General features: G+C 37.5%; 1 non-coding gene across 1 annotated transcript; it reads right to left on the reverse strand.

Annotated features, from left to right (window-relative positions):
- Positions 1-51005: 51005 nt before the first annotated feature.
- TRNAA-AGC (transfer RNA alanine (anticodon AGC)) lies at positions 51006-51081 on the reverse strand. Its single transcript has one exon. It is a non-coding gene; the product is annotated as a tRNA-Ala (tRNA).
- Positions 51082-144179: the final 93098 nt, after the last annotated feature.

The following is a 144179-nucleotide window of genomic DNA, read 5'->3' on the forward strand; positions in this document are numbered from 1 at the left end:
CTATTACAATATTTTGACTATGCTATATGCTGCACTTTCCATTCTTGTGCTTCTTTTTATAACTAGCTATCTGTACCTCTTAATCTGTTCGCCTTTTTTGCCCATCCTCGCAACCCCTTCCCATCTGAGAACCAGCGATTAGTTCTCTGTATGTTTGAGTTTCTTTCTGTTTGTTTCTTTAGTTTGCTTTTTAGATTCTACATCTAAGTGAACTCATGTGGCATTTATCTTTCTCTGTCTGACTTATTATACTTAGCCTAATACCCTCTAGGTCCAACCATATTGTCACAAATGGCAAGATTTCTTTCTTTTTATGGCTATATAATAGTCCATTGTATATATATACCACTTCTTTATCTGTTTGTCTATCATTAGAAACTAAGTTGCTTCCACATCTTGAAGATTGTAAATAAGGTTGCAATGAACTAGGGATGCATATAATCTAATTAGTGTCTTGGATGTCTTTGGTCAAATAGCCAGAAGGAGAATCACTGGGTCATAAGCTAGTTCTATTATTTATTTTTGTGGAATACTGTTTTCCAGAGTAGCTGCAGCAATTTACAATCCCATCAATATAGTGCATGAGGGTTCCCTTTTCTCCGCATCCTCCCCAACACTTGTTGTTTGTTAATTTATTGATAATACCCATTCTGATAGGTGTAATGTGATATCTCATTGTGTTTTTAATTTGAATTTCCCTGATGATTAGTGATGTTAAGCATCTTTCCAAATGCATGTCCTCTTTGGAGAAATATCTATTCAGGCCTTCTGCCCATTTTTAAATCAGATTGTCTGTTTTCTTGGTGTTAAGTTGTATGAATTCCTTTTATATTTTTAATATTAACCATTAATCGAATGCATAAGTAGCAACTATCTTTCTCCCATTAGAAAATTGTCTTTTTGTTTTGTTGATAGTTTTCTTCCCTGTGCAAAACCTTTTTAGTTTGATGTAGTCACACTTGGTTATATATATTTTTTTGTTTCCCTTGCCCAAGGAGACATATTCAAAAATCAAATAATACTAAGAGTGATGTCAGAGTTTACTGCCTATCTTCTTCAAGGACTTTTATGGTTTCAGGTCTTCCATTTAACTCTAATTCATTTTGAGTTTATTTTTGTATATGGTGTAAGAGTTATCCAGTTTCATTCTTCTATACATACTTGTCCAGTTTTCCCAACAGCCTTGAATGAAGAGACTGACTTTATGCCATTGTATATTCTTGCATGCTTTGTCATAGATTAATGAACCACATAGGTGTGGGTTTATTTCTGGGCCCTGTGTTTTGTTGTATTGATCTAGATGTCTGTTTTTATTAAAGTATCATGCTGTTTTGATACTATTTCCTTGTAGTATAGTTGGAATCAGGTGCATAATGCCTCCAACTTTATTCTTTCATATAATTGCTTTGGCTATTCAGGGTCTTTTGTGGCTCCATAAAAATTTTTGGATGATTTGTTCCAGTTTTGTTAAAATTGCCATTAATAATTTGATAGGGATTGCATTGAATCTGTAAATTTGCTTTGGGTGGTATGGACATTTTAATAATGCTAATTTTCCCTATCTGTGAGCACAGAATAGCCTTCCATTTGTTTGTATCTTCCTTAGTTTCTTTCTTCAATGTCTTATAGTTTTTGAGTAAAGGTCTTTTACATCCTTGGTTAAATTTATTCCTAGGTATTTTATTCTATTTGATGCAGTTGTAAATGGGATTGTTTACTTAATATTTGTGATAGTTCATTATAGTTGTATAAAAATGCAACAGATTTCTAAATACAAATTTTGTATCCTGCTACTTTACTGAATTCATGTATCAGTGTTATAGTTTTTGGTGGAATTATCTGAATTCTCTGTATATAGTATGTTATCTGCAAATAATGACTGTTTTACTTCTTTCATTCAACGTGTATACATTTTATTTCTTTTTCTTGTCTGATTGGAAAATACTATGTTGAGTAAAAGTGGTGAAAGTGGTCATGATTGTCTTGTTCCTGACCTTAAAGAAAAAACTTTTAACTTTTCCCCATTGAGTATATTAGCTGTGGATTTAATAGATATAGTCTTTATTATGCTAAGGCATGTTCTCTCTCTCCTCATATTGCTGAGTTTTTATCATAAATGGATGTTGGATTTTTATCAAATGTTTTTTTCTGCATCTATTGATATAATCATATGATTTTCATCATTTGTTTTCTTTATGTGCTGTATCACATTAATTGATTGGAGAATATTGAACCAGACTTGTATCCTGGGAATAAATACCACTTGATCCTGGTGTATGGTCTTTTTAATGTGTTACTGATTTCAATTTGCTAATATTTTTTTCAGGGTTTTTGCATCTGTGTTCATTAGGGATATATATTTTTTTAACTGCCTTTCTCTGCTTTTGGTGCTAGGGTAAAGATGACCTCATAAAATAAATTTGAGAGCCTTCCTTCCTTTTCAATAGTTTGAAACGGTTTGAGAAGGCTAGCTGTTAATTCTTCTTTGAATGTTTGGTAAAAGTCACCTTTAAGGCCATCTGGTCCGGTATATTTGTTTGGATGTTTTTGATGACTGATTTAAATTTGTTAGCAGTTATTGGTCTGTTCAGATTTTTCATTTATTTTAACTCAGCCATGGAAGGGTCTATATTTCCAGGAATTTATCCATTTCTTCCAGGTTGTCCAATGTGTTGACATATAATTGTTCACAATATTTTCTTGTAATCCTTTCCATCTCTGTTGTCTTGTCTGTTACTTCTTCATTTCTGATTTTATTTTGCCCTCTCTATTTTTTTCCTGATGAGTCTGGATGAAGCTTTATCAACTTTATCTTTTCAAAGACCCTGTTCTTGATTTTGTTGATTTTTTCTATATTTATTTAGACTCTATTTTATTTCCAATTTGATCCTTATTATTTCCTTCCTTCTACTCACTTTGGTCTGTGTTGTTTTTTTCTGGTTTCTTCAGGTGTAAGTTTAGATTATTTTATATTTTTCTTGTTTCTTGAGGTGAGCCTGCATTGCTACTAATTTATGTATTTTTTAATATATGTCTTAGAACTGCTTTCACTGTATCCCGTAGATTTTGGGTTGTTGTTTTCGTTTTCATTTGTCTAAAGTACCTTTGGATTTCTTTCTTCATGTGTTAACTCATTCACTGTTTAATATCATGTGATTTAGCCTCCATATGTTGTATATTTTTCTGTTTTCTTGTAATTGATTCTTAGTATAATTCTATTCTGATCTAAGGAGATGACTGATATGATTTCATCATTCTTAAATTTATTGAGACTTGTTTTGTGGTCTATCTTAGAAATTTTTTCATACGCACTTGAAAATAATATATAGTCTTCTGCTTTTTGTGTGAAATGTCCTAAATATATCAATTACATCCACACAATCTTACATGGCATTAAAGGCCACTGTTTTCCTTGTTGATCTTCTGTCTGGATGATCTATCCATTGATGGCAATGGGGTGTTAAAATTCCCTAGGATGACTGTATTTTTGTCGGTCTCTCCCTTTATGTCCATCAATATTTGCTTTATATATTTAGATGATTCTGCATTGCAATAGCCACTGGTTTTCACAGCCACATGTTATGGGGACTCCTATTAACCTTTTAATCAGTGGCAAACTGGAATTGGTGGATAAAGACTTTTTTCTGCCTCTCATATAAGACAATGCTGAGGCATGTTCTACACTGTCTCCCAGAGATTCTCAGTAAAATTGAGCTCTCAGTTGTCCATGGTGTTGACCACTCATTAACATATTCTGTATTGGATACTTTTCTTTCTCACTTCTTCACTCTCTGCTGGTATTCACCTCTTAACTATGCGCTCAAACCTAGTCTGAGGGTCTTAGTTCTGGGGAACAAGCAGATACACTTTGTAAATGAGGAAGCTTACTATAGGTAAATTTACCTAGAGGTAAACCACCGCCCTTGGAGACAACATTGTCTCAGTTTTTCTTGCTGGCACTTGGCAACTATATTGGTGATTAAGTATATTAACTTTATAAATGTGTCCTCTGTCTTGTCATCATCTGTCATTAGCACCAAAATTCTTTTTTTTTTTTACACTTCTAGTTTATTTCTTCTCTTCTCTCATTGTCTGACTCAAATCATAGGAACACTCTGTTTGGTAGACCTAGATTCTGGGCATGTGGTAGTAAGAGAGGCAGTAATCCTATTCTCCTTAATTTTCCTATTATCAACTTAGCCCCTGAATTGGCCCTCCCTTTATACTGTCTTCATTAAAATTAAGTCCTATCAGCTAGGCACACAAATACCTTTTAAAAAATTCAGTTCCCTACTCTCACAGATGCACTCCTCGTGTTAGACTTCACACTTCTTTGCCCGCCTCAATTTCTACACCAGCATTCAGATCTCTACCTACGCTCAGTCCTTCTGCATTTCAGTCCATCATCTCCCTGACTGCCACATTATTTGTCAACATTGTACATTTGACTGTATTGTGTTCATGTCTTGAGCAAGGACTCACTTCCTCTGCTGTAGTCCCCCCCCAGGCAAGGCACATATGAAAAAGCAATCAGTGAACAACTAAAGAGCCCCAACTATGAATGAACACTTCTCATCTCTCTCCCTTCCTGTTTGTTCCTGTCTATCTCTCTCTTGAAAAAGTTTGTTTTTATAATAGCTGATGTAGAACAATATGTGCTAACATATGATCATAAAGTAACTTCCACTTAATCTGAATCCATATCCCAAGATTCAGAATTTCCTCATGTAACTTAAGAAAAAAACCTGCCAGTTTTTTCCATACTAAAAGCAAAGAAAAATAAACTCTAGTAATTTAAATTATTTTTAAGCTTAAACACATTTGAATTTTGATTGGTGTTAGTAAATTCATTATGAATTATTATAGGCACCAATCACATTATCACAAACATTTCTAGATGTTCCACCCCAAGAAGTTCTCCCTCTCAATCTCTTGATTGCTTGTTGACGATAACTCTCCTAAATATAATTACCCCTCTGAGTTGCTCTGTGTAATTTTGTCAAATTCTCTCACCATCCCCTCTCTCTATGTCCTATTCCCTTAAGTACCAAAAAATATTTTTGCTTTCTGAAATAACAAACAGCTCCTGAGGTATCAAATGTCTGGAAAGAAACAGAGGACAGTTCACTTAATGTTCATGTTCTTTAGTCATTTTTCAAGGACTCTATATTTAATTAATTATCTAGGCCTGAAGATGAAAAACTTTCTGTAAAAAAAAAAAAGGTAGTAAATATTTTAGGATTTGTAAGCCGTACAAGCCTCTATTATAACTACCCAACTCCGCCCTTGTAGTACAAAGCAGACATAGACAATACATAGATGACTGAGTCTCTGTTCCAATAAAACTTTATTTTCAAAAACAGGCAGAACAAATATATTTACTTAGGAGTTATAGCTTTCTGATCTCTAGTCAGCCTCTTGAATCCTCTCTGACATCTTAAGCATCAATAAAAGGATTATTTGATTTGTTTTTATATAGTTTTGTTGAACAAAGCACCCAAAAATTGTCTTTCTCAGAGGACTCCCAACCTCAAAATCAAATAAGGTAAATATGTGAATACTAGATATGTCTACAAAATTTGCAATGTTTAGAAACAAGACAGTAAGGATCTTGAAGTGTAGACCATCACTTGCAGGTCAAAGGGAAAGTATGTTTAGAGACGGGGCAGAAATTGGGAAAAATAATGTCAAGATTGAATGGGTGTGCGTTTGTTCAGTCAATTTGAACAGTAGAACAAGTATGTGATTAGATTCTAAGGCTGGGTTTTTCCAGTTATCAATGGTTAGCAGAATTTGAACAAGTCATACTATCTCTCAGACCTCCATTTTTTCATCGTAAAATGCAGATAACACCTGTTGTGATGCCTTTCTCAAGGTTGCAGATTAGAAAAGTGAAAATCTTCTTTAGGAAGAAATTTTCATCTATACATACTCACTATTAAACTCACTTAAGTGTAGAGGAATCTATAGATAGGACTCTTTGGAAGACTTTGACTGGAATTCAGTATGCCCCTTGATCACATCAGTTACCACTTTCTTGAACTTTTCTTTTTTTACATCTTTCTCCAGGAACAATGACCAGGTCTAAAACACATAATGCAAATGAAAACTCTCCAATCAAAATAAGGTCTTTTAGGGATCACATGTTTTTAAAGGTGGTTCCTAAAGTCAGTTTATATTCATTCTTGTGAAATAAGAAGAGAGGCATGAAGCCACCTTAAAGTTGCTACCCAGACAGCTGTTTCTGCATGAAGGAGATCCAGAATGAGGCAGCACCATGAAATGAAGCATCCTTTCTCTCTTCCTCAACTCTCATTTTAAACCTTATTAGCCAAAACTAATTTGTTTAGCTGTAGAAAGGTCAGTTCCTGAAAGATGCATGAAGGTTTGGAGGTATGAAGGATACTTCATCGTTTAATGCCTATGCTAGGATTAGTTGTCTAAGAACAGGGATGGGGTATAAGCTTATAACTTGGAGTACTGAGAAGAAGAGGGTAAACTAGACAGTAGTGATGCCCAAGTGTTTCTGTTGGTCAACTTACTGGTACAAAGATTTGGCCACACAATACTGCACCAATTTGGGGGTAAAGCTTTTCATCTGACAAAAAGATGCGAAGCCACTTGAACCAAGCTAGGTTGATTGAAATCTGATTAACTCAACCATTAATTCATACCTCACATCTACCTTGGTAAAGCCTGAAGCAAATACATCAACAAATTTATCTGCTATTTCTGTTTTAATCCTGAGTGACTCTTGTTCATTACACGATCTCAGTGATTATCTCAGCATATCATTAAAGACATTACATTTAAGGGGCTCTTAAAATTATTCTTTTTTTTTTGGTTCACCTAATTTCTGGTTCATTCACACCTGCAACCAATTCTGAGTTTCCATGTTCCTTGCTGTCTTTTAAAAAGAAAAAAAAAAATGAACATTTCTTGGTTGCATTTTTCTCTCATCAGTGATCTGTGTGAGTGGATAAATTTTATTATTAATTTCTCAGCTTAAAAACAAGGCTATGGTGTTATGGCCTTACATCTATATGTAGACAATCTCTTTAGTACAAGATGCTAAACTAAAACATCCAAAGAGAGAAGGTCTTATAGAAAATTTCAGTAGGGCCTTAGGATCAACTGTATGTAGAAAAGACAAGTTTTGTAAAGAGTAATATACTACCAAGATATCTTTAACAAAAGACTGTTGATTTTAGGGCTACAGGAATTATATTTCCCTCTTGTTTAACCATACACACAAACAGTGTGAGAAAATTGTAAGCAGTCTTTATTTGGAAATATAACTAAATCTGAAATAGAAATATTTTATGTATGCCAGTCCTCATACCTTACATTAAAAGGCAAATCCATCTTACATTTTATTCAGTGGATAAAATAACTGAAGTACAAAATGGCATGTCTAGAAAACAATACCATATCTAAAATCAGTTTGAGATTAGAGGAAAAAGACACTGAATTCCAATAGCTCCTGGTATGTTTGCCTTTCCTCTATTTGACATTTCACTGTATAGCCACTGTTTTGTCTTACTAATCTGAGGAGTCTTCTTACTGGTTCTACTCAAAAATTTGTCCCAACCTATTTTTCTTCTTTTGGGAGTTCAAAGCCAACACTGCAAAAGGGGTACTTTCTTCCCATCTACTCGTTATACTCACCCCTGCAGCATAACCTGGGTGGCATGGACTCATATACATCATCTCCAGCTTGACTGCAATGTGTTTCAGCCACTTGAAAGCATGTTAAAATTATACTGATCTTTGTTAACCCCCAGAAATTCTGCTGCTTACCAAAGAATACATTACCAGGGATGAAAGACTCTTATTTTGCTCTTCCCTGCATGATACACTGGGGAGATTTTCTTGTAAACCGAATGAAAGAGCTGCCAGTCCCCATCTCCTGGACATGCCTGGAAGAGAGATGAGCTATGAGGAAAACAGCAAACCTTAAAGGAGAGACCTGCCAGCCTCCATCAAATCAACCACTCATGGCCCAGGCTTCTCAGACGACTCAGTAACTTCAGTCTACTGGCAAATCATACACCATAATTAACTGTCCTTAATTCAGATGAACATTTTATGAGCCCACTGGGTCTGGAAAGAAAATCGTTAGCTTCACTGACTAATTTTCAGTTAATCAGTAACAGTTCATTCAACAGAGCACTAATAGGGCAGCCTTGATTAGAAGTATAGGGATATGATATTAATTGGCTTCTTCTAACAGGGATGATGATGCTAAATGGCAAAGACCATCTGTAGCTTTGGAAAGGAAATACTTGAAAAAAAGACTTTCTGCAGGTCAATGCGAAAATAAGACTACTTTTTAATTGTCAACTCAGAATAGAAATACTTGGTTCTTTTGTCATTATTTTTTTACTCTTCCCTTCAGAGGCAATATTTTGAAAATTACTGCTTTAAGTGACATATGCAAATACTGAAGCTAGATACTAATCAACTAAATCTTTTAGATTTTGACTTGGGGCATGGTTTAGACTACTAAATATATATAGAAATAAAGATATATATGGATATGCATGCACAAGTGTATATATTAATATTCTAGCAGAACACATGGAATTTCTTAGGCAAAATCACCTGATAAAAAGATGAAGCAAAGACAGTTTTTTCATGGCTGTTATTTATTAGGTATGTCTGGAAAAAAAGATTAAAAGCATAAACTAAATAACATTTATTCAATTAAAGTATAGGAGAAATTTCCTACTCAGTAGAAATGCAGTATTTACTGCAGTAAAATCTCCATTAACCAAAGTACCCCAAGAATGGAGGATTTAGTTTATTTAATTTTCCTGCTAATTAAAATTTAAATCTAATCCCTCTTTACTTGAATACTTATGTTGAAATGTCTTAAGGAATGGAATGAAATATATTTTATTTTCTTACCTTGGTAAGTTGAGTATAGTAAAAATAATTGAATCATAAATCTTTAGGAGTTTCTCCTAGGGTCATTCAGAAGATCAATTATCATGCTGCAATACAATAGAGACAGGTATGCAAGGCTAGTGTAAATGAATAAAAGTGTTCCTTTTACCCTGAGACCATTAGGCATTCTCACACACACCTGTGTTCTCTCCCTCTTCCTTCTCCCCTCCCTCCCTCCTTCCTATCCTCCTCCCTCCTTCCCCCTATACCTCCCTCTCTCTTTACCTCCCTTTCCCCTCCTTCTTCCATCCCTCCCCCTCCCTCCCTCTTCTCCCATCCCCCTTTCCCTCCTCTCTCCCCCTCCTACCCCACCTACCTTCCTCTCCTTCCTTCCTTCCCTCCTTCCTTCTCCTATCTGAAGCAAGCTTTTTTTTTACTCTCCTTCCCCATCTGGTTTTCATTAATGGATTCTAAAATGTATTCTTTTCTTAAAAGTTTCTTTAAGGTTCTTTTAATTAGTACAATGGTAATTTTATACTTCTTAAATGTGGACAAGTCCTGCTGGGGGTGAGGACGACGGAGATGCAAAGACCTGACTCCGGGGACCAGGTTCAGTGATGCAGATCCAATTTATTCAGGAAGTAAGCTAGCTTATATACATGGGTTCAGCCTATAGGGTGTTATAGTGTGTTCCTCAAAGCCAATGGCTGAAAAGATCAGGGAGCTGCATGGTTGGCGCTAAGTCACTTCCTTATAGCGGGCAAGCTTCCTTCCTGGGTGTACCCAGGAGGGTTCTGGAAACTGGAGTATTCTCACAGCATTGCATCAGCCGCAGCTGCTAGGAATATGCTCTGCGCTCCACCCACACTTAAGGAAAATATTTTCTTTGTCTCAGTATCTGCATAAAGTCAAACAGCCAAAATTTCAATCTGTTGTTCCTTTGAGGGAGCAATGATTCAACCCAGAACAATTAGCATGTAACTGGAAATCTGGTCAACTGTAAGATCCTTTGCAACTGTACCAATTGAGATCCAGGATCACAATTGGGATCCAAGATCAAATGCCTTCCCTTATGGCTGCTGGTATAGTGGGTGTCCATAGAAACATATCTATTGCTGCTACCAAGCTCCACAACAGTCAGGGAATGGAGCTGGATTCTCAGGTACTGATGCCACTACTACCCCTTTACCCTCTGCAAGCTATGGTGCAGAGGCTGCAACCCAACTCCTCTATTACTAGGGCATTTAATGGGTCTCCAGTCACAGTCTTGGAGGCAGAGGAACTCCATCTGGGGAAGCCATCCTTCCCCCCATCCTATGTCCCGTACATGTAATATGCCCACCTTTAAATGTGCCAATGTGTGGATTTCTCAGGCATCCTAGCATGTGGAGCACAGGAACCTTTGTTGGGTTATAGATATCTGAACAGTTGTAGATTTATGAGGATATAAAAAGGTGTCATCTTACTCCACCATGATGTTGACATCACTGATTTGCATATGTTAAATTATACTTGTATCCTAGGGATAGATCCCACTTGGTCATGATGAATACTCCTTTTAACATATTCCTGAATTCAGTTTGCTAAAATTCTGTTGAGAATCTTTGCATCCATATTCATCAGGGATATTGGGCTATAGTTTTATCATGGCATTCTTATCTGGCTTTGGTATCGAGGTAATGCTGGCCTCATATATTGAGTTTGGAAGTGTTCCCTGCTCCTCAATATTTTGGAAGAGTTTGAGAAGAATTGGTGTTGATTCTTCTTTAAATGTTTGGTAGTATTCACCAGTGAAACAATAAATAATTTAAAATTGTGTTCCCCAGCTGTGATGTCCATACAATGCTGCACGTTTGAAGATAAGTTGGGTAACACGGGTTCTAATTGTAAAACAAATGCATCTGCAGATATGAAATCATGGGTACCTTATGCACTCTTTGAAATGTGTGCATACTTTTTATTCCATTAAAGCACCTTTTATTTTAGAGCCCTGATTATTAAGGGCACATACCTGGTATTTAGAGTCATTTGGATAATGAATACTAAGTAGAAAAAGGTATATCATCATTATAAAGTTAATCTCTCTTTGACATTGACCTATAACCTGAAATGGCAAAATCATTTTACCTTAGAATTAAAGATAATAATTATATTTACAAATCCAGGAATACAACATAGTAAGTTGTAACCATTTGAGTGATTTCTTTTTTTAGGTTTACTTTATCGGTTTTTTCATCTCTGTCTCTCAATTAAAGATACTTAACTTATTAGCCTGTGATTTAAAACTGCAACCCTTGATTAGGTTTTGAGGTGGTGCAGGTCAAATCTCATTTGTGCTGCCAACGCTTTCTAGCCAAAGACCATCAGGAGTATACCTATAGTTGAACAAATTTGGGCTTACTGACTCATTGCAATGAGGAAGACAGTACATCATGATAATGCACTGACAGGATAGAGAACCCATGAGGCATCTCAGTTAGAGGGTGTCAGAAGGGACTTGCTATAAAATATGGGCTTCTTTTTAGTGATTTGGAGGGTGAGTTCAAGGAAGTATGGTTTTTCTGTAGATTGGTTGCTCTGAGGAGGCAAGGAAATTTTTATGTTTGTGATCTTTATAATTTTTATCTATAAGATGGGTTTTCTAAAGAATAAATTTGGTGCTAGTATAAAATGGTAAGAAAAAATACATATTTTTATGGCTGGAATGTGATGCATGAAACTAAGAAAAAGGAGCTTGTAGAGAGTGTGGCAGGCATCTCACAGGGGACATGAATGAATATTTATGACTAGAGAGTATAAAACTTGGTTATTGAGTGAGTGGTTGGGAGAACTTGGTAAGGCCCTATTCAGTGCAACTAAACTGATGTCTTTTCTGCTGAATTTTGCGTATTTGGTCTCCAGGCTGTAGCCCAATAGCATCTATTCTTGCAGACATGAATCAAATGCCTTATTGCAAGCCATTTTAATATTTGTGCTAGTGCACAAGCTATCATCTAACGTATGACTATTTTCCAAGTAGATGGTCATTTCAATGCAGCAGAAAATTTTATGATCATACTTATGAATATTAATTTCTATGTTGATTATAGATCTCATACACAGAAGCACTACAGACTGTAATTATTTTCTTTTCAAGAACCAATGTCACAGTTTGGCCACTGGGATCCCCTGCAGGTGGCTTCCTAAAATACTAACCCAGAACTTTTAAAAGCGTCCTTGTTTTCTTACAACAAAACAACCCACACCCAACTCTATTCATTCTAGCATATTATTAGAGTTTATTAAAGATTTTCACTCATACTCTACTAATAAATCTACTACTAACGATGATGCTAAGTGTATATGCAGTTGGAATGCCACCAAATTCTAGAAAGGGCAATTTGTAATCAGTGAGTTTATCATCAGTGTTGTCTTCATTTGATTGTGGTTTACAATTACTCTACTCCTTGCATTTTAATTATACATACTGTCAATTTAGCTTCATCATTATTAATTTAGCTTGGGAATTGTTGTTTGTTCACCTTACAGTGAGGAAGGATACATATTTGCATCAACAATATTTTCGATGTATAATTTTCCAATAAGTGGATGTTAAGAAGTGTATACATTGACATTCAAATAAGAATTAATCATGCCTTCATTTTTTGAACAGCTGCATTCCTACTAAACTTCAAAATGTACAGGGGCTCTAAAAATCATGTTTAAAAACTATTTTTTTCTGGAAAGTTAATAAGTGATTAATATGTTGCTAACAACAATTTTACTCCAAATCATTTATTTTGTTTTCCTATAATTGTTGATTATCATGGAGTTCCTTTTCCTTTGGAAAGTGGGAACAAGTATTGAAGAAGGGCCTTAAACAAGTTTAAAACTGCCCTTAGCAAAATCTTTCTCAACTAAAAACTCACATTAGAAAAACCAGAGTATATGGAATTTCATTTTACAAAATATTCACATCACCATGATAGGGTAAATGTGTGTATTATAAAAAAAAAAAACAACTATCTCTTTATTGCTCTTTCCCATGTCACCTTTTTTTCTACCTATCCAACATTGACAAACATCACTGTTTTAGATCTCTAGTCCCTGAAGGTTATGAATGACTTTATGGAATGGTGCTCAGTGGAAGCCAAGACTCAGCAATATGTGACAGCTTTACAAAGAAGAGAAAGCCCATTGGTCATTTCTATACCTCCAAGTCATAGGATGTTTCAGAATCCCATTCCTGGAGCCTCAGATCAACATTATGACTGTAAAGTTCTCTGACTTCTCTTTCTGACTTAACGTTCTTTCTAATAGATACTCTATATTGGACCTGTCACCATGAAGGAAAGAAATATCCCTGTGGCTGAATGCTACTAGGAATTATGTGACTGGGACAAATAAGTAACAGGGTGTTTATCCCCTCTCACCAGTCATGTAGTAGAGGTATTGGTCTTCAGCAAATGTAGAGTTCCGCTTATAGACTTTTATGTGTCCATATATTCAAGAGTAAAATGGTATTGGCTTCGTTTTATCTTATAATGTGAGCTATTGGGCATACAAAATAATTACAAAATCTCAGTGATATAAAAACAATTAGTACTTGAATAACTTTTGATCTGAAGCCCTACTTTCTCTAGCTGGGCTCATTCATAAATTATACAACTACAGTTGGGCTGAGTAGCTTGCTGAACTCAACTGGGTGATGTCCTGTGTCTATTTATTTTGTTGCTTGCACTTTAGGTGTTATATCCAAAATATCAGTGCCAAGACTCGTGTCAAGGAGCATATTTGCTATATTTTCTTCATAGAGTGTTATAGTTTGAAGTCTTACATTTAAGTTTCATTCCATTTTGAGTTAATTTTTGAGTGATGTGAGATAGGGGTCTAGTTTCATTCTTTCACATGTGGATATCCTATTTTCCCAATACCATTTTTTAAAGAGACTATTTTTCCATTTAATATTCTTGGCTCCCTTGTTGAATATTGGTTGACCATATATGTTAGGATTTATTTTTAGGCTCTCCATTCTGTTCCATTGATTTCTTTATACACTTTTAGGCCAATACCATAATGTTCTGATTACTATGGCTTTATGCTATAGCTTGAAATCAGGAAATGTGACACTTCCCACTTTGTTCTTCTATCTCAAGATTGCTTTGACTATTCAGGGTCTTTTTTGACTCCATGTAAATTTTAGGATTATTTATTCCACATCTGTAAAAACTACCATTGTAATCTTGATAGGAGTTGCACTGAATCTGTATGTGGGTTTTGGTAGTATGGACATCTTACCAATATCCTTCCAATACATTAACAGAGAATACCTTTCCATTTATCTGTGTCTTCTTTTATTTCTTTTATTAATATCTTACAATTTTCAAAGTAGTGATTCTTCACCTCCTCAGCTAACTTTACTCCTAAGTATTTTTTTTTTGATGCTATTGTAAATGGGATCATTTTCTTTTTCTTTTTCATATAATTTGTTATTAGTGTATAGAAATGCTGCTAATTTTTGCATTTTCATTTTGTATCCTACATCTTTACTGAATTCATTGATTAAACCTAACAGTTTTTTGGTGGAGTACTTAAGACTTCCTATATATAAAATCATGTCATCTACATATAGACTGTTTACTTCTTTCTTTCCAATTCTGATGTCTTTTATTTTTTTTCTTGCATGATTGCTCGAGGAAGGACATCTAGTACTATGTTGAACAGCAGTGGTGAGAGGTGGCATCTTGTCTTTTTATTGATCTTAGAGGAAAAGCTTCAAAGTTTCACCATTGAGTATATTAGTTGTGGGTTTGTCATATATGACTTTTACTATGTAGACATATATTCCTTCTATACCTATTTTGTTAAAAATGGTTATGAAGGAAGGCTAAATTTTTTCAAATGCTCTTTTTCTGCATCTATTGATATGAGCATATGCATTTTCTTTCATTTTATTAGTGTGATATTCCACATTTAGGCATGTTAAACATCCTTTCATCCCAGGGATATATCCCACTTGATCATCGTGAATGCTCATTTTAATGAGCTGCTGAATTTGGTTTGCCAGTATTTTACTGAGAATCTTTGCATCCATTTTCATTAGGCATATTGGTCTGTAGTTATCTTTTTTGGTGGTATCCTTTTCTGGCTTTGACATCAGGATGATGAATTTGGGATTGTTTTCCCCTCTTTGATTTTTTTTTTTTTTGGAAGAGTTTGAGAAAGATTGGCCTTAATTCTCCTTTACATTGTTTGGTTGAAATTCACCAGTGAAGCCCTATGGTCCTAGATTTTTATTTATTGGGAAATATTTGATTACTGATTTAATCCTCTTATTAGTAATTGGTCTATTCAGGCTTTCTGTTTCTTCCTGATTCAGTATTTCAGTTTGTTTGTTTCTAAAGAATTTTTTTCATTTTTCTAGATTGTTTAGTTATATAGTTGTTTGGAGTAGCCTCTTATGAGCCTTTATATTTCTGTGGAATCATTTGTAATGTCACCTTCAGTTTTAATTTTGTTTGGGGTTCTCTATATTTCTTGGTTAGCCTAGAAAAAAAGTTTGTCAATTTTGTTTATCTTTTCAAAAACCAACTGTTAGTTTGGTTAATATTTTACCAAATATTGATCAATGTCACCCTGCTAAATGTAATTTTCTAAATATAATTTTAAAAAAAGAAGAAAAATAACTCCCAGGGAATTCTAATATTCAGCCAGGGTTGCTAACAGTTGGGCTAGAAGAAACTACTATATAGTGTGACTTTATGTGGAATGGAAAAGGAGAGAATCAAGACTAAAATTTTCAAGAAAAAAATGTGATAAAAATTCAGTAACATTTGTATAGGTTAAAAACGCACACTACCTATTTCCATCTCTCTTTTATTTTTATTTTTCATTTTTATGATATCCTTAGATCCTGGTTCAGCATCCGTTTTCCCTCTTCTCTCTTAAAACTGCCTTACTAAGACATTTTCTACCAATGAATATCTCATTCAAAAAATTAGTGATCAAAAGCAATCTTACTTGGGAAATGGAACTTCCAAGATCTACTGCTCAAAGATATGTCACCACATCTGTAATGAAATGTATTTTAATTTCACACCTGTGAGGATGTCTGCTTTCAGTGATTGTATATTAAAGGTAATCTGCAAAAATGTCAACATCTGGAAGAAAAAAAGAGAACACATGAAAACAGACAAAGTTTAGTCAGAGAGAAGCTATAGGCATCTGTTGCATTACATAAGGTGGTTGAGAATGCACAGTAGCTTAGCCCAACTGATGACCGTTGTCTGGTGGGCAAAAAAGGAAACTTTTCCCGATGTACTACATTCACCTCTAAGTATCTTCCTAAGATCTTTACCATTTTTTCTATTGTCTCAGAAAAAGTTCCAAGAGTTGACTTTCAGAACCTGCACCTCCCAGGAATCCTGTCTAGAGCTGTGATGCCCCAAAAGTAGCCACTAGCTACATGTGCCTCTATAAATTTAAATTAACAAAAATGAGAAATTTTGTTCTATTACTGCTGCCACATTTCACATGTTTGATAACTACACGTGGCTATTGGCTGCCATATTGGATAGCTAAGACTATTTCCATTGTCACAGAAAATTCTATCAGATAGAGCTATACTAGAGTCTTAGCAGTACACACGCCAAGTTTACTTGTTAACCAGAGGTAAATCTGTTTTCCTTTCGGATCCTATGGAACATAGAGATTAATTCTCTGTGTCTCAGTTTTCTCCTCTAAAAAGTGGATATAAAAATAATACAAGCAGTCCCCAGGTTACAAATGAGATAGGTTCTGTAGGTTTGGAAATGTTTAAGTATTTATATGTACAAAAAGGTATACATAAATACTATGTTAAGACAATCATCTAAGTTGCATTTAGTAGGTAAATGTACCTGTTCCAACTGACATACAGATTCAACTAAAGAACAAACCTACAGAACCTATCTCGTTCATAACCCAGGACTGTCTATAATCGACTCCAAAGGAAGGGTTTAGATTTATGTTTAAATGTCCTAAGGAGCATAATTCTAAATAAAAACACCCACCCATGGTAAACATGTATGTTATAACTCATAATCTGGGGGAAACTAAAGTGTAAGATGCAAGTTATCAGTGTTTCCCAAGATATGTGTTATTTGCTTTGGATTCCCTCCACATTGTTGGTTGAAAATAAAGATTTTTGTGCTTTATCCCAGAGTTACTGAATCAGAATATTTGGAATGAAACCCATGACAGGGCATTTTAACAAATATGCATGCTATTTGAAAAATTGCCCTTTTGGAAAAAAACAAAAACAAAAAAACAAACAAAAAAACAAACCTCCCCTAGCATCTCTCACGTTTTAGTTTTAATTTGGCTGATTGAATTTGTCCCTCCTTTGGTCATTCAGTGATGTGCAAACCTTTTTGGAAAATCATCAGTCTCTCCAAGAGTGAGATTACACCCGTGATCCTGCAGAGAGAGTTAAATCACAGTGTATTCCACACTCACTTTCCCTGTGACTGGGCAGTGCCATTGAGTTATAGCAATGTTATTTAGCATATTTTGCATAAATGGTTCATTTGGGGCTAGCCAAATGAGTACCTAGGAAATATTTCACACAGTTTCTGAAAGAAGCTGTTTCAATTGCAAACAGCAGGAGAACACAGTCATTGAAAGAGAAAGAATGCCTCCGTTTTTACAACAAAATAATTAGATGCCATTACTGGTGCTGTTTAAATTTCAGTACCCCACCTATCTTACTCTCAATTAGAAAGACTGTGCCCAAATAGCAAAATTCTGGCTAAACATGAGTGCATCTTAACTGCATTGTTTTGATAAAGTATAACCTCATTGATAACAGTCTATGCAATTTCAACTTTTGTTGGCTGAACTAGGTTTTGAGGTCAAGAGCTGGGTAGCAATTTTAAGAATTTATATCCATTTTTCCATCAGGATAATAGAATCTCAGAGATGGAATTTTTTAGTTTAAGCCCTATTTCTAGTCAATGTCTGGATCTTCGCACAGCTTTCCCAGTGAATGAGTGTCCATCTTCCATTTGAACACTGCAAAAATGAAATGATGGTCTCTTTTTAAGGAAGCCATTCCCACATTGGGACACAGCCTTCACTCATACAAACTTCCTGTAGGTTTTAGCATTTGGCTCTACTTCTGCCCTTGTAGACTACATTGAGTAAACCTAATAATGCCTCTTTACAAGACAATTTTCCCAAAAGTGCAAAATTACTAGGGCGTTCCTCCTCATTTCCATTGTGTATTCAGAAATATTTTCATCAACTAACATATTCTGGCTTTCAGCATATAGTGATAAAAATAGAACAAATTATTATAAATTTTTTCTACTTCAAAGCACTCTTTTGTATTATAACTCTTAATTTAGATAATTAAGGGTTGACAATTCATAGTTGCTAATTCAGAAACATAACCTGCAACAGAGATTGTCTTGACTAATAAAGATTCTTAAGAAAATATATCAATTTCATCTAAAATTAATGGGGTATCTATTGAATCTCTTTAGTAAAAGCTCAAACTTTATTCATTAATTCAGCATATTCATTAAGTGCCCAACTGATACATGTAGGGACAACCGTGAACTAGGATCCCAAGATCTATAGAAACAAACATTTAGATGCCTATATAATCCAAACATTAAGCATTGCTCTTTCATAAGTACTCATTTGAAAGTGTGTGTATGGGCAGGGGTGTCAAAGCAATAGAGAGGGCACTAATCCAGTTGTCAGAGAGGCAAAATCTAATTTTGTGTCAATCCAGCTCTTGTAAACATGTCAAGTGACCCTTCGGCAAGTCACTTATCTTGACTCAGCTACATTTTCTATATTCTGCCTTCCTTGTGATTTCGTGTACATTTTGTTTTGTTTTAATCAGTTGAGATGATGCTTGGCAAATGACTTTCTTACTGAAGAGAATACAGCAGAGTTTACTGAATACAGACATAATAATCTGTATGCACTGTATTACTTGACAGTTTACCAACTGCTTTTTACACATATGCTTCAATATTTTCAAAGATTTGTAAACTCTTACTCTGTTTCCGAGGTTAAAAAATTAACAACTCTGCAACTAGGATGGGATAGGCATTCGATTTAAAAATGATTACAATGAATTTTATCATTATATTCTAGGTAACCATTTCCATTTTGTTTTATTAATGTCTGAAGAATTTTTTCTCTGGAAGTCAAATCTGCTGTCTACTTCAGTGGTCCCCAACCTTTTTTAGGCCACGGACTGGTTTAATGTCAGAAAATATTTTCACGGACTGGCCTTTAGGGTGGGACAGATAAATGTATCACGTGACTGAGACAAGCGTCAAGAGTGAGTCTAAGATGGATATAACAGAGGGAATCTGGTCATTTTTTAAAAAATAAAACATTGTTCAGACTTAAATATAAATAAAACAGAAATATTATAAGTTATTTATTCTTTTTCTGCAGACTGGTACTGGTCCGCAGCCCAGGGGTTGGGGACCACTGTCTACTTGGTAGATGTTCAAGCTAATTTGATAGATTGTGATATTTCTTCCTCTCTAACACCTTATTTTTTTAATAGATAAACTTTTGTCAATGTCCATGATCTTTGCCAAACCAATCAAGTAACTGATATGGTTTGAGCCCGTGAAGCTTGTCTTTAATTTGACATTTTGCCTCCTACCATTTTGAAAGTAACTGCTGAAACACTAATAATCAGAAGGAAAAAAGAAAGACCTCTTGAATTAGTAGCTTGATCCTCTCCTGTGTTAGTTCCTTTTTCCCAGAAATATACTTTGTAATGTTTTGTTAGCTGAGTTTTAAGTGTCTCAGAGGTTGTGGATCTGGTACTTCCTCAGTAGCATATTTCACAGTCTGATAATCTTAATAGCTTTAATACCCTGGAATGAGTTTAAGCCAGTCTTATTTGTTTGTATAGGTTAAAATTTTCCAAGGGCTTCTCATCAACCTAGCAATAGAAAAATTTTAATGGTATCATCACTTTTTAATTGCATAAACTTTTACCTTTTATTTTTAGTGCTTAAAATAAAAAAGTTTAGAATGAGCATTTTAGTTTGTCCCACAAAGGCCTCCAATGGTTATACCCAGGATCACTTTCAGCATGTTTCTCAATCCTGCAATTTTCTTCCTTTGTTTCTTCCCATAAAATTTAGTTCTCTATATCAGGTTTATTACTGGAACAAGCTGGGTTTCCAGTTGCCCATCAATGCCCAGCCAATCAATCACTGATATGAGATCTGAGTGGTATAAGAGTGTCTTTTAATCAAATTGCCAGCAACCTGAGCAGGCAGGGAGCCTACAGTGCATCCAAATACTGCTTTAATGTCTTGGCTGACTGGCCAGGTTATATACTTCTGGGGAAGGTTAATTATTTATTAAGAAGCGTATAGTTAGTCACATAGCTGCACACAGGAGGTGGGAATCTGGTTTGCAGGAATGTCTCCAGAGCAAACTCTTTTGATGCTGGTACAAGTCCATCACTGATACTCCTGGCATCCTTGGTGTTATCTCTGAGACGGTTGGGGCAGGTGCATCTGGGAGCCATCTGCAAGAGAGACTCTGTGCTCTCCTTGGGGGACAAACTAAAGATTTAAGATTTGTGAACTAAGTTCCTAGTTATCTATACAGCCCTAACTCTTTACAGGAAATTCTGTGACTAAGCCCTTACAAGAATCTATTGTGATTTCACTCCTTTCAAGACTGGCTGTCTTCTTTTCTAATCTATAGGCTTCTCCTAGATCCCTGATCGGCAAACTGTGGCTCACGAGCCACATGTAGCTCTTTGGCCCCTTGAGTGTGGCTCTTCCACAAAATACCACATGCGGGTGCTACCTCGATAAGGAATGTACTGACCTATATAGTTTAAGTTTAAACAATTTGGCTCTCAAAAGAAATTTCAATCGTTGTACTGTTGGTATTTGGCTCTATTGACTAGTGAGGTTGCTGACCACTGTCCTAGATTCTTGCTTCTAAGAAGGCTTCCCAGGCCCTCCTGCAAAGATAAACTTCTCACCAAATTTCAAAGGGGAATTCCAAGAAGCCATTGAGAGAATAGCAAACAAATTCTATTTCCTAATGCCTACTGATTACAATTGAAAGCTACTATTACTGAAGCCAAATTTCTAACTTTGGGTTCCCTATCAGGTGGTAGACTATGGACTATGTATACTTTACCAGGGCTTCTTAACATCGACACTCTTGACATTATGGGTCCAGAAATTTTTTTGTTATGGGGTCTGTCCTATGTATTGTAGGATGTTGGCCTCTATCCACTATATGCTAATAGCACTCCCAAGTTGTAACAACCAAAATGTCTCCAAATGTTGCCAAATTTCCCTAGAGGAGCAAAATTACCCTCATCTGAGAGCTATTAGTTTACATAATCTTGTTTAACCTGTACAAAATCCTTGTAAAAAAAGATGGCATTATTCCAGTTTTATAGCTAAAGAAAATATGGCTAAAGAAGGATAGTAATTTTTCTAGAGTCACACAACTAGCAAATGGAGAAGCCAAGATTTGAACCCCTATTCTGAGTTCAAAGCTAATGATTTCCCTACTATCAATACAAACTTATTTTGATAATAGTAGGTCCACAATGTTAATTGCACTTTAATATATTTTATCACCTTTGGGTTGAGTGGCATTTGTAGAATCTATTCTTCACATTTTTTATTTTACTCGAATTTATAGATCTTCCTTAGAGGAATACTCCCTCAACTTCTGTGTGAAGATTGTTTTTTTGTATTATCATTGTTACTTTGTACTTTATCGTTGCATCTTTTGGAGTCAGGATGACTTATCTATGAAGTTCTTATTTTGTCTTAATACTGACTTCTAAAAAATTTGGGATATCTGTTTTGCCTAATCCACAAATTTTATTCGTTTTTTTCTCTATTACATCAATAAACTATATCTATTTGGAATTTTCCAAGTTTTTCATGCATTGATTCTACCTAATTCATAGCATCCTGCTTTTCCATAAAGACAGGAGTAGGTGCTGAGGGGACGCAGAGGAATAATGAGCAGGTGATCAGTGAGACAGTAGCAGAGGCAGACACAGAAAGATCCTGTATTCCTTCATCTCCTAGAGGCATATGCCTTAGGAGAAACCTCAAAACATCACAAAATGCAAATTTTTAATTTAGAAATGAAATTTTATGGGGTGACATTGGTCCATAGGAACACAGAGGTTTCAAGTATATATCTCCATACCATGTGAACTATTCATTGCATTGTGTACCTATCACCCAAAGTCAAATCAGTTTCCATCACCATATTATTTGGCCCCTTTCACTCCACTTCCCCCAAGCCCCCGCCCAACAAAATGCAATTTGAACTCAGTCTTAGTCAACAAAATTAAGAATATGAAATAGATGATGAAATAGATCATTTATAACTAGGCTTGAGATCCTTGCTTATATAGGCAGTCCCCAGGTTATGAACAAGATAGATTCTATAGGTTGTTAAGTTGAATTTGTGTGTAAACTAGAACAGGTACATTTACCTAGTAAATGCAACTTAGATATTTATCCTAACATAGTATTTATTTTTACCTTCCTGTGCATATAACTACTTATATATTTTCAAATACAACCTTAAACAATCTTGGATGATGCAGATAATGGACTTGTTGGAGAGGATGGGACTGGTGTTAGAGTCAGTGTCTTGAAGGAGGCATCCAGGGAGGTTTGTACAGAGCTTTTCTTTTTCTCAGCATAAATGGCCCTGTAGCATCTCAGGGCTTTGGTAAGTGCACAGTAAACTTTGGTGAACCTCTCTATATCAGGATCTTGCTCCTATAACTTTGCCATTCCTACTTCAGTAAGATTATAAGCATCAGCTCCTTCATAGAAAACTTTTTGGTTCGGGATTTTCTAGGCCCTGTTTTCTTCCCTAAATGCTGTCATCTGCTGCTCTAGTTCCACAGGTCTTCATTGGTTAGTTCTTTGCCATGGGAGTGGAGTAGCTCTATATCATTTTCACTCATGTCCCACTGCAGTTGATGACAATAGTCCTTGTGATGTTCCTTTCTTAAATATGAGTTGTACGTAAGTTGGATGTTTATAACTTGAGGACTTACTTTACTTCTTAGCTGCAGTGAAAACCTGATTTAGAGTCCAGGAATTGAGCAATGGTGAAATGCTTTCAAAGAAGAAGGAAGAAGGATAGCCTGGCCAGGTGGTGGCACAGTGGAAGGAGCGTTGGACTGGGACACAGAGGACCAAAGTTCGAAACCGTGAGGTTGTCAGCTTGAGTGCAGGCTCACCAGCTTGAGCACAGGGTTGCTAGCTTGAGTGTGGAATCATAGATATGACCCCATGGTCACTGGCTTGAAGCCCAAGGTCACTGGCTTGAGCAAAGTGTCACTCACCCTGCTGTAGCTCCTGGTCAAGGCACATATGAGAAAGGAATCGATGAATAACTAAGGTGCCACAATGAAGACTTGATGCTTCTCATCTCTCTCCCTTCCTGTTTGTGCCTCTCTCTCTCTCTCTCTCTCTCTCTCTCTCTCTTGGAGGGAGGGAGGGAGAGAGGGAGGGAGGGAGGGAGAGAGAGATAAATGAAGGAGGGGAGGGAGGAAGGAAGGAAGGAAGGAAGGAAGGAAGGAAGGAAGGAAGGAAGGAAGGAAGGAAGGAAGGAAAAACCTGATATTTTCTTCCTGGTTTTTCTTTTCTTAGTCTATCTTTTTTAAATCTAGCATTCCAAGTCTCATACAAAAAGCTAAGGACATACTCATTTTTCCCTCTGGTTACTATAGTCACCCTCTGTCTTGGGGTCAACACTCCAGATGTAATAGAATGAGAGTCAAAGGGCTTTAGAGAATGTCAACTAAGCTATAGAACAAAACTGTAACTGTAGACCATAAAGCACTGAGGGGAATCTACTGAATTGCTTCATGAGTGGAAGGTTTTTATTAAGAGTGACCAAAATAATGCATTTGTAACATGTTTGGCTAACTTGAGTATAAAATCTACAAGTGTGGTCTGGAACACAGCTCATTCAAATGCTAGTGGTTTGCATCAAATGCTAGTCTATTGCATCAGTTTTCATCACTTTTTGCTGACCAGCTACAATTATTTAATAATTGGATTACTGATCAGGTATTTTGTGAATAGATTGGGAATTGATTGCATTCAGTCTTTTCCCTTTACCTGGTATGCGTGTGTGGGCACATTAAAGGCACTTGAACAATTGAATGGTATGAAACGAAAGGGTACATTTCCTTGTGGCATTCAGATAATGAGAAAGAAATTGGAAGGAGAGAGGTAGTTTGACTTTGTACCCTTACAAGTTTCTGTTTACCACTTTACACTCTTGTCAACAGAACATATGTGTTTAAAAGACTCAGAGATTTGAAGAAAAAGCCTTGTAAACATTGCTTAATGATATAACAAGAGCCCAATGTTGAAAATATCATGACAAATATCTAGTTAAAACTTTTAAAAGAAGGTGATTCCATATATATATATGGGATTGGGATACTAAATATTCTGGTTTTAAACTCAAGTTTTTTATTTTTATTTTTAACTGAAAGATGTCATGGAGACATTCACTTGAGCTACGTTTAATATCCAATGAGCCAATTAGATTTCCAATTAATAGGTATCTAATATAACTTCCCAGAAATCCCTGTGACTATCAAAATATCACAAGTGAGATGAAATGCTTGCTAGTGAGTTATTTTAAAATTTAGGTCAGTTTAGCAATTCTCATGAACATTTATGAGTACAGTATTTAGGCATCAGAGATGTGCTAATTCTGTGTATTATTTAGCTATTGCCAAAATTCTCATATTTTATTGGGGCCCCTTTGTTGGGTTATGATTAAGGAAGGCAAGAACATAAATAAGGTGACTGACTTGTATCTGTACAAACTGTACAATCTCTGTACCTCCATCTTAGCAATAGCACTTGTCTTAGGTTGAGTCCTTCCAAAACCAAAACCTGAGACAAGAATTTAAGTGCAGATAGTTCATTTGGAAGGTGGTCCCAGTGATTGAGAAGGAAGTGAGGAAATGAGGTAGACAGGGAAAGAAAGCTAGCACAGGCTGAATAATGAGCAGGTTTCCACTGAGGACGACTGGAGCACAGCCCCATTAGGAACTTCTGGGAGACAGTGGAGAAGATACCTTAGAAGTGTTCCAACAAATCCAAAGAGGCTCATGGCATTGCTCTAACACTGGTTGTCATTTATGGATGGATGGCTGCTCTCAGGGGCAAAAGTTCCCAGAGTGGGCCTGCCCAATACACAACTTGAGCAAGATTCTGTGGCTGAACACTGCCCACTGACAGAGACACAGGTGTGTACCGAGATGCCCCTGGTGCATGAGTGAGGCACTGACAGCATCTGTGAAGGCACCATTATTCCCTAAAAGGTCAACATGAAATCCCCTAACTGAAAATGTCAAATGGTGGGTCAGAGTTATGGACCATAAATGTGAGATCCAAGCGGCAATAACCATCCTCAAAGGAAAGAAACCATATTTCTGCAATATTCCTCAAAACACCTGCTTGACAAGAAAATCTATAGACCCCTTGTAAATAGATTCCCTCACCATTCTTTCCAGCCGAGCCTATTGTCTACTACCTCCATTTAAACAGAAAACCTCACTGGTTCTGACTTGCTTTTGTCAATTTGCTGATGGCCTGGGGTGCTTCATTCACACATGCACTTTATAACTGAAAGAGTAACCCTTGGAGAGGTGGCTTGGCAATCATTTTAATTAGCAGCAACCCAAAGTCTGTCTTTTCTTTCTGCCCCCAGTAACCCTAATGAACCAAGAGATAAGCTTATAAAATTTTACCCCAAAGGTTTTTCAGCTGGCAGCTGATCAAAACATGTAGAGGCAATATTATTAGACCACAATTTCATACCCAGGCCGATTTTTAAACTGTTAATTATATATAGTTCAGCTACGAGGTTAAGGGAGGCCCATGGTTACTAGAATCATTTGAAAGTTGTCAGCACTGTTTGGTCTACCCTGAAACCACAAAGACTTCATGAAAAAAATATTCATGAGCACCCAGAAGATAAACTTTAAAAAAAATGTTCTTTGCTCTCAGAAAAGCTTATCTCTTCATAACTATCCTTAATCCTTCTTGTCTCAGAGTTGAAGAAATCCATAAATATGCAGCTCTTTGAAAGCCGAACACAAATAGAACCTGTGCTGAAATTGTAAAGCACAAGGTGGTAAGATAGAACATTCACTCACATCTTAGACACTTTTGCAATTGTATTTTCATTGCAGATAAAGTTTTTTTAGGTTTATGTCCATTTTGCCCACACTATGTTTATTTTGTTTCTTCAGGATGAAGATTTTCTCTTGCTTTCTCTCACTTTCTTTAGGCCAACATTTAGAATGGATTCAAATGCTCCAAGAAAATGCCTCATTGTGGATAAGTGCATTCTCATTCTTATTTAAACTTGCTTCAACACCTATACTCTGAAGGAGACAGTACTGAGAAGAGACAGGAAGGGGCAGGGCTGATATGGAGTAGAACTCTACCAAGTTTCTCCTCCCTTTCCTGACTAGGCTTTCAAACTGGTTTTTAGTATTCATTCTTTTGTTTCCCAGAAACAAGTTTGCTGCAGTATTTTCAGTGAGGAGCATCATTTTAGATATGCTCTTTTTTACTTGCAAGTCAGATGGCACATTTTAAAACATCTCCTCTTGTAAAATGTCATGATGGCGAGTTTTATATAAATCCAAGTCATGTACAATACTACAAACACTTCTTATTGAATAAAATTGATCTTTGGGTCATATAGTTAGTGTCTACACAATGCCATAACAACCCATGAAATATGAAACACTGAAGTAGTTAGGTTGTTCCAGCTCCATAAACCAAGCATCCAATGTACAGACAAGACATTTTGATTCCTGATTATGTTGTTTTCACATTTGGTCTGGTGACTTGGCATCATGATAGTTGTTGGGCAGATAAGTTTTTATGCTCACTTCATTAAAGATGGCCACTGCCCACATGGGGCAGCTAATGCCCTTCTTGCTTGGGAAGGGGCTTGATTATGCTGTTTGTTGGGGGAGAGGCTTTTGCACCAAAATCTTTTAAAAGGTGGAGCTAGGAGGCCATTTTAGTAAGAAAGTGGCCACATTCTTGTAGAGAGGAGGAGCCCATGCTGTAGCAGGGCAGGGAGGCCACGTGGAGGAGGCAGCCAAAATGGTGGAATGAAGAAGAAGCCAGTTTGCTCAGGAGAAGGAGATGGGGAACAGAGGTGAATAAGACTGGTGAGGTGGAAACCTTTGATTCTAGGAAAACTCGAATGAGTCAGTGGTTTTGGGAGCCCTGAATGGAAAGGGAAGTATTTTTCTGCTGTGTGTATTTACTCAATTGCCAGGTATGAGCTAGGATTAAAGGGAAATGGACCACCAATTTTTGGCTCTGCAATTTCATTACCGTCTTTCAGGATCAAATGTGAACCTGCAAGAGCCACGTGGCTGGGATGGTGGCCATGACTACTGGCTTTATAATAGTAAATCCCTGGAACTGCACTGATTCTCTCAAGATGGTGCATTTCTTCCTGAGGAACCACAATCTCTTTAAATGACCTTTCCAACAGTTCCATAATGATTGGCATACACCTTGATGATGTTACATTTCTACACGAAGTGGTCATTGCAAAATAACACCAGGCTCATTTGAAGATTAAATGTTTAAAACATAATTCTGACTATGCAGATATGATACTAAACAATGCAAAGTCATGCCAAACTTGGGTTTTCTCCGAATAAGTCTGTGTTCTTTTCTGAAAAGAATTTGAACAACTCTCTTGGACCGTCTAATGAGATACACTGGCAGATATTACATTTTATGAACCTGAAGAGGTTGGGCAGTTTTTATTTTCCTGTCCATGCCAGTTCCCTTTAAGGATTTGGAACCTGCGTGGATTTCTTTGGCATCTGGCATGTGGTTCTTCCAGGACTGTTTGATGGTACTGCTGTGAAATGTGATTAGGGAATGTGAGCAAGAAAGAATTGGCTGAAGGTCATTACCAATTAGATGAAAACTAAAGGCTTCTGAGCTACTCAAATAGAGCAATGAATAATTATCCAAACTTTTAAAAAGGCATTTGGAATGTAATTTCATTGTGGATTTTCATTTAATTGAAAAATGGCAGAAGTATTAAGTGTACCCATACACTTAAAAACACATACCTCCATGGCAAGGCTATATCAAAGATCAAGGAGTTGGGAATTGGCTGAGATTGGAGCAGGGCTACATTATACCTTAAGCATCATCAATAGGTACCTCAATGGATAAAAGAAACTAAAGCCAAAGTATGGCCCTTTGACTGCCAATCCTATGAGCATTGTGGGCCTGAAAATGATGGTGGGAAGTTCTCTCATATTTTCTTAGTTATTAGAAAAAAATAGGACAGCCATCTCCTGAGACCAGCATTTACCTCCACCTAATGGAGGGGGATTGGGCTCTTTGCTTGTTTCTCTAATGGGCTGGTATAAAATATTAATTTTCCCCAGTTTAAAATTATATTTCAAATATTCCCTGTGAGCACATAACAATAATTTAATTGTTTTGAAAGGTAAAATACAGAATAAACAGCTATCCACAAAATTGGGTCCTTTCCTCATGTATTTAATTACAGTCATTTTAACAGCTTTACTGATTGTATCTCCTATTTTTCTCACAGGCAATAGTATTATATATAAATAATTAAAGAAAATATGTTACGAATCAAGCCCAGAAACAGGAATAATACTTAATATTTATCATTCAACTCTATAACCAAAAGTGAAAATAAAGTAATGTAAGCCTTCAGCATTAAAAAGATATGCCAATACCACCAGAAGAAATTGCTTTACCTGAAAGAGCACAAAGAATGAGAAAATAAAAGTCAGGAAACACCATAAAATCCTCCATTAGAAATCAGAAATCTGAAGTTCAGTGTTTGGTGATTTGGCCCAGAACACATACACGATTCTATGATGATGGTGGACATTATAGATCAGTGTTTTCCTGTTTCTGAGTTATAGAACGCTTTGTGAAATGAGGCTTGTGCTGCGTCTCAGTCAGAAAGGCATTGAAGTGTCCAAACACACCTGAGCTGGAACTTCTGAAGAAGATAAAGTAGTCAAATGCATCCACAGAAAATAGAAAAACTAAATTACACATCCATTCTGTGACAGGAACTCTTCAGCAGCTATGAATCATAAAATTAAAATTAGTTCTGTGTTTAACTGCAAGAAAACGAAATTGAAATTAAACTAATTTAGCATTGTCATTTTTAGACATTTAACAAATACTGTTAAGGAAACAATCAACAGTGAAAAGACAACCTGTGGAATGGCAAGAATATCTGCAAACCACATATCTGATAAGAGGTTAATATCCAACATATGTAAGGCACTCCTAAAACTCAATAGCAAAATTATATAAACAGCTCGATTAAAAAATATGTAAAGGAACTGAATAAACATTTCTCCAAAGAAGGCATCCAAATGGCCAGCAGTATATGAAAAGGGGCTAATCATTAGGGAATTTCAATTAAAAGCTACAATGAGATACCACCTCACACATGTTAGGATGACTGTTAGCCCAAAATAATAATAATAACAAACAATAGCAAGTGTTGGAAAAGATGTGGAGAAATAGATACCTTGTGCACTGTTGATGGGAGTGTCAAATGGTGCAGCTACTATGGAAAACAATATGGGGATTCCTCAAAAAAATTAAAAACAGAACTGCCAAATGATCTAGCAATCCCACTTCTGGGTACTTATCGAGAAGAATTGAAATCAAAACCTTGAAGAAATAGTTGCACGCCATGTCCTTTGAGCATTATTCACAATAGCCAAGAGATAGAAGCAATCTCAATGTCTATCAGCAGAAGAATGCATTAAAAAGCCATGGTATACAATGGAATATATTGTAATTCAGCATTAAAATGAAGGCAATCCTATCGTGTGCAACATGGTTGAACCTCAAACACATATAAGTGGAATAAGCCAGAACCTCAAACACATATAAGTGGAATAAGCCAGTCACAGAAGGGTAAATACTGCATGATTCCAGTTATATGACATTTCTAAAATAGTCAAGCTCATAGAAGCAGAAAATAGAATTGTGGCTGCCAGAAGCCAGGAAAAGGGGGAGTCGCTGTTCAACATGTATAAAGTTTCAGTTATGCAAGATGAATAAGTTATAGACATCTGCTTTACAACACTGTGTCTGTAGTTAAGACTACACTGAAAAATGTAAGAAGAGTAAATCCTGTTTTTTGTTTTTATAACCACAATAAAAAGTATTTTCAAGTCAATTCATTTCAACCTATTTTGAAATCTTTTGTCACTGGGACATAACAATTTACTAGCATGTGAATATAGAAAAACACAGGAATATCACTGATTATAAAAAACAACAAAAAACCAAACATGACAGAAAACACATGATTTAGTTTACCATCTTCGTTTTATAAGAAATTAAGTTATCTTTAATTTTTATTGATCTGTAACATATATGCAAAGTCAATGTAAAGCTTAATATTCATAAAAAAGTGAACACACCCAAATAACTACCAGTGTTTGGATATATGTATAGTTAATTGATTCAGGACTGTTTACCAAAAAGACAATAAATTAAATCACCAGCCTCCAAAAAGTCACCATCATGCCTCCTCTCAATTGGGACCCATTCATCCCCCAAATGTAACTATCCTGAATTCCAAGCACATAAATTACTTTTGCTTGTTCTTGAATTTTAAGAAAATGTAATTATACAGTATCTATTCTTAGTGACTGGCTTCTTTCAGACAACATTAATTACCCATTCTATAGTTGATGCACATTTGGTAGTGCTTTTTATTTTTAATTCTTAGTCATTTCAAATAAAACTGTTAAAAACATTCTGAACATCTTTGGTACAAATATGTACACATTTCTATTGGTTATGTGCCAAGAGTGGAATTTCTGGGTTGTGGTATGTGGATGCGTTCAACTTTGGTAAACACTGACAGAATCATTGAAACTATCTTCCACTACTTGTGGACAAATATCCCCCTTGCTCCACATTCTTGCCTATATTAGGAATTTTCAGGGTGTTTAAATTTCTAGTCATTTTGGTAGGGGGTTAGCTGTTTAGTTTGCTTTTTACCACTTGGATATCATATTTTATGAAGTGACTGGTTGAGTCTCTTGCATGTTTTTCTGTTATGTTATCTTTTTTTATTATTAAGTTATTTATTTGGTATTCTGTATATAAGCCTTTTGTTGGAATACATGTTAATTTCGTCTCAGTGGATAGACATTTTATTCTTGTGTTTTCTTTCCATTACTAGAGCTCTGCTTTTAATGTAATTCAATTTATCTTTCCCTTCCTTTATGGTTAGTGGTTTTTATATCTTGTTTATAAAACCTTTGTCAACTCAAATGTCATGAAAATATTCTTCTATATTTCATTCTAGAAACTTTGTTTTACCTTTCAGAATCTGACCTATAATGTACCTGGGTTTATTTTTAGTTTTGATTTGAAGTAGGGGGCAAAGTTGCATCTTGAAAATATGTCTATTTGGATATATGGATAGCTAATTGTTTCAGGATCATTTACTGAAAAGACAATTCTTTCCCCACTGAATTGCCATCCTTGCATTATATGAAGTATCATATATATTAATCAATTCTAGATTTTCTATTCTGTTCAAGTAGTCTCTTTCTGACATAAATACAAAGCTTAATGCTTGATATTTTATAAAGCAAGTCCTCTAAATTTATTATTCTTCAAGAATGTCTTGGATATCTTTGGCTTTTGAATGTACATGTAAAATGTCAATTTTAACATAAAAATATTCCAAGATAGACTGACTGGTGGAGGCACAGAGGATAGAGCATTGACCTGGGATGCTGAGAACCCAAGTTTGAAACCCCAAGGTTGCTGGCTCAAGTGCAGGCTTGCCAGCTTCAGCTCTGGGTCTCCAGCTTGAGCGTGGAATCATTGACATGATCCCATGGTCACTGGCTTCGGCCCAAAGGTCATTGGCTTGAGCCCAAAGGTTGCTGGCTTGAGCCCAAGGTCACTGGCTTGAGCAAGGAGTCACTGGTTCAACTTGAGCCCCTTGGTCAAGGCACATATGAGAAGCAATCAATGAATAACTAAAGTGACACAACTACAAGCTGATGCTTCTCCTCTCTCTCCCTTTCTGTCTCTCTTTAAAAAACAACATATTCCAAGATGTTCACTGGGGTTGACTTTAATTTTATGTCAATTTAAGATTATTGACATCTTTGTAGTATTTTCTTCCAACCTGTAAATGGTGTTATGTCTTCAGTTTGTTGATTCATTTACTTTATTTATTGAAAGAAAGTTTCAGTAATATTTTTTTGAGAGGATGGGAGACAGACAGATTCCTGCATGTGCCCTGACCGAATCCACCTGGCAACCCCCATCTGAGGCCATGGCTCGGAACAATAGAGCTATCCTCAGCACCCAGGCCAGTGCTCAAACCAATTGAGCCACTGGCTGCTAGATGGGAAGAGAGAAAGAAGGGGGAGAGGGAGGGAGAAAAAAGAAAATGGTTGCTTCTCTTGTGTGCCCTGACCAGGGATCAAAACTGGGATGTCTGCATGCCAGGCTGATGCTTTATTCACTGAGCCAACCGGCCAGGACCTCAATAATATTTAAAAGTGTTCTGTGTACTGGCCTTACACTTCATTAGATTTATTTCTAGATACTTGATTCATCTGATGTTACTGTAAATTATTTTCATTTTAATTATTTACTTATCACATTGAAATAGAATTGATTTTTGTGTGCTGACTCTGTACTCAGAATACCTGAAAAATTATTAATTCTGATCATTTATTTCATTTAATTTTTAAATTTATTAATATAAACTCACTTATAATATTTGTAGGATTTGTAGTGATGACCTCCTTTTCATCCATATTTTTTGGGGTAGGGTTCTTTTTGCCTTCTATCTTTCCTACTTAATCTACAGGGGAAAATATCAATTTTATTAGTTTTTTCAAAGAAATAACTTTGGTCTTGTTAATTTTCTCTAGTACATGTTTGTTTTCTATTTTACTAATTTATTCTTGTCAATATTTTTTGTTATCTTTGTTTTTTAATACTGTTATTTTTCTGATCGCCTGAAATGGACGTTAGGTCATTAATTACTAGAACTGCTTCTTTTAAATATATGCCATTAATGTCGTAAATTTTATTTTAAGCTTGACTCTAGCTGCATCCCACAAATATTGATATCTAATATTTTTATTATTCAATTAAAATTTTTTTAGTGTTTTACACTAAAGGACAGCTAAACCTCTTTTTATTGGTCTGTTCATTCTTTTTCTTTTCAATTTTTAAAAATTATTATTTTCAATTTCAGTTCACATTTAATATTACATAAGTTTCATCTTGAGTTCTTTAACCTATGGGTTATTTGGAAGTACACTGATAAATTTCTGACCATACTGATATTGTGCAATAATATTTTTCATTACTAACTTTTAATTTTAATACAGTAAAACAACATAGTCTGTATGATTGCAATTCTTTAGAATTTTCCAAGATTAGCTTTATGAACTAGTATTGGCCAACACTGGCAAATATTCCATAAATATATACCTGTAAAGTTTTATTTACTCTATAGTTTGAGGGCACCCTGATCAACATACAAAAATTAGATCCAGTCTGTTAAGCATGTTATGCAAATATTCTGTCAGTATTGAATTTTTAAACAGCTTTATTGACATAAATTACACATATGTAAAATGTACAAATTGATACATTTTATATAAATTACACATATAAGAAACCATTACCACAACCAAATAATAAATATGTCCATCCATATTAGTGTCCTGTGGCTGTCATAATAAATTACCATGAACTCGGTGGCTTAAAACAACATAAAATTATTCTGTCATAGTCTGGAGCCCATAAATTCAAAATTAAGGTATCTGCAGGGCCACATTCCCTCCAGAATCTCTAGGAGAGGATCCTTCCTCACCACTTTCAGTTTGGGAATCTCTTGGTGCTCTTAGTCTTGTAGAAGCTTTAACTCCAATCTATGCCTCTATCTCCATGTGGCTTTCTTCCCTGTATGTCAAATACCCTCTCCTTTTACTTTTAAGGTCACCAATCATTGGATTTAGGGCCCATCCTAAGTGCAGAATGTTCTCATCTCAGATTCTTAATTGCTTCTCTGAAGACTTTATATTCAGCCCTGGTGGGGAAGCTCCGTTGGTTACAGCATTGTCCTGATAGCCCACGGTTGTGAGTTCAATCCTTGGTCAGGGAAAATACAAGAACCAACCAATGAATTTATAAATAAGTGGAACCAATTGATTTTTCTATTTCCCTACCTCTCTCTCTAAAATCAGTCTATTAAAAAAAAAACCTATTTCCAAATAAAGTCACAGTCAGTCACAGGTACCAGGAGTTAGGACTTGGACATATCTTTTGTAGGGACATAATTCAACCAACTATATCATCACACCCAAGTTTTCCTATATCTCTCTCTTTGGAATCTCTCCCTGCTTTCCTTATCTGAGCCCCTTCCATGCCCTATGCCCTATCCCCAGCAATCACTGATTTGCTTTCTGTCACAACAAACTATAGTGAATTTCCTAGAATTTGACATAAATAGAATCATAAAATATACCATATATACTCCTTTTTCTGGCTCCTTTAGCTCAGCATAACTATATTGATATCCATCCACAGTGTAAGATATATCAATAATTTCACTGCTGAGTATTATTCCATTACACAGAAATACCACAGATTATTCATTCACCTGCTGATGGACATTTGGGTTCTTTCTAGTTTTTTTAATTGCATAAAAAACTGGTATAAACTTTCATGCAAATCTTTTACAGATATTTAATTCATTTCTCTTGGGTAAATACCTAGGGATGGAATGACTGGATCATGCAGTAGGTATACCTTTACTTTTTTTTTTCACTTCCTGTTTCTTTTTTTTAATAAATTTTTATTAATGTTAATGGGGTGACATCAATAACTCAGGGTACATATATTCAAACAAAACATGTCCAGGTTATCTTGTCATTCAATTATGTTGCATACCCATCACCCAAAGTCAGATTGTCCTCTGTCACCCTCTTTGTGCCCCTCCCCCTCCCCGGCCCCCTCTCCCTCCTTCCCTCCCGTGCTCCCCCTCCCCCCCCCCCACCCCCGGTAACCACCACACTCTTGTCCATGTCTCTTAGTCTCATTTTATGTCCCACCAATGTATGGAATCATTAATTCTTGGTTTTTTTCTGATTTACTTATTCCACTCCATATAATGTTATCAAGATCCCACCATTTTGTTGTAAATGATCCGATGTAATGATTACTTATGGCTGAGTAGTATTCCATAGTGTATATGTGCCACTTCTTTTTTATCCAGTCTTCTATTGAAGGGCTTTTTGGTTGTTTCCATGTCTTGGCCACTGTGAACAATGCTGCAATGAACATGGGGCTACATGTGTCTTTACGTATCAATGTTTCTGAGTTTTGGGGGTATATACCCAGTAGAGGGATTGCTGGGCCAAATGGTAGTTCTATTTTCAGTTTTCTGAGGAACCACCATACTTTCTTCCATAATGGTTGTACTACTTTACATTCCCACCAACAGTGAATGAGAGTTCCTTTTTCTCCATAACCTTTCCAGCATTTGCTATTACCTGTCTTGTTGATAATAGCTAATCTAACAGGTGTGAGGTGGTATCTCATTGTAGTTTTGATTTGCATTTCTCTATTAACTAATGAAGAGCATCTTTTCATATATCTGTTGGCCACTTGTATTTCTTCCTGGGAGAAGTGTTTGTTCCTGTCCTCTTCCCATTTTTTTTATTGGATTGCTTGTTTGTTTGTTGTTGAGTTTTATGAGTTCTTTGTAAATTTTGGATATTAGGTGCTTATCTGAGCTGTAGTTTGAAAATATCATTTCTTCCCATTTAGTTGGATGTCTGTTTATTTTGTTGTCAGTTTCTCTTGCTGAGTAAAAACTTTTTAGTCTGATGTAGTCCCATTCATTTATCTTTGCCTTCACTTCTCTTGCCTTTGGAGTCAAATTCATAAAATGCTCTTTAAAACCCAGGTCCATGATTTTAGTACCTATGTCTTCTTCTATGTACTTTATTGTTTCAGGTCTTATGTTTAGGTCTTTGATCCATTTTGAATTAATTTTAGTACAGGGGGACAAGCTGTAGTCAAGTTTCATTCTTTTGCATGTGGCTTTTCAGTTTTCCCAGCACCATTTGTTGAAGAGGCTTTCTTTTCTCCATTGTGTGTTGCTGGCCCCTTTATCAAAAATTATTTGACCATATATATGTGGTTTTATTTCTGGACTTTCTATTCTGTTCCATTGGTCTTAGGGTCTATTTTTCTGCCAATACCATGCTGTTTTGATTGTCGTGGCTCTATAATATAATTTAAAGTTAGGTATTGTAATGCCCCCAGCCTCATACTTTTTCCTTAGGATTGCTTTGGCTATTCAGGGTTTTTTATAGTTCCATATAAATCTGATGGTTTTTTATTTCATTTCTTTAAAGAATGTCATAGGAATTTTGATGGAAATTGCATTTAATTTATAAATTGCTTTGGGTAATATGGCCATTTTGATTATATTTATTCTTCCTATTCACAAACAAGGAATATTTTTCCATCTCATTGTATCTTTTTCGATTTTCCTTAACAATGCATTGTAGTTTTTGTTATATAGGTCGTTTACATTCTTATGTTTATTCCTAGGTTTTTTTGTTTTTTTTTTGATGCAATCGTGAAGGGGATTTTTTTTTTTAGTTCGTTTTCTAATATTTCATTGTTGGCATATAGAAAGGCCATGGACTTTTGTATGTTAATTTTGTATCCTGCGACCTTACTGTATTGGTTTATTGTTTCTAGTAATCTTTTTCTGGAGTCTTTGGGGTTTTCGATGTATAGGATCATATCATCTGCAAAAAGTGATACCTTTACTTCTTCTTTTCTGACATGGATGCCTTTTATTTCTTTCTCTTGTCTGATTGTTCTGACCAGAACTTCTAGCACCACGTTAAATAAGAGTGGAGAGTGGACAACACTGTCTTGTTCCTGATTTAAGGTGGAAAGTCCTCAGTTTTATGCCATTTAATATGATGTTGGCTGATGGTTTATCATATATGGCCTTTATCATGTTGAGATATTTTCCTTCTATACCCATTTTGTTGAGTGTCTTAAACATAAAGTTGTGTTGTATTTTATCAAATGCCTTTTCTGCATCTATTGATAAGATCATGTGGTTTTTGTTCCTTGTTTTGTTGATATCGTGTATTACATTAACCTTTTTACGTATGTTGAATCATCCTTGAGATTCTGGGATGAATCTCATTTGGTCATGATGTATTATCTTTTAATATGTTGTTGTATTCGGTTTGCCAGTATTTTGTTTAGTATTTTAGCATCTGTATTAATTAGAGATATTAGTCTGTAGTTTTCTTCTTTTGTGCTGTCCTTGCCAGGTTTTGGTATGAGGGTTATGTTGGCCTCATAAAATGTGTTTGGAAGTATTGCTTTTTCTTCAATTTTTTGGAAGACTTTGAGTAGAATAGAAACCAAGTCTTCTTTGAATGTTTGATAGAATTCAGTAGTGTAACCATTTCTGCCTGGACTTTTATTTTGGGGGAGGTTTTTAATATTTTTTTTCTATTTCCTCCCTGCTAATTGATCTGTTTAGGCTTTCTGCTTCTTCATGACTCAGTCTAGGAAGGTTATATTATTCTAGGAATTTATCCATTTCTTCTAGATTGTTGAATTTGGTGGCATATAATTTTTCATAGTATTCTACAATAATTCTTTGTATATCTATGATGTCTATGGTGATTTCTCCTCTTTCATTTTGGATTTTGTTCATATGAGTCCTTTCTCTTTTTTCCTTGGTGAGTCTTGCCAAGGGTTTGTCAATTTTGTTGATCTTTTCAAAGAACCAGCTCCTTGTTTTTTATTAAATTTTTTCTATACTTTTTCTGTTCTCTATTTCATTTATTTCTGCTCTGATTTTTATTATTTCCTTTCTTCGGCTGGTTTTGGGTTGTCTTTGTTCTTCTTTTTCTAGTTCCTTAAGGTGTGAAGTTAAGTGGTTCACTTGGGCTCTCTCTTGTTTGTTCATATAGGCCTGAAGTGATATGAGCTTTCCTCTTATTACTGCTTTTGCTGCATCCCAGAGATTCTGCTATGTCGTATTGTCATTTTCATTTGTCTGTATATATCTTTTGATCTCTGCGCTTATTTCTTCTTTGACCTATTCATTTTTAAAAGTATGTTGTTTAGTTTCCAAATTTTTGTAGGTTTTTTCCCTCTTTTTTGCAGTTGAATTCTAGTTTCAAGGCTTTATGATCAGAATATATGCTTGGTACAATTTCAATTTTTCTGAATTAGCTGATGTTATTTTTGTGGCCCAACATATGGTCAATTCTTGAGAATGTTCCATGTACACTAGAGAAAAATGTATACTCTGTCACTTTGGCATAAAGTGTCCTGTAGATGTCTATCATATCCAGGTGCTCTAGTGTTTCCTTTAAGGCCAATATATCTTTATTGATTCTCTGTTTGGATGACTGATCTAGAGCCATCAGCAGTGTATTGAGGTCTCCAAGTATGATTGTATTTTTGTCAGTTTTTTGTTTTAAGGTCAATAAGTAGCTGTCTTATATATTTTGGTGCTCCTTGGTTTGGTGCATATATATTTAGGATTGTTATGTCTTCTTGATTCAGTGTCCCCTTAATCATTATGAAATGAACATTTTTGTCTCTGAGTATTTTTCTGTCTTGTAGTCAGCATTATTAGATATGAGTATTGCTACACCTGCTTTTTTTGGATGTCATTTGCTTGGAGTATTGTTTTCCAGCCTTTCACTTTGAATTTATTTTTATCCTTGTTGCTTAGATGTGTTTCTTGTAGGCAGCATACAGTTGGATTTTCTTTTTTAATCCATTCTGCTACTCTGCGTCTTTTTATTGGTGAGTTTAATCCATTTACATTTAGTGTAATTATTGACACTTCTGGGTTGCCTATTACCATTTTATAAATTGCTTTCTGTTAGTTTTGTATCTTGTTTGATTCTTCTCTTTTGTTTTTATATCATTTGTTTTTGTTTATTTTTATTCCATACTTCTTTCCTCTGTTGCTACCTTTTTTAAGTCTTGTGCTTCTGTGTTGGTTTTATCAAGGGTGGTTACCATTAAGTCATAAAAAGGGAACCTACCATATTTATTGTAGTACCCTATCTTATGAGTGTTTGTGTGCTTCATCGTCCTTTGCTACTGTTAATCTTCATCCTCTCCCCCCCTTTTTTTTGCTTTTGTTGTCACAGTTTAAATTTGGTTTTATTGTGTTCTTGGTGGAGCTTTTACTTGTGGTTTTGTTTTGTTCTTTGAATCTGGTTGGAAACACCCCTTTAGAATTTCCTGGAGGGGGGGTTTGTGATGATAAATTCCCTCATCTTTTCTGTATTTGTGAATGTTTTTATTTCTCCTTCATACTTGAAGGATAGATTTGATGTGTATAGTATTCTTGGCTGAAAGTTCTTCTGTTTCAGGACTTTAAATATTGGGGTCCACTCTCTTCTAGCTTGTAGAGTTTCTGCTGAAAAATCTGATGATAATCTAATAGGCCTTCCTTTATATGTTGTATCCTTCTTTTCCCTGGCTGCCTTGAGATTTTTTATTTGTCATTGGTTTGTGACATTGTCATTATGATATGCCTTGGAGTAGGTTTGTTGTGGTTAAGAAAACTCAGTGTTCTCTTTGCTTCTTGAATTTGAGGCTTTCTTTCCACAGGCTTGGGAAGTTCTCGTCTATTATTTGTTTGAGTATATTCTCCATTCCATTTTCTCTCTCTTCGCCCTCTGATATACCTATTATACTTATGTTATTCTTTTTTATGGAGTCAGACAATTTCTGTAGGGCTTTCTCATTTTTTTAAAATTTTTAGTCTCTCTCTTCTTCTGTCTGTTGTGCCTGAAGTTGCTTGTCTTCTATGTCACTAATTCTGCCTTCTATCTGGCCTGTTCTATTAGCTAAGCTTGTTACCTTGTTTTTCAGTTCATGAATTGAGTTTTTCATCTCTGTTTGATTTGTTTTTATAGTTTCAATTTCCTTGGTAATATATTCTTTGTGTTCATTGAGTTGTTTTCTGAGCTCCCTAAATTGCCTTTGTGTGTTTTCTTGTATATCTCCAAGTATTTTTAGGATTTCTATTTTAAATTCTCTGTCATTTAGCTCCAAGGTTTCCAATATATTAAATTTTTTCTCCATAGATTTTTCTACATCTATCTGTGTTACTTCTCTATCTTTTGTATCCATGATATTTGATTTCCTTTTTCTTAATGGCATCTGAGGGTGGTCTTGTTGATAGCCCTAATAAGAATTAATAAAGAATAAAAAGTAAAAAAAAAAGTAAAAAAAGAATGGAAAAAATTTGGGAAAAAAACACATAAAAAACAATAATAATTTATTATTTCCCTCCCCTTTTCTTTCTTCTCTTCCCCTCCTCTCCCCTCCTCCTTAGGAAAATATCGTGAGGAACTATGATTATATTATGCTAAATGGAACAAAAACTGCCTATAACGGAAGGTCTGAGTTGGGGGTAAGTGTTCAAAGGGCAAAAAAGGAAGTAAGGACCCACAAAATGCAAAAAAGGAAAAAAATTTGGGTCAAGTATAAAATGACTTGCTTGTAAGTGATGGTCGACTAAGAGATATAATGAGAGGGATAAGAGGGAAACAGGAAAAAGGAAAAAAATATTAAGTGGAGCAAAGACTGAATAGAATGGAAATCCTTGGTTGGGAGGAATGCTACTGAGTTAAAAAGTGAAGTAAAAAGCACCCAAAATGCCACACACACACAAAAAAAACTTGATCCCAAATCAAATAATTTGTTCGTGATGAGGATTGAATAAGAGGAAAAGTAAAAAAAGAAAAGAAGAAACTAATAGAAAGGGAGAAATAAGAAAAAGGGGAAAAGGAAAGGAAGAAAAAAGAAAAAAACAAAAAGAGAGAGAGAGAGAGAGTTAAGTGTTTTGGAGTGTAACCCTCATGGAGAATAAGGAAGAAGAAAAGAAATAAAATGTAACACTTATTGGTAGTGTAGTTCAAGAAAAGGGAAGAGTAAGACAGGCAGAGAATAAAAGGACCAAGGTGGAGGAAATAGAAATAATAATAATAAAGGCAAGAAGATGAAAGAAACAAAAAAATAGTGGAACAAATTATAAAGTCTGTGGATTTTTCTTGATTTTGAGAGGTTAACTTCCTTTTTCTTTCCTCTCCCTCTTCCTGGTCAGTGACTCTGTACCCCAGGCTCTGCCCCTATGGCACGCTTAGGTAGGGATTTGCAGTTGATAAGACTCTACAGCAGGGGTCCCCAAACTACGGCCCGTGGGCTGCATGCGGCCCCCTGAGGCCATTTATCCGGCCCCCACTGCACTTCTGGAAGGGGCACCACTTTCTTTGGTGGTCAGTGAGAGGAGCATAGTTCCCATTGAAATACTGGTCAGTTTGTTGATTTAAATTTACTTGTTCTTTATTTTAAATATTGTATTTGTTCCCGTTTTGTTTTTTTTACTTTAAAATAAGAGATGTGCAGTGTGCATAGGGATTTGTTCATAGTTTTTTTTATAGTACGGCCCTCCAACAGTCTGAGGGACAGTGAACTGGCCCCCTGTGTAAAAAGTTTGGGGACCCCTGCTCTACGGCAATGTCATGTATTTGGCTTCAGTCTCGTTGGTAGTCAAGGCTTGTTAGCATTTGCAGGCTCCGACAATGAGAGAATCTGTTTTCCCAGAGCCTCTCTCCTAGTCTCTCCTTACTGAATTAGCAGCCTGATGATCCAGCTATGAGGCTTCAACTGCCTCTGCCTGGGGAGTAAGAGGCTCAAAGAGCTGGCAAATCCCCACTCTATCCCCACTCAATACAGGGCTCTGGGTAAGGCTCTGGCAGTCAGAGCCACCAGTGTAATCAGGCGGGACTGGGAGCCAATTGCTCTCAAGGTGACTTTCTATGAGCCTCCAGGCCTGTTCAGCATGCCTAGCACTCTGTGGGACCACTCTCCCCAGGCTTTCCACACTTTGTAACCTGTTTTGGCTTGGAAGAAGATGCCCTAGTCACTGCCTGCAGTACAGGAGGTCTTAACATCTGCCAAGTCCCTCTTTTTAGCACATATCCCTGAGTATGAAAGCTCTGCCAATCAGAAGTTGCCCCCACCCCTTTAGCAAGAGGCACTAAAAAATATCACTCCTCTTGTCTTGGATTGCTGAACTGAGAGAGATCTTGTCAATTAGAGCCACGTAGGTCAGTTGGGAGGTGAGTAGCCTGTGGGTTAAGCTAATTTCAGTGATTGGATCTGCCAAATTGCTCCAGAAAGGACTTCAAGCTGCCTGTGCGCCCCTACCCTGATGCTTGATTGTTAGCTTGAATGGCTGGGTGAGGCACCCCTCCCACCTAGAGAAGCTTGGGCATAGGGCAGTTTGCTTTGGCGCACTCCCTGCGCGCTGCTGGCAGCTGCTGCTTGTGGTGCAGGTGGTTGCTTGTGTGCTGGCGGCGGGCGGCCAGGTTGCTCGCGGCGCAGCATGCATGTGACCTGGTTGCCCACGGCATGGCATCCGGGCGGTTGCTTGCAGCAAGGCGTGCAGTTGCTCGCGTGGACTGATTCACCACAGGCACACTCTTTCCTCAGCTTGAACGAACGTCTGTGCTGCAGCCTAGCTACCTCCACACCCTTATCTCCCCCCTCCACTCTCAGTTCCAAGTGAAAGTAGCCTTTGCTCAGGTTAGTGAGGTTGGCAGAGTGTTTCTTTGTCTGACTTATTTCCTTCAGGGTTGATTATATATTTAGTCAATTTTTCGCTTGATCCTACCTTCACCTTCAGTGTGTGAAACTTCCATATGCTCCAAGGATAGATTTTTCTGTCTCTGGTTGATGAACTTGTTGCAATTTTGGGGAGATTTATTGGTACTGCTCCTCACGGCGCCATTTCTCTGACGTCACTCCCTTTCTGTTTCCAAAGTGGGCATACCATTTTTCAATCCTAACAGCAGTGTATTAGAATTCCAGTTTAATTACATGCTTGTCAACACCTAAGACAACCAGGCTTTTTAATCTTAGTCATACTAATAGAGATGTAGTGGTATCTTGCAGATGTAATTAGCATTTACCCAATGAATTATGATGTTGAGCATCTTATGTGCTGATTTGCCATTGGTATTCCTTCACTGAGAAATGTATTCAAATTTGCTCATTTTCTATTTTTTTTTAAGATTTGAGAGTTCTTTATAAATTCTATATACAAGTCCTTTTTTGGATATATGCTTTGTGAACATTTTGTGAATATTTTATTCCAGTCTAGGGCTTGTCTTTTAGTTTTCTTTCCAGTGTCTTAAGCAGATACATTCATTTATTATGAAATCCAGTTTTTTATGAAGGCAATTTGTTGTTTGATGTATCATGCTTTTGTTGTTTTATCTAAAAATCTTTTCCTAACCTAAGATCACAAAGTTTCTCTCCTATGTGTTCTTTTTGAAATAATACTTTATTTTTAGAGCAGTTTTAGATTCATAGCAAAAATGAAAGATACAGAAATTTCCCTATATTCTCCCTGCCCCCACACATGCATAACTTCTACCATTATCAACATCCCCACCAGAGTGCTACATTTTTACAACTGGTGAACCTACAATAACACATCTTTTTAAAATTAATTTATTTATTTTATAGGAGAGAGAGGGAAGGGGGGAGGAGCAGGAAGCATCAACTCCCATATGTGCCTTGACCAGGCAAGTCCAGGGTTTTGAACTGGTGACCTCAGTGTTCCAGGTCAATGCTGGATCCACTGCGCCACCACAGGTCAGGCCACAATGACACATCTTAATCACCCAAAGTCCGTGGTTTACATTGGGGTTTAATCTTGGCATCTACATTCTATAGGTGTTGGGACTGAGGAAGGGAAAGCAGGTAGAGGGAGGTGGAAGATGGTGGAGGTGGGATAGATGGTGATGGGGTCTCGACGTGGGGTAGTGAACATACAATGCAATATACAGATGATATATTACAGAATTGTATACCTGAAACCTACATAATTTTATTAACCAATGTCATTGGTAAACCCAGTAAATTCAATTTAAAACTTTTTAAAATTCACTTGTTTATATAGCTTCAGTCCTCTTTCTGGACTGTCTATTCCATTCCACTTATTTATATGTTTATCTTTGTGCCAATACCATGCAGCCTGGCTTACTGCATCTTTATAATAAGTATTCAAATCAGGTAGTTTGTTTTTTGTTTGTTTGTTTTTAGTCCTTCAACTTTCCTTGTTTTTAAAATTGTTTTGGTTATTTGAGATTTTTTATTTCCATATGAATTGTAGAATCAGCTTGTCAATTTGTACAAAAGGATTTTGGTTGAGATGTATTGAATCTATAGATCAACTAGGGAGAAATAACATTTAACAGCACTTAGTCTTATGACCCATAAAGATGATACGAATCACCATTTGTTTAGTTCTTCCTTAATTTCTCTCAACAGTATTTTGTAGTTTTAAGTATACAGGTTATTCACATATTTTGTCAGATTAATGCTGAAGTCTTTCACAGTTTATGCCAGATATCAGACAGAGAAACACAAATACTGTGTGATCTCACTTATAGGTCAAATCTTAAACAAAAACAAGCTCAAATACACAAAACAGATTGCTGATGGGGTTGAAGGTAGGCAAACTGGGTGAAGGGAGTCTAAAGGTAAAAATTTAATGTATAAAATATATAAGTAATGGGAATGTAATGTATAACATGGTGACTATAGTTAATAATACTGTATTAAGTTTTTGAAAGTTTCTAAGAGAGTAGATTTAAAAGTCCCCATCACAAGAAAACATTTTGGTAACTGCGATATTGGATGTTTACTAGATCTATTGTGCTCATAGTGACTTTGAATTCAAAAATTCCCACTTTACAGACAAAGGTAAATATACTGGCTACAAATGTATGCCTAGCAACTTCTAGATGTGAAATTTCATAAATTTAGTTCTGTCATTTGTTTCCATAGCTTATGCTAGATTTCTGCATTTATTTTCATAATAAATGAGACAGGTGTTTTTTTCTTCTTCTTCACATACTAGAGAATGCAGTTCTAATCACAGTTATAACAGTTATAAAAGTTGAAATTTTCCTTGATGCCTAGTATTCTGGTTGGATAATAGCAGACCTGTTTCACTATTTTCTACAAACTGTTTCTTCTTTTTTCTATTTTTTACTGGAAAAGTTTCCAGATGCACTAAAAGACACAGAAGACAAATGAGCCCTAATGGATTTATCATATAGTTTAAATCACCATATTTTGTAAGTTTTAAAATATATTCTCCATTATAATCTCTCTTGCTATATAGCCTTTTAAATAACATCCCAAAATTTACTAAAAAATACTCTAGTATGCATCTCCAAAAGTAAAAAATATTTTGCTTCATACTTTAAAAAGGTTCTATCAACTGTATCTTGCTTCTATCAAATTGGAGGTCTACTTTCTAAAAAAAGATTAGCCTCCCAGAAGTTTCATTCTAGACATTTACTCAAGAAAATTTGATGTGTATAGTCACTGAAATACATGTACCATGTACAAAAATGTTTATAGCGGATGTATTCAAAATAGTCAAAAACTGAAGATTACCCAATATACAACAGGAAGAGACTAAATAACTAAATTATAGAATATTATTCATACAACAAACTACTGCCATGTACAACATGAGTGAATTTCACTGACATGATGTTGAATAAAATTAACCAGACAAAAAATACCTACTATATTACTCTATTTATATAAATTTCAGAAACAAGCAGAATAAATTCATGGTGATAGCCCTTAGAAAAATGGGTAACTTTGGGAGGAAGTGTTTACTGAGAAGGTAGCCTTGCAGATGCTAGAACACTTTTTAAAAAATTTATCTGAGTAGTGGTCATAGAGAGGAACACATATATAAAATTTCATTGAATTTTTACCTTGACCCTTTATTGAAGTATATGGTTTACACTGAGAAATTTTTGACAAAGAGCCACAGGGTAAATATTTTTAGCTTTGGGGGTCATAAGGTCTATGTCATAGTTACTCACCTTTGTTGCATTGTGAAAAAAACCATACATGATATATAAACTTGTGAGCATGACTGTGTACTAACAACACTTTAGGGACATCAGCATTTACATTTCATAATTTTCACTTGTCATAAAATAGTTGCCTTCTTTGAACTTTTTTTTTCAATCATTTAAAATGTAAAGACAATTCTTAAATCACAATACAAAAACAGTAACAATTTGGGCATTTTGGACATCTCGGTCACAGGCTATAGTTGACCAACCTGTGTTCTAGGTATATGTGCTTGTGTGTGTATGTAAACATATTAGAAATGTATAGATGAATACAGACTTGAGAACTTGAGCAGTTCTGGGAAAGCCAGAGGCCAAATAGATGTGACATTCATGTGTGGAAGATTTCTTTCAGGTTTTCTGCAATTGTAAGGAAAGTCTAAAAAGCCAGTGCTGCCTGAAAAGGCAGTGGCACAGTGAATAGAGCATAGATCTGGGATGCAGAGGACCCACGTTCAAAACCCCAAGGTTGCAGGCTTTTGCCCAAAGGTTGCTGGCTTGAGCTAGGAGTTGCTCACTCTGCTGTAGCCTTCTGGTCAAGGCATATATGAGAAAGCAATCAATGAACAACTAAGATGCTGCAACAATTGATGCTTCTCATCTCTCTCCCTTCCTGTCTGTCCTTATTTGTCCCACTCTCTGACTCTTTCTGTCTCTGTCAAAAACAAACAAACAAAAAACCAGTACTGCATGGTGATTGGTGAGAGTAGTCAGTAACGGGAATGTAGATTGTTATTTCCACACTATGATGTACTGTGAAAGTATATAATGCTCACAGATTGCTACCATTAGACCACAATATAAGCATTTTACCTTTTCTCCCCACTGTCCTCATTTACCTACTCATTGTACTACACACAGTGACAACAGTCATGATTTGGGATTTCAGGGTGATGGTGCTATATGCAGGCAGCTTGTGCGTGGAATATCTCAAGTGAACTTTTCTCACCAGTCTATCTCCAGACAGATTTCTCTTTTGAACATGTTTTTCTGTGGCTAGAAGGTATTCATGGCAGTGGCGATGATAATAAGGCTTGGCACTTATGCAGTGTTTTCTCTTTTCAAAGTGCTTTTCTCATATACACAAGGGAGGGAGGAAGTGAGGAAGGGGAAGGGAAGGGAAGGGAAGGGAAGCAAAGGGAAGGGAAGGGAAGGGAAGGGAAGGAAGGAAAGGAAAGAAGGAAAGGAAAGAAGGAAAGAAGGGAAGAAAAGGAAAGAAGGAAAGAAGGAAAAAAAGAAAAGAAAGAAAACCTAAATGGTGTGTTTGAAGTCCACATAATTTTCACAGCAGTGGGATCCACCATTTTTACTAACTCCAGAAAATTACAGTAGCCTTTTTCTTTGAAAACATGTACTTAGCTTGCTCGCAGAAAATCCTGGCTATGACCAGCATTTTTTCTTCAAGACCTAAAGTTCACCTCTTAAATTCTCTTTTCTGTCCTTCCATTACACAAATTGCAACTGATTATATATATGAAGATTTCTTCATCTAACCCAGGGGTAGTCAACCTTTTTATACCTACCACCCACTTTTGTATCTCTGTTAGTAAAATTTTCTAACTGCCCACCAGTTCCACAGTAATGGTGATTTATAAAGTAGGGAAGTAACTTTATAAAATGTATAAAGCAGAGTTACAGCAAGTTAAAGCATATAAAAATAATTACTTACCAAGTACTTTATGTCAGATTTTTGCTAAGTTTGGCAGAATAAATCCTTATAAAACAACTTACTATAGTTAAATCTATCTTTTTATTTATACTTTGGTTACCCTGCTACCACCCACCATGAAAGCTGGAATGCCCACTAGTGGGTGGTAGGGACCAGGTTGACTACCACTGATCTACCCCAACAGTCTCATTGTATAACTTGAAGTACTTGAATACATTAACAAAAATATCATGTATCTTTTTAATCTAGGTAATTATTTTACCATGCTGTCAAAATGTATAGATCATATATAATAAGCACTAGGGAGTGAGGAAGAATTTGGTAAAAGCTTCCTCAGAGCACATAGCCTTGTGGGAGAGGCAGGCTTGGAGGATAAGCCCCATCTCCACCGTCTACAGCTTGCTCCTGCTCATAGTCTCCTGTAGTCACACAGGTGCCGGATCCTCACTGTAGGGCCTGGTCCAAAGATTGCCGGGTAGGTAGCTATGTTTCCTCCCTGGCACCCAACCCCTGCCGCTGTTTTCTGGCATTTTGGCTTTAACCATACTCTTATATTTGACCTCTCCAGCTTATTAGTCAATTTCCTACTCAACTCAGCTTCGTATCCTTCAGCTTTGTATCCACCATTGAAGTGTCAGGGAAAAGCATCACTGAGTTAGTTTTCAACAGAAAGACTAGGATAACTTGGCTGCTTTCTGGCCTGGGGAGCAAGTTCTGGACATATGTCACAAATAGGGATGATATAATTGAGTTGACACCTGCAACAAGAGCACAAGGGAATGAGCCAAACATCCCTGTGTGGATATCAGTACTTGTCCTAACTTAATGGCTTTCTCAGAGAATAAATACCTTCATCCAAAATAAGACAAAAATGGAAGCAATAATTACAATGATTTTTAGCCTCTGTTTCCAGATTCAAACATACAGGAAGTGATTTTTCTGCACATATATAAGCAAGTAGAATTTAAATCTTGCAGTCTTTAGTTTGCTGTTCCATTGATAATTTCATCAATTTTTACATTCAAGTTTTGCTACACTCAAGTTTTGAACCCCTGTGCCCTTAATATTTGATTAGATGCCTATTCTCATTTTTCAAGTTCAGGAAGTTCCCCACAATAAAAAAGTTGTGTATTCTTCCATAGACACAGCCTACTTCTGATTAAGCTGAGTACAGAGTGGCCAAGCTAGTGAATAGAGTATCCAGAACGATAACAGTGGGTTGTTCTCTTTGTGGGACTACATCAATTCAAGCAGGAAAATCAATGCACCCGGGTGGAGAGGACAATACTATTCCAGGATCATTAATGCTCAGGAGGCAACAAAAATCACAGGGAGAAAAATTCACTCAACTTTGGACATGCAAAGAAACAACAGGAGAGGTGGCTTAGCTTGCCCTCAGTCACTAAAAAGATAATGTCCATTTGAGAGGCATTGCCAAGTTCAATTTTAGTGACCATACTGAAAGGAAAGCCACATAATTCAAGGACTATGGGACTTTAAAAGTCTTTGTTATTTTTGTGTGGTTTTTTTTGTCTTTTTTTTTTTATCACACTTACTTTGGAAGGAAAGCTAGCTAGTGATGTTTTTCTTGCTTTCCTGGTAACAGCTTGAGAGATGGTGAGTTCATAAAGGAGAAAGCTGTGTGTCATTGAAGCCAGAAATAGACCTTGTTAATTAAAGTGAAAGGTTCCACTCAGCTGTCTTGTCTCCTGAGCTGTGCAATTTCTTTTACACAAATCCTTGACTTTGAAGGTATCCCTAGTCTTAAAACCACTGAACAAAGCTAACTTGAAAGCAAATAATCTCACTCTGGTCTTCCTCATGTTAAATGTAAAATCCACAGTAAGCTCAGAAGAATAATGGAGGCTAATTCAGCCTCCTTTAGTAATGTTCAAAGTCCTCCCAGAAAAGAGAAATCCTATATTTCCTCTTGTATTAGTCAGCTATGCTACAATAGTAACAAGGTGACCTAAAATTCTGTGTCTTAAGACAAATCTGCAGAGCGGCTGTACTTCAGCTGGGCTAGGAGAGAATGCAGACTCAAGGATTTAGTCTCTAGATTGGACTGAGGTCTGTCTCCATATCTCCACATTCTCCTTGGACCAGTGGCTACCTAGAGTAGACTATTCTCATGGCAATCACAAGAAAGCAAGAGGTTAAAATCAGCCATGCAAGTGAGTTTAGAGCCTGTGCTTACATCACAGTTGTTAATACTTCATTGGTCAAAACAAGTGACATGGCTAAGGCCAAAGCCAAGTGGTGAATAAATACACTCAGCTCACCATGAAGCCAGGGCAGGTATGTTGATATACAAGGAAGGAAATGAACATCAATATCTATTGGTATTGGTTTCCAGGACCATCTGCAGACACCAAAATCCACTGATGTTCAAGTCCCTTAGTCGGCATTCCATATCCTTGGGTTCCACATCTGCAGATATGAAGGGCCAACTCTATTATGAGCAATGCTTTACCTTACCCAAAAATGGAAGGTGCTTTCTCTGGATGGAATTGAAGGATTGCTATAGTAATAAGGAGTGTTTCTCTTTTGCTCATTTAGGGGAAAATATCTAGTTGCTCACCTGACCAGCCTCACTTTCATCTATTAATGTCAATGGGGATTGAATGCTTTTATAGATCTTAATGCATTTTATCTAAGTTAATTTTTTTAAATGTTTCCACTCTCTTTATTGAATTTATTGGGATGACATTGGTTATAAAGTTACATAGGTTTCAGGTGTACAATTCTATATAATGCATCATCTGTATTTTGTATTGTGTTCACCAAACCAAGTCAAAGCTCCTTCCATCATCATTTATCCCCTCTCTACTCTCTTCTACCTCCCCCGCCCCTTTTCCCTCTCTCTAGTAATCACCATACTGTTGTCTGTGTCTATGAAGTTTTTTTCCTTAATCCCTTCAACTTTTTCAACCCAGCCCCCTAATACCCTTCCCTTTTGACAGTCTGTTCTCTGTGAGTCTGTTTCTACTCTTTTTTTTCCCCATTTTTCTGAAGCTGGAAACAGGGAGAGACAGTCAGACAGACTCCCGCATGCGCCCAACCGGGATCCACCCGGCACGCCCACCATGGGGCGAAGCTCTGCCCACCAGGGGGCGATGCTCTGCCCATCCTGGGCGTCGCCATGTTGCGACCAGAGCCACTCTAGTGCCTGAGGCAGAGGCCACAGAGCCATCCCCAGCGCCCGGGCCACCTTTGCTCCAATGGAGCCTTGGCTGCGGGAGGGGAAGAGAGAGACAGAGAGGAAAGCGCGGCAGAGGGATGGAGAAGCAAATGGGTGCTTCTCCTGTGTGCCCTGGCCGGGAATCGAACCCGGGTCCTCCGCATGCTAGGCCGACGCTCTACCACTGAGCCAACCGGCCAGGGCCTGTTTCTACTCTTTTTAGTTTATTTTCTGTGTCTTCTAAAAAGCCTAGAGCTGTGCTGTCCAATATGGTAGGTGCTAGCCATTTGTAGCTATCTGAATTTAAATTTATATAAAAATGAAATAAGATTTAAAATTCAGCTCCTCATTCATACTAACCCCATTTAAAGAACTCAACAGTCACGTGTGGCTTGCGGCTACCACCCTGGACAGTGCAGCTCTATCTCATTACCCCATTTATTGCCTTCAGAGCACAAATCATACTTTAAAATCATCCATTGTATACCTGTTTACTTTCTTTCTCTCCCTGTGGTAGACTGAATATTGACCCCCTAAACATGCACACAGACCAATTCCAAGAACTTGTAAATGTTACTTTATATGAAAAAAGGAAATGTGCAGATATGATTAAGAATCTTGAGTTGGGGAGATTATACTGAATCGACCTAGATAATGCAGAATAATCACAAGGAGGCAGGAGGGTCAGAGTCAGGCAGAATGCAATGTGATAATAGAAGCAGAGGGACAGAAAGAAATTTGAAGATTAACACATTCCTGGCTTTGAAGATAGAAGAAAAAGGACATGAGCCATATAGCATGTAGGAAGCCTCTAGAAAGGGCAAGGAAACAGATTCTCACCTGGAGCCTCCCGAAGATACACAGCCCCGTGAACCCATTTAAGACCTCTGACCTTCAAAACTGAGCAATAATAAGTTTGTGTTATTTCAAGCCACTTGGTTTGTGCTGATTTGTTTGAAGCAGCCATGGGAAATTAATCCATTCCCCATGAACATGTAAGACCTATGTGGGAGTGACCTTGTCTGTTTCATTCACTATTATATCTACAGCACTGAGCGTCGGGCCTCTCAAAGAGCAGGTACTCCTAATTATTTGAGGACTAACAAGTGTGTGGATAAAAGGTGAACAGAAGCTTCAAACGGTCCTTCTAATACAGCATATCTTCCACAGTCCTGCACCACATATCCACAATCTTCACCACTGGAGGTCATAATTTTTTTTTTGCATGTTATTTCCAGAAAAACACTACTGGGAGACATCAGATCAAAATAGAGATTATTAAATAAGCAACCACCAACATTAATTTATCAGTTAAGCAAACAGCAGAACAGATCCATGCAGAACAAAGAATGGTAAAGATTTTGAAACACGGGAGGGAGGGAGGGAGGGAGGGAGGGAGGGAGGGAGGGAGGGAGGGAGGGAGGGAGGGAGGGAGGGAGGGAGAAGGAAGAGAAAGACAGAATGAGACCAAATGCTTTGAAATAGGCACATCAATAACAATTAGTATGTGTCGTGCACTCTGTAGTTGCAATTCCCCTTTATACTCTTTGATCTCATGTAAAGTTGACCAGTCGTATTAAGAAAGCAGGCAGCTATTATTCCCACCCCTGTACAGAAACTGAGGCTCAGAGACGTAAACTGTCATGCTTATGATACTGCCACTAGAAAATGCCTCATATTCAAATCTCCTGCCTGGAAATATAGTTTTCTTCCACCACACGTGAAATGACATCATATACAAAAGAATTGTGAAAGCACTGGAAAAATCTACTATTTCTGTTTCAAATTTAATTTAGTGTTTTCCTGCTAAACACGAATCAAGGTATCTGGCAACTTTCAAATCAAAGACAAGTGCAAAGAGAAGCGGGCCTCACACAGAATGACTACAATCACAGCCCACACAGTCCTTGTCTGCAGAAACAAATGCCCTCCATCTCAGAGCGGAGAGAAGCCGCCTGCACTGCAGACTGCCTGCGGCAGGATGTTCGCAAGCAAAGAGGCACGATTGTTTTCAACAATATATAAAGTTTAGTTCCGATATCTAGCCACTGAAAATAAATAGCTCTATTTTAAAGGGTTATATAAGTTGGTACATCATAGCCTTGGCTTTGCTTCTTAGCCGAGAAGCCTAAAATATTTACTATCTTGGCCTTTAAGTGAAAGTTAGCCAATCTTTTATCTAGATGAAAAGTGAGCAACAGGCACTTGCTGTTTTTCCTTCAGATCTACAAAAACATGGAGAGTGAAGGCCCATTGTAGGACCCCTCTCTATGACTTTCTATCTACTCCTTTATGATTCACCTCCTCACTTTGTAAAGAAAAAGATTTTAATCTCTCTCTGGGTGGAGGGGGATGACAAGGTAATGGAGTACTCGGATATTTTTATGGCTGTGTAATGAATCGCCACAAATTTAGTTTCATAAAATAGTCATTTTGATCATCATCTTCATCCTGTCATAGTTATGGAGGTTGATTGGGCTAAGCTAGGTGGCTCTTACCAGGAGTCTCACTCTGATGGCAGCTGGAGCTAAATCCATATCAAAAGCATCTTCTGAGCGGGCTGTCACCTAGACCGGAAGAATCAAACAGCTTAGGCACGGAACAGCTGGGACATCTCTGTGCATGCTCCAGCATGGTGGCTTCAGGTTAGCCATGCTGCTTTTGTGGTTGCTCAGTGTCCCATAGATTCGAGTCCAGAGAAAGACGGCATGCCAGGTGGAAATGGTACTGCCTTTTTGCCTTGTATAACCTAGCCTTGCTAGTCATATTGTATTACTACGTTTGTTTTGTACTAATACCATATCGAATTTGGTGGTTTAAACAACACAAATGTATTATTTTGTAGGTCAGATGTCCAGGCATACAGGGCTGGTTCCTCTGCTCTTGGTTCTGCCAACAATGAATGAGTGCTCTGATTTCTCCACATCAACACAGGTATTTTCTGTTGTTTATTATTATTATTGCTATCCTCATGGGTGTCAAGTGGTATCCAATTGTAGTTTTGATTTGTTTCCCTAATGACTAATGATGTTGAGCAGCTTTTTATGTGCTTATTTGCCATCTGTATATGTCATTTCAGAAAAAAAAAGTATATTCAAGTCTTCTCTTTTTGAATTGGGCTGTTTGTCTTTTTTGTTGTTGAGTTATATAATAAGTGTTCTTTATATATTCATGTCTGACCAGGCAGTGGTTGCAGTGGATAGAGCGTCGGACTGGGACGCAGAGGACCCAGGTTCAAAACCCCAAGGTTGCCAGCTTGAGTACAGGCTCATCTGGTTTGAGCAAGGCTCACCAGCTTGAGCCCAAGGTTACTGGCTTGACCAAGGGGTCACTCGCTCTGCTGGAGCCCCCCCCCTGGTCAAGGCACATATGAGAAAGCAATTAATGAACAACTAAGCTGCTGCAACGAAGAACTGATGCTTCTTATCTCTCTCCTTTCCTGTCTGTCCCTAACTGTCCCTCTCTCTGTCTCTGTCACACACAAAACAGTTCTTTATATATATATTCTTGATCCTATACCCTTATCAGATAAATGATTTTCAAGTATTTTCTCTCAATGGATTGTCATTTGTTTTCCTTTTTTGCAGTTTTATGGTGATATATTTGACATATAACATTGTATAAGTTTAAGGTATACAATGTGATGATTTGATATGCATATATTCAATACATATCAAAATGATTACCACAATAAAGTTAGTTAACACTTCACCTCATGTAAGTTACCATTTTTTTTTTTTTTTGGTGATGGTGAGAACTTTTAAGATCTACTCTCTTAGCAATGTTCAAGTCTACAGTACCGTATGGTTAACTGTAGTCATCATAATATACATTAGATGCCCCAAACTCATTCATCTGATAACTGGAAATTTGTCCTGGTTGACCATCTTCACCCATTTCCTTTATCCACTCATATGTTGATAAGTAGATAAATATGTAGGTTGTTTCTACGTCTTGGCTACTGTAAATAATAGTACAATGGGCATAGAAGTGCAGATATCTCTTTGAAATAGTGATTTTATTTCGTTCAGATGTATACCCAGGAGTAGAATTACTAAATAATATGGTAGTTCCGTTTTTAATTTTTTGAGGGAGCACCTTACTATATCCATAGTGGCTATAGCAATTTACAGTTCCACCAACAGTGAACAAGGGCTTCCTTTTCTCCATATTCTCACCAGTATTTGTTTTCTCTTGTCTTTTTGGTAATAGCCATTCTCAAGGATGTGACTTCACAGCTTATTGTGGTTCTGACTTACATTTCCCTGATAAAGAGTGATGTTGAACAACTTTCCATGTACTATTGGCCACGTGAATATCTTTTGTGGAAAAATGTCTATTCAGGTCCTTTGCCTATTTTAACTGGATTATTAAGTTTTGTTTTGTTTTTGTTTTTGCTATTGAGTTATGTTTTCTTTATATATTTTAGACATTAGCCCTTATCAGATATAGATGGTTTGCAAATTATTTCCTCCCATTCCATAGGTTGACTTTTGATTTTGTTAACTCTTTCTTTTGATGTGCAGATTTTGTTTGATATAGTCCTACTTGTTTGTTTTGTTACTTGTCCTTTATGTGTCATATTCAATACATTATTGCCCAGACCCACGTCAAGGAACTTTTATCCTATGTTTTCTTCAGGAGTTTGGGGTTTTGTGCCTTACATTTAGGGCTTTCATCCATTTTTTTATTTTTGTAAGGGTCTAAGATAGGAATCCAGTTTCATGTACTTGCATGTGGATCTCCAGTTCTCCAAGCATCAGTTTTTGAAAACCCTATCTTTTTCACATTGAGTATTCTTGGTTCCTTGTCAAATACTGTAACTGTATGTATAGATTTTGGGGCTCTCAATTCTATTCCTTTGATCTGTGTCCATTTTTATACCGGTACCATATTTTTTTACTACTACAGATATGTAGTATATTTTGATAAAGTGTGATGCTTCTAACTTTGTTCTTATCATTGTTTTGGCCATTCAGAGTCTTTTGTAGTTCTGTACAAATTTTATGATTTTTTTTCTATTTCTTTAAAATATACCATTAGAATGTTGATAAGAATTGCATTGAATCGATAAATGGTATGGGGTAGTATGGGCATTTTAACAATACTGATTTTTCGGTCCATGAAGAAAGGATATCTTTCATTTATATGTATCTTTTTCATTTTTTAATCCATGTCTATTTCAGTGTACAGATCTTTCACTTCCTTGGTTAAATTTATTCCTAAGTATTTTATTGTTTTTGATGCTATTGGCCTTTTCACCTTCTTGATCATCTCCTTTGAAGAACAAAAGCTTTTAATTTTAATGAAGTCCAAGTTGACTGTTTTTCTTTTGGTTGATTGGGTGTCATAGCTAAGAAATGGTTGCCTATTTCAAGGTTATAAAGATTTGTGTTTTCTTATAGTCTTTGATCCATTTCAGTTAATTTTTTATATAGTATGAAGTAGGTATCTAGCTTCATTCTTTTGCCTGTGGATATCCATCAGCATTTGTTGAAAAAAATTATTCTTCCCCCTTTGAATGGTCTTGGTGCCCTTGTCAAAAATCAATTGACTCCAGATGTATGGGTTTATTTCTGGGTTCCACTGATTTAGGTTTATCTTTATGCCAGAACTAGACTGTCTTTATTTAGGTTAGCAGTAAGATTTGAAATTGCCAATCTTCCAATATTGTTTCCTTTGAAGATTGTTTTTAGCTTCTCTAGGTCCCTTTATTTCCTTAAGAATTTCAGAATCAGCTTGCCAATTTCTGGAAAAAAAATGACAGTAGTTGGAATTTTGATAGTTATTGAATATATAATTTTAAATCTGCCATTCTGTGCACTTAACAAGCCTTTAAAAGGCATCATTTAAGGGGTGCTGCTGACCTGTACATTTAGTCCTCAAAAATCTTGACTATACTCACAAATTTGGGTCTTTTTTCCCCTAGCTCCACATTCTGTCAGTTACTGTGACTATAGAAGGATTTTATAGTCTGGTGGCTCCTTAATTAATAGAGTAACATAAATTTTAAAACTAACTCTGATATATTGGTGATGGCAATGAAAGAAAAAATCACTATAGAGGAAAATTTGGTGATTCCCATAAAACTTAGACTTTTTCTTACTCAGTCCAGGCCAGCAAGCTTATATTGTCTCCTTTTTCCCCAACCTTTAACTTATTAGCATATTGTCCTTTGAGAGTCCCAATTTTGTGTGTATTTTAGTCAAGGCTGTGGGCTTTTATGTCATGACAATTGTCTCCTATCTGCAAGAAGGCACTGACATCCAATTTCCTAGGTTACTAAGACCAGCATCCATCTCATCTTAATCAAGGCACCTTCAACCTCAGTTCAGGTACTTAGACTCAGGTTTTCAGTTTTCTTTTGGATATTTTGCCTCTTAAGGCTTTCTCCTAGAGTGTTACAAGCTCAACTATTCATTTAAAAGGATATTGCCTCCCCCTTTTCCAACATTTCTAAGTGCTTTATAGCAAGATGATTTTTGTATGTACTACAACAAAAAAAATTACCTAAAATATTTTTTTAATATTTAATTTATTTAATTAATTTATTTTAGAGAGAGGAAGGGAGGTAGAGACAGACTCCTGCATGCACTCCGACTGGGATCCACCCATCAAGCCTGCCAGGGGGCGATGCTCTGCCCATCTGGGGTCCTTACATTGTTGCAACTGGAGCCATTTTTTATTTATTTTTTTATTCATTATAGAGAAGAGAGAGAGAGAGAGAGAGAAGGGGCGAGGAGCAGGAAGCATCAACTCCCATATGTGCCTTGACCAGGCAAGCCCAGGGTTTTGAACCGGCAACCTCAGCATTTCCAGGTTGATGCTTTATCCACTGCGCCACCACAGGTCAGGCCTGTAGCCATTTTTTAGCACCTGAAGTGGAGCCATGGAGCCATCCTCAGTGCCCAGGGCCAACTCACTCTAATCGAGCCATGGCTGCAGGAGAGCAGGAGAAGAGAGAGAAGCAATAGGGGGAGGGGTGAAGAAGTAGATGGGTGCTTCTCCTACATGCCCTGACCAGGAATCAAACCTGGGACATCCACACAACAGGCCGACCCTCTACCAATGAACCAACCAGCCATGGCCTAAAGTATTCTTAAATATAAGCATATAGTATTATGTTTTATACATAAGTATAATAAATAAAGCTGATTAACAAATTTTATCTTCCCTATGTTATAATTTATTTCATATCCCCTCATACACACAATTTTATGGTCAATATTACTTTTGTTCACTCCAATAAAGTCTAATGATGGCTTCTTTCCTACTTAAGAAGGCGGTCATCAAATTTATTAAATGTTTTTTTTGTGGGGTTTTTTGGCCATGAGCATATTAACTGGAAGAAGATAGGGATTTAGGGATTTTTTACTGTAATTATAGTAACAAAGAATTGTATTAAAAACTCAATGGAAGTGTTTTTTTGTTATTCCCAGATGACTTTCAAAGAGATCTATGACTACAGGGAAATGAAGAAAAGAAGAGCAGAGTTCCAAGACAAATCTCAGATATCCATTTAATGTCAAATTGGTCAATCAGAAAAAGTGAAATTGAGCTTAGCAGAGTTGTAAATAACTAAAAAGCTGGATTTAGCTTCTCAATAAGCAGCTCAGTTTTGAATATACTCAAAAAAAATATAACTATGTTTAGAAGTAGTAAAAAAAAGTCAAGTAGAAAATATGACAATTCTATTTTTAGAATTATTTTTTAATGTCATCTTAAAAATAACATCTTAAACATTGAAATGAAGAAGTAGAGCTATGAATAAAGACATTGGTAGGTGTACACCACTGTTGGCAGTTCTTTAGCTTTGAGCCAAAATTACCTTCAGAGATAGGAGACAAAGCTGTAAAGTTACCCAGCAGACAAAGGGAAATTCAGTAAATATTTGATCCAGTATTCTAGTTTTATTATAAATTGGTTGTAGCTTTATGTATGTCTTATCTTTTGTCAACTAAGCATAAATGATTCAGAAGGCTCTGGCTAGAAAAAAAAGTGATAAAGATTTATTCAAAGGTCTTAGGTTTTGCAAACCAGAAAAATAACTAGGTAATACCCAGAGAGAGAAAGGCTGAGGGTTCTTACAGTAAAAGGTACTTTTTTGAGAAGAATCAGTCCTGTCTTCTTGGCTCTGGATTTGTCCAAGACGGTATACCTGCAAATGGCTAGTGGTCTGGATACTGGACATAGGTGAGCTGGATACTCGAACATTCTGTCTTTAGTTCTTCAGAAAGTAAATGGAGGGTTGATTATGCAGAACTGGAAAGTTGAAAAATCCCCAGGCTAGCTCAATCTAGAACAGAATTGTTTTCTCATACCTTAACCTACTTGACGTTGGTAATTTAGCAACTTGATTAGAGTGATTCCCTTTTATTTCTTTATTCTATTCTTCACTGTAAATTCAGTAAGTCAACATTATCAGTTGAATGGAGATGGTGCTGAGAATAGTGGTATGATTACAGCCACTAGAAAAAATTTTTTAACATTCATGTGGCCACACTGATCATCTCACTATCACTGGCAAGAGTTGCTGCCGAAAGATTACTTGTGAACAAAGATATTTACAGTTTCACTGGTTTTTTTTTAAAACATACCATGAATATATCCAATAATGAAAGGGATATCTTAAACATATTGTGGTATATCTGTAAGACAAAAGATTATGCAGTCATTAAAATTAGAATAAGGAAATATGTGTTTATAGTTTTATGTAAAGATGCAGAGGAGTGACTCAGTTTTCTTGTGTCTCTCTCCCATGTATACAGGAGGGCTAAATGTTAAGAATCTTCTGTTTTCTCCTCTTAATAAACATCTTTTTTATTCCAGGGGAATCCCAGCCAGAACAGTAAAGAGAAAATTATCTTTCCTCCCCCCTAGTTTGGTGACTACCTGAGACAATGTGCTCCCTCTATCGCCTGCAGATGTGAACCCTGCAGGAGCTGGTGAAGGGTCAGAATCTGTTACCTAAATCAGCTCTCCTCCATCTCTCTATAGAACATAGTTGAGAGAGGAAGGTAAAAAATTTCACCTTCTTCTTTCCTTTCCAAATTCAGATTACCAGAAGAAATACTTGTGTGAACTATCAATAGTTGCTTGGGTATACCTGGCAGTGTTGGCAGGTCCCTTTGTTGAGCTCTCCCCTTCCCAGCTGGCAAGCTCAGCCAGGTACCAAATCTGTGTGCTCCACTAACCTGGCTAGCACCATTCACCCAGCTCTGCTGCTTCCCCAAGACCCCAACCAACACAGCTTGCTAGTGCTGCCCGAGCCCCTTCCAGTGGCTTCTCCATATAAGCAGCCTGCCTGGGCTTGTGCTGCAGACTTTCCTCAAATACTGCAAAGGTCCACAAACCCCAAACAGTAGCAGCCAGCCTCAGAATGCCTTGTTGCTCTTGCAAAGGGCCCCAAGCACAAGTGGTAACCAGTCTCAACTAGCACTATGACTCCCATTAGGTTACCACAAGCCCAGCATAAGCAGCAACCAGTCTTAGGCTAGAGATCCAACTAGTGTCTACTGGTAGAAGAATGGATAAAGCTGTGGTACATTTATATAATGGAATATTACTCTGCTATAAAAAGAATGGGATCTTGTGACAGCATGAATGGGCCTAGAGGGTACTGACAGAGACAAATACCATATGATTTCACTTTTTTGTGGAATCAAAACAACAAACAAACATAACATAACCAAACTCTTAGATTCATAGAATATTTATGGTCACCAGATAGGAGGAGGATTGGTGGGAAAGGTGAAAAAGTTGATATGAGTTAAGTAATAGAATGTCCAGTTATAATAATAGTCATAGGGATGTAAAGTTCAGCATAGGAAATTTAGTAATATTGTAATAGCTATGTAAGGTGGGTACTAGACTTACTGGGGTGATCACTTCAAAAGGTATGCAAATGTCTAATCTCTATGTTGTACACATGAAACTAATAATAATATTGTGTGTTAACTAATTGAAAAATTTGAAAAACCTAGGAAGGCAAAAGTAGCAAACTGAACTATAACCACAAAAAAATGTATGTCACAGAAATGACGATTTCTTTTCCAATAAGAAAATCGCATTAGACCTTTAATCTGACCATGGTCACGTTAAAGTCTTCCATCATTTATAAGTAGTTACTGTTTTACTGATGCTCTTGCAAAAGTACTTCATCTTCAGAGACATTGATGGGAAAAACTCTGACAAGAATTAATTACATGTGACTGAAGGAACTGGTAGGTATAATTATAAAAATTTCTTGCCTTTTTCTTTAAAACATGTTGGTTAATTTTTTTTTCTGGGTTTAAGGAAATCTTTTCTCTTGAGCTATGTATGACTTACAACAATTCGGTAAAGTATAATTCTGTGAACAAAGATAACACAATTACATTTTCTCCTTTCCTGATCCCATCAGGATTTGGAAACTGTTAGTAAGTATTCTTATTTTCGTGGCAGTATTTTTTTTCAATTACAGTTTATATTCAATATTGTTTTGTATTAGTTCAGGTGTACATCACAGTGGTTAGACAATCATAAACTTTATAAAGCAGCCCCTCTGATATTTCTAATACCCACCTGGCACCATATATAGTTACTACAATATTATTTATATAAATTCAATAATAATTTGTTCTCTGGGTAACAGGATCACTGGAAACATTAGTTAATTATCAAGGCTTTGACTGAAATGTCTTGTTTGAGAATGATGTACATAGACTCAGATATGACCAGACAGCATTAAGGAACTAAGTTATGGAGCCAGTTAAACCACTTCAAAAACCCATGAAGTACTTCACTTCCAGGGTTCCTGGCAGCCTAACCAGATAGTGAGGAAGCTCACTTCCTGGCAAGCAGAGGAACCTCAGAATACTTTGGGGACCCAGAAAAGGAAAAAAATTTACCCAAATCTATAGGTATTACAGGCAAATCTGATGGTGAATCCTTGGCTTAGGTTCCTCTTAAAAGTCCAATCTGAGATTCTTTATGAAAAGTTGCAGCAAAGCAGATATAAGAGTGCCTATATAATCAGTCTCTATTCTTGCTGCACTTATGTAAATAATCAGGCTAAGTTTATTGAGTCTAGACTTACTTTGCAAACAAATTAGTCTTTGTTTGATCTGAGAGAGCGGGGGGGCTGTAGGGAAAAGATTGTTTCAGTGGACTCTATAATACACATTTGTGAATATGATTCTAGTTCAGCTAATTGCCTTTGAGATTTGGTTATTTACCTGTACACTGGACTACATCCCAAATTCCAGTTTTCTCCAATTTCAGACTACAACTTTCCAAATTAACATCGCCCATTTTCTCTCATCCTTTTGGCTTGGAATCACTAAGAACAAAAGCCGCCCTTTCCCCCAAAACCCTGCCAACTCAATGTGAACTAATGGAAACATCAGAAAAATTACAACAGCTTCTGTTTAGACTATCTTTGTGCCTAATTTTGTGTGCGCCACTCAGAAAGATTAACTAAAGACTCACTGACATCCTTAGACATTCAAACTGCAAAAGATGTTTGAGCCTATGTCTAGAAATCTCTCTCTGGCTGCTCCAATGATTAACTTTTTCTTTTATTTCCGTAGAAATGTCTTACTAAATACCTGATTGCTTATAACATATAAGTCTAATTTGAGGATCCCACCTGCATTATTGCCCCCTGAAATGAGACACAGAGTTTAGTTGAACTGACCTAGTCTCAAAGTTAAGAGACTGGTTCAGGGAAATAAGAAGCAGTCAGTCTATTAATTTAGATTCTGGACTATGAAACTTCTTGGGGAACTTTTAAAGGCAGAACTGAAGGGGAGCAGAATTTATCATCCCCAGAATGTGCCTCTTTGGCATAAGCGTCATTTTAAGCTTACTATTTTAAGGCACAGCACACATAGGAAAAGCTCTGAGATCCCAGTAGAAGTTACCCTTTTGTAACAGACATGTACAAGGGAATCTCCATTTTGTACCAGGAAGAGGAAGTGACTCTAAGTCTCTAGAAACACTTATCAATGGACTTACATCTTCATAACACTCCAAAAAAATGCAGGTGACAAAATTAGATTGATGGGACAATCTCAATTAGGTAAAGAACATGCTTGAAAGTGAAAGGAAATAGAACAAAATGTTAATGTTTGCCTTCAGATAGTAGGATTATGAATATTTTAATTTTTGTACTCATATCTTTTATACTTACTACATTGTAAATCAGTGCCTTTTATAATCATAAAATGTCTAGTAAACTATTTTTTAAACCAAGGGCACCCACACCTTTCCCTCTTGGCAGTATGAGAATGTGAAATATTCTCCTTTGATCTGAGCCTTCATTGAGACTCTTTAGACAACATGCAGTTATTATAACATGTGGATAGTTCAAAGAGACTTACCACATCTAGGCTGCCCAATTAATTACTAAGTTCTTCAAAAATACCTCCTTTTCTTTGGCAAATATCACCACTGGACAGCACAATGGACTTTGATCAATGATAGTCACTTGACAGTACCCGAAAGTAAATGAGAGCTGCCTTATTAATGAAAAGTAACTATTGATATGCTGCAAAAGGCAAATCATATTGATCCAAAACCTTGTTGGTCCAAACAGCAACCCTTTAAACACAAGTTGGAATAACTCTGGAAGCTTCACACCTCAAATTAGGAGGTGTGCACAGAGTGGTAGTTTAATGCAATCTGGTGCCATGAGATTCTTGTAGGAAAGCTGGGATGGTGTCTACCATTGGTAATTATGAAAGCACAAATTCTGGAAAAAATGCTTTTCGATTATTTCAAGCAATTGTCCTTTCTAGTAAAAAACCAGGTGAAAATTGAAAGATTTACTTGAAGACTTAATGTCTAGACAGTTTCTTTGCTGCCTTCAAGATAATTTTCTGTCACCCTTACACTTTCCAAAGGTTTCAAATGTCAAGATGTTTTAGACTTGCAACAACCTTACCAAGCATTTCAGGGCTCTTCTTGGCTAAACTACTTTTAGGCCAGGCAGGCATGATGGCGGAGTCAAGTGACATGGCCAGGAATAGGACAGTTTCATTATGTTTTGAGATTCTTAAATCTACTTGGTACATGCACTTGAGCTAATCAAATCTCTAGGGAAGTCCCACAGAAAATTAATTCATTTAACATCTAAACCTCAAGGACATAAATTCATAAAATTGAAAACTGAGTATCTCTTTTACCCCCGTAGGAAACCTCAGGAAGGAATTAAAGGAAACAATTGACCTTCTCCATTACTGAGCAACATAATATGCTTTTTCTATTTGAATGGGAGGAATGGTACACTGCAGGTGATCGGATCCTTGCATAGTCCCAAAATTTGGTTTCCATTGAGTTTACATAATTGAATAAACTCTCAGTGAAAAATGGTTTGTGCCTGACCTGTGGTGGTGCAGTGGATAAAGCATCGACCTGGAAATGCTGAGGTTGCCGGTTTAAAACCCTGGGCTTGCCTGGTCAAGGTACATATGGGAGTTGATGCTTCCAGCTCCTCCCCCCTTCTCTTTCTCTGTCTCTCCTCTCTGTCTCTCTCTCTCTCTCTCTCCCTCTCCTCTCTAAAAAATGAATAAATAAAAAATTTAAAAAAAGATGTCACCTCATTCCATTTAAAAAAAGAAATTTAAAAAAAAGAAAAATGATTTGTGATGACTGGCCATAACTGTAGTATGCTTGTGTGACAATGTCTTGTTCAGCATTATGTTACTTGTGACTAGCACAGGACCTGTCAAAAAGGAGGCCTTCAATAAATATGTGGGAAGTAAACTCTAGTTGCCTTGGATTTTTTTTAAAGTTCACCTGAACACACAAAAATGGAGCTAATCAGACGGCAGTGACACAAACCATGAGTGAGAATGACAAAGGAAACCAATTCTAGCATTCTATAGAAAAGTAATCACCTAAAATTGGAAAAGTACCGTCAATGACTCCAGCTACTGGCAAACCATTTAACTTTTCTTAGTTCACTTGTTTGAAAAATGAGAATGTTCTAGGTCTACAGTGCTGTAGTTCCTGCTGGGTTTGTTCCGTTACACCTCTCAGCCTCCCTATGGACCAAATCTTACTTGAGACAACTCAAGTGTTCCCTTTGTCAGTTTTCTCTCCTAGGCTCAAGCTGCTATACTAGCTTTCTTAAAGATCACTTCTGTGTTCTGTTCTAACTGTACTTTACATAAAAGTACAAGGCTCCTGAACCATCCTAGTTAGGTTCTAATACAACCTCAAGATGGCTACATACTTTTTCTCTTTTCTGCTATATTTTAGCTTCTCTTTCAGAGCAATGAAACATAGTTACAAGGCAGCTTCCCAAGATTAAGATCAAAGTCTGTAATGATATTTAGAATAAAGTCTCAGAATTTACAACCTACTGGCCTCACCAACATGGTGTTTTAACAACTCAAACCTTGGACAATCTCAGTCAGTAGCCTAAACAAACTAACAGAGCTTTTCAGATGACTGCATCTTCCCATGCCCCAAGATATAAATAAAATTTGGAAATCCTCGCAAGTTAAACCTAGGGTATCTCTCAACATATTTGTGACTAATCTAGTGCCTGACATATGCAGACATAGATTACCTTCCAGAGAAAAATAGTATCGTTCATCTGCTACTTCTGTTTCCTCATCTATGAAAAGTATTTCCCTCTCTCCTTTGCTTTCTCTTTTCTTTACATACTTATACAAATTTAGATGCTGCATGAAAGAATTAACTGACTACAACCATAATAAATACAGGTGCAGAGCATAATACAGCATGTGAAAATATGAATTTTTCATGAATAAGAAATTCTATGATTCCAAAGTTAATGGTTAGGTTTTTTCGGAGACAGGATGACACAAGAATACCTTACCAGACTGCAGAGACAAGAAGCTAAGTGGGATCAAACACCAGTTAACTCAAATGATTCTGGAATGGGAATCTACCAAAGAATTTACATTTCTGGTTAATAGGAACTAGAATGTGTACATTTTCCAAGTATTCATATGTTATTTGATTCTCGCCACCACTCAAGAAGGCAAGCCAGACATAACTGCTATCCCAACTTCACAAATGACAAAACAAAAGCCTGGAGAGACTCTGTTATTTACCTAATATTATACCACCAGCAAATGATAAGAAGTCAGATCTTCTAACTGAAAATTCCTTTGCCCTTACAATATATAGTATAATGTCTGATTAGTCAAGAATTCACCTCAACCGCTTTTTTAAAAATCCTGTTAAAAATTGTTCTAAAGCATATTTATATACCTGATTCAGGAAGAGGCTGAACAAATGTAAATATTTTGATAATTTATATATTTTATAGTATATATATATATATAATGATCTGATCATAATAAAAAAATAGCCTAGTTGATTTTTGTTATACATGAGTCATGTTACTAAAGATATAAATTGCAAGAAAACAGAGGAGAAAAGGATGCCAAGTTTCCAGTGCAGGTGCTCCTCAAAACATCCAAATGTATGTTTTAACAATCTTTGTATACATTATAAATAAAATTTTAAATCACATCTTACTTATGCCAGAGAATCCTATAACAAAGGAAAATAGACACACAGTACAATAGAATAAATAAACTTGAGAGCCCAGAAATAAACCCACATGTATATAGTCAATAATTTTCCACAAAGGAGCCAAAAACTTAGAATAGGGAAAGGAAAGTCTTCGATAAATGGTTCTGGGAAAATTGTAATGCCACATGCAAAAGAATGAAACTAGACTCTTATCTGACACCACAAATAAAAATTAACTCAAAATGGATTAAAGACTTGACTATAAGACCTGAAACTAATAAAATACATAGAAGAAAACATAGGCACTAAACCTATGGACCTTGGTCTCAGAAGGGTTTTTGTGAACTTGACCCTAAAGGCAAGTAAAATAAAAGCAAAAATAAATAGATGGGACTACATCAAGCTAAAAAGCTTTAGCACAACAAAATAATTTTTAAATGTGAACAATCCAATTTTTTATTTTGGTGGTTGAAGTTTTCTTGTATTGAATTTTTCAGAAGAGCTTCACAACAAATTCCACTTTTTAAAAATCTGATATGGGTCTGTTTTGTAATCTAGAACCATCTGCAGTCAGAAGGATGGCACCGATGTTGGCAACACAGTTGTACCCCACTGCTTAGGATTAGTTCTCAAACTAGTGTTCATCACCCAGACTTAAGAGAATACCTATATGCAAAGAAAATGCATGCATATTCAGATCCTGACATTTTGAAAATCAAATCACCCGACTAATTGTAGAACTTAAAGGATTCAGGGAAAATGAAAGCTGAGTCACAATTCTAACATTAGATGAGTATTATATTTTTTTTGGTGCTGAACATATATTTTTTAATTTTTATTCATTTTAATTTATTGTGTTTACATGGATTCAAGTATCCCACTCAATATAACTCCTTCACCCCCCACCCCTGTGTCCCGATTTATACCACCTTTGCTTCCCTGTCCCTAACTCCCTCCCCCTTTTCCTCTAGGATTTGCTGTCCTGTTACCTGTATCTCTGTGTTATATATATATATAATCTCACTAATCCCTTCACCTTTTCTGATCCCACCCCCTCATCCCCTTTCCCTCTGACAGCTGTCCCTCTGCTCCCTGTGGCCCTGCCTCTGCCTCTATTCTGTTCTTCGGTTCACTTTGTTCATTAGACTCCACATATAAGGGAGATCATATGATATTTTTCTTTCTCTGCCTGGCTTATTTCAGTTAGCATAATAATCTCCAGGTCCATCCCTGCTGTCACAAACGGTAAGATTTCCTTCTTTTTCACGGCCAAGTATATTCCATTGTGTATACGTACCACAGCTTTTTAGATGATTATTTGAAACAGAGTCTCTTTCATGCCTGAGATGCTAAGAGTCAATGAATCACATCTAAGTATTACTATTCTTCTTGATAGTTACTTGAATGTCTTATTAAATGACCTATAACCACTCTTATCTACTGAATAATACCTATAGACCTTGAGCTGGAATTCAGGGCCATTCGAACACTGCTCTCAACAACCTTTCCAACCTTTTCCATCTCTTCTCTCTGAAACATAATCAGTGATGTGAAAAACCAACCACCTATCAAAAAACAAACCCGTGATTTGTAGTATTTCTCAGTTTCATAGTGTTAATACTTTCACCATCAGCAAATTCAAGCTGCTAAAGATTTTAAATCGGCTCACAAAAAGTCCTGAATAGTTAACAACTGGCTCTACACCCAGCCTGTAGGAGCATATCCAGTTTAAGCGCACCACCGACACAGTCTATATTCCGATCAGATCAATTGGTTGCAGCTCCATGAGTATGCTTTTCCATTCTCTACAAAGAACTGTGCCTACAGATATATGAGTGAACACCATTTATTTTGATGTCAAATTCCTAGCCACCCTAATTTTCAAACTAAATGCTACTTTTTTCTAAATTTTTTACTTTTTTATCTGTACTTCTTGTTGAACATAACACATTGATTTCCAAATTATTTGTCATGCAATCATAACTTCTGAGCCAACAGAGAACAGATCTATTTGTTATTTTTAATATCAGTGGGGGGGATAGTAAAGTGCTTCACACATAATGATACTTCTTAAATTCTTGGTTTGTGTGGGGGGATAACTGGGATATGGCTTTTCAGTGACATGTAAGGCAATGAATACATAAGTACAATCCATAAAAGTATATTTGAAGGTGAAAATTCAAAGTAATAAATACAAACTAAAATTAGTTTGAATATGGATTTATTTGCAAATAATCTTCAAAAATTATACTCATGATATAAGATAGATTGGTAGTTAATAGTATTTCTATTGTAATATTGCTTGGGTTCAAATACTGTCTCTATCACTTCCTAGCTGGGTGATATTGGGCAAGTCACTTAATATCTTCAAGCCTCAGTTTCCTCCTCTGTCAGTTGGACATAATAATACCTGTCTCATCAGGTTATTGTGAGGATTGTATAGAATAATATATGTAAAGCACTTAAAATAGTATTTGACATGTACTAATTATTTAATACACATTCGTTAGTAATAGTAACAGTAGTAAAAATAACACCTATTACCAAAACAAAAAATCTCCAAAGTTGTAAATAAAATTAAAGAATAAATGCATGTTAAAGGAAACAGGAAAAGGGGGAAAATGCATGACTCTGTAATAATCACAAATACAGGATTTAATTGCAACATAGTCCTTAAACTGAACCAAACACTAATTTTCAAAATCCTAGTATCTCCTTCTCCATCCCACTTTTTTACTTGCCAAATCAATCAATCAATTATTCTCGTCTGATCCTTTGTCACAACTTCCCGGCAGTGTCACACTATAGGAAAACAAAGCCATAGTCATGTTTCCAGTGTTCACCTGTTAAAAGAAAATTAAGCCCTAGCCGGTTAGCCCAGTGATAGAGCGTCGGCCTGGTGTGCAGGAGTCCTGGGTTCGATTCCCGGCCAGGGCACATAGAAGAAGTGCCCATCTGCTTCTCCACCCCTCCCCCTCTCCTTCCTCTGTCTCTCTCTTCCCCTCCCACAGCCAAGGCTCCATTGGAGCAAGGTTGGCCTGGGCACTGAGGATGGCTCTATGGCCTCTGCCTCAGGCACTAGAATGGCTCTGGTTGCAACAAAGCGATGCCCCGGATGGGCAGAGCACTGCCCCCTGGTGGGCATTCCGGGTGGATCCCAGTCAGGCGCATGCGGGAGTCTGTCTGACTGCCTCCCCGTTTCCAGCTTCAGAAAAATACAAAAAAAAAAAAATTAAGATCAGCTTGTTGAAAACCCCCTCTGAGCCTGAAGCATTAACTTATCTATGACACAGACAACCTCAACTCACATTAGCCTCAACACATTTTTAAATGACTGCCTCAAGTGCCAGACAGATGAACCCTGAAGGACATGGAACTGCTGACACTTCTTTTAAGCATATGACATTTTAAAAGGATTGTGGTTATCCACTTATTCCACTTTGGCTAAGAATGCTGCCTCCACCCTAAATCCTGATGGGGAGAATGAAGTGAGTGAAAGGAAAACTTTTTGACCATAACCAAGAAGGAAGAAGAAAATATCCAGGCTCTTTTATATACCGGGAGGACATCTGCCTTTTTTATTCAGTTTGAAGATTGCCAAAAGTCCTAGAGGCAAAAAGTAACAACTGGTTGTCCCTTAGCAGAAAGGTGAAAAAAGCACTAAAAAAAATTCTAGGGTCCCACTTTGTCAACAAAAAAATTCTGAAATGTTCTAAATACAATTACCGTGGCCAGCAAGTAAGATAAAGAGAAGTGTTACCCTGTTAATGGTCGTGGGCCAGCTAGCAAATGGCTGCTCACATGCCATCTGTGGGCAGAGGGGGCACGATGTGGGGTGTAGATGGTGTTACACTGAGTTGTACACTTGAAACCTGCATGGTTTTGCAAACCACATCATCCCAAGACATTTTCAAACAAAGAAGTGCAAGTTAATTTGCAGGTGGCTATTTCCACAATTAACCTAGCCAGGCACCCTTGAACTCCAGGAATCTCCACTTCTTGTTTACAGCTGGGCTCTCAGAACTGCTACTTACAGGCAATGCACAGGCCAGACATTCCTCTTGGTGGACTGTGCACCTGTCTCAGAGCTGGCCCTGCCTCAACTCCTCCCACCCCTTTGTCTAGAGCTAGTGTAAAGTTTTCAGACAGCTTACCCCACCACCACCACTTGACATATAAAAACGCTTGCAAACTCCAGAGCGATGGCCACGTATGTCTTGTCCACCTAGCCATGCTGCTGGCAGTTCGGAGTTCAAGCCCAAAGGCCTATCTTCTTTTTTGGCTAGCATTTTTTTTCCCTGCCATTTATTTTTGTTTCAGTTACGATTTACTTTCCGTATTATATTTTATTGGTTTCAGGTTACAGCATAGTGGTTGGCTAGCATTTCTGGCTCAATAAAACCTTCCTTTAAAAAAGATCTTTATCCATGGAAGTTAAACATTTTTGTTCAACAATAGGTATAGGAGTCACTAGGCATATAGGAGAAATAGTTGGAGATTATACTCCTTACTTGAGACTTTCCTTTCAGGTTTTTCTCTTCATGTGAATAATTCCCAAAATGAGTATTTTTAATGCCCATCTCAGAATGGCATTTAATCTCTCACATAATCTTGACAAATAGGAAGTGTTTATCGTATTGAAACCTTTTTGCCTAGAAGTATCAACTGACTAGCTTTTTTTTCGAAGGTAGACCCATTCAAACTGGAATTCAGAATGCCAATGGTAGATGAGTTCAAACTGGAACTCAGAGTGCCTGCGTGTATGTACTGAGGCTGAGCTTGCTCTTTGCTTACTAGACTTTAGCCTTCCAATGACTACATCGGTGCTTCCTTCTCCTTGTGTTCCATCCCTGCCCTGGAGCCCAGGTGCTATTTGACCTATTGATCACTGTCTGGTGATTATGTGCTTTCACATCTGTCTGTTCTCAAAACAATGACAACATAATATGCAACAGCACGTATATGTTATAGGTACTTGCTCAGTGAAATGGAGTAAGGTCTGTTGGAATCTACTTGTCCTTAATTTGTGAAGAGACTCTGGGATCTGGGATCTTCTGAAATAACCAGCAAACAGTCTGGCGGCACCTTTTAAGTGCCAAGCTCTCCAGCATTTTCAATGGTTGCCATGGCCACAGGTGAGGAAAAAAAAAGAACACACTCCAATGTTATAATTTCTAGCATATTCACTCTTTCCCCAGAGACATAGTTCGGCATTCATACAGTATAAAAACAAAGGGCTGAAGTTCCTATACTAGTTTAATAAAATCATTTGAAAAATGAAACTGCTAATACAGCAAATAAGAATAAATTCCAGTTACCCACACAACATACATGAATCTCAAAATTGAGCGAAAGAAGCCAGATCCCAAACAATGCATATAGTATGATTCCATTTGTTTAAAGTCTAAATACAGATAAAGCAAATAGATAGTGTTAGAAATCTGCATAGTGTTCATCCTTACAGAGAGGGAGGTGAGTGAATTGAACAGGGACTAAAGGGAGCTTCTGAGAAGCTTGTGAAATTCTTTCTGGATCAGGGCTCTGATTACAAGGGGTTCACTTGGTGACAATTCATTAAGCTCTGTGTTTGTTATCTGTGTACATTTCTGCATGTACATCACATTGCAATAAAAAGTTCCTAACATAAAACTAATGGAAGGATATTTGAAAAATGTTCACCAACACTAAAAACAATATGAATACTATTCAAAAACTAAGTGAATAAATCTTAGAAAAAATATTTTAGAAACTGAAATGGGAAGATTATCACATCAAAAAAGAAAAGACAATAGGAAAAAGGGTAAAAAATAATAAAGTGAGGACCAAAGTTGAAAACACAATTTATGTTATAGCTGAGGAAAATAAACTCAGTGCAGAAATGTAGGAGGAAGAAGATCCCAAACTTTCTAGGATGTTCTTGCTCATCCAAGCACTTCTTTTTCATATGAGGAGACTGAGGGACAGAGAAACCACTAGCCCACGTTCAGCCAGTTGCTCGGCAGCAATGTGGAAACTGTAACTCAAGTCTTCTCAGCCTTTCTCCTCCTCTGTAGAGGGTGAGACAACAGTGGGGCTCCACATTGCACTGTGACTTTTCAACAAAAAATTAGAGCCGATCACATGGCAGGTTAGCATGCAGGTGGCTGGCTGCAGTGTGACTCTGCATTTTCCAGGGTCCCAAAATTTGGTAATGTTTCAGTAGTGACTTCCTCAAGGTTGCCATGAGTCATAGGAAGGCTTGGGAAGGCAACTTCAGCTCCTGCTGAGGCTTAAATATAAGCAACTGAACAAGAAACATGAATAACAACTCTGAGTATTTAAAAAGACCATATCCCAGGATGAGCTGGCCTCCTTTTAAGTGGCCTGACAAACCTCCAGATCACTGGCTGGAGTTGAATGCAAAGGGTAATTTCAAAGATTAAATATTGGGGACTTTGTACATGTCTGTGAATACTGTGTGCCTTTAAATAGGCCAAAACCTCTTCTCAAAAGGCCCCCTTGATGGAATAATCTTGCAGGAGAAGGGAATGAAATATATGTAAGAAGTCATTTTTATTTCCTGTGGTCCCTAAGAAATGACTGACACCAGGAAATTCAAACAGATGAGGTTGTACAGTGAGAGGAGTTAGCAATGAGAGACTAAGTCACACGAGCAGAGGGATTAATTTAGAAAGCAAGGGTCAACAGAGATGGGGTGACAAATGGGGACAAAGAAAAGTTAGAAAAATCCAACCCAATGGAAAGGATCCATCCAGTCAGTCAGGGGAAAGGAACATGAGCTCTGGAATGATGATTGTTGTTTTCAGCAAGTAGCAGGTATCCCTGGAATCACTTGACCAAAGATGGGATCTTATAACAGCCATGAAATGGTAATAGCAGAGAGGAAAATTATAGTGATGACTGTGAACTGACTCAGCGAACTAAATGCCTCCATTAGCATCAGTTTTTCAAGACTTTTTAAAGACAATAATTTCAGCCCCACTCATCTTCCATTTCACAGGTTCTGTTAGGCTTTACAGCACACAGAGCAATCCCAGGCCCTCCATAGAACAATGTTTCCTCAGTCTTCACTCTGACAACGTGCACTTGCTGGAAATGTGGGGCTGGGTGTGATGGCTGCTGGCCAGCTCCCTGCTAGGGAACTAATGGTTGCAACTAAGCACTCCTTTAAAATGTCAGTGTGCTCAAGGAAATGGTTTGGAGATCTCTTCTTTTGAAAGCTTGTCACATTTCAAGGACTATGGAAATTAAGAACCCATTTAAGGAGACAGCTGTGAATGCACAAAATGGTTGTGTGTTGTTGGTCTTTGGGCAGAATATCTCAAGTTTGGGAGACCAGAGTTGGAAGAGAATATGTATGTCAGTCTCCCAAGCTGGGGTCCCTGTGGGACTGGGGTAAGTTCTGGGTTAGCTCAAAGCCTTGAAGTATTCTTAATTTTCTATATAAATCATGGAAATCCTAGAAATCCTGTCTGCTAGTAGGTACACGATTTATTACACAGGATTATAAACACTTAATAAGTTGCAGGATGGGTGCCGTCTAAAAATGTCCCAGTCAAATCAACGTCCAGGTGCCTGATCCTTCTCTAGATCATCCTACATATACATCCCTTCCCAGTGTGCTTTTTGGTGTGCTGGGGTAAAGAGAGTGAGGCTCCATTGCTTTGTCATCAAAGGAGGAGTCTCCCAAAGAATGGGAGGAAGTTGAGACAGCAGTTATGCCCCTATTAGTTCTATAACTGAAACCATTTCATAAACTATGTGTCTTGTGATTGTCTGGAAAAACTCTACAACAATGGCATATATACATGTGTATCTAATACACACACACGCACATATGGCATAAATCCATCAATTGGATTGTTCTGATCATAACACTGCAATATACGAACTGTAATATGGGGCACCGTCTCCCAACATTCACCTCTTTTGGACAGAAAACCTCTCTAAACAAAATTAAAAGTAATAAACACACTACCTAGAGGTCATGTCTTATCCTTCCCTTATCATCGTGGCTTTAATCCAAGACATTATCTCATCTGGCCTGTCTCCCAGACTCCTGTCCACCCACTGGAGGGCTGCATCAATCTAGGAATATTCCTTTTGCATGCTTTTGACTTTGACTGGGAGTCCCATTTCAATGCTGTCAGCTTTTCACCTTTCTCTCCAAAGCCTTCCTTAATAATATGAATACCGAGGTTAGATAGACAAGTGAAAGAATAATTAAAGATGGGAGCCGGCTATAAAGATAAGTGATGAGGACAGTATTGATGTGGTCAAATGGAGCCAGATACCAAAATGCAGTTTGTATACATGTACGTAGCTGGGTACCTAGCAAGGATCTGAAATAACAGTGCTGTCAGTTTCATGCCAGTAACACTATTCTAAAGAAACTGTACCAACTAAATTCTTCTAGTCGTGTGTTAAAATTTTCCCAATTCCAAAAAGATATAGAACACAGTTCAAGACACTAAACATGAGTGCTCTGTCTCCTTATCATTTATCATAAATAAGTCATATAAAAGCCTCACTTTATACTGACTCACCCAGAGATTTACCTGTCTGTGCCTTTCTTTCCTACCCAGGTCCCTTTTCATCATGAGACATTTGTGGTCCTTCCTTTACAGGTAACTCCAACCTCAGCCACAGTGCCACCCTTCACTAGTTGTGCTGTGAAATTTCATCAAGACCTTTGAAAAACTAGAGGTCAAGGGTCCAGTTGTACAATTCAGGTAAACCACTTAATTTCTGAAGCCCTCAATTTTCCAATCTGTTAAGGGGGAAGCTAGAAAAAATATGATAAAGGTTCCTTCAAGTTCTAAAAGGAATCCAAACTAGAAGAAAAGGGAGAAAAAGAGAGAGAAATAATTAGCTTATTTGTCTTTGGAACTACAACTGTCCCCCTCCTCCTTTCCCACTCTCCCTAAGCTTGTCTCTATTATCAAAAGTCCAGAGCCTTCTTATTTCTTTAGCAAAACATACTCTCCAGGAAGAATTTAGTGGCAGTTCTAGCCCTCCACAATAAACTCCTTCAGATCAGAGACAATCTTTATGTTCTCAATGTCTAGAATTCAACACTAATCTCCTCAATTTCTTAAACTACTAAATGTGATGCCTCTTTCAGGCATTTCTAAAATTAAAATCTTCTCTCTAAATAGAATGAAAGATATTATCTCCTAATAAAGAAATTACAAGAGAAGTAGGGGATGAAGAATTTTTTTGCAGATCATCTTTCTGGTATCCCTGAAAATTGATTGACTTCTTTTTGTTGGTCTAACCATAAAGCAGATTAGAGAGCTAGAAATAGATCCAGGGAAGGGAACCAGGGAACCCAAGAAAAAAGTGAGGGTTCTTTCTATTTGTATCAGTCAGGATCCTAGCAGGAAAAAGGAACACTCAACTGGGAGTGAGTTTAACAAAGGACTATTTAAGGGAATTTAACAATATATAATCCAGTACTCAGTACTGAGGATAGCACATCAGGGAGCTGTTACCACACTTAAACCTGAAAAAGCAAGGGCACAGGCCATGTAACAGGAGTTTCAGCCTTCAGCAGAGGAAGCTAACCCACAGTGACTGGGCTGAGTGGGAACTTGGGGAACAAAATCTCTGATTTCATAAAAAAAAAATCCATAAAAGTCAGCCTGCTAGGATGAAGCAGGGTGTAACAAAGTGGAAGTAGACCTGCAGTGGCAAATGCAAAAGATCTAGCTCACTACTCAGTTTGTTGATAAGCATGGCAGCATCCATGCAAGCTCTAGCTAGTAAAGCCCCCATTCTGAACCCTGCTTTACAAAATCTTGTGTGTGAGATTCTAAGATGGCTGCAGAGTTGGTAGAACCTATACTCACCTATTTCTGGTGCCAAACTGGATTTATAGCTAAATTATAGAGCAATCAACCTGAATAACCACTAAGGCTAGCCGAACTGAATAGTAAGAGAGAGACAGTTACCTACAAATGAGCTCCAATAAGACTGTCAGCTGATTTCCCAACAGAAATAATTCACAGAGGGATTAGCATGAAATATTCCAAGTGATGAAAAGTAAGGACCTACAAACAAGACTACTCTGTCCATCAAGACTATCATTTAAAATTGAAAGTGAAATAAAGAGCTTTCCAGACAAAAAAAGTTAAAGGAGTTCATTACTACCAAACCAGCATTTCAAGAAATGTTAAAGGTCCTGTACAAGAAGAAATAGAGAGAGGGAAGAACTTAGGTAGAAAGAACAAAATGGCAATAAATAAGTACCTATCAATAATAACCTTAAACAGATTAAATGCTCCAATTAAAAGACTTAAGGTAGCTGCTGCATGGATAAAAAAACAAAACCCATATATATGCTGTCTGCAAGAGACCCACCTCAGAACAAAAGATACACATACACTGAAAATGAAGGGATGGGAAAATACTCCATGCAAATGAAAAAAAAAAGTTAAAGAAAATAGACTTCAAAACAATGGCTATAACAAGAGATGAAAAGGTCATTACATAATGATAAAGGGATCGATCCAACAAAGGTATACCCTTGTAAATATATATGCAATCAACATAGGAGCACCTAAAAATATTTTTTAAATCTTGGTGGACATGAACGTAGAGATCAACAATCATAATAGGGAACTTTAATATCCCACTGACATCAATGGCTAGATCTTCCAGACCAAAAACAAAACAAAAAAGAAAAATCAACAAGGCAACAGCTACCTTAAATGATACAGTCGGTCAGATAGATTTAATTGATATTTACAGAACATTTCATCCCAAAGCAGAATATACATTATTCTCAAGTGCACATAGAATATTCTCAAAGATAGACCACATGTTAGGACATGAAATAAGTCTTAACTCTAGAAGATTGAAATCGTTCAAGTATCTTCTCTGACCACAATAGTATGAAATCTAGAAATCAGTTACAATAAAAAAAACTGAAAGCATTCAAACACATGGAGGGTAAATAACATGTTATTAATGTTGTTAATGAATGGGTTAATAATGAAATCAAGGAATAAATCTAAAGATACCTGGAAACAAATTTAAATGAACATACAACACCCAAAAATCTATGAGACACAGCAAAAGCAGTTTTAAAGATGAAAGTTCATAGCATTACAGGCATACCTTAAGAAGAAAGAAAAAGCTCAAATAAACAATCTAACCCTACACATAAAAGAACTAGAAAAAGAACAAGAAATAAAGCCCAGAGGAAGTAGAAGGAAGGAAACAGTAAAGATCAGAGGGAAAATAAATGACATAGAGGCTAAAAAACCAATACAAAAGATAAAACCAAGAGCTTGTTCTTTGAAAAGATAAACAAGATTGACAAACATTTAACTAGACTCATCAAGGAAAAAGAGAAAGGACCCAAATAAATAAAATCAGAAATAAAAGAGAAGTAACAACTGACATCAAAGAAATACAAAAGATTGGTAATACTATGAACAACTATATGCCAACAACAAATTGGGCAACCTGAGCAAAATGGATAAATTCCTAGAAACATACAATCTTCCAAAAGTGAATAAAAAAGCATCAGAAAATGTAAATACACCAATTATAACTAAAGAAATCAAAGCAGTAATCAAAACACTTGCAGCAAACAAGTTTTGTACCAGATGGCTTCACAGGCAAATTTTATCAAACATTTAAGAACTAACACCTATCCTTCACAAACTATTCCAAAAATTCAAGAGGAGGGAAGATTTCCAAGCTCACTTTTACGAGGCATGCATTATCCAAATTCCAAAGCCAGAAAAAGACACTACAAAGAAAGAAAATTATAGACCAACATCCCTGATGAATATAGATGCTAAAATACTCAACAAAATATTAGCAAACCAGATCCAGCAATACGTTAAAAAGATCATACACTATGATCAAATGGGATTTATTCTGGGGATACAAAGTTGGTAATACATCCACAAATCAATAAATGTGACACACCACACATAATTATAATGAAGGATAAAAACCACATGATTATATCAATAGATGCAGGAAAAAAGCATTTGATAAAATCCAGCATCCAATTAAGTTAAAAACACTCAGAAAAGTGGGAATAGGGGATAATACCTCAATATAATAAAGGTCATATAAAACCAACCTACAGGTAATATCATACTCAATGCACAAAAACTAAAGGCATTTCCCTTAATAACAGAAACAAGACAGGGGTGTCTCCTTTCACCACTGTTGTTCAAAATTGAAGTCTTATCCACAGCAATAAGACAAGGAGAAGAAATAAAAGGCATCCTAACTAGAAGGAGGATAGACTAGACTGTCATTATTTGCAGATGACATGATATTTTATATAAAAACCCTGAAGACTCTAACCCAAAACTAGTAGCTCTAAAAAATGAATTCAGCAAAATGGCAGTATACAAAATTAATATTCAGAAATTGGTGGTATTTTTATACACGAATCATGAACTATCAGAAAGAGAATTTAAGAAAACAACACTATTTAATATTGCAATAAAAATAAGTAAGGTACTTAGGAATAAATGTAACCAAGGAGGTAAAACACTTGTATCCAGAAAATTATAAGATACTAAAGAAAGAAACTGAGGAAGACACAAATAAGTGGAAGCATATACTGCATTCATGGATAGGAAAATAGCATCATTAAAATGTCCATACTACTAAAACCAATCTACAGATTTAATGCAAGTCCTATTAAAACACCAATGGCTTATTTCACAGATCTAGGACAAATGTTCCAAAAATGTATATGGAACCACAAAAGACCCTGAACAGCCTCTGTAACCTTGAGAAAGAAAAATAAAGTTGGAGATATCATACTATTATACCTGGCATCAAACTATAGTATCCAGCCATAATAATCAAAACAGCATGGTATTGGCACAAGAAAAATAGGAGGCTAATAACAGATTAGCAGATATAAAAGACTATGTAGTCCCAAGGAGAGAACTGAGTCCAGAGAGTAGTGTCTGCCTTATGTTGACATTCCGGGATCTGTTTCCAATACCTCGTAATGTATGAATGCACATCTTGCTCTCAGGGTCTTAAACAGTCCCCTGTAGGCCTCCAGGGGATGTCCTCTTTTAGATTAATACACTTTGGATTTTACCACCAAAATCATCTGTGGACATAATTAACTCTGGAAAACTGGAATCAGGCATCTCAGAGCTTTAGCTTCTAGAAGCAATATCATGCAGGTACAGGGATCCCTACAGAAGTGTTGAGCATGGTTCTCTAATACCAAGGTGGAGGACATCAAAGGGAATCTTTCTGCAGGACCAGAGAAGGCAAGAGGACAGCAACCCTTCAACAGAAGATGAAGGTACAGGAGGCAGCTATTAATGCCCTGGCACCTGGGCTGTGGGGAAGGGGGGAGGGCACATCCGGAGCAGAGCTTCTTCAAGGCACTTGCCCCATTATTCTTTGCATTGTCAACACTTTCTACTCAGCAGAACTAAGAGCTGTATTCACATTTTGCTGTCATCTACAGCATTGCCTGGTTAATGCGTCAGCCTGACCTTCATTTTAAGCACACCAAGCTTGTGATGTTGTACTGACCCTACCATATCACACTTTTTAATTCAGCCAAGATAAAAACATTGCAGTTAATTTTTAAAGCAGTGCCTTATAAAATATGTAACATGTTCTACAAAATGACATGATGTACCTACATTTTTCAAAGCCCTCACTGTTGACTGTTCAGGCAATATCTCCAGGTAATGACTAAGTTTTGGGTTATGTGCCATAGAGGCTTTTAAATATTCTACTTTAGTCATCCCTACAGTGACCATGTGAGTTTGGCAGGGCAGAGTTTCATAAATTCATTTTAAATGGAAAAAGTGAGGTTCAGTCAGTCAAATGCTGCTACCCAAGTTTGACAGCTAATATGTGAACAAGCCAGGGCACAGCTGTGGAAGTTCTAACTGCGAATCCTATATTCTTTCCCCCAAAGAAGGACAGAATTGTGCAGGATGTTTAAAATCCAATATCTTTTTTTTTTAATTTTTATTTATTCATTTTATTTTAGAGAGGAGAGGGAGAGACAGAGAGAGAGAAGGGGGGGAGGAGCTGGAAGCATCAACTCCCATATGTGCCTTGACCAGGCAAGCCCAGGGTTTCGAACCGGTGACCTCAGCATTTCCAGGTCGACGCTTTATCCACTGTGCCACCACAGGTCAGGCCCAATATCTTTTTAACATAGGTTCTCACTACAGTATTTTCAGTTAATAAAACATGAGAGGAAGACTACGTCTGACTATCTTTCCATGGATGCATTCCTAATAGCCAGAACTGTTTGGCGTATGTGGAGTACATGGTTTGGGCTGGATTTCCCAAAAGTAAATCATGAGATAAGAATTTATCTCAAAGGGGCTTATTGAGAAGTAGTCCCAGGAAATTAGTAGGGGTTTTGGGAAATGAGACTAGGAAGGGAAGGAGACTAAGCAAGATTAAGACATTAACTCCCAAGGATGGTTGCTAATTTTGGCTCAATCCCGCAAAGGAGCTCTAGAGAGTCTAGGTCACAGCTCAGACTCGTTCCTGTTAGGGGGCATGATGACTGGGGCAGTTTTCTTCCCACTTATCAATAACTCGTTGATGGATGCCCACAAGGGGATAGAATTCCCAGGCCCTTTGGTTCTCCGGCAGAGTGGGTCCTGGCATCTTGAAAACAACCATTTGACAAATAGACACAGATTCTGGCTTCTGGGAGTAAAAACACAGGGAGTTCTATGCACAGAACATTGTAAAGGGGTCCAAGGGAATATGGACAAAGCCAGAGAGCAGTCAGTCCAGTGCTCAATAAATATTTGTTGAATGAAAGAAATAGAGAAAGGTTAGAGGGAAGGGAGGAAGGAAGGGAGGAAGGAAGGAAAGGAGGAAGGAAGGGAGAGAGGGAGGAAGGGAGAGAGGGAAGGAGGGAGGGAGGGAGGGAGGAAGGGAAGGAGGGAAGGAGGGAAGGAGGGAGGGAGGAGAGAGAGGGGAAGGAGAGAAGGAGGAATAATGTGTCCTGGGTACTTAGTAATATTACACTGCTCACAAAAATTAGGGGATATTTCAAAATGAATGTGAAGCTATAAAAAAATCTCCTAAATTTTGTGAGCAGTATATTTAAGCTAAATATCTTGGCAACATTTGCAGAAAGATATGTTTTTCTCCATTTTACTGATAAAGGAGTGGAAGCTCAGAATGGTTAAGTAATTTGCCTAAGGTCACACAGCTTTTGACAGTAAAGCCAAATTCAGACAGTTCCATTAGCTCCAAAGCCCCTTCACTTTGCACTACTCTGTTCTAACAAAAGAGATGCCATTTGCATACTGCCTGACCTCCTTGGAAATTATCTAGCCTGCCTTTTCACCTCACCAAGAATGAGTTTCCATGGGTCATAATCTGGGTCACTTTGCAGGATCCACATTCACTGGTCCCATGCATGTATCTATCTTATGCCCTCAGATCTTGTCCATTTGAAACAGGATCAGAAAATAAAAAGAGTTGGACGTATGATCAGCTGAAAGGTGTTGACCCATTCCCTTTGCAAAAGCAACGAAAGATGCCAAGTGCTAATGAAGAGTGCAGTCTCCCGACATCTCCTGGCATTTTCATCAGACTGCAGTTTTCTGAGAATGTCTGTGTTTTCCAGAGCATGTCTGCTCAGAATGTATGAGCCAAAACCTCCTAGGGATTTTCCATCACTTGTTTATATTGTGCCTGGATCTACTCGAATGAGTTTATTATAAATATAAGATAAGAGTGATGGTTTTCTTTTTATGAATTGCAATTGAAATTTGGTTTTAAATATTGTTTTCTGTTCTAGACTAACTATAAATGGTATTTAGACTGATTGCACTATTAGTAGGTAAAGGGTGCTGGGTTTTTAAGGATTACAACCTGATTTAATATAATTATGAAAGCTAATTACAATCACAGGGGTTTGGTAGGAGGTTATAAGAAGCAGTCATTTCCCTTTTCTGTATAATACTCAAGCCTATCCCATTAAATATACAATTCCCTTTTAAAGGAAGAGAAAAGGAAATGAAACTGCAAATGTTCCCAGAGCTGAGTGCCCTAGTAGCGTTAACTAGCCTCTGCTTTCTTCCAAGCTCCTTCCTTCATCTGTCATGTTTTCTCCACCAGTCTCCATCATATCCATCCAACTTGTCTCATTACACATCCTAAACACGCTTAACTTTACATCTACAAAAGGGCTAGTCTAAGGCTAACAGGGCTGGACTGGGTCTCCCCTCGGGCAACACTGCAAAACCAAATTCAATTTCATTTTTCCCTTCCTTTTTTGGCGTCCCTTAACTTTTCAGTGCGTAACTCTTTCCCCAAGTTTCCCACCCTAAAAACATTGATGACTGATAATCACTGAGGTTTTGAAGCTCTCATAAAGGCACTGCCTTTTACAGGCAAACAAACAATCAAACTAACAAAAGTGCTTACCCTAAAAAGAGATCACACAGTGTGGCGATCTCATGAGGACACTTGTCAAGATAACACTTCTCAAAGTAGTCCACACAGCTGTGATCTAGTCCTCTGATGGGCTATGTAAACAAACAAACAAAAATGCCTGTTCTGTGTCTCGTTTTAATAAGAAATCAAACCACATTCATTTTATCGCCTGATTCATATAAAGTGCAATTGGCTCCTCTTCAAAATGGAAAAATATATATATAACCCCAGCACATATATCTCTTTTGATATTTTTCATGCACATCAAAATAACCTCAACTCTTCCCTAGCTGGTTCACAGCTGACCACAGAAGCATAAATACATTCCACAGAGCCTAGCTTAGTTCAGAAAAATCATCCAACCAACCTGCATAAACATGAACAGTAATAAATAGCTATTGTTTTAAGCCACTAAGTTTTGGAGTGGTTTGTTATGTAGCAATAGCTAACTGATACAGGTCTTGTCCTTCATCATAAATAAATTAATATTATTACAAGGCTTACATGCATACACAAAAGATGTCCCCTAGAGGAAACATGTTCCTATACTAGAAATAACTAACTAAACTACACACACACACCTCCTGACATCGTATGTTGTTTTATTATTTGACTTCTCAAACATCATGAAAAGGATAAGATTGGATGCTGCCCATGATTTTTCAAAGGTTCGCTTTTAAATTATTATGTTCTGTTATATGGAGACTGCAAAAACTGCCCACTTCAGCACCCAACTTTGTATTTTTCCATTATTAAAACATTCTCTCAGCTACAACGTCCTTGATGCCTGCGGCCCAGGAATATTTTCCAACTTTTCTACCTATAAATTGCCTTGGATGATAAAAAGAAAGTGAAAATGGCAGATCTGAGTTTACCCTGGAAGTGTATGTTCTATAAGTTAGACCTAAAGCAAAGACCTACCCCTATACCCGATGCCCGAAGTTATTCATAAGGAATGCCCTTAGCCACTTTGTGTTAGTATAGCTGTCTATCCTTGATTGCTAGCCAATTTTTCTAGAAATTACCTAACTATGGCTTAGCAACCTATATGTATGTTAGCCATCTTAACCACACTGGGGACTATGAATTTTCCAAACAATAACACCAGAGTGTGGTGCTTCTCTACAAATAGTCTATGCATCCTAATTTTCTAATGGATTAGGCTTCAACTCCTATCCTAGGAAGCTATGATGTTTAAAATATACTTCTTGGAATATCATCTGAAAGTTTTCAAAGTGCTTCCAAATCTCATGCCACCTTCCTTCCGATCTTGAGAGACAGGGAATTAGAAAATGTAACGGGCCTGCCCAGGGTCCCACCAAATAGTTGAATGTGGAGATTCATTTCACTACAAGTTCCTGTTTCTTTCTCCAGGCCCCCTTGACTGCACAGGCAGCGATGGGGCCCCACATCAGTGGGCTGTAACTCTTTAGGAGGATGCTATCGTGCATTTTAGTTATTGGTGACAATGCCCACACTAGAGGTGGTTTTCCAAACCTCAGGAAAACCATGTCTTGTTCATCTTAGCAGGACACATAGAGCCCTTCAATACATGTTTAGCAGATGTCTTACCTGACTCACAGATCACGACACTTTTCAGTACACGTCATATGAACCTGCTCTGGCAGCAGAAGGAAACAGAAAGATCAGGGTGCCAAGAAGGCAGACAGAACTCAGGTTGCATCCTGGTCCTGACACTGAGTCACCTTGGATAGGACACTTCACCTCCCTGAGCCTCCCTGAGCCTCCACTTCCTTACCTGCCAAGGATTTCTTCCACAACCACAAAGATAAGGCTAGTTTTCCAAAGTTTGATGTCACTATAGCCAGAGAATATTTTTTAAATGAGTGGGACAGAGAGAAGAGACAAATATAATATAAGGAAGTGGTAGAAAGGGGCCCTGACAAGTTTCATCATGGGACAAGAATTACAAAAATTACATTTCTAACTTCTTTTCATCGTTTAGCAAATAACTTTGGAACTTCTGCAATGTATAAAACGCTAGACTCTGGGCATGTGGCTGAATGAAAATGAAACCTCTCTAGTCAGCAATAGTTGTTTGGAGAGAAAGGGAGGATACTCCTAACTGTCCCATGTTTTACTACTAGGACTCCAATGGAGAAAACTTTTTTTTCCAGTAACAATACCTGCTCAAACCTGACTGTTTTCCAACTTTGATGGTGGTGGTGGATTTTGCAAAATATACAGCATTCCCCATCTCAGAGATCCTGATACACAACTTAGGTCCCATCTCCCCATCCTTCCACCCGATGCATACATATCACTTGATAACCACAGATCTAGACAGATTCATTCTGATGCCAACCCAAGACAGCTCAATGGACACTCCCATTCCTGTGCTCTCCATCCCAGAAAAGGTGGATGCTGACTGTGCCCTGGGATAAATGGAAACCTGGGCAAAGAATCAACCCACTCCTAGACATCAAGCAAGATATGAACGAGTTTCAATATGACTGTCATTTCCTCTACTGGCAGGGAGCGACAAATGAAACATACGTTCCTATTATCTGCCCATCCTTCAGAGTGATGGATTACCTGAATGGGAAGGGATATTGCTCCTGGACTCCAGAGAATTATAGATATCTCTTCATGAAGTTAATATCAAATGGTGGGGCAAAATTGCCACAGCAGAGGCAAGAACAATCTGGTAATTCATTCTTCCTTTATTCTGTGCTCCAAAAAAAAAAAAAAAAAAAAAGGCAATGTCTTTTGCCTTCTATTTTCCACGTATTTTTTCTTTAGAAAGTTGGTAATAACATCATTCCTTCGTGAATGGCAAAATTTGCCATAATTTGAGGCTTCAAATCAGGATAATGTGTTTTGAATAGGGTTTCAAAGAAGCTGGACTGTGTCAACACTCTACTAAAAGGAATATTGGTAAAATTTCACCACCCAGAAGGTTAACCTCATTTGTCATAATGGAAAATTTTAACAAGTACAATATTGCAAATAAAGCATATAGTTATTAATGCTAATAAGACTTTAACTACAATGCTCTGGAAGTGGAACATTTGCAGAAAATAAAGATTTACCACCCCCTCTCACCCAAAAAACACTCTATTTTACCATTTGCAGTTCAAACTATCCAAACTGGCTTTGCTCCTTTTCCACATTAGTAAATCTAAGTTACTCCTTATCACCCGAATGCTGGACATGCCCCGAAGTCCTCATTGCAAAGGTGACCACACTTCAGATGGAGATGGACAGGTGAGAAAACATGTGAACAACTAGCCTTAATGGATGTGACCCCGGACCATTCCCTAGAAGTTGTTTTATTAACTAAATCCCTAATGTCAATTGGTTTCCTGGCCATTGGCCTTTTTATCTTCTAAGTCTAGGGCCAAAGGAACTGGCAGCACTTGGGTTCACTAAACTAGGGCTTACAGTGGGAGGAGGCAATGGCAGCACTTTGTGAAAAAGACTGTTAGCATTTCTTTAGAGCCCAACCTTTAAAAAAAAACTAAAGGAGATCTTTAAAGGTAGACAGAGAGTGATTTTAAGATAGAGACATGTGCTACGTCTCTTTGCATTCTGCCCACCGTGCCCCACCAACAGTCTTTAAGGACAGACAAATGTCTGAATTTTCAGTCATCAAGGTATTAAGCTCTGGCTGTATTTTCAGTGGGCAAAATACTGTTATAAACATCTGACTCTACAGGGATCATTAAACTGAGAGACTGAAAGTCCAGAAAAACATATTTTCTCAGCAAATAATCCTAAACCAATTTGATCTACTTTGATTCATAAGAGAAATGAAATTATTCTCAGAATTGAGTTTTGGGGTTTTTTTCCTTGACCCTAAAGAGTACCATATATGCTATGAACAAATTCCCAAGATTTGTTGCACACAGTTCAATCTGAGAATAACTCATTGTGGATTCATTAAAAATCCTTGCTTAGGGATCATGAGGAATGCCCACACAGCTGAGCTGGAAGAATGCTCAGGAAGGGGAAAATAAAAACAATAGGAATGTGTTCCTGACTGTATTATCAACTTTAGACTCCTTTATGTGAAAGATCAAACTGTGCCTTTGTAAGTGCTTTGCTTTTCAGATTTCACCTCTGGGATCATGAGGGAGAATGTACTTTTGTTATTTGAAACAGTCAATGACTTTTTCAACTTTCCTGATACAAAGAGCCAAGCCAACATGATACTGTGGATACCTTATGGGTTTTCTCATAAGAATCCAAAGATGGAAAATAGAAAGTCTTACGATCATCAACCATATTAGCAGTGGAGAGAAAACATATATATATATATGTTTTCCCCCAATCCAATCTACCCTGAGAGATGAACCACTACTTAAGTATCCATTCACTGGCTGTCTTCAAGAATTGGAAGCTGCTGTTTCCATGATGAAAGATCTAATATTCATAATAACAGTTCACCACATTAAAAATGAAAACAATATGTCTAGTGCATCAGCCTAAATTAAGCTTTAGCAAAAGTTCAGACTTAGATAAATCATCTCTGTTGGAACTGAAGAAAATAATATCCGATCAAGACCAAATTTGAGTTGCTTATCGTATTGCATATGCAAAGTGAGCTAACATTCATTTCCTTGGGTGCTCATGATCTGTTGACACTATATCAGAAGTTGAAAATGTATGATGTACAGTGGTTATTCAAAGGTCATATAATATCACATCTTTATGCCTTTTCATAATCTCTCTGTACCATTGCCATTTGGGTCCCCAGATGCTTGCTCTGCCTCAGCCACTTCCATAGCCCGTCAACTCCCCTCTGAACTATGTAGTCCAACCATCTGAAATCGGTGATCTTCCTCAGGAATGCTGGATGCTTTGCCCTAGCCTCTGTCATGCAGCCTGCTGAGCAGCCTTTTGCCTGGAGTTTCTGACTGCTACACTGAATTAGGATGAACATGATTCTATAGGGCATGGGATGGAGCATCCTCCTAGATACCAAAGGATCAAGATGATACAACCTAGAAGCGTGGGAGAGTTCACTCCTTTTGGGGCAAACTCTAACCAACAAGAAACAGGAGATGGGAGGGAGCTTAGCACATACATTCTCTCTGTGTCTTCCCTCCTGTGAACTGGTTTGAGGCACAATGTATCTGCACAATATGTACATTCACATCCATAGACATCCTAAGTGGACACATCTGCCAAGCGCTCTGTTTTGTCTCTTTGTGACTTGTTGTGAAACCTTGTCATACATCACCTTGCACTGCTTCCCTTGCTCACTGCCATACCTCTTTTGTCCTCACTCTCATTGCCCTGGGATTGCCCCACCCCAGTGAAGTTATCAGCACGTAATCCTTGCCACAGGCTCCAGGGAATCTGGGCTAAGACAGCTGGTTAGAAATCACTTCTACATTTTAAAATGCATGTATAATATTTCTCAGCCAAATAATGGGGCATGGTGAGTTCCCCAAAGCAGTAACAGTCAAGATATTAACATATATGTGAAATTTTTATATTTATATAGGAGAAAATGATGTCACTCCATTAAACTCTACAGTGTCAATGAAGAAATCGATACAGTCTTCTTGTGCTATGTTCAGAGGGAAGAGCATGATAAGGTCTTATGGAGGTCATGGGATTTATGTCAATTTTGGAGTCTCAAAGAATGTGGATGGTATCTCAGTTTTGCCACCTACTTAGCTGTGAAACCTTAAATTACTTAAACACTCTGAGTTTTCCCCCCTATAATGCAGTACTAATAATATATGTAAAACAACCAGCCTTGTGCTCAGAGCATCAAGAGTGCTTCGTAATCAGTGACTATATACATTATTACTGCAGCTTTCCAATTAGGCAAGACAGAAAAAGTAAGGTTTCTTCCAGAACTTTTGGAAGAGCTGTGATATAGTTGAATTATGAAGAGGTATTTTGTTTACAAGTAGTAGAATTGCAGCTCAAGCTTATAAACAAAGGAAAATTGCTGACTCAGGTAATACAGAGAGAAGACGGGATCTGGCCTCAAGTATCAAGAGGCCAAATGCTTTGGTCTGTGCCCTTACCCTCCATCTACCAGGCCTACTTCTCTCCACACATTGGCTCCATCTTCTCCTATCACAGACACTCTTCTATGATGGCCACCAGCATAACCAGGCTTATCCCAGCTCAGCTTAGCAACCCGAGCAAAAGGGAAGGAATTTTTCTCTATATCTATATATCTATTCTATAGGAAGGACTCTGAGGGCCCCTGCTGGTTTGACATGCCCACCCCTTAGACCAATCATAGTTGTTAGGGTGATAACATAGTAGGATTGGTCAAATCTGATCATTTGTACACCCTGGTAGTCAAGGGGACAAACTCTCTCATATACAGAAGAAGGCTGAGAAAGTTTCCTAGGCATACATGTGTGTACATGTGTGTACACATGAGCCACAGGCAGAAATCAGCACTTTTTCTACGAAGAGGTAAATAATAAGTAGCTTGTTCTGTGAGCCATGTAAGGTTCTAGTTACATATTTTTCTTTGCTTTTTTCTTTGGTTTTCACAACCCTTTGAAAACAGAGAAAGTATCTTAGCTGGCTGGCTGTACAAAAACTGGCCAGAAGTGGTTTGCCAACTACTTCATTATGGTGCAATGCAGCAAAACAAATATGAAGGGCTGTTCATCATGGAATTGGTGATATATTGGGTGCTGGTATAAATGTTTAGACTTTCAGAATACTACATGCCTGAGGATTTACATGGCACAGTGGGGAGTAAGGAAACCATTTCTATCCAGCAGTCAAATACATATTTTTTGGCCCTGGGTCATGGCTCAGTGGATAAAGTGCTGGCCCAGCATATGGACATCCTGGGTTTGATTCCAGTCAAGGCACACAGGAGAAGTGACCATCTGCTTTTCCACTCCTCCCACCCTTTCTCTTTCCTTCTCTCTTCCTCTCCAACAGCCATGGCTCGATTGATTCGAGTGTGGCCCCAGGCACTGAGTAGACCTCCCGTGGTCCAAGCACATCAGCCTCAGGCACTAAAATTAGCTCTATTGATTTGAGCATTGGCCACAGATGGGGTTGCTGGGTGGATCCCAGTCGGGGTGCATGTGGGAATCTACCTCACTATCTCCCCTCCTCTCACCTAAAAACCAAACTAAAACAAAGAAAAAAACAAAAAAATTTTGAGCACCTACCTTGAAAATTCCAAAATTAACAGCACATTCATAAATTGGGCATATTTTAAAGACCTCCCAAGTTACCTGTATTATGTATGGTATATCAGTATGGAATTAGAGGGACAGAAGAATATGATAGATATTCTAAAACTTTAAGAAGGCAATAAAAAGGACAAAGGAAGAAGAGGAGAACCTTTCATACAAATGTCTACCCTTCCTCCCTATAAAGGATCATGAATATCCAATAATGGGAGTAGAGGCAGATTTAAACATTTGCTGTCCTAATAAATTCAATTCCAAATCTGTTTTAATATTAGACATCTTTCTGAATATGGATGCTCTTCAACATAAGTAACTAGAGAAAAGAAGATCCAGCCGCCCTTCCCCACTCCACCTACTTCCAATCTCATTGCTCCTAAGCCCTTCTAATGAGATTTCTAATGGTGAGCTAGAAAGTTGACAAGCTTAAGGACATCGTTCAAGATTAAACAAGTATAGTAAAATAAGTCACTGTTTAGGAGAATCCACACCACTGCCACTGAGTGCACTTTCTATCTTTTAACATTAGACTAGTGGTTCTGAAATGAGAGTCTGTGAACTTGAAGAGAATTATAAATGTCTTTGTTTCCGTTAATCACTAAATGAAATTTAGCATGTACTTGAGTTTTAAACATAGACAACAAACCACAGGATAGTACCTGTGATGTTACAAAATCATAGATATTTTCAGATTACATCTTGTACAAATTACGTTTTCATATTATACCTAACATATTACATTGAAGATGTTTCAGATGCCTCAAAATACCATCTCTGTTCAGATACTTCTGTATCTGAACTCTACCTAGTGATCTTGTTCCCTCTATGGCCTTAAAGACCACTGAGAACCTTATGATCCCAGGACTCCTTCGGCCTAGTACGTCCAGTGCTGGCATCTCCATGTGAAGATCTAAAGCAATCTCATGCTTCAGGTGGCCATCAGAGAACTTCTGATCATCCTAGTGCTCCCAAAACCTGTGCTTCCCCCAGTTTTCCCCATCTTGGCAACTGGAATCATCTTCCAAACCAATTGCTAAAGCAAAACATATCTTTGATTCCTATTTTGTCTCTCATGCTCCTCATTTAATCCATCAGCAAGTTTTATCAACTCAATCTTTAAAGAACACCCTGAATTTGTCTGCTTCTCTTCCTCACACCTGGACCATCCTAGTTCTAGCCACCTCTATTGCCTGAAATTATATAGCAGCCTCCTAGATCATCTCCTTACCTTTCTTACCACCCTCTAAGAATTAACTTTAAATATAGTAATAAGAATTTTCTTTAAAATATGAAATATTGCAGAACTTCAAACAGAAGAAAAAGATTAACATAATAAACATTTAAATCTACCACCCAGTAATCTTTTTTTATAAGAGTGAATCAGATCATTGTTATTTCTCTGCCTAAAATAATATAATCACTGTCCACTGTATTCAGAATAAATGATCAACTCTTTACCATGGCTTGCAAGACCCTATGTGATCTAGTCCTTGTCCATATCTATAACCTAGTAACCCTATCCCACTTCCTCTCTCCCACCACAGTGACAGTGACTTCACAGCTGTTCCTAAAACCCAGCAAGCTCACTCTCACCTCAGAAGCTCTGCATGAGCCATTCCCTCTGCCAGAAATTCTCTTCCACCAGATCTCAGCGTGGCTGGAGCTTTCTCATCCCAGCTTCAAACCTCATGAAAGACCTCTTCTGTTCACTCAACACAAGGAATCCATCTGCTAATATCTCTCCAGTGTATCAGCCTATTTATTCTTCATCATAATATTTAAAATGGATATTTTTGTTTATTATTTGTTTGCCTGTATATTTCTGTAAATATCCCCCACCTCACATACACATGTATACAATGCACAGGCTTTATATACATAAGCTCTATGAGATCTGGGATGTTGTTAGAGTTGAATAACCTTTTAACTCTGGCACCTAGTAGGTATTAAATAAATGATAAGAGAAGGAGAGGGGGGGATGGAAGAGAAGGATGATGGAAGAGAGGGACGATGGAAGAGAGGGACAATGGAAGAGAGGAAAAAATAGAGGAGAGGAGGAAGGGAGGAAAGGAAGAGGGGAGGAAGGAAGAAAGTGAGGAAGGGAAGAAGGAAGACAGGGAGGAGAGGAGAAGAGAAAGGAAGAAAGGGAGGAGAGGCGGAAGGAATTTAAATTTTTAAGTACTCCATTTTAAAAATCTGTCATAAAAAGATTTCAAGCAACATTTCAAAGATATTTCCATAGAATGAAATTATTCACAGCATCCAGTAACTTAAAAAAAATCGTGCTCAGATCTTAAGGAAAAGAGATAATTGTAAACTATTAAGGCTGAGCAATCACTGTTACAGCTCCAAGCCTAATTGCAAAATGTGCCACCCACTCATGTTTCCACCACTCTTTTCTCCACCCACAATGTCAAGCTAACCATGGAGAGCACAGTGTGGTCACTCAACCAGAGAACAGTGCCCTGTCTTTCAACCCAGATGAGCTGACTGTCCCCTAAGAAAAAGAAACATTCACCAGAAAATATTTAACTGGAGACAGAGCACAGATATAATTCCTTCTAAGGAATTCTAAGGCTCGCCTCTCACATGTTTTAAAGATGTGAAGTATTGATGGATCTGGTTACCAATCATCAAAGGAAGGTGCTTCGAGCTACACAATCAGAGTGAGGTGCTTGCTTTAGAAAGCGTGGGTGGAGTCAGAATGCTCACGGTGATATGTCCTCTCTGGGTGGTGCCAGCCTGAACCTCACATACTGATTGGAGAGGCATCTGTTGGATACCCGTAATGCGCTAGTCCCTGAACTACATGCTGGGGACTCAGACATCCAGTTCCACTCACAGTATGCCTTCAGAAAAGACACTTAGTGGATAAAGCATTAGCCTGAAATGTTGAGGTCGCCAGTTCAATACCCTAGGCTTGGCCGATCGAGGCTCATATGAGAAGCAATTACTGCACGTTGGTACTCCCTGCTCCTCCCCCACCCACCCACCTTTCAATCTCTCTCTTTTTTCTAAAGTCAGTAAATAAAATCTTTAAAAACAAAAAAGGAAACTTAGCATCTCTAACTTCAAATTCATATCTGTAAACCAGGAACAATGATAGGACTTCCTAGCTCACTCAGGTCCTTAGCAGAATGTATTTCCCTGAGGCCAGAGGACTCCTGGCAACTGAGTTCTTCAAGGATAGCAAGGACAGTCTTCAGAGTGAGCCTGCTGGTGAGACAGTTTATACAGGGTGGGAAAAATAGGTTTCCAGTTGTTCATATAGAAAATATTAATAACTAATAATACAAAAATAAAGTGTTTCAGACTCTCAACTGTAAGCCTACTTTTGCCCCACCCAGTATAAGGTCCCCTAAATCACAGGGGTGGCATCCCGTCATGTTTGCCATATTCCATTGGTTAGAAGCAAGTCATAGACTCCACAATCAAGGGGAGAAAATTATTCAAGAGTGCAAACAGCAGGAGATGGGACAGTTGGGGATACAGACAAGTAAAGAGGCACTTACAACTGAGTATGAGAAACACTATGAGGGTCAAATACAGAATGCTATGCACATAACTTTTACTGCGTGGGTGGTTAAAGACATCCTGGAGGAATAAGTATAAGCTGAGACAAAGAGGATGGATACAAGTTTGCCAAGAGAGCCTGATAGAATGGAAAATATTTCAAAAGGAAAAAAAAATAATAATGCATTTGGCCAAACAATGTTTCAATTTTGTTTTGTATTCTACAAATTGTTAACATCTCACCAAGAGAAAATTCTCCATCGTGGGCACAGGGTCATGCTCAATAAGTTTGAATACTTTAAGTTCCTATCTAAAAGAAAATGTTTTAAACTCTGTTCCTCACTCTTAGAGAAAAATGCTTACAATTTGTCTAAAAAAGAAAAGATTTCCATTTTATGAGTTCCCATCATTATTTAGAATCGTGATCTCTTAAGATTTTTGTACATCTTTGGTCTTAAGTAATCCCAGCACAGCTCCCAGCTCTTTGTCAATCTCTGAAGTAATTATCTTCTGAAAAGAAAGGCCCCATGGATGGGTGAGCACCAGCTGTTGAACATTTAATTCTACATGCCAAGTGAACGGCCAATTGCACAAATAAAATAGGTATCTAAGCCAGGTGGAATTGTTTACTCTAATTTGCTTATTCAAATTGGAATGCAGCCAGTTAGTTTTGTGAAATGAGCTTGCAAAATAATAAACTATTACTATTATTTAACTATTTTAATGATTTTAATTTTAGTTTTTTCTATTTTTCTACTTTTAACTTATTTTTATTTCATTTTTATTACTTAACTATTTAAACTATAATCTAAACTATTACTATTATTACTATTATGCTATTGCAAAATACTAAACTGTTACTGGTTGCTAGATGGCATCCTCCTCTGTGATATTTATACTGAACCTCTGCTTGAAGAAGACTCTGAACTTTGTCCTCTGCTAAGTTCTTATCGAAAATCAGCTTCCTCAGCCATATTTAACATCAACTCCTAAAAATTCTATAAAACAGAGTTTGAGTACATGGCTTATTGTGATAGATTATAAAGCAATTTTTATTAAATTATGTTCAAAGAATAAGTTCTAATAGCCACATTCCTATTATGCCTAAGTGTGCCCATAACGATGCTTTCTGGTATAAGAAACAGAATTCCTCCTATAAGCAGGCTAAAACACTAAAGAGGATTTAGCAGCTCATGCAACTGAGGAGTCCACATATAATATCAGTATCAGGTACAGTTTGATCATGCCTCTGGCTGCAATTCTCTCCCAAATTCTAAGCAGTTTTCTCAGTTTTCCCTATTCTATTTTAAAGTCTGATTTCAAATAGTGATTTCACATAGGAATTTACATCCAAGAGGAAGCTTCCTTTAACCATTCAACAAAAACCTTAAGCTTTGAGCTAAAAAAAAAAAAAAGGCTACATATGCAAACCAATCTCTATGACCAGAGGAGTGTCGTTTGCTAGTTAATTTAATTACATGAGTTTCCAAGGGAATGTGGGTGTATACGCCCATCTCTGTGATGCTGCTGTGAGAATCCAAGTCCCTTTGCTGGCTGGTCTATGGGTCTTGTAGACTATCCAGCATCTGCATATCGACATGGCTGTCTTTTCTCTGTCCTACATTGTGCTCGTATTATAGATGGATTTATGAATATGGGGGTGCCTGAAGTTTTATGGAGGTACACAGGGAATGTCAAGGGCCCACTCTTCGGAGTTTGATAATGTATCACAGTGGGACAACTCAGGGCTATTCCCAAGCACCCCAATCTAAAACTGCAGGACATTCAGCACACCCTAGAAATCCAGACTGTCATGCCTATAGATCTAGCTCTCAAATTTGCCTGAAAACTGACCTCTTATAGCAATTCCAGGATCAGGGAAATGACCCCACCTGAAACAGCAGCATATACCTGACCAACTTAGAGAATAAGCTTGGAATTTTATTATATCATCGCTTTTCAAGATTCCTTTCCAAAACCTCTTTTTGCTCCTCAAGTTTTCCAGGCCTGCACATCTCTTAAGATATCAAAGATGATAGTTTTAGGAGCCAACCAAGTTATACATAATGCATTTTTATGTTCCTAAATTAACAAAGTGACTTTAGATCTGTGAAGGGTGTTAAAAATTATATAAGTGATGTAAGTATTTTTATTTGTTCAAACATTTCCAGTTTCCTTAAAGGCTTAAAAGTTTCTGAGAACTTTATATTTCCAGATAGGCCCAGCTTGTTATGTATGGGGAAAAAAAGGTACTCAAAAAACATGTCCATTTTTTTCTGAGGCGCCTCATAGCTAGCTTTTTTTTTTTTTTTTTTGCATCTTCTAGAATACAAGACAATAATTTGGATACATTTATCCCCAAGCCATGGAGTACTTAGACCTCTTGCTTATTTCTAGCCATTATTCAATGAGGTCAAACAGACCATGAGACAAGGGCTTAAATGCGAGTAGTTTATTGGCAAGGTGATCCCAGAAAGTATCAGTAGAGAAGAAGGGAAATGAGATGGCGAAAGCAAGCAGCCAATTCAGGATGTATTGCCAGTGAGAAGGTGACTATAGTGGGCTCTTGAAGTTTAATCCTGCCAGACACTTCCGTGTGTGTGTGTGTGTGCGTGTGTGTGTGTGTGTGTGTGTGTGTGTGTGAGAGAGAGAGAGAGAGAGAGAGAGAGAGAGATCTCACCTGTGAGATAAGTAGCTGGTGTGTTTATTCTTTAAATCCTTTCTACCACTGGTAGGGGGCCTGTCCCCAAAGGGCACATTAACTGTTCCCAAAGGGCGCATTAACTCCTGGATATTTCTATCTTTTCTATGCAAGGGTCAAGAAAAAGCCCATAAGCAAAAAGTCACAAATACCTATTATAAGGATGCATTTAATAGCATGCAGTGGTCCAATGAGCAGAGGAGACATGGGTGGGGCACACAACAATGCCTAAAGCCAAGGGATTAATTTATACTTCCTGATACTAGTCATAAGCATCACTGGCTATTTTGGGCTATAACCTTAAAAAATATTGCATTAAATGAAATAGCAATTTCTCAGGGCTTACTGAAATCATTCCATTTACATAGCAAGGGTTCATGGCAGAGTAAAAAAGAGCCCTGAATTCAGAATGAGCAAAGCCAGGTTCCAGCCATGACTCTGTGGCCTTACGTGGAATGAATGATTCATAACTCTGGACCTCAGTTTTAAATATAAATTTATATATTTTTTATTTTTCATCAGGAAATATTTCAAACATAGAGACAAGAATAAAGGCTATTTTACTGAACATAAAAAGATTAGTAGGCCCTGGCTGGTTGGCTCAGTGGTTGAGCATCGACCTAGCATGTGAATTTTCTGGGTTTACTTCCTGGTCAGGGCACACAGGAAAAGTGGCCATCTGCTTCTCCATCCCTCTTCCTCTCTTTCTCCTCTCCTGCAACCATGGCTCAATTGGTTTGAGCAAGTTGGCTCTGGGCACTGAGGATGGCTCCATGGCCTCACCTCAGGTACTAAAATAGCTTGGTTGCTGAGCAACAGAGCAGTAGCCCCAGATGGGCAGAGCATCCTCTGATAGGGGCTTGTTGGGTAGATCCTAGTCGGGGTACATGCAGGAATCTGTCTGTCTGCCTCCCCACCTCTCACTTAATTAAAAAAATACTAAAAAAAAAAACCTTTCTGTAAATTGAAATTTTTCATAATGACTTAGTAAAGGATTAGTAATGTTTTTAAATATGAGGTGTTAAGCTAGTGATAATAGAAAACACATATATGGCCTTATATAGGCCAGTCACCATTGTGAGTGTTGTACAGGTACTAATTCACAAAACCGTCCAGACACTTAATGAGTTGAGGACTATAATAATTATTATTATTATCCCCATTTTACAGGGAAGAAAACTGAGGTAACAAGGTGGTTAAGTAACTTGAATGAGGTCACAGGGGTAGTAAGTTGTAGATACAGGACTGGAACCCAAGTTGTCTAGCTCCAAAACAGGACCCTTAACCATGATGAGGCTTTTTCTTAATGCAATAATCTCTAAGCCCCCTTCATTATTAATAACCTATAATTTTTGACCTTTGAAAAAATCAGGCAGGAGAATGATATATTCATCTGCCCTATGTTTTGACTTCTATTGTTTGACACAAGCCCAACTTGTGTCATTCCTCTTGCACAATAATTTATAAGATGTGTTTATAGATGCTAGCAATAAGCAGAAAACATCATGTACCCAGTAGGTTCTAATATATCCCCTCTGGAAATGGCAATCCATGCCTACACCAGGAAGAGATGTGATTTAAATCATTTCCTTAAGAAAATGAATCATCCTATCTTTCCAATATGCTTGCAAATATTTCACCAACTGTAGAAGCTTAGACCATCAAAAACTGATCTTCTGCTAGTTTTATTACCATACTACATCCTTTCAAAATTTAACTTACATTTGTTTGAGTAAAACACCGATAAACCAGTCATCATCACTATCCAGCTAGAATTTTCAGTTTCCACTAGAGAGTAGTAATAAATATCAGCTCAAGGTAATCATTGGAGGCCAATTTCTATCTTAAAGTCTGATCCAAAAATCTCTTAGAATATCACTTTCAGATGTAGGAAAGTTTCACTTTTAAGTTGTATTATATAATAATTCATTTATAAAACATGTGCTAACTCCCTACGACCTACAGCTAACTATGCTAGGAATTGAGAATTGAGGCTTATGTTATTTATTTAACATCCCTTCCCTTTAAAATGTTTACAATATAGTAGGTGAAAGGGATACATAATGATAATACAAGTAGAGAGCTAAACTCCCAGTTTAAGGTGAATATGGAATTGGCCAACCTCAATGGTCTAAATTATGGAAATGGTGTCTAGTGGTTATGACTGAAGGTCTTCATTCATTCACCAAATAACTATTAGATACCTATTATGTGCAATAATTTTGCTGTAAAGAAGATGGTTTTTGCAATAAAGAGGATAGACATGGCTGCTACCATCATGGAGTTTACAGGTTAGTTGGGTGACTAACAGACATATAAACAACTGTTTTGCTTTTGGCGTGTCTCTCAAGTCTCTTACCATTATAACATTCAAGGAGTCTATTCTAATTCCTCAAACGTCCACCCCTAGTTGATTTTCTCCACTTCATGCCATTACAGATTCTCCCCATTAGGTTAAGAATGATTCCAATGATAGTTTTTTAAAAGAAAAAGAGAAGGTCATCCATTTTTACTATAAAATCTCTCAGCTAGAGCCAAAGGCATCCAGGTTCCAAAAAGGAAGCACCAGAGAAGGAACACAGCCATGCAGAGTGTGGAATAAGTATGGAGTTTCCCACATATCGAAGGCAGTGGGTTTAAAGAGACAGGTTTGATGAGCAATCATGCCAATACGCATCAGGATTATAGGATTTTACCTAATCTGGCTTCCTTTTCCCTGGGGTCACCTTCAGATCACATCTTCTTTTGAGTCTTTGAGGCAAATCTTCCATTAGACTTTTTTTTCTGTTATAGAAGAGAAAAAGAAAAAAAAAATCCCACAGAGGGAAAGAGAAGAAAGAGGAAAGAATGGACCAGTGGTGCAATAAAATGCGATAGCCATTATAAATAGCAATGGTAATGAAATGAATTATGCCTCTGACATTCTTCAAAGTTTCTGGACATTCTGCCCACTCTTATGAGCAAGAATTCATTTGGTTCTTTGCTAACTTTACATTTAGATTTCTCACTATGAACAGCACTGAGAATGTGACTCTGGCTATGATAACATGACTCAAGCACACCCCTGGGCACATAATTGGGTCTCTTACCAGATGGCCTGCCTGACCCTGACAGCCTTCTCTGCTTCAGGACAATGTGAAGGACAGAGTTTAGGTGTAACCAGTTCTAATTCCTTTTATCCCCAAAGGCTCCCAAACCAGCAATGTTGGAATGATCCATGCCTTGCAGTTCTCACATTGCTCTTATCTTTAAGACTACTTCTCATGTTTTCTTTGATGTTACTGGAAAATATTCTCACCTTGACCTCCAAAAAAACTCAAATACTCACGTATATCTTGACCTCTTCTTGTGTCAACTCTTGCAATGCTACCTCCTAAATACCTTTCTAAATCCCTTGTAAACATGAGAATTCTATTTATTGTTGTCACTGTAAACACTCGGTCATCTCAGTGATAGTCTAATCATTTTAAGCTCCAGTTTTTGAGAATTCATCATGTATTGTTTTTTTAAAATTCAGATATCAAAATTTATTTTTCATTATTTTTTCCTTTATATTACATTTACTAGCTGTACCCGGCCACACGTTGCTGTGGCTCAGTCTGGTTAAATGGAAAAAAAAAAAAAAAGAAAAGAGAAAGCACACGTTTCTAATATGTTTAATTTCACAGTGCTTGTGGGTATACAATATTTTTTGTTGTTCCATTGTCTGTGCAGATATAGAGATTGTCTGGTTCACCTTTGAAAGGTCCTGTCAAGATTGTTGCTTATACGACATTGCTCATTAATTTTTTACAGCGCACAGACCCAAACACTTCATGTTTTACCTTGAAGTCCATTAGTGATTTCAGCTTCTGTCTGAAAACATGTGCTGTGATGTCATGCCTATCCACTGGTGATTGGTCAGGAAGTAAGAGCTGTTGTATATCGTCCAAGCTGGATTGCATGTGAATGTAATGAATAGGTCTGGACACCCATAGTAATGAACATACGCAATTGCATCTTGAGCATACTTATGCATATGACGTGGACTGTCTGTATATGAAGGTGGCAAAATCGTTAGTCTTGCAACGTTAGTTGTATTACCGTCATTTCCAACTGCATCTCACAAATGAATGTATTCTTCAGAGCGAAGCTTGGTCTGATTCAAACGAATGAATATCAAACGTTATGTTTCGATTTTTGCATACATATCTATGATGTATTGGTGAAACAATTGATGGCATTTCAAAATGTGATTGTCTTCATTCTCTCAAATCATTAATTGGTGTGAATAATAGTTCATTGCGCTGCATTTCATATTTGTTTCTTCGCCACTGACTGGATTTATCATCTTAATGTTGATGTGATATCCATCGGCACCATCCCAAAAAATGATTGGATATTGCAGGGCATCGTAGCATCAATGAGTTTCTGCAACTTTTGTCAATTGGTTGTTTCTCTGATGAAGAACAGTATCTCTAGGTTGGAATTGATCTCCGACTATAACAATTGCCACTTCGACTATAGTTGGAGCATTGAATCTTCGCACATGTTCTCCAGCAGCCGTTTTGTCAGCATGAATAACAATCTTGTGTGTATCAGATGAATCACGTCAATTGCTGTTTTGAAAAAATGCACTAAATTGTCTTTTTTCGTGAAGAAACTCTTTTTTTTTTTTTTTTTTTTTTTCATTTTTCTGAAGCTGGAAACAGGGAGAGACAGTCAGACAGACTCCCGCATGCGCCCGACCGGGATCCACCCGGCACGCCCACCAGGGGCGGTGCTCTGCCCCCCAGGGGGCGATGCTCTGCCCATCCTGGGCGTCGCCATATTGCGACCAGAGCCACTCTAGCGCCTGAGGCAGAGGCCACAGAGCCATGCCCAGCACCCGGGCCATCTCTGCTCCAATGGAGCCTTGGCTGTGGGAGGGGAAGAGAGAGACAGAGAGGAAAGCGCGGCGGAGGGGTGGAGAAGCAAATGGGCGCTTCTCCTGTGTGCCCTGGCCGGGAATCGAACCCGGGTCCTCCGCACGCTAGGCCGACGCTCTACCGCTGAGCCAACCGGCCAGGGCAAGAAACTCTTGCAGTTGGGAAACAATGGACCTTTGTATGCTGGTAGACATTCCACAGCATGCATTTAGTTCATCATTGCCATCACCAATGAAATACATTTGTAGGAATATATGTTGACCATCTGGGAACAGAAGCAGGGAGCCGACTTTATGATAAATTTGTCCTTTCACTTTGAAAGTTGGCATGAATTGAGCTGTTACGATTTCTATGCCGAATGACGTCATTTGGAAGCATGAGTTCTATTTCCTGATATTAGATAGGAAATGCTTTGATTTGGCGGTATATCCAACAAGCAAAGTTTTTAATGGCTCTGGCAGTTCTCCAAGTTGAGGCAGTTTAATTTTTTCTGGTGGTGCAACACATTCCTTTTGTTTCTCCATTAAATTTCAGAGCCTTGCAATAAGGACACACTTCAGTCATAGTGCCGATGAGAACATGCCGGCTCAAACTATAATCATCAGCTGGGTTGTACCGGAATGCAAGGCAGTTGTAATTGCATGATTGCTGTACACGGACTTGTGCTTGACGCTGATCTGCTGTTTCTCGTTGACGTCTGTCAGCCATTCTCAGCCTGTCGCATTCATTCTGTTGAGAATGAAGCAGATCTGAAGCTGCACAACGCAACTGCCGTGCTCGCAACCATGCATCCTCAAGTCTGGCTGCATGTAAATGGATTGTAAATCAGAAACATTGAAATGGAATCATAAAATATTAAGTATAGCATGTGTTGCTTTTATGTCCAACAGATGGCTCTGTTTTTCAAAAAAAGCATGTTTTTACCTGTCACAGGTGTGATATCTACATCTATATAATAGTAGGTATATAAAAAAGAGCACATATTTGAATGCAATGTTGTGTCAAAATTTCAAAGCAATTGGTGAAGAACTTTCAGAGATTTAAGATTTGAACAAACAAACATTTATGTTTTTTACTTATATACATTGGGGGGGTGACACTGGTTAACAAAATTATATGTGTTTCAGGTGCACAATTCTACAACACATCATCTGTACACTGTATTGTGTGTTCACCACCCCAAGTAAAGTCTCCATCCATTGCCATTTACCCCCCATACCATCCTTTACCTCCCCAACCCACTTCGCCCCCACAGCAATCACCACACTGTTTTGTCTGTGTCCATGAGTTTTTTTTCTTTTTTTTATTTTGCTCAATCTCACTACCCCTCCACCCAGCCCCCAACACTGACAGCTATCTGCCCATTCTTTATGTATGAATCTGTCTCTATTTTTGCTGTGTAAAAACATTTTAATTTGATGTAGTCCCATTTATTTTTTCTTTTGTTTCCATTGATTGCTGAGATATATCAGAAAAAAATATTGTTACAAGAGCTATCTGAGATTTTATTGACTATATTTTCTTCTAGGATTTTCATGGTTTCAATCTAATATTTAAGAGATTGGTTGCATTTATACACCAGAAAAGAACTCTCAGAAAGAAAAATTAAGAAGACAATCCCATTTACAATAGCATCAGAAAAATAAAATACTGAGGAATAAATTTAACCAAGGATGTAAAAGGCTTGTACTCAGAAAACTTTGAAGAAAGAAACTAAAGATTAATGGAAACATGCCAAGCTCATGGATTGGAAGATTCAACATTGTTAAAATGCTCATATTGCTCTAATCCAGGGCTAGTCAACCTTTTTATACCTACCGCCCACTTTTGTATCTCTGTTAGTAGTAAATTTTTCTAACCACCCACCAGTTCCACAGTAATGGTGATTTATAAAGTAGGGAAGTAACTTTACTTTATAAAATTTATAAAGCAGAGTTACAGCAAGTTAAAGCATATCATAATAATTACTTACCAAGTACTTTATGTCAGATTTTTGCTAAGTTTGGCAGAATAAATCTTTATAAAACAACTTACTATAGTTAAATCTGTCTTTTTATTTAAACTTTGGTTGCTCCGCTACTGCTCACCATGAAAGCTGGAATGCCCACTAGTGAGCGGTAGGAACCAGGTTGACTGCCACTGCTCTAAGCAATGTACAGATTCATTGCAGTCTCTATCAAAATACCAATGGCATTTTTCACAGAACTAGAACACATAATCCTAAAATTTACGTGGAACCACAAAAGACCCCAAGTAGTCAAAGCAATCTTGAGAAAAAAAGAACAAAGTTGGAGGTATCACAATGCCCGATATCAAACTATGCTACAAGTTTATAGTAATCGAAACAGCATGGCAGTGGCAGAAAAACAGACACACAGATCAATGGAACAGAGAGTCCAAAAATATACCCACACCTATATGGTACATTAATCAATGACAAAGGATGTAAGAATATGTAACAAGGCATAGACAGTTTCTTAGTAAATGGCATTGGGAAAACTGGGCAGATGCAAGCAAAAAGTGAAAGTAGACCACCTTCTAACAGCATATACAAGAATATGCTCAAAATGGATTAAAGAGTCAAATGTAAAACCCCAAACCATAAAATTCCTAAAAGAAAACATAGGCAGTAAATTCTTTAATGTTGATCTTAGTAATATTTTTTTAATATGTCTCACCTGGTCAAGAGAAACAGAAGAAAACAAATGGGATAAAACAAAAAGTTTTTTCACAGCAAAGGAAACCATCAACAAAATGAAAAGACAACCTACTGAATGGGATCAGATATTTGCCAAATGCATCCAATAAATGAGTTAATATCCAAAATATGTAAAAACTAAAAAAACTAACACCAAAAATCCAATTAAAAATGGACAGACAATCTGAATAGATATACATATGGCCAATAGGCATATGAAAAGATGTTCAATGTCACTAGTCATTGGAGAAATGCAAATTAAAACCACAATTAGATATTACCTCATACCTGTCAGAATGGCTGTCATCAGTAAATAAATAAATAAGTGCTGGTGAGGATGTGGAGAAAAGAGAGCCCTTGGACACTGTTGGTTAGGTTGCAAATTGGTGCAGCCACTGTGCAAAACACTCTGGAGGTTTCTCAAGAAATTAAAACTAGAACTAGCATATGACTCAGAAATCCCACCTCTGGGTATTTATCCAAAGAAATGCAAAACACTACTTCAAAAAGCTATATGTATCCCTGTGTTCATTGCAGCATTATTTACCATACCCAAGACATGGAAGCAACCTAAGTATCCACTGATAGACAAAAGAATATAGAATATCACTCAGGCATAAAAAAAATAAATAAAATAAAGTCTTGCCATTTGCAGCAACATAGATAGAACTATTATGCTAAGTGAAACAAGTCAAACAAAGACAAAAAATATGATTTCACTTATATATAGAATCTAAAACCCAAAATAAATTAATACATAAAAGAAAAACAAACTTATAGATACAGAGAACAAGCTGCTAGTTGCCAGATCAGAGGGCACTGGGGGCTGGGTGACAAAGGAAGGGATTAAAAGCTACAAACTGGCAGTTACAAAATAGTCACGGGGATGTAAAGTACCATATAGGGAACATAGTCAATAATATTGTATAACTACATATGGTGTCAGGTGGGTACTAGACTTATGGGAGGATCATCTTGTAAGTTATATAAATGTCTAAGCATTATGCTATCTACTCAAAACTAATATTAAATGTCAAGTATAATTTTTTAAAGAAAATTTACAGAAGATCTGGCTTTCTATGTTACACTTTAGGTAACCCTGAACTACCACATAAGAAGTCTGGTCACTTTCCTGGAGACACCACATAAAGAGACTAACCATATTTTTACTCCATAAGATGCCCCTGACCATAAGACGCCCCTGACCATAGCACACACCTAGGGTTTTAAGGAGAAAAATAAGAAAAAAAAAACATTCTGAACCAAATGAGGTGTTAAAATATTTAATAAAATACTGTATTTTTCACTCCATAAAATGCACAGGCATTTCCCCCTCCACTTTTGGGGGGGAAATGTGCATCTTATGGAGTGAAAAATACGGTAAGTAGAACCGCAGAGATCCTAGAGTCTCAGCACAGGTGTCCAAGCCAAGGTGCCAGATACATCAGTTCCTTTGGCTCAGATACACCAGTCCCAACTGCTATCTGACTTGAGAGATCCCAAGAGAACCAAGCAGAACCATTCAAACCACAGAGTTGTGAAAAATAGTAAAAAGGTTGTTTTAAGCAACTAAGTTTTCAACACTAGAAAACTAAAACAGTTGCCAGGATTTGAAGGGTCTGGAAAGCCACAATGAGAGGTCTGCACTAAAAGAAATTAACAAAGCGACTCCTGATTGGACTTCACTGAAGCAGTTTTGAAGATAGAGGATGAGGCCCTAAAAGGACAGTCAACATTTATCAAGGGTCGGCTATGTTTCAGGCACTTTGTAACTATTATCACTTTCAGTAATCACAATACACTCTGAGGTAAACACTATTATCCCCATTTCATAGGTGTAAAGTTGAGAATCAGAGCGCTTGACAAGCTCACCCCAAGCCACAGTGTTAGAGCTGAGACTAAGCTCAGGACTCTCTGGTTCCAAACACCTCGTTCTTTTCATTACTACACCCATGTGTCAAGAGAGGGGAAAAGGGAGAGAAAAAGGAAATGTATTTGAGAGACATGTTGGAGGTAGAATTTACAAATACGGTGAACGACTGGGATGTGTCTAGGTCACAGTGAACATTCAACAGTGATACTGGCTTCTTCCTCAAGTAATGTGTTGTTATAAATGGTACATGATTGCACACTATAGAATTAAAAGTAAAGAATCAGGTAAAAAGTGACTGAATCTACATATAAAGGAGTAAGTGAAATATGGTGAAATTTTAGGTTTTTGCATATGGATTGTGCTTTGCAGAACAGATGATAATATGTATAAAGAAAGTCTAGGAAATAAGAAATTCTCAAATATCACATGTGCAAAGGACAAAGTATTTCTAAGACAGCCCCCCAGGTTTCGGGTCAGAGGCTGCCTTACCTCAAGCCCTCCGAGGTTATATAGTTGTGCTAGAAACCATTTACATACAAAACCATCAAAAGAAAATATTTTTCCTTCATGATCCAAAGGACCATTTTAAAAATCGGAATTAGAAGGGGAAAGTTCAGCAAAGTATTTTTAAGAAATACAGCACCACCATAAAAGTAATATATTAAAACCATTTTTCAAGAACTGGAAAAAAAAAGATATAAAAGTGAACACTGTATTCAGCAGAAAAGCACTATTCACACATTCATCCATTCTGAAGCACCCGAGATAAGATCGAGAATATTCCTATGAGGGCCGTGGACACTCAGAAAGCAACAAAAATCAATCAGAGATCCCATAGGAAACAGTAAGTTTATTTTTACTGTGTTGTAGAATAAGAAATAGAGTAAATGTCCTCTGCTTTAAAAATTAACAAAAGGGAGGAAAAAGTTACTATCCAACATAAAGATTTTATGTTTACTTCATTTATAATAAAATTGTCTCTCTTGAATCTGTGCAATAAATAAAGAAACGAAGTGAACCCACACCTTGCTGGTCCCATCACCCATGGACTCGCCAATACACCAGGCTGCCTATTACAGAATGAAAAGTTTGTTTGGTTTTTTTCCCTACAATACAGCTCTTAGAAAAGGAGAGGTAAAATAGTTTCCCAGGGTAACATTATGCTCCAGTCAGAGTGAACTTTCTGTTCACCCAAACATACCATACTCTATTCATATGGTGTGATAAATTGACTTTTCCAAATATCGCCACAACAATGTTGTGTGACTTCCAAGGGTTGGTCAGAGGAAACTTTGCTGTTCCTTCCTTAGGGTTTTGGACTGCTCATTTTCTAGAAGCTTCCCTTTTAGATGTTGTCTTAGGAAGCCAGTCCCCATTCTGTGAGAAGCCCAGGTCACATAGACAAGCCATGTCTCAGTCCCCTGGTCAATAGTCTTGCTGAGGCCAGCCACTGAGTCGTCCTGGACACATGAGGGAATAAGCTTCCCCAGGATTCCAGCCAACTGAGCCTTCCCAGATGAGGACCCAGACACGGTGGAACTAAAATAATTCCTCCCCACCATGCCCAGTCCCAATTCTGGACCCAAAGAATCTGTGACCATTAAAAAAAAAAAAAAAAAAAGACTTGTTTTACAACAATAAGTGAGGTCTATTGCATGGCAACAGACAAACAAAATATATGTACTTGGCAAACACTTGTTCCCTCTTCACTGCCTAGCAGCCTTCTACCATGTATTTTCATGGCTCATTTTACCCATTATTTTCTCCAGGAAGATCTATCAGCCACCCTTCAGCTACCAACACAAATAAAAAAAAGGGGGTTTGCAATAATACAAGTTTTAAAACAAGTCTCTACCCCCTCCCTTTCTAATCAGATTATCCATCTATATAGTAATTCTGGAGCCACCCACACAGAGGAAATGTCACACTGCATCTTAAGTGTCTATTCATTGTTGGCCTCTCCAACTATAATGTCATTCTCTGAGATTGAATAGTGTCTTGGTTACTTTTGCCTTCATACTGTCTAGTATAGTGTGTAATACAAAACAGATACTCCAGGCCATGGCTGGTTGGCTCAGTGGTAGAGCATCAGCCCAGCATGTGGATGTCCCAAGTTCAATTCCCAGTCAGGGCACACAAGAGAAATGACCACCAGCCTCTCCACCTCTCCCCCTCTCCCTTCTCTCTATCTCTCTTTTCCCCTCCCACAGCCAAGGTTCCACTGAAGCAAGTTGGCCCCAGGTGCTGAGGATGGCACCAGGGCCTTGCCTCAGGCGCTAAAATGGCTTCAGTTGCAACAAAGCATTGCCCCCTGGTGGGCATGCTGGGTGGATCCCAGTCGGGCACATGTGGTAGTCTGTTTCTCTGCCTCCCCACTTTTTACTTAAGAAAAATACAAAAAAAAATAGATAATCCATACATATTTACTGAATGAATGAGTGAAGAAATGAATGAATCTATACGTGGCACCAACCCTACAATCTGTGCTCTAAGGCTGGGCACACAATGTTGGCACAACTTTGCTAAGGGACCCTGCAAAGACTGAAATGTCCCTGAGCCCAATCCTCCCCTCCATACCTAGGAGGATAGTTAGGAATATACTTTTCCAAAACCCAAAAAAGGATAAAAATAATAGCTCACATCTATCACTCACTATTTGCTCAGCTGTACCCAAATTTACACATTGAATTCTCACGACTCTACAAGGCAGCTAGTTATTAATTCCATTTAAAAAAAAAAAACAGACATAAAGAGATTGAATGACTTGTCCATGCCCAACCTCATACCATGATGTTTACTTCCAAGGTCAGAAGATCAGTTCAGCTACCAGTGCTCGAACCAACGAAAATCCTAGACACATGGCACCTGAGAAGGACCCCATAACCCACGGCTACCCACTACTACCCCATCATCTGCTCCCCCTTGACACAATACACAAAAAAGACTATAAGGCCTTAAAAATTCAAAATACATTGCAATATCACATTCAAACATATTACTTACAGTAAATGCAAATGCCCCATAAACAGCTGAAGGTTTTAAAGAAAAAAATGAAACTCAAATTCAGAAGCATATTAATAAAAACATCAGCTATTCATAGCCCCAACATGGATTTGAATTGTAACGATCATATGAAAATGACTTGTGCCCATGAGTTTTAAGGATTAACAGTGACTAACAAATGAAAAACTCGCCTCTGAAATCAAAATTAATTGCACATTGTTCTTAACCTGTCCAATATTTCAGCTGCAAATTTTAGCTAAGTTCTTCCTAGCGGTACTTTACACTTTGGGAACTTTGAGTTTCCAGTCTGGCATGTAAGGCATTTATTTGGATGTCAACATTCCCATCCACACAACAAGGAAAAAATAAATAAAGCCAGCTAAATAAATAGAAAACAACAACTTTTCATATATCCATCAGAGAACTGCATTTAGAGGGTCAAGTACTGCCATCTGAAAGTGGACAGGAGAACACAGAAGACTGCAAATAACGAGAGCAGAAACCCATGAGCAGGAAATTCTGAGGGAACCCGACGGCTGTGAAAATACCTAAACTGGAATGATGAGCTGCTGAAGGCTCACTGGACACATTTGATAGTTACAAACTCCAAGGGGCCCAGTCTTCTGGGGACTTCCACTTTTGTCAGTTCTACCTCCCCCCAAAGCCCTACCAGGTTTTCATGGTGAAAAGAAGAGAATAATCCCAGGGAACTGCCAGCAAGGGAAGGGAAAGTAGGCATTTTGAAATATGCTCGAGACCTCTGCTGTTAAAGACTGTCCTCAAGAGAAAGGATTTCATGCCAGATGATTTCACTCAGATGTGGCATCTAAAGAACAAACAAGCAGAACTGAAACAGACCTAAAGATATAGGGCACAGTTTGACAGTTACCAGATAGGAGAGGGTATGGGTGAGGCATGGGTGAAAAGGGGAAGGAATTATGAAGTACAAACTGGTAGTTTCAGAATAGTCACGAGGATGTAAAGTACAGCCTAGTATTCTAATTACTATGTATGGTGTCAGGTAGATACTGGAAATATAGGGACAATCACGTCATAATTTATATAAATGTCTAACCACAGTGTTGTACACCTAAAACTAATATAATATTGTATGTCAACTATAACTTAAAAATAAAAAAATATAAAAATATGGTTTTGTTGTAGTTTATTGGTTTTGTTTTGTTTTGTATTTTTCTGAAGTGAGAAGCAGGGAGGCAGAGAGACAGACTCCTGTATGTGCCCGACCGGGATCCACCCAGCATGCCCACTAGGGGGTGATGCTCTACCCATCTGGTGTGTTGCTCCGTTGCAACCAGAGCTATTCTAGCACTTGAGGTGGAGACCATGGAGCCATCCTCAGTGCCCAGGCAACACTGCTCCCATGGAGCCTTGGTTGTGGGTGGGGGAGAGAGAGATAGAGAGGAAAGAGAGGGGGAAGGTTGGAGAAGGAGATAGACACTTCTCCTGTGTGCCCTGGACAGGAATCAATCCCAGGACATCCACAAGCCAGGCCGATGCTCTACCACTGAACCAACCAGCTGGGGTCTAAAAATATGTTTTTTAAAAAATGATTTCAGTGGATAGAACACCGGGCCAGAGTGCGGACATCCCAGGTTTGATCCTGTCAGAGGAAGCGACTATCTGCTTTCTCTCCCTCTTCTCCTCATGCAACCAGTGGCTCAGTGGTTCGAGTGTTGGCCCTGGAGGCTGAGGATAGCTTAGTTGGTCTGAACATCCACTTCAGGCACTGAGGATAGCTTAGTTGATTTGAGCATTGGCCCCAGACAAGGGTTGCTGGGTGGATCCTTGACAGGGTGCATGCAGGAATATGTCTATCTCCCCTCCTCTCAAATAAATATTTCACCAGAGCCTAACTGACCTACATTAAATGCACTCCAGCCTCCTCTAGCCTTCCTATCTCACCTAAGGGGATAGAGGATGGGTAGCTGAGAAGGACTGGTGACATTCACAGTGAGGGGAACAGGCTTACTAAGAGACTTAGACTGCTACCCTCACACCTTCCCACTGTATCACTAAAGTTCTATACACCTCAATTGCTCCTATCCAGTACATCATATCCAGCTTTCAGAAAAATTACAAAGTAGAGTAAAAGGCAGGACAGAAAAGCAATTTGAAGAGACAGAGCAAGCAAGAGAAGCAGACTCCAATATGGGAAGGATGTTGGGATTGTCAGACCAGAGCTTAAAATAACTATGAATAACCCACTAAGAACAATAATGGAAAAGGCAGACAATAAGAATGTACAGGTAATGTAAGCAGAGTGATGAAAATTCTAAGAAAGAAATTTAAAATGTTCAAAATCAAAAGCTCTCTAAAGAGAAATGAAAAATGCCTTTAATGGGTTCATTAGGTGAGTGGACGTAGCCGAGGAAAGAATCAACAGGTTTGAAGATATGTCAATGGAAACTTCCAAAACTGAAATGCAGAGAGACAAAAAGACTGGAAAAAATGGAGCAGACTATCTAAGAACTGCCAATTACATTACACTTTGGGTATAATAACAGCATTCTCATCTGTCACCTGTATCTGTCAAGAAGTTAATCACGGACGATTAATCCAATACTTATATGCATAATCATCCATGTAGGAGGAGGCCTGTATTATGAATCACATGTATACACAGACACCTGAAATGTTGACAAATTCTCAATATTTTGAGTAATAGAAATAGCATTTATAGGGTAAATAGTTCCATGAGGAAAAATATCTTTCTGAGAACGGTTGCAGAATTTATGATTACAAATTCTCTTTTGGCTCAAAGTGAATTCTCAATGGATAATGTGTTTAAGAGAACTAGGGCAGTCCTCTAGAGGAGCTCTGTCCAACAGAAATATCATGTTGACTCACAGATGTACTTTTAAAATTTGTAGTAGCTTCATTAAAAATGTACAAATAAACAGATAAATCAAATGTGGTACTACATTTTACTTAACTCAAACCATCCAAAATATTCTCATTGCAACATACAATGACTATTTCAAAATTATCAATGAGATATTATACCTTCTTTCTTCCACATTAACCTTCAAAATCCCACATATCAAGAGCTCAATCACTCCACGTGGCTAGGGCTACAGTACTGGACAGTGCTGCTCTAGAGCCCTGTATCTCAGTGTGCAGTTCCCAAGCTAGAAGCATCAAAATAATCTGTGAACCTGTTAAAATTCAGAATCGTCCATCTCACCCCAATCTACTGAGTCAGATCTGCATTGTAACAGCCCCCTTCCCAAGGTGGTTCCTGCACATTAAGGTTTGAGAACCACTGGTGTAGTATGATGACCCTTCAAGAGACATTAGAGAAGTATGAAAAGTGACAGGACAGTATAAATTTTAATGTGTTCTAACAAGCTCCCAGGTGCTGCTGATGCTGACAGTCCATGGGCCACACTTTGTGTGGCAAAACCTTAGCAGGTTTAGCTCAGAAGTATCCATTGAATGTTTTCTGTTTTCCTGGCACTATGTCAGATAAAAATGTACTAGATTTACTCTAGCCCCAGAACAACCTGTTTACTTGGAAAGACAAGACCACTGCCAATGAAAATACCAGAAAGTAGTGAAGGGCAGCATTATAAAAACAGCAAAATACTGAAGCAGACAGAGAATGCTATAAGCCAGAGGTCCCCAAACTTTTTACACAGGGGGCCAGTTCACTGTCCCTCAGACCGTTGGAGGGCCAAACTATAAAAAAAACTATGAACAAATCCCTATGCACACTGCACATATCTTATTTTAAAGTAAAAAAAAACAAAATGGGAACAAATACAATATTTAAAATAAAGAACAAGTAAATTTAAATCAACAAACTGACCAGTATTTCAATGGGAACTACGGGCCTGCTTTTGGCTAATGAGATGGTCAATGTCCAGTTCCATATTTGTCACTGCTAGCCTTAACAAGTGATATGACGCGCTTCCGGAGCTGTGACGCGTGCATCCCGCGTCACCGGAAGTAGTACTATACGTGAGCAATGCCACATACAGTACTCCAGGAGCACAGGATGCGGATGAAAGAGGTGCCCCTTCCGGAAGTGCGGCAGGGCCCAGATAAATGGCCTCAGGGAGCCACATGCGACCCGCGGGCCGTAGTTTGGGGACCCCTGCTATAAGCTATCAGGGATATGAACAATTTGAATATGGGTCAAAGTTATCCAAGAATGATGCTTCCCTGGTTACTGGAGAGCAGTCTAGACTGGACTGGGAAAGGGGATGGGCTGCCTCTAATGAAAAGGGCAAATCAGGGAGGCGGTGCTCTGGGTACGCTGGGCAGTGAGGCCTGGTTATTCACTATTACCTTTAAGTGATTGCCAAATGTTTGCATTTTGCTCAGGGATCAGTAAAAATATTGTTAACACAACCTCTGATGATGTATATTTATTTATAAGCCATATACACATGCCATGCCAATACATTAATTAAATATTAATATTTCTTATTTCTTAAAAATAAATATGCATACATATTCCAATATCATCTTCCTGCTCTCTAGTAGATCTGAAAGCCATAGCTCTAAGGCAGGATCTTTATTTTCAAGAAAACATTTTAGCCACCAGCATGGTGTGATTCAATGAACAGAGGAACCAACTAGTGGCAGGAAAAAGAAAAAGGCCAGGAACCTGGGATGTTGTGACAAGTTACCATTGTAGTGGTAGAGCTCACCAATCGAAAGAGGGTGGCCTGTTTCCAAAGGGTTGGCTGGGCAAGCCTCAGCAGACTTGTGATATATACTCTTCCCCAGGAACATTCTTTTTTTTTTTTTTTTTTTTTTTTAATACTAAATTTTATTTAACCCACTATACCCAACATGTTGTCATTTCAGTAATGCAATCAATATTAAAATTAGACATGAGATATTTTACATCTTCTTGTAGGCAGTCTGGTGACTTACAGCAACCCAGTGTATGGTCTGTACTCACAGCACTTCTCAGTTTAGACCAGTGACATCTCAGGGACTCGAGGGTGATGGTGCCCACTGCAACGTGAGCTCGCCGGGCATCGACGGCTGCGACCTGCTGTGCTGTGGGCGCGGCCACAACGCATGGGCGGAGCGGCGAAGAGAGAAGTGCCTCTGCGTTTTCCACTGGTGCTGCTACGTGAGCTGCCAAGAGTGCGCCAGGAACATTCTTTCATTATCCTTCAGGCCTCAGTTTAAATGTTCCTCAAAGAGGCCTTCCCAGACTTCACAATCTAACTTAGAACCTTGTTGATCTCATTCATCTCATCCTGTTCTTTTCTTATAGAATATTCACTACATCTAACTCTCAGTTAACTTGGGGGTCCATGCCATTCACACTGTCTTCCTCACTTCACTATAAGCTCCAGGGGAGCAGAGATTGGGTCACCACTCTGTATCCTGCAATCAGATTGAGCTCTGACATACTGGCGATGCTCAATACATTTGTGTAGATTGAATGACAAAGGAAATTAAATATGGCCATTATCATCCTTTTAGTTCATATATATGCTAAAATTGTCCACTATGCCATGATATACTACCTGGACTTACTTTTCTTTCTTTCTTTTTTTTTTTTTTTTTGTATTTTTCCGAAGCTGGAAATGGGGATAGACAGTCAGACAGACTCCCGCATGCGCCCAACCGGGATCCACCCGGCACACCCACCAGGGGCGATGCTCTGCCCACCAGGGGGCGATGCTCTGCCCCTCCAGGGCATCACTCTGCCTCGACCAGAGCCACTCTAGCGCCTGGGGCAGAGGCCAAGGAGCCATCCCCAGCGCCCGGGCCATCTTTGCTCCAATGGAGCCTCAGCTGCGGGAGGGGAAGAGAGCGACAGAGAGGAAGGAGAGGGGAAGGGGTGGAGAAGCAGATGGGCACTTCTCCTGTGTGCCCTGGCCGGGAATCGAACCCAGGACCCCTGCACACCAGGCCAATGCTCTACCACTGAGCCAAACGGCCAGGGCCTCTTTCTTTCTTTCTTTTTTTTAGTTTATTGATTTTTTTTTTTCAGAGAGAAAGGGAGAGAGAGAGAGAGAGAGACAAGACCATTGATCTGTTCCTGTATTTGCCCTGACTGGGAATCGAACGGGCAATCTTTGCATCTCGGGACGATGCTCCAACCAACTGCACTATCTGACCAGGGCAAACTTTTCTTTCTCTAAGATTCAGAGAAGGATAACTGGACCTGGTCCACTGAAATTCAGATGGTGACTGACCAGACTGCTGTATAAGGGATAATAGGATACACAATATGAAAGTTGACATTTGCATCCCCATTGTAGTCCACTCTTAATTGCAACTCTATTTTTATAAATGTTTTTTCTAGTATGTCATAATGATCCATATGGTTTGGGACTGTGATCCATATTGCACTTAATGGGGAAATGTTAGCAACTACCAAATCACAACTCTGTACTGATGTTGAGGGAATCCAATCAAGCAACACATGGTCGACAGCAGAGGCTCTGTTCTCTACTTTCTCTGGGTTATTTTGTTACTTATAAAATGCACACACTTGGCCATAGGTTAGTTCATTCAGTTAAAGCAGCCCATATAAGCTGAGATCCCTATTTCCTTCATAAAACATGTCCTGACTTTAAAACCTGATTATGTCTGACACACAAAAGATGAAAAGGCGAATACCCCCCAGTTACTTTTAGATGTCATATTACATTCTTTTCCGTCCACATCTTTCGACGTTGTATAGACTTCCCTTGATGTCATTATTAAACCACTTTTATATAATATCAGAGTCAGGCTGGTTTACTTGGCTGACTTTAGGGAGCATTATCTAGTTTTAGCTAACTGAGCCCAAGTTTGCATCTTGCTGTTGCATGAGTGTGTTTTAATAAATGCACTTAAGATAGCCTTATATTGATGGGTATGTTTCATAAATATGCTATTATTGATCCTTGTACAGCTGCCTTTAATCAATTTTAGTATTTTCTTCAATAGAGTCCATGCACGTATCATTTTGTCATTTCTCAATTGAGGCAGCGCTCAGAAGTTGCCAGCAGCAGCACAAATTCACATTTATGGAATATCTTTTCACTATCTAAAGATTTTTCATCTTTCATAACCCTTCTGGAAGATGTTTCTGAGGGATTTCTCAGAAGACAGACGCATCAGTTTCTGTGACTGATGACAGTCTGACTTCACAAGTGGCCTTTTTGAGAGGTTACCAAGACTTGACGTGTTAACATCCCATAAATCTCCTGTGTTCTAATTCTAAAACATACATTGGCTTTCCAGCAGCCAGAGCACAGAGGAATGCTTGTGCTCTTTTGACAGTCATGCCTAAGAAAGGAAAAGGGGGAACTACTTTTGCTTAGACATAAACCTGTGAGATGTCTCTGATATTTTATGGGCATACTCACCTTCTCTCTTGCAACCTCCAAGAAAATGTGTGACCTTTGGCAGTTCAGGAAAACCTTGTAAGCCCCTTCTGATGTTTAATAATTTCATTATTCTTCCTAGAATGATGTACCCACCAGTACAGACAGCTTGTGGAACTCAGCTCATGGGTAAACATTCAGTCTCACACTGTTTTAACAACATTGGCTCCATCATCGATACAAACAGAAACACTGGAAAGAATCTGAGGTGTGAGATATTTATTTGGAATTTTGGCTGTGATTATGTTTCCCAGGCACTACAATGAAGGTGCACTTTCTGGGAGATGAGGCACCAGTTCAGTGCCATGAAGGTCCCTGTGACGGCCTGCTCAATATTTGCTGGTAAATTATGCTGTCATTCCATGAGGCAGCCGTCAGTTAAATGACCCCATGAGTCTAATTTGGCCCCAATTTAATTTGTCCTTCATTAAAGATTAAAACATGGAGAAATTCAAAATAAACCTTTTTGTTTTCAGAGACAGAGAGTCAGAGAGAGGGATAGAAAGGGACAAACAGGCCCTGGCCGGTTGGCTCAGTGGTAGAGCGTCGGCCTGGCGTACGGAAGTCACAGGTTCGATTCCCGGCCAGGGCACACAGGAGGGGTGCCCATCTGCTTCTCCACCCCTCCCCCTCTCCTTCCTCTCTGTCTCTCTCTTCCCCTCCTGCAGCCAAGGCTCCATTGGAGCAAAAGATGGCCTGGGCTCTGAGGATGGCTCTATGGCCTCTGCCTCAGGCGCTAGAGTGGCTCTGGTCGTGACAGAGCGACGCCCTGGATGGGCAGAGCATCGCCCCCTGGTGGGCGTGCCAGGTGGATCCTGGTTGGGCACATGTGGGAGTCTGTCTGACTGCCTCCCCATTTCCAGCTTCAGAAAAATACAAAAAGAAAGGGACAAACAGGAACAGAGAGAGATGAGAAGCATCAATTACCAGTTTTTTGTTGTGGCACCTTAGTTTTCATTGATTGCTTTCTCATATGTGCTTTGGCCAGGAGGCTACAGCAGACCCCTTGCTCAAGCCAGCGACTTTGGATCCAAACTGGTGAGCTTTCTGCTCAAACCAGATGAGCCCACGCTAAAACTGGCGACCTCAAGGTCTTGAACCTGGGTCCTCAACATCTCAGTCCAATGCTCTATCCAGGCTCAAAATAAACCTTTTTAAGAAGAAATACACTGCAGCTTTTGAATAAATGCAGAAGCCAAATATACCCATTTAAGGAAAGATGCTTGATTTTTCCCTTATTCCTCTCCAACTATCAGCATCTCCTCTCTTCCTCAGCAAATATAACACACACACACACACACACAATCTAATTTCTATGTCATTTATATAATGCACATTATATATAATATACATTATACATAGTATATAATTACACATTATATAAGCTATTATATAAACACACATTATATTGGCCCTGGCTACATAACTCAGTTAGTTAGAGCATCATCTTGAATTACAGAGGTTACTGGTTCAATTTCCAGTCAAGGCACATAAGGAACAGATCTATGTTCCTGTATCTCTCTCTCCCTTTCTCTCTCACTAAAAACAATAAGTAAAAAAAAAAAATTTAAAGTTTAAAAAAAACTACACACATTATCTATTATAATTATTTATTATATATAATTATGTATCTTATAAATATACATTATATAACATACATTATGTAATATATAATTATATTACATATGTAATTTATGCACAATTTATATAATTAATGTGTATAATTACACATTAGTTATATATATAAATTGTGCATAAACATTAGTATAATTATATATACAAGTTAGATTAATCCTAGAATATAATGTAACTGTCATCATCAACACAAAATATACTGCTCAAAAAAATTAGGGAATATTTCAAAATGAATATGAAGCTATAAAATATCCTCTAATTTTTTAGCAGTATAGACGATGTACAGAATCTTTTTTGCCGTTGGGTTGCCCTACTTGCAATACTTTCAGAATGAGCTGGTGCTTCTAACATGAATCATTTGTCGTTCTTTCCTTCCTATTGTATTGATGGTTTACTCAGTACATTAGACTTCATACTCTAACATCTTTCAGGGCTAGACTTACAAATGTCTGTTTTAGTGGGTATCAACCCTGGTTGCACAATAGAATTCACCTGGGAGCCTGTAAACGTCACCATGCCAAGCTGCACTCTATCTAGGCCATTTAAATCAATTTGAGAGTCATAGAACCTGGCGTCAGTACTTTTCGAGCTCCTGAAGCGACTTCACTGTGTAGCCATGGGTGAAAACCAATGGTCTACACAAACGAATAGTTTGATTAGTTAACAGCCAGTTCTGAGTTAAAACTCTCAGTTCCATAAAGCCATTTGACACTTGACAATTATATAATCTAGAAAGATTTCACGAAGCAAAGCATTGTAAGGATGGAAAGAAATAGGACATGTTAATGTGACAGGCTTAGCAGTCCCTGCATTTTCTCAATAACTTTCCAAGGCAGTATGTGACAGACTCCCTGAGTTCTAATTCTGTCTCCACCTCTTAGTAGCTGTAAGACCTGATCATGTTACATGTCACCTTGGAGCCTCAGGCTCCTCTTCTGTGAAATGGAGTTATTACAAAAATCTACTTCACACCATGAAAATTAAAGGGACTGAGACAGGATCTGCAAACATTTTCTGAAAAGGGCATCCACTTCCAGTTTCATAGGTCATACAGTTTCTGCACAACTACTCTACTCTGCCATTGTAGCAGAAAAAGTAGCCAAGGAACATTAAGTGAATGAATGGGCATGGCTTTGTTTCAATAAAACTTTATTTACAAAAACGAGTCTGGCCAAAATTGAGTCCACAGGCAGTAACTTGCCAATGCCTGGACTAGTACATGCTACATGGTTGGTACAATAGGTTGCTATTTTTGCTGCTGTTATTATGAACTATGCAAAGTAAGCCAGTGCCTTGAAAATATACTGCTCACAAAAATTAGGGGATATTTTATCGCTTCATATTCATTTTGAAATATCCCCTAATTTTTGTAAGCAGTATACATGCATTTACCCTTCTCTCTCAGCTTCATGTAAACCTCCTCTTAAGTCACCCAGGCTCTGGCTTATAGAGCTACAATGGCTACAATTCCTAGGAAAGGACACGGCTGCATGTCTTTGCTGTTTATGAGCGTTTTCTCCCCTTGTTGTCACCACGGTCACAGAGTTGCGGTAAAACAAACCTAAGGCCAGAAGGCAGGACCAGAGTTCACCGCTCCCCGGGGTATATCACTTTACAGACGTTGGAGAGCGAACACCACAGACACTAAAGCCATTAGGAAAACTGCGAATTAAACCATGAGTTGTATAGAGCTGCAGAAATCCCAGAGATGCAATAAATCATTACCACCAACTGCTCAGCATAGGTAATAAAAAAATCAATCCACTTAGCCAGAAATGAATTTGAAAATTGTGCTTTAAACAATAGTAATGTGTGAGCAAAATAAACAGAGAAGTGGTTCTGCTATTTCACCTTTCAAGGAAGGATAGAGGAGATTCCAGGGGTTAGTTGCTACTTCCTTTTGTATCAAGGGAGCAAGAATCAATGAATGGTTGTGTGAGTAAGCAGTAAAAAACAAAACTGAATGTGGTGGGTCACTTCTTCCTGGGGATATTAAACTCATAAATTTGTTTTCAGGTTGTATTTCAAAGACCAGGGCCTTCCTAAGGCCCAAACTGTTCCTTGAATACTATCAACAAGTCATTTATTCACTAAACATTTAATAATTGCCTCTAAAGTGCCAGCCATTGTGCTCAGGGCTAGAAATGCGGAGCCCATGAGGCCTCTGTCCCCATCCTGAAGACCTCCCTCTGGCCACTCTCCGAATTCACTAATTCAGATATCCACATTCCTAATTTTCTTCCCAGAAAAGTGATAAGGACCAAATCATACCTATTTTCTCAAATGACTTCAAACAGCCATGTCATCATTTGGTGTTATGTACCTCTTTGCTGATGTACTTTCACCTCCGAATTTTGCTCTCTTCATGGAGCTGTCAAAGTCAGAGTGTGGGGGTGTCTTTCTTATTAAATCCTTTCCCACAAAACTCCAGGGTGTTTTCATCATTTAAGAAAAAAAACTAAAAGCTATCTGACTTGTTTCAATATGTGGAAAGATTTGTAGGGGAAGGGAGAAAAAAGTGACAAGAACAACTGGTAGGAATTTGTTGACCCTGGCTGGCTGGCTGGCTCAGGGGATAGAGCGTCGCCAGACGTGCAGACATCCTGGGTTTAATCCCCATCAGGGCACACATAAGAAGCAACCATCTATTTCTCTTCCCTTCCTCTGCCCCTTCTCTTCCTCTTCCTCTCTTGCAGCCAGTATCTCAGATGATCTGAGCATTGGCCCCAGGCACTGAGGATAGTTCAGTTGGTCTGAGCATCAGCCCCAGATGGGGATTACCAGTGGATCCCAGTCAGAGCACATGTGGGAGTCTGTCTCTCTATCTCCCTCCTCTCACTTAAAAAAAAAAAAAAAGGAATAAAGGAATTTGTCACAGTTACTATCTGCAAACTCATAAAAATAAGGAAGGGACCTGGTGAGTCAAATGCCTGATGGCATTGAAGTTATTATTCAGGAGTACATCTGTGGGAGGTATCAGTTACAGAAATGAGCCCGAAAGATGCCAACACCCTAATCCCTAGGACTTGTGAATATGTTACTTTGTCATGTAATGAGGATATGGCAAAAGGGACTTTGCAGATGTGATTAAATTAAAGATTTTGAGATTGGTAGATTACCCTGGATTATCTGCGTGGGCCAATGTAATTACAAGGGTCCTTAAAAAGGAAAGGAAGCAGGAAAGTCAGAGTCAGAAAGAAAGAGACTTGAAGATGCTATGCTGCAGGCTTTGAAGATGGAGGAAGGGGCCATGAGACAAGGAACAGCAGCCAGTCTCTGGAAGCTGAAAAGGGCAAGAAACACATTCTCCTCCAGAGCCCCCAGAAAGGGATGCAGCCCTTGGACCCATTTTATACTTCTGACCTCCAGAACTTACAATAATAAATTTGGGTGGCTTTAAGCCACTAAGATCATAGTAATTTGTTAGAGCGATGATAGGACACTAAGACAGCATAGCTGAACGGGTTTATTTCTAATGGACACAGAAAGGGAGGGGGATCCTTTACTTCAAGTATGCTAATTTGCCACCCCAGTTGATTTGTTTAAAGTCATGAAATAAGCAAAGCAGTTTATTTTTCCACTCTGCTTCTCTGTTCTAAATAAAATAAGACCATCACAATGGTTTGTTAGGGATTTCAGGATATTCTGATGAAACAGCACATTTCTTACATCGGATTATTTGTTCAACTAATGATTTGAAAACAGAAGAAAGTACAAATTAGCACATGGGGAGCTGAAGAAAATCTTCTCTAAGAAACAATTATGTGTTTATGGGTGTGTGTGGGCATGAATGAAGCCAACTTTTAGGTCATGAGAGTTTCAGAATACATAGAAACATTAATAAGTTTTAAATAATTTTATCTTAAAAATTAACAAATGGCCCTGGTCTAAACAAAGTTATATTCACATATTCCTAATTTCAACATACAGTCCTTTTAAGTCTCCATTTCAAAGACCTTCATTTATGATCAAATTAAGTGTTCCAAAATAAGATTTTAGAGTAAGGCTTATAACAGCGCAAGTAATCAGGGCTACCATGGGTTGTGAACCATAGAAGAGGATTCCAGTTTTTATCATTCTGTTCCTTCCTATGGCCAAGGCTCTGCTCCAAGGGCATTACCAATATTAACTTGTTTAATCTTCCTATCTACCTTTTAAGGTGAATACTTTTATTATCCCAGTTTTACAAACTAGGAAACTGAAGCATAAAGAGGCTAAGTAACTTGCCCTAGGTCCTAGGAGATTCTATCCCCCTGGAAAATATCTTGAAGGGAAGTTGGGGATGGTTGGCCAACTCCGAGGATACCCCAGGAACTTTCCAGCAGTGAGGCAAGGAACTGGCCTGACATAGAGAGAGCAGAGGTCATGTGTCCTGCCATACAGATGAAGGGGAGACAAGGCTATGACATAACCCTAGCTATGGTGACCCAGTCACAGAGAAAGATGGTATAAGGCCCTTGAAAGAGGAAACTAGCAAACTGAAAGAGTGAGGCCACTGTTGATGGTCAAAAAGAAGCATGATCATTTAGGAGTCAGGTTATGCACCTCCAACTGAAGCAACTTTCCACTGGAAGGGAAAATCTTCTTCCTCTGGAGGCTGAACTGGCTCAGGTTAGCTCTGAGATGAAAAGAAGGACAGACCATGGTGGGAACTCAGGCCTTTACACAGGCCAGATCACAACGGTAAAGTGGCATAATCACCAAAGAGGAGAGAAAAGGATGTCATTAACAGAGTAAACAGTAACAGTTCTTATCACAATAAAGAATTTGTAACTATGTGAGAGGATGATAGATGTTCACTAAACTTATTGTGGTAATCATTTCACAATATAAACATATATGAAATCAATATGTTATATACTTTACATTTATACAATATTACACGTCAATTGTATCTCTAGGGGAAAAAAGGACATTGGTCCAGTTTGATCCACATAAACATATCATAATAAACAACTTCATCAGAGAGGTCCATGAGAAAAATATCCCATTATAGTAAATAGCAAAATCAATGGTCTTCCATTTACTTATTCTGGAATAGAAAAAACAAGTTATTTCATTGAATATTTTTAAAATTTAAGCTGAAGTATTTCCATGTTCAAATTGGCTAATAAAAGCCTAAGCACATTGTCATAACAAATTTTTTTTTTTTTTTTTTTTTTTTTTTTTTACTAGCACCTCAGTTACAGGTCATTGTGTTTTTAAATGGCTGGTGGTAGTAAAATCACTTTGTCTTTAAGTCTTTTACTATCCCATGTTTACTTCCAAAGTAAAGTGTTTTTCATTTCCTACTGGACAAAAAGCTTTGTTCCCCATCCCCCAGAAAAGCACACTGGAACCTAGAAAGTTTGACTTATCAGACCGCTGAATTAGAACTATAAAGAAGAAACCAACATGTTAAAAATTGAAGAGGAGAAAACATTTGGTTTACTTAAGAGTAAGTATCCAAACATATGTGTCTAAATTTCCTGAGTTTTCAAATCTTGGCCCAAAATATCTTGGGAAAGCAGTTACCAAAGAGGCTTCTTGGCATACATCTTTCTGAGTTGTAAAAGGAAAACAACATTCCTCTAAATAAATTTGACACATTTAGTGTCAAGAACAACATGTAGAACAGAATCTGATTCCATTTGTTAGTGTTGAACTTTAATTTGAATCAATTATGTAAAATGCTAATTTCTGACAGCTTATTTATTTGCATTTATTCTGCCACAGATAAAAGGCAGAGATGGGGGTGGTAATGTCTGTGTTGGAAGCATCGGGATACTAGAAAGCCAGGTAAGCATACAGGTGCCTTGATGACGTAGTGCAGGGCCATGACTGGGGAGATACTCTACAATAGAAGCCAGCAGTTCCACTAGGTGGCGCCATGAAAGATCACATATTTATATACATACTAAACTCTTCTCCACCGTCCGTCCCACTTACTGGAGCTGATAACATGGCCTCTGTCTTGTGACTCCTTCCCCTATCCCACCAATGTTCATAAACGTATAAACTCACAGAATTTAATAGCTGGAGCTACCTGAGCTCTTAAGTCTTTGGGCAACATGAAGCAGTAGACAAGATATAAATTTTGTGGGTAAAGTGAAACCTGGTCTAACCCATGCTGAGGACAGAAGTATTTATTTTGAAGAGATTAGTGCACAAGTAGGAAGAGATGTCTGCAGAAAGCTGTTTACTAAGTCACTGTTTATAATAAATAAAAAGTGAAAGCAAAATATCCATAAATGAAAAAACAGTTTATGTATGGTGCAATCAAACATTGGAGCACTGTGGTCATTAAAAGCCATGCTGTGGGTCTATATTTGTTGCATGAGACAATGTCCATGAAATAGAGATGAATGAAAGGGGCCGGTTATAACATCTGCAGTGTGGTCTTATGCAAGTAAAACCGAATACACACTATACATTTCTATATGTGTGCAAGGAGATTTTACATAAACCAAAATTATAGCTCTAGTTATCTTAGGATGCACAGTGATCATTATTCTATGACATTCACTTTCTAATATTGAGCTTTTCTGCAATGGCTATGTAAGATTTTATAACAATAAAGCTGGGACACTATAGAGTAGTTTGAACCAATCAACTATGTATACCCAGAGCGATATGGATATATCTTAAAAACATAGCACTGAGAACCAAAGAAATAAACTGAATAAAATACAAGATAATAAAATAGGAATTATGTAAATTAAAATATATGCATATAATACAAAGCATATTTTACAAGAGCAAACTTGAATAAAAAGATACAGAGTAACCATTTTTCAATGGATGTCCCTGGTGGGGGCTGGGGGAGAGGAAATGAGAGTAGAACGGGGGACAAAGAATAAACTGATAATTAATTACCAATAAGGATAACTTGCCCTACACCTGAAGTTGCCAAAATGTAGACATAAATTTAAAAACAAGAAACATTTTCAATATATAAAGATATGGCTTATTTTATTGGCCATTATTAGCTAGTTTCAAAGAAGCTACGTATACAGATTTTAGAACCATTTAGACCTGCAGACAGGTGATTTTAAACACATAATTTAACCTCACGAAAGCCCCATTTGTTTATCTATAAAATAAAATAACTGTCATTGTGAGGCATTCTCAAGATTTGTGGTAATGTTTTCCTCAAAAATAATCATTATGACTCCCAGTTTCAGCTCTGGAATCTTAAGAGCTTAAATGTCATCACTTTAATCTTTGCAACATGAGAAAGCTGGACACGCTAAAAATCAATTACTTGTCTGGGACCTGTCAGAGACCTAAGTTTTCAAGGTAAACTACTATACTGAAATTTGGAGAGACAAGCAAACCAAGAGAGTCACAGCCATGATCTGCTAACCTGAACAGCAGCCACCGGAGCCATAACCCAATTGGAAGAGCTAATTAGTCCTTTTGGTGGATTGCTAGAGTCTGAGTGTGGACTAGCCTGATTGAGAAATTCCTGGGGGCTACAGTCTTAGCCTCCACACTTTCATAGGTTTTTTTAATATATATTTTTTCTGAAGTGAGAAGCAGGGAGGCAGAGAGACAGACTTCCGCATGCATCCGACTGGGATCCACCTGGCATGCCCACAAGGGGGTGATTCTCTGCCCATCTGGGGAGTTGCTCTGTTGCAAACAGAGCCATTCTAGCACCTGAGGTGGAGGCCATGGAGCCATCCTCAGAGCCCGGGCCAATTTTGCTCCAATGGAGCCCTGGCTGCAGAAGAGGAAGAGAAAGATAGAGAGAAAGGAGAGGGAGAAGGGTAGAGAAGCAGATGGGCACCTCTCCTGTGTGCTCTGGCCAGGACTCAAACCCGGGACTTCTATACGCCAGGCTGATATTCTACCACTGAGCCAACCAGCCAGGGCCTCATGGGTTTTATCTTCAGGATCCCCAATGGGTGCTATGAAGAGCCAAAAAAGGTACCCTTGTGGCTTAGGCAGGGAGACCAGTAATCTTGGTAAAATGTGTCCAGAGCCTTCTCCATAACAAAGGCTTATTAATCTTCAGGAAAAGACTTTATCAAAGTCATGTCCTATAGACCCTCTCACTAGAGCCCCCTCAGTATTTCTATCTCACCAAATTTGAAGGGGTGGAGGAAGCTACAGAAGAAGAAGCACTTGTGATGATCACAGGTCAGTCACAAAGTCACTAAACAGATCGAATTGTAAGATTAGAGACTGCTTTGCCTCCCCCACACCTTATCACCATCTTAATAGGGCTACAGTATAATAATAGGAGATCACAGCTGAAAGACACAGACCCTCTCTGAAAAGTATACTTAGGAAAGTCAAAGTCAACAGGCAAGATAAAAAACAAGAACACCAGAGGGATTTAAAGCCTCTGGCTCCAACAGTTATAACAAATAGAAAACAAAGCCCAACTCCTAGTGAGACTACCATAAATCCTCACAGCAGAGGCCTTTTACCCCTGTTCCTATTAACCATACAACATATGCAACTTTTTATTTAAAAAGATATAAGCCATGCTAAAAAGCAAGAAAAAAGTCTAAAGAGACAATGTAAGAACCAGATTCAGATGTGACACAGATGCTGGATCACATGACAGGGTACTTGGAATAACTATAACTAATATGATAAGGGCTCTAATTGAAAGAATAGAAAACATGCAAGAACAGATGAGTAATGTAAGAAGAGATATGGAAAGAATCAACAGGAAGTGCAGGAAGTCAAAACCATTGCAAGAGATATGAAGAATGCCTTCAAAGGACTCATCAGCAGATTCAATATAGCTGACTTGAATATAAGTCAGAAACTTTCCAAATTGAAATACAGAGAGAGAAAAAATAATTAAAAAAAGAAAAACAGACTCTCCTCCAAGAACTTGGGGAGATTTAAATATATATATATATATATATATATATATGTATATGTGTATATATATATATATATATATATATATATATATATACGTGTGTAATTGAAATACCAAAAGGAGAATGAAGAGAACAAAGCAGAAGAAATTTTTGAAATAATAATGGTTGAGAACTTTACAAAATTAATGACAAACAGCAAACCATACCTAAGAAGCTCAGAGATTTCCAAGCAGTATAAACACAAAATGCACACACACACACACCCCTAGGCATATCATATTCAAACTGTAGAAAACCAGACAAAGTGAAAATCTGGAAAGAAGTCAGAGAAAAAAAAACAAATATTGTATATTAATTACATATGACTTCTCATTAGAAACCATGAAAAGAGAATCGAATAAAGTATTTAAATTGTTGAAAGAAAAAGAATCACCAATCTGGTACTCTATATCTGGCCAAATTATCCTTCAAAAATGAAGGAGAAATAAAGGATTTCTCAGACAAGCTATAAGTAAGAGGATTCATCACCATCAGACCTGCTCTGTAAGAAATTTTAAAATATTTTCCTAAGGTAAAGGAAAATTATGTAAGTCAGAAGGTTGGTTCTATATAAACAGAGGGAAAGTATCAGGCAAGGAATAAATAAAGTTAAAATAAAATATTTTTCTTTTATTAATTGGTTTAAAATATAACTTCGTAAAGTAATAATATTTTTGAGTAAAGTTCCGAGGAAAGGAAAGGAGAAATTGGGAGTACACTATTATAAGGTACCTATACTACACATGACATACAATAGCATTATTTGAAGATGGACTTATGTTAGTTAATAATGTATATATTACACTTTAGGGAAACAACTAAGAAGTTTTTTTTTAAGTATAATCACTACACTAAAAGAGGAGATAACAATTGAATTATATAAAATGCTCAATTAAAATCAGAGAAGGCAGAAAAAGAAGCCTCTGGGAATAAAAAATTTACAAACAGTGGATATTACAAACATAGTTGAATTATAAACATAGTTGGTATTAACCTATATATATTAATATTAAATATAAATGGTCTAAACATGGCAATTAACAAATAGCAACTGTCATACTGAAAACAAAACAAGACCCAATTATATGTTGCCTATAAGTAAACCACTTTTTCAAAAGAGATTCTGAAAGGATAAAAGTAAAAGGATAAAGATGTACCATACTATCACTAATGAAAAGAAAGTTGGAGTAGTTTTACAATTCCAGACTAAACAGAAATCAGAACAAGGAACTATATCAGGGATAAAAAGAAGCACTATGTAATAATAAAGGGGTCAAGTTTCTCAAAAACATGACATTCCTAAACATGTATGTACCTAACAATAGCACACTGAAATACATGAAGTGAAAACTGACAGAACTGAAAAGATAAAAAGAGAAATCCACTATTATAGTTGGAGATTTCATCACCCACCCACCCCAACCTGTCAGCAATTGCTAGATCAAGCAGGCAGAAAATCAATAAGCATACAGTTGGCTTAAATGTCACTATCAATCAACTTAATTTAATTGATGTTTATAGAAGACTCCATCCAACAGCAGTATAATACTTTTCTCAAGCTAACATAAAACATTCACCAAGATAGACCACATTATGGGCCATAAAACATATCTTAACTGCTTTAAAAATAAAAATCATATGACATATGTTCTCAGGCCACATAAAATTAAACTAGAAACCAATAACAGAAAGACATTGGGGTCCTGGCTAGTCTGCTAAGTGGATAGACATCAGCTCAGCATGTGGAATTCCCAGGTTCAATCCCCAGCCAGGGCACACAAGAGAAGCGACCATCGCTTCTCATCCCCTCCTTCCCCTTTCTCTTACTCTTCCTCTCCTGTAGCCAGTGGTCCAAGTGTCAGCCCTGTGTGCTGAGGGTAGCCCGGTTGATTTGAGCATTGGCCCCAGATGGGGGTTGCTGGTAGATCCTGGTCAGGGTGCATGCAGGAGTCTATCTCCCCTCCTCTCACTTAAAAAAGAAAAAGGAAAAGAAGGAAAAACACTGAACCCCCCCCCAAATAATTGAAAATTAAACAACACACTTCAAAATAACACAAGTTATAAAAGACTTAAGAGAAATTTTAAAAGATTTTTAACTAACCCAAAATGAAAATGCTTCTTATTAAAATTTGTGGGATGCAGCAAAAAACAAAGTCTATACAAACAAATTTGTAGATTAAATGCATATATTAGAAAATAAAATAGAGCAAGAAATCAATAACTTAAGCTTCCACCTTAGGAAACAAGAGAAATAAGAACAATTCAAGCTTACAGTGAGCAGAAGAAAAGAAATAATAAAAATTAGAGCAAAAAAAATCAATGAAATTGAACACATAAAAATTGAGAGAATTCAACAAAACCAAAAGCTGGTTCTCTTGTAAAAAAAATTCAATAAAATTGATAAACCCATAGTCATGCTAACTAAGAAAAAAAATAAGATGCAAATTACCTATATTAGGTATGAATGAGGAGACATCCCTATTGTTCTATGGACATAGAAAGAGAACATGAATATTGGGAACGATTCCATGTCTACAACTTTGATTATTTAAATGAAATAAACCAATTCCTTGAAATACACAATATACCAAAACTCACACAAGGAGAAATAGGTACAGGGCTAGTAAGATTTAAAGAAAGCGATTCAATAAAATAACTGATTCAATAAAATAACCTCCAAAATAAAATCACCAAGACCAGATGGTTTTACTGGTAAATTCTACCAAACATTTAAGGAAGAAATGATACCTATACTCTACAATCTCTCCCAGAAGCAGAGGGAACACTTTCTAACTCATTCCATAAGGCCATCATTACCCTGACACTAAAACAAGATGACATTACAAGAAAGGAAAGCAGATCAATATCTCTCATTAACATAGATGCAAAAAACCTCAACAAAACATTAGCAAATCAAATTCAAAAAGAACTATATAGTACAATCAAGTGGGATTTATTACAGGTGTGCAAAGCTAGGTCACTATTTCAAAAATCAGTCTCTGGCCTACCCACATGGTGGTGCAGTGGATAGAGCCTCAGACTGGGATGCAGAGGACCAAGGTTCAAAACCCCAGGTTGCTGGCTTAAGCGTGGGCTCACTTGGCTTGAGCGCAGTCTCACTGGCTTGAACATAGGCTCATAGATGTGACCCCATGGTCACTGACTTGAGCCCAAAGGTCACTGGCTTGAAGCCCAAGGTCACTGGCTTGAACTCAAGGTCACTGGCTTGAGCAGGGGGTCACTTGCTCTGCTGTAGCCCTCCCGGTCAAGGCACATATGACAAAGCAGTCAATGAAAACTAAATTGCCACAATGAAGACTTGATCCTTCTCATCTCTCTCCCTTCCTGTCTGTTTCTATCTCTCCCTCTCTGTCTGTCTCCCTCTGTCTCTGTCACAAAAAATCAATCTCTGTAATCTACCACATGATCTTAGAGCATTTCATATTGCCATAAAAAACATATGCCAACAAATTGGACAATCTGGATAAAACGAATAAAATCCTAGAAACATACAGGGGGTCCTCAGGTTATGACAGTCTTGACATATGTTTCAAATTTACAATGCTCACTACCATAAAATTTATTTTTAATTGAGATGTGAGCGTTTTGGCTTATGCTACTGGCATCGTACCTACTGACTACATGGGTGAATTAGTTTCATTGTATAAGGTGGAAGAATATGCAGTACAGTGTACAGTACAGTATATTTATGTCCTTTTCTTTGTCTTAGTTGTGTTTTTATGTTCTAGATTATAATTTTACAACTGTGTTAGGATAGGTAAGTGACTTAGGCTAGAGTATGTTTTGACTTACAACAAAATTTGGGTTATATCACTGTTGTAGTAATGGAACTGTGTTGTAACCCAAGGATCCCCTGTGTAATATTCCAAAACTGAATCAGAATGAATCTGAATAGACAGATTATAGTCCATGAAATTGAAACAGTAATAAAAAAAAACACCCAACAAAGATAAGTCCTGGACCAGATGGTTTCACAGGTGAATTTTTACTAAGCATTCAAAGAAAAAAATAACACCTATCCTTCTCAAACTATTCCAAAAAGTTCAAAAGGAGGAAAGACTCCAAAGCTCATTTTACAAAGCCAGCATTATCTTAATCCAAAACCAGATAAAGACACTACAAAGAAAGAAAATTATAGGCCAATATTTCTGATGGACATAAATGCTAAACTTCTCACCAAAATGTTAGCACACTGGATACAGCAATACATTACAAAAATCATACACCACAATGAAGTGGGATTTATTCTGGGGATGGAAGGTTGGTACAACATCTGTAAATCAATAATCGTGATACACCACAAACAAAATGAAGGATAAAAATCACATGATCATAGCAATAGATGCAGAAAAACCTTTGATAAAATTTAGCACCCATTTTTGTTAACTCTCAGCATAGTGGGAAGCAAGCATACATACCTCAATGTAGTAAAGGCCACATATAACAAACCCACAGCCAGCATCATATTCAATGGGCAAAAACTACAAGCGCTTCCCTTAAGATCAGGAACAAGACAGGGATGTCTGCTATCATCACTCTTACTTGTTATAGTACTGAAAGTCCTGACTATAGCACTCAGACATGAAGAAATGAAAGGCATCCAAATTGGAAAGGAAGAAATAAAACAGTCATTATTTGCAGATGACATGCTACTGTATATAGAGAACCCTAAATATTCCACCAAAAAAACTACTAGGACTAATAAATAAATTCAGTAAAGTAGCAGGACACAAAATGAATGTCCAGAAATAAGTTTCACTTTTACACACCAATAATGATCTACCAGAATTGGCAACCAAAAAAATAATAATAATAATACCACTCACAATTGTTTCAAAACAATAAAATACCTAGGAATAAATTTACCAAGGGTGTAAAAGACCTATACTCAGAAAATTATGAGACACTAAAGAAAGAAACTGAAGAAGATACAACGAGTGAAAGTATATATCATGTCCACAAATAAAAAGGATTATAATTAAAATGTCCATGTTACCCAATACAATCTACAAATTCAATAAAAATCCTATCTAGATAGCAATATTGTATTTCACAGAACTAGAACAAATATTCCAGCAATTTATATGGAACCACAAAAGACCCCAAATAGCCCCAGCAATCTTGAACAATAACAAAGTTGGAAGAATCCCACTACCTGATATCAAACTATACTACAAAGCCATAGTAACCAAAACAGCATGGTAACTGTATAAAAAAACAACAACAGATACATAGATCAATGGAACAAAATAAAGAGGCAAAAAATCAACCCACATCTATATGGTCAATTAATATGTGACAAAGGAGGCAAGAACATGCAATGGAGTAAAGACAGTCTATTCAATAAATGCTGTTGGGAAATTGGACAGATGCATGTAAAATGAAACTAGACCACCTACTTACACCATGCACAAGAATAAACTCAAAATGTATTAGAATTAAATATAAGACACAAAACCATAAAAATCCTAGAAGAAGCAGTAAATTCTCATACATTTCTTTTTTTGTTTTTTGTTTTTTTTTGTTTTTTATTATTATTATTAATTTTAATGCAGTGACATTGATAAATCAGGGTACATATGTTCAGAGAAAACATCTCCAATTATTTTGACATTTGATTATATTGCATACCCCTCACCCAAAGTCAAATTGTCTTCCTTCATCTTCTTTCTGGTTCTCTTTGTGCCCTTCCCTTCCCCCACCTCCTCTCTCCTTCCTCGCCCCCACCCCCGTTACCAACACATTCTTGTCCATGTCTTTGAGTCTCATTTTTATGTCCCATCTATGTATGGGTTCATATAGTTCTTAGTTTTTTCTGATTTACTTATTTCACTCCATATAATATTATCAAGGTCCATCCATGTTATTGTAAATGATCCAATGTCATCATTTCTTATGGCTGAGTAGTATTCCATAGTATATATATACCAAAGCTTTTTGATCTACTCGTCCACTGATGGACACTTGGGCTATTTCCAGATATTCACTATTGTGAACAATGCTGCCATAAACATGGGGGTACATTTCTCCTTTTGGAACAGTTCTATGGTGTTCTTAGGGTATATTCCTAAAAGTGGGATAGCTGGGTCAAAAGGCAGTTCCATTTTTAATTTTTTGAGGAATCTCCATATTGTTTTCCACAGTGGCTGCACCAGTCTGCATTCCCACCAGCAGTGCAGGAGGGTTCCCTTTTCTCCACATCCTCCTCAGCACTTACTCTATGTTGTTCTGTTGATGAGCGCCATTCTGACTGGTGTGAGGTGATATCTCATTGTGGTTTTAATTTGCATTTCTCTAATGATTAGTGATGAGCATTTTTTCATATGCCTATTGGCCATCGGTATGTCGTCTTTGGAAAAGGGTCTATTCATCTCTTTTGCCCATTTTTTTGATTGGGTTGTTTGTCTTCCTGGTGTGGAGTTTTACAAGTTCTTTATAAATTTTGGTTATTAACCCCTTATCAGACGTATTGTCAAATATGTTCTCCCATTGTATAGTTTGTCTTTTTATTCTGTTCTTACTGTCTTTAGCTGTGCAAAAGCTTTTTCGTTTCATATTGTCTCATTTGTTTATCTTGTCTTTTATTTCACTTGTCCATGGAGATAAATCAGCAAATATATCACTGCAAGAGATGTCGGAGAGCTTCCTGCTATGTTTTCGTCTAAGATGCTTATGGTTTCACGGCTTACATTTAAGTCTTTTATCCATTTTGAGTTTATTTTTGTGAATGGTGTAAGTTGGTGGTCTAGTTTCATTTTTTTGCAGGTAGCTGTCCAGTTTCCCCAACACCATTTATTAAAGAGGCCATCTTTACTCCATTGTATGCCCTTACCTCCTTTGTCAAATATCAGTTGTCCATAGAGCTGTGGGTTTATTTCTGCGTTCTCTGTTCTGTTCAATTGATCTATAGTCCTGTTCTTTGCCAGTACCAGGCTGTTTTGAGTACAATGTCCTTGTAGTATAACTTAATGTCAGGAAGTGTGATACCTCCTACTTTATTCTTCTTTTTTAAGATTGCTGAGGCTATTCATGTTCTTTTTTGGTTCCATTTAAATTTTTGGAATATGTGATCTATATCTTTAAAGTATATCATTGGTATTTTAATTGGTATTACATTGAATTTATAAATTGCTTTGGGTAATAGACATTTTAATGATGTTTATTCTTCCTAACCATGAGCATGGCATATGCTTCCACTTGTTTGTATCTTCCTTGATTTCTTTATCAATGTTTTATAATTTTCCAAGTACAAGCCTTTAGTCTCCTTGGTTAAATTTACTCTTAGGTACTTTATTTTTTTGGTTGTAATTGTGAAGGGGATTGTTTCCTTAATTTGTCTTTCTGATTGTTCATTGTTGGTGTATAAAAATGCCTCTGATTTCTGAGTATTAATTTTATATCCTGCCACCTTGCTGAATTCATTTATCAGGTCCAGTAGTTTTTGACTGAGACTTTAGGGTTTTCTATATACAATATCATATCATCTGCAAATAATCATTGTTTTACTTCTTCTTTTTGAACTTGAATGCCTTTTATTTCTTCTTCTTCTCTGATTGCTGTGGCTAGGACTTCCAGGACTATGTTGAATAAGAGTAGTGAAAGGGGGCACCCCTGCCTTGTTCCTGATCTTAAGGGGATTGCTTTTAATTTTTGCCCTTTGAGTATGATGTTGGCTGTGGGTTTGTCATAGATGGCCTTTATCATGTTGAGGTATGTTCCCTGTATTCCCACTTTGCTCAGAGTTTTGATCACGAATGGGTGCTGGATTTTATCAAATGCTTTTTCTGCATCTATTGAAATTATCATGTGGTTTTTCTCCTTCCTTTTGTTTATGTGATGAATCACATTGATTGATTGGCAAATACTGTACCAGCCTTGGCTCCCAGGAATAAATCCCACTTGATCATGGTGTATGATTTTTTCCATATATTGTTGGATCTGGTTTGCTAATATTTTGTTGAGGATTTTAGCATCTATATTCATCAGGGATATTGGTCTATAATTTTCTTTCTTTGTGTTGTCCTTGCCTGGTTTTGGAATCAGAATTATGCTCGCCTCATAAAAAGAGCTTGGAAGGCCTCCTTTCTCTTGAGAATTTTTTGAAATAGCTTGAGAAGGATAAGAGTTAGTTCTTCTTTGAATATTTGGTAGAATTCACTTGTGAAGCCATCAGGCCCAGGACTTTTCTTTTTGGGAAGTTTTTTGATAACTGTTTTGATCTCATTTGGTGTAATCTGTTTGTTTAGGTTTTCTGATTCTTTCAGATTGATTTTTGGAAGATTGTATGTTTCAAGGAATTTGTCCATTTCATCTAGGTTGTCTAGGTTTTGGCATACAGTTCTTCATAGTATTTTCTTACAATATTTTGTATTTCTGTTGTGTCAGTTATTTCTCCACTCTCATTTCTAATTTTATTAATTTGAGTTCATCTCTTCTTTTCTGGTGAGTCTAGTTAAAGGTTCATCAATCTTGTTTACCTTTTCAAAGAACCAGCTCCTAGTTTCATTGATCCTCTGTATTGTTTCTTTAGTCTCTATGTCATTTATTTCTGCTCTGATCTTTATTATTTCCTTTCTTCTCTACATTTGGGCTTTACTTGCTATTCTTTTTCTAGTTCTTTTAGATGCAGGGTTAAGTTGTTTATTTGAACTTTTTCTAGCTTCTTAAAGTGTGCCTGTAGTGCTATGAACTTTCCTCTCAGTACTGCTTTTTCTGTGTCCCATAAATTTTGAGTTCTTGTATGCTTATTATCATTCGTTTCTAGGAATTTTTTTATTTCTTCTTTGATCTCATTCTTAATCCATTCGTTATTTAACAACCTGCTATTTAGTTTCCATAGGTATGAGAATTTTTGAGTTTTTCTGTTGTGGTTGATATCTAGTTTCATGCCATTGTGATCAGAGACAGTGCTTGATATGATTTCAGTCTTCTTAAATATGTTGAGACCACTTTTGTGCCCTAACATGTGGTCTATCCTAGAGAATGTACCATGAGCACTTGAAAAGAATGTTTATTCTGCTGCTTTAGGGTGAAAGGCTCTGAAGATATCTATTAAATCCAGTTGATCTAGTGTGTCTTTAAGTCTGCTGTTTCTTTGTTAATTTTCTTTCTTGAGGATCTATCTAGTGATGTTAGTGGGGTATTGAAATCCCCTACTATTATAGTATTGCTGTTGATCTCGCCTTTTATATCCATCAAAGTCTGCTTTATATATTTAGGTGCTCCTATATTAGGTGTGTAGATATTTATAATAGTTATATCTTCCTGTTGGATTACTCCCTTTATCATTATGTAGTGGCCTTCTTTATCTCTTACTATATCCTTTGTTTTAAATTCCATTTTGTCTGATATAAGTATTGCTACCTCAGCTTTTTTTTATTTCCATTTGCATGAAATGTTTTTTTCATCCTTTTACCTTCAGTCTATGTGCATCTTTTGTTTTAAGGTGTGTCTCTTATAGACTGCATATGTATGGGTCCTGTTTTCTTATATATGCAGTTACCCTATGTCTTTTGATTGGATCATTTAATCCGCTTACATTTAAGGTTATTATTAATATGTAGTTGTTAATTGCCATTTTATTCTTTAAAGCTGTATTCCTTTTTGGCTATATTCTTTTCCCACTTTGATCTATTTACAACAGGCCCCTTAATGTTTCCTGCAGCATTGGTTTGGTTGTAATGAATTCCTTGAGTTTTGTTTTGTTTTTTTTTTTGTTTTGTTTTGTTTTTTGTCTGGGAAGCTTTTTATTTCTCCTTCAATTTTAAATGATAGCCTTGCTGGATAAAGTACTCTTGGTTGTAGGGTCTTGTTCTGCATTACTTTGAATATTTCTTGCCATTCCCTTATGGCTTCAAGTGTTTCTGTTGAGAAGTCTGATGTCATTCTTATGGGGGCTCCTTTTTTTATAAATAAATTTTTATTTTAATGGGGTGACATCAATAAATTAGGGTACATATATTCAAAGAAAACATTTCCAGGTTATCTTGTCATTTAGTTCTGTTGCATACCCATCACCCAAAGAGAGATCATCCTCCGTCACCCTCTATCCAGTTTTCTTTGTACCCCACCCCCTCCCCCTCTCCCTCCTTCCCTCCCCCCACCCCCCGTAACCACCACACTCCTGTCCATGTCTTTTAGTCTCACTTTTATGTCCCACCAATGTATGGAATCCTGCAGTTCTTGTTTTTTTTCTGAGTCACTTATTTCACTCCGCATAATGTTATCAAGATTTCACCATTCTGCTGTAAGTGATCCGATGTCATCATTTCTTCTAGCTGAATAGTATACCATGGTGTATATGTGCCACATCTTCTTTATCCAGTCTTCTATTTTTTTTTTACAGTGATTAAAAGCCTTTAAGCAAACTCTTGGCCAATACAGCAAGAATCCATAAAAGAGTAGTGTCCTTAACATGTTCACCAAGTCCAAGTTTGCCCCATTACCATGCCAAATCCCTGAAAAATGCACCCCAACCACAGTTCAGTCTGTTAGGAGCTGTCACAGGGAGCAGGAGTCCAGGAAAAGTCCACACAGGAAAAGTCCTCATGGCACTGGAATTGTTGTCACCATTCTATACTTTGCAACTCATGTCCAAGTCCCAATGACCGCTGCTTCTAGCTGGTAATGATTCAGATAGACTGGAAAAGCCATTTGCAGCATGCGTGGATATGGAGCTTCTGTTCTCCTCTGCCTGGAGAGATGAGACCAGGTTGCTTTTCCCTGGAGCTCTGCGACTGTGGCATGGTAAAGAGAACCTTGGGATACACTAAGCTGGGTGGCAAAGGTAGATTCATAATAGAAGTTGGCAAAAAAAGGAAAGAGAACTCTAAATTAGGAGTAGGTCCCAGCCTGAAATATGAGTGGGGCATTGAGGTAGGATGGATAAAGGAAACACTATATATTAAGCAAAGCAGCAGAACATAGGACTATCAACATCCACAACAGAGATCTTTAAGGGAAGAATAAAAAAACTGACTATTCAAGCAAAACATAGTTAAGTGGCCCTTGTGCAAATGAGATTAGTTTACCTGCTTCTTGGAAGAAATACCCTAGGCTCATCCACAGTGTTGTAGATGGGGCTGACGGCCCTGGGCACCTTCAGCCTTCAGTGGCAAACCTATGGGGTCTCCTTTGTAGGTGATATAGTCTTTTCTTCTCTAGCAGCTTTTAATATTTTCTCTTTATCATTTAGCTTTGGTATTTTAATTATGATGTGTCTTGGTGTAGGTTTCTTTGGGATTTCTCTTTAATGGAGTTCTCTGTGCTTCTTGAAGTTGTGAAAGTTTCTCCTGCATTAATTTAGGGAAGTTTTCAGCTATGATATGATTGAACAAAGTCTCTATCCCTTGTTCTTTCTCTTCTTCTTCAGGAACCCCTATGATGCGGATGTTATTTCTCTTCATGTTGTCACAGAGCTCTCTAAGAGTTTCCTCAGACTTTTTGAGTCTCTTTTCTTTTCTTCTCTGCTTTCATGCCTTCATTCCACTTGTCCTCCAACTCACTGATTTGATCCTCAGCTCCATCCATCCCATTTTTAATTCCTTCCATTGTGGTCTTAATTTCTGATATTGTATTTGCCATCTCTGACTGCTTCTTTTTTAATATTTCAATATCCTTTTTTATACTTGCTATTCCTTTATTTAGGTGTTCATAATGACCATCCATTGTTGTTCTAAGATCCCTAAGCATCCTTACAATCATTATTTTGAACTCCATATCCAGAAGTTTGGTTATTTCCATGTCACTCAGTTCATTTCCTGGAGATTTCTCTTATGGTTTCATTTGGATTGCACTTCTCTGTCTTCTCATTATGTCTGTGTGTTTGGGTGCTTTGTTTGTAGAGCTGGTTGTGTCTAGCCTTGGTGTTGTCTGCCTCCAGTTTTCAATTGTGTTATTTCTAGGTCTCTCATACATTTCTCATAGCAATATTTTTCTCTGATATATCTCCTCAGGCAAGGGAACCAAGAGAAAAGATAAACAATTGTAACTCCTTTTACCTAAAAAACTTTTACACAGCAAAGAAAACCATCAACAATATAAAGAGACAACCCACTTAATGGGAGAATATATTTGCCAATACATCTGATAAAGGATCAATATCCAAAACTTATAAATAACTTACAAAACTCAATACCAAAAAAAGTTTAATTAAAAAATGGGCAAAGGATCTGAATAACACTTTTCTGAAGAGGACATATAGATAGTCAATAAACATATTAAAAGATGCTCAATGTCACTAATCACCAGAGAAATTCAAATTAAAACTATAATGCAATATCCCCTCATACCTTTCAGAATGGCTATAAATAAATCAATAAGCAACAAATTTTGGTGAGGGTGTGGAGAAAAGGAACCCTTGTGCACTGTTGGTGAGAATGCAGATTGGTGCAGCCACTGTGGAAAGCAGTACGGAGTTACCTCAAAAGATTAAAAATGGAACTGCCTTGTGACCCTGCAAGCCCATTTTTGGGAATATATCCTAAAAAGCCTGAAACATTAATTCCAAAGAATATATGCATCCCTATGTTCATTGCCACATTATTTACAATAGCCAAGGTTTGGAAGTAGCCCATGGGTCCATCAGTAGTACATGAATGGATAAAACAGCCGTAGTACATTTTAAAAATGGAGTACAAATGGCCATAAAAAAGAAAGAAATCTTACCCTCTGTGACAGCATGGATGGACCTAGAGAGCATTATGCTAAGGGAAATAACCCAGAAAGAGACAAGTACCATATGACTTCACTCATATATGTAATCTAATGAACAAAGCAAACTAACAAGCAAAATAGAGACAGACTTATACATAGAGAGCAGACTGGCAGCTATGGGGGAGTGGGGAGGATGAGGTTGCTGGGTGATAGAGATGGAGAGATAGAGCAAAAAAAGACAAAAAAAACCTAGCCAACAGTGTGGTGCTTTCCAGGAAGAGGGGAGGTAGAAAAGCATATGGGGGCATAAATATTGATGAAGACTTGACTTGCTGTGGGGAGTGAACTCACAATACGTTTTAGAGAAACGTGTTGTAAATTGGGCACCTGAAACCTGTATAATTATGTTAACTAGTGTCACCCCAATATGTTCAATTAAAAGAGCAGGGTCTGATAGTTTAAAAAAAAAAGTCTAAGCTTATTTAACATGCTTTTGTGATATTACCTAATTTTTCACTCCATAAGATGGATCTGACCATAAGGCACACCTAGGGTTTTAAGGAGGAAAATAAGAAAAAAAATATTCTAAATCAAATGGTGTGTTAAAATATTTAATAAAATACCACATTTTTCACTCCATCAGATACACGGGCATTTTCCCCTCCACTGTTTTTTGGGAGAAAATGCATCTTATGGAACAAAAAAATACAGTATTTGATTAGATGAGTAAGTGAAAACTGAAGTTTTAGTTTTCAATGATCTTATTTAAGAATGATGTATTTAACTTAATTAGTGAAGTATGTGTTTAGAAATGATGCTATGTACTTGAAAATAATTACCCAATACAAAGAAAATTGTAAGTTTAGAGACTTAAGAGACATCACATTTTAATAAGGGACAATGTGATTGAAAAAAAAGTTATACTGACAGTATAATGTACTCATATGTGATGAGAATGGCCCTTTACCTCTGTGATCTTCCTTCCAAAAACACATAATCCCAGTATAATGATGAGAAAAACATCATGCAAACCCCAACTGAGGGACAATTCTACGAAAAACCTAACCAGTAATCCTCAAAACTGTCAAGGTCATCAAAAATAAGACAATCTGAAAAACTGTGATACCCTAGAGGAGCCTAAACTGACATGGCAACTAAGTAAAATATGGTATCCTAGAAAGAGTTTGGGACAGAAAATGAACATTAGGAAAAAACTGAGAAGATCTGAATCAAGTATGCTGTTTAATTAACTGTGTATCAATATTGGTTTATTATTAGGCAAATACTAAGTTATTAATATGCTATTAATTACTGATATTAATATGTTAGTAGATGAAACCAAATATGGAATATGTGAGAACTCTCCATACTATCCTTGTTAATAATTCTGTAAATCTAAAACTACCTTCAAAGTTTACTTTTTAAAATGATCATTATTAAAAATAATAGCATGTCAAAAGGCTTCTTAGGCAGAATTATTTATCATGGCTCCCCATCACAATGCCATATACACAAACACATTTGTCCAACTGAAAAATTTGTGTATCAGCCCCACGTTGATAGATTCTGCTTCATTCACAAGCTGAGAAAATACATCAACATGTGAACATCCCAGATATGTCCCATCCCCATATCTACACACACTAGTGCTCGAGTAGTATCCACTAGATGGACAGATGACTAACAGATTATTATCTGGTTTTGAAAAAATAAAAGAGAAAGATAAAAAGCAAAATTTGACTATTTTGTTATACCTTTGGGTTGTATTGCTTTGGTCCTACCACTGTTATGGCCTTGGTTAGTCTTGTTCTTTCCTTCTGCTGCCCACCCCCGCTGATCCTATTAGGCTGGTTAGTGGTTAAAAGGTAGGGCAAAGGAAGGAAGAGAGAAGTTTCAGAAAAGGGGAAATCCAGGTGATTCCAAGTCCCTAAATAATTGACTTGGCTGTAGAGGCTCCATTGTCTTTCTCTTATTTTCTCCTGTCTCTTAAGTGACGGTTGCACTCTTTATCATAAACTTCCTTCTGTCTTGGCTTCTCACTTTAGAGATGACTGGCACTTTGAAATTGTGAGAATGGTTTACCTTTCTGGCTGAGCAGTCTCTCAAATATTTTATTAGGGGAGAAAACACGGCTAGCAGCTCAGTGAGTGCCATCTTGGCAGCATATATTTTTATTTCTGAATTTCATTGTGACTTGTTTGCCTTGTCCCTCTGCCACTGTCTAGTCTAACATCCTAATAACAGTCTGTAACTTGTAATTTGAATTTTCAAACCTATATTTTCTTTCCAAATCAAAGATAACATTTTAATGGCAGATGGAGGGACAATGAGAGAAAACACATGCAGGCTCACGTCCACGCATACAAATATATGCACCTACATGTACACATGCATGCATGTATGCACACACGCATGCACACTCATACACTCACACTCACACTTTTTCAGGTCAGAGTTTTGCCTGAATTCCAGCTCAAACGTTTTTTCTCTTTCCTCTACTTCTGAGCATATAGCTTCCTGAACTCTAAAGGAAGTTTGGAGTTTTGGTTATTTTTATGATTCAGTGACCTTAAACAGAGTCCTGACCATTACATTTTCAAATCAATATTGAACATTCTCCTACCTAAGATATAAAAGATCTTTGCAAATAAAAGCATTCTGACCTTCACGAACATTTAATTTAAGCACACAAACATCTTGTATTATTGTTTGAGTCTTTATATTTTCAACTTTATTCATGTGTTCTATGCTCCATGCCATTAGTGATTAAGTTAGTAAAATTCACTGTGCTCAGAATATCTTCCAATATAAGGAAAATTTGTTTTACATCTGTCCATCCAGTTATTTCTTCCCACAAATGTCCCTACCTCTTTAAAGAAAGAATGTTTACAAACACCACCAAGGGGATAGTATGTATATCTTTTAACCTGTTGAAATTTTAGAGCTATAAGTAACTAAAAATAATAAGTCCAACACTTTATTTTATATATAAGTCATGTGTAGAAACAATAAGTTAGTGTTATTAGCAATAGCCATAGTATAAATATAAATTATCTTACCCTTTAAGTCTGACTCTGCTAAAATTCAGATCATTAGAAAAGGAACAAATAATCATCAAAATCCCTACTAAGCATGAAGTTACACTCTTTAATGTATGAAAATTATATACGAAGAAATGACAATTAGCAAATTAAACAACTGTTGTGCTGTCATAATTAAATTCCTTCATTTCAGTGTTCTACTATAAACTTTTACTTTGATTTCCAATTTAAATTTACATCTCACAAGTTTCACATGCCATAAACTATATGTATTTATGTGAATATAAAATATGTACACATTTCTGTCTTACTCTGATACTCAAGTCTTTTACAAAAATTCCTATAACATAGCAAAATAAAAACCTGTTAAAATAAGAAAAATATGAACCACAGGGCAAATGACTACAGGAAACTAATAGGAAGCCAAAAATAAGACTGGAACACAATGACATTCATGTATGAGGTAGACCAACACTTCTGGCTCTAAACTTGCCAAATGCCAATAGGAAAATGAATGCAACTTCCAGTTTCACAGAAGCTATGAGGAAAACATAAATCAGTTGCTCAGGGAAAGCATTACTACTGCTGAGACCAGATAAAAAGAAATCTCCCAATTCTGTTTCAGAAAACTTAGAATTTAATTGTAATGACAAAAATATCCTTATTGTAAATACAGTAAAAGGTTTCATAGAAATATGAATTTTTAAATTAATACTAGCAATATATGGATTTAATGCAATTCCCATCAAAATCCCAATGACTTTTTTTAAAGAAATAAAATAAAAATCATCAGATTTGTATGGAACCACAAAAGACCCCAAATAGCCAAAGCAATCCTGAGAGAAAAGAACAAAGCTGAAGGTATCACACTTCCTGACCTTAAATTATACTACAAAATGACAATCATCAAAACAGCATGGTATTGGAAGATAAACAGACACACAGACCAATGGAACAGAACTGAGAGCCCAGAAATAAAACCACATATATATGGATAAATGATCTTTGACAAAGGAGCCAAAAACACAATGAAGAAGTCCTTTTCAACAAATGGTGCTGGGAAAATTGGAAAGCCGCCTGCAAAAGAATGAAACTAGACTGCTGTTTGTCCTCAATGTACAAAAATTAACTTAAAATGAATTAATGACCTAAATATAAGACCGGAAGCAACAAATTACATAGAAGAAAATGTAGGTGCAAAAGAACCTTGGTCTTAGAAAATATTTTATGAATTTGACCACAACAACAAGGGAAGTAGAGGCAAAAAGAAATTGGACTATATCAAACTAAAATGTTTCTGCACAGCAAAAGAAACTGCCAACAAACCAAAGAGACAACCAACTGAATGGGAGAATATATTTACTAACAGCTCCAACAAGGGGTCAATATACAAAATATATAAAGAATTCATAAAACAACACCACACAAACAATCCAATTAAAAAATGGTCAGAAAACACGAACAGACACTTATTCCAAGAAGACATACAAATGGCCAACAGATACATGAAAAGATGCTCATCTTCACTAGCTATTGGGAAATGCAAATCAAAACTACAATGAGATAGCACATCGCACCTGTTAGATTGGCTACTATCAACAAGACAGGCAGTAACAAGTGTTGGAGATGTTGTGGATAAAAAGAAACCCTCATTCACTGCTGGTAGGGATGTCATTGGTACAGCCACTATGGAAAACAGTATGGAGGTTCCTCAAAAAATTAAGAATAGAGTTACTATATGACCCAGTTACTATATGACTCTTCTGGGTACCTATCCAAAATTTTGAAAAACATTCATAAAGATATATACACCCCCACTATTCACTACAGCATTATTCATGGTGGTCAAGACATGAATGAAACAACCAAAGTGTCCTTTGATAGATGATTGGATAAATATGTGGAACATATATACAGTGGAATACTACTCAACCATAAGAAAAGATGA

The sequence above is a fragment of the Saccopteryx bilineata genome, chromosome X (assembly GCF_036850765.1).
Source record: "Saccopteryx bilineata isolate mSacBil1 chromosome X, mSacBil1_pri_phased_curated, whole genome shotgun sequence".
NCBI classification, from domain to species: Eukaryota; Metazoa; Chordata; class Mammalia; order Chiroptera; family Emballonuridae; genus Saccopteryx; species Saccopteryx bilineata.